The sequence below is a fragment of the Phalacrocorax aristotelis genome, chromosome Z (assembly GCF_949628215.1).
Source record: "Phalacrocorax aristotelis chromosome Z, bGulAri2.1, whole genome shotgun sequence".
Lineage (NCBI taxonomy): Eukaryota > Metazoa > Chordata > Aves > Suliformes > Phalacrocoracidae > Phalacrocorax > Phalacrocorax aristotelis.
The window spans coordinates 39438111-39582289 of record NC_134311.1 but is presented as its reverse complement, the minus strand read 5'-3'; the positions used below and the strand labels follow the sequence as shown (position 1 = coordinate 39582289).

Below are 144179 nucleotides of genomic sequence, written 5' to 3'. Positions count from 1 at the left end.
GACTGGCCAATGGCATGTATATCCCATACCATGTGACACCATGACCAGTATATTAAGGGGGCGGTTGCAGTTTGGGGGAGGGTTGGTGTCGGGTGGGCGGACAGTGAGCAGCTGTGTCGCATGCAGTTTCTTTCAGTGGTTCATCCCCCTCCCCCACCCCCAGGTTTCATGCCTCTCATTGTTTTCCTTTCCATTGCATTTTTGTTGTTTTTATTTATTTATTTATTTTAATTATTAAACTGTTCTAATCTCAACCCATGAGCGTTATCCTTCTGATTCTCTCCCCCATCCCACTGGTGGGGGAGTGAGCGAGCAACTGTGTAGGGCTGAGCTGCCGGCTAAACCATGACAGTCTTTTTTGGCACCCAACGTGGGGCTCAAGGGTTGGAGACAATAACAGCTGCTGGTCACAGCACCATGCTTTCATTTTTGCAGTTTGTGTCAAAGATTGGTGTTGGTTTGTTTAGTCTGCTGTGATCAGTAATGTTTTGCCTACAAGATTTGTCAGGCAAACACTCATTTTCAGCTTTATCTGGTATTTGGGATTTTTGGTGAAACCATTACTGTACTTTAGATACCACCTTGTTGAGGCGATTAGCAATTATACCTCCTCCTCTGAGAGATTTTATATGGAGGAAATACAGAATGGTATCTTTACAACTTTGTTCTATGATGTCTCCGCCTTTATTACAACAACCTTTTTATATCTTGAACATCCTTGGGTGGTTAAGATATACTTATTGTTAGGTTTTGGGCATGTTGTTTTGGTTTTGACTAAACAACTTAAGAATATCACCCAGAAATCTGCCCCAAGGCTTGATAGTTACGAGTGGCAGGGCATGTGGGATAGCATGGGCAAATACCTAGGGCAGTGGGCACCCCCAGTGTTTTGGAGTTTCACCCCTGAACAAGTGCAGAATCCTAAAAAACTAGTAGAATATTTGGAGAAAGTATGTTGTTACGCTGGGAACTCCAGAGAGACACAGATCACTGCAACGTGCTGGGGCCTGGCCCATGCATACCGAGCCCTGCTCAACAGTGTTCAGTGCTCCCAAGGGGAAGAGAATGCCTCTGGATTGAAAGGCAAAGTGACAGGCACTGCAGCCACTCAAACCCCCACAGGACAAGCACTGGAGCTGACTCACAGAATCAGCCCGTACCAGTATCAGTCGCCCCAACACACAAGATGAACTATTGGAAGCAGACGTCAACTCGTTTAGACAGGGATGATGAACAAGCAGGGCCATCACAAGGAGAGGAAGAAGAAGTCATAAATGAAATAGAGACCACCTGATCCCTGTTCTTGAGTGAGTTGTGAGATATGCGAAAAGATTTCAGCCCTCGTTTAAGTGAGCACATTGTCACCTGGCTGCTCCGATGCTGGGACAATGGGGCCAGTAGCCTGGAACTAGAGGGAAAAGAAGCCAAACAAGTGGGATTCCTTTCGGGGAAAGGGGGCCTTGACAAAGCAATTGGAAAAAAACCACAAGGCCTCAGCCTCTGGAGGCGACTCCTGCCCAGAGTGAAGGAAAGGTATCCCTTTAAAGATGTTACATAACACCTAGGAAAATGGATGATTATGGAGAAAGGCATCCAGTATCTAAGGGAATTAGCTGTGCTTGAGGTGATTTATGGTGACCTGGATGATCAATGGTCATCCAAAGATCCAAATGAAGCCAAGTGCACACAACCCACGTGGCAGAAGTTTGTATGGAGCGCACCATCCTCGTATGCAAACTCATTGGCAGTAATGTTCTGGAGAGGAGAAGAGGCACCAATGGTGGTGGAGGTGAGCGATAGACTCTGGGATTACAAAGCAAATATCTCTTCCTCGCTAGTCTCTGCTGTGCAGAAACTATCCTGAGAGGTCCAGCAACTCAAAGAAGATATGTCCTGCTACCCACCTTTATGGAGTAGTGTCTCAGCTGTTAGGAATAAGCATCCTTTTGCTCAAAGGAGAGGATACACACCACAGGCCACCCTATGGTTCTACCTGCATGACCATGGAGATGACATGAGGAGGTGGGATGGCAAGCCTACCCCAACCCTAGGGGCACAGGTACATGAACTGCAAGGAAGAACAATCACTCAGGGAGCTTCTTCCATGAAAGCTGCTGCTCCAATTTCCAGTGAGCAGGTCCCCAGACAGAGGAGTAGAAGTGCTGATTTTATTTCTGAGCTTAACAGAGAGATTCTTGATTCACATTTACAGGAAGTGAGTTGCAAATGCCATGACCAAGACTAGAAAGGGATAACCATGATCAAGACTAAAAGGGATAACTGGGATTACTGGACTGTGTGGATCCGATGGCCTGGCACATCCAACCCACAGGAGTATAAAGCTTTAGTGGACACCAGTGCACAAGGCACCCTCACACCATCAAACTATGTAGATGCAGAACCCATCAGTATTGCTGGAGTGACAGGGGGATCCCAAGAGCTAACTGTATTGGGGGCTGAACTGAGCCTAACTGGGAACGAGTGGCAGAAGCACCCCATTGTGACTGGCCCAGAGGCTCCATGCATCCTTGGCATAGACTACCTCAGGAGAGGGTATTTCAAGGACCCAAAAGGGTACAGGTGGGCTTTTGGTGTAGCTGCCTTGGAGACGGAGGAAATTAAACAGCTGTCTACCTTGCCTGGCCTCTCAAAGCACCCTTCTGTTGCGGGGTGCCAATTGCCACCACAACAGTGCACCGGCTGCAATATCACACCAACCGAGACTCCCTGATTCCCATACATGAGCTCATTCACTGACTGAGGAGCCAAGGAGTCATCAGTAAGACCCGCTCACCTTTTAACAACAGTCCCATATGGCCAGTGCAGAAGTCTAACGGAGAGTGGAGGCTAACAGCAGACTATCGTGGCCTGAATAAAATCACTGCACCATTGAGTGCTGCTGCGCCAGACATGCCAGAACTTCGATACAAACTGGAGTCAAAGGCAGCCAAGTGGTATGTCACAACTGATATCGCTAAGGCATTCTTCTCATTCCCTCTGGCAGCAGAGTGCAGGCCACTGTTTGCTTTCACTTGGAGGTGTGTCCAGCACACCTGGAATCGACTGCCCCAGGGGTGGAAACACAGTCCTACCATTTGCCATGGACTGATCCATAATGCACTGGAACAGGGAGAAGCTCCCGAACACCCTCAGTACATTGATGGCATCATCGTGTGGGGCAGCACAGCAGAAGTTTTTGAGAAAGGAGATAAAATAGTCCAAATCATTCTGAAAGCTGGTTTTGCCATAAAACAAAGTAATGTGAAGGGACCTGCAGAAGAGATCCAGTTCTTAGGAATCAAATGGCAAGATGGACATCATCAGATCCCAATGGATGTGATCAACAAAATAGCAGCCATGTCTCCACCAACCAGCAAAAAGGAAACACAAGCTTTCTTGGGCGTTGTGGGTTTTTGGAGAATGCATATTCCAAATTACAGTATGATCGTAAGCCCTCTCTATCAAGTGACCTGGAAGAAGAATGATTTCAAATGGGGCCCTGAGCAACAACAAGCCTTTGAACAGATTAAACAGGAGATAGTTCATGCAGTAGCCCTTGGGCCAGTCCGGGCAGGACAAGATGTAAAAAATGTGCTCTACACTGCAGCCGGGGAGAATGGCCCTACCCGGAGCCTCTGGCAGAAAGCACATGGGGAGACCCGAGGTTGACCCCTAGGGTTTTGGAGTCAGGGATACAGAGGGTCCGAAGCCTGCTACACTCCAGCTGAAAAAGAGATATTGGCAGTATATGAAGGGGTCCGAGCTGTTTCAGAAGTGGTTGGTACTGAAGCACAGCTGCTCTTGGACCCTGACTGCCAGTGCTGGGCTGGATGTTCAAAGGAAATGTCCCCTCTACACACCATGCAACTGATGCTACATGGAGTATATGGGTTGCACTGATCACCCAGCGGACTCAAGTAGGAAACCCCAGTCGCCCAGGAACCTTGGAAGTGATCATGGACTGGCCAGAAGGCAAAGACTTTGGATTATCACCACAGGAGGTGACACGTGCTGAAGAAGCCCCACTGTATAACAAGCTGCCAGAATATGAGAAGCAATATGTCCTGTTCACTGATGGGAACTTGTCGCCTTGTGGGAAAGCACCGGAGATGGAAGGCTGCTGTATGGAGTCCTACACGACACATAGCAGAAACTGCTGAAGGAGAAGGTGAATTGAGCCAGTTCGCAGAGGTAAAGGCCATCCAGCTGCCCTTAGACATCGCTGAATGGGAAAAATGGCCAGTACTCTATTTCTATGACTCCTGGATGGTGGCATATGACTTGTAGGGCTGTTTACAGCAGTGGAAGCAAAGCAACTGGCAGCGTAGAGGCAAACCCATCTGGGCTGCCACACTGTGGCAAGACATTGGTGCCTGGAGAGAGAACCTGGTTGTAAAGGTACGTCATGTGGATGCTCACGTTCCCAAGAGTCGGGCCACTGAAAAACATCGGAACAACCAGCAAGTAGATCAGGCTGCCAAGATTGAAGTGGCTGAGGTGGATCTGGACTGGCAACATAAGGGTGAACTATTTCTAGCTCGGTGGGCCCATGACACCTCAGGCCATCAAGGGGGAGATGCAACATACAGATGGGCTTGTGACCGAGGGGTGGACTTGACCATGGATGTTATTGCACAGTCCATCCACGAATGTGAAACGTGCACTGCAATCAAGCAAGGGAAGCGGGTAAAGCCTCTGTGGTATGGGGGACGATGGCTGAAATATAAATATGGGGAGGCCTGGTAAATTGACTATATCACGCTCCCACAAACCCACCAAGGCAAGCACCATGCACTTACAATGGTAGAAACAACGACTGGTTGGCTGGAAACATATTCTGTCCCCCACGCCACTGCCCAGAACACTATTCTGGGCCTGGAAAAACAAGTCCTGTGGTGTCATGACACCCCAGAGAGAATTAAGTCAGACAATGGGACTTATTTCTGAAATAACCTCATAGACAGCTGGGCCAAAGAGCACGGCGTTGGGTGGGTGTATCACATCCCCTATCACGCACCAGCCTCTGGAAAAATTGAACGGTACAATGGACTGTTAAAAACTACACTGAGAGCAATGGGGGGTGGGACATTCAGGCACTGGGATACACATTTAGCAAAAGCCACCTTGTTAGTTAACACGAGGGGATCTGCCAACCGAGCTGGCCCTGCCCAGTCAGAAATCCTACATACTGTGGAAGGGGACAGAGTCCCTGTAGTGCACGCAAAAAGTATGCTGGGGAAAACAGTCTGGGTTCTTCCTGCCTCAGGCAAAGGCAAACCCATTCATGGGATGGCTTTTGCTCGAGGACCTGGGTGCACTTGGTGGGTGATGCGGGAGGATGGAGGAGTCTGATGTGTGCCTCAAGGGGATTTGATTTGGGGCGAAAACAGCCAATGAACTGAATGGCACAATGTGAACTGCTATATAATATTGTGTGTTATCTCTGTGTTGTACCAATCATATCATAGTACAAGCCTCCCAGTTCATGGAAGATAAACTGTGAAACAAGCCGTGCAGCAGTGATGGAACGATGACTGACTCGGTATGCAGCAACCCAGCGCCACACACACCATCTCTCCCACCCTGAAAGACTGATACGACAGATGGAGCCCAGGGTCATGGACTGGGTGAACTCAATGGACATTTTTATGGACATTTTACAGGAAAGGTCCACAGACTAAGGGAATGATGTCTGTGTATTATGTTAAAGGATTGGGAGGGGAGGGGTGGTGGTTGGTAAGGTTGTATTGGATGGTATGGGACCTGGGCATGGCGTAAATGGTATGGAATAAGGGGTGGAAGATGTGCTGGTTTTGGCTGAGAAGGGGATAATTTTCTTCACCGTGGTGCCAGTGATTGTCAGGGACCTTTCCAGCTCCCCTCGTTCTGCTGTGTCGGCAGGAGGCTGGGAGGGGCAGGGCCATGGCTGGGGCAGCTGACCCCGACTGGCCAATGGCATGTTCATCCCATACCATGTGACACCATGACCAGTACATTAAGGGGGCAGTTGCGGTTCGGGGAAGCGCAGCGTCGGGTCAGTGAGCGGCTGCGTTGTGTGCAGTTTGTTTCGGTGGTTCATCCCCCTCCCCCCACTCCCCACCCACACCCCGAGTTTTGTGCCTCTCATTGTTTTCCTTTCCATTGCATTTTTGTTGGTGTTTGTTTGTTTGTTTTTTTGTTTAATTATTAAACTGTTCTAATCTCAACCCCCGAGCATTACCCTTCTGATTCTCTCCCCATCCCACCGGTGGGGGAGTGAGCGAGCGACTGTGGGGGGCTGAGCTGCCGGCTGAACCCCAACACTGACCACACCAGCATAGGTCCTGCTTCCTTTCTAGAAAGGAATTGCTGTTTGCCTTGATGTAGTTTAGTATGAGAGTTTATATGAGACTCTATCACTCTCAGAAACATAAAATATCTACAAAGCTTCGAAACAGCAAAACTTTTCTTAAAGACATACATCTGCTATTTCTCTTTATATAAGCCACTACAGTTGTACATATAAACAAAAATTAGGATAGCTGATCCATATATAGGATGAGACACAGGAACATTACTGAAAGCAAACAAATGCAGGAGTTCTGGAAACGTGATCATGCTCCCTGAAGACACTAAACTCTTCTCCTCACCACTCCATGCTCCCAAGGGGAAAGTGGACTTACCCAGGTCATGAGGGCCCAATGGGCACAAGTGGCAGTGAACTGCAGGCTAGCCCTTGGAAAAACCACAAGTGCTTTTGTACTTTTGTCCACCTGGCATCACCTTCAGGTGATGTAGAATGCCATGTGGAGTCGGACAAGGCTAAAGGTGCATGTCAAGAAAAAAAAAAATCACAGATTCCAGTTCTTGAAAAATAAATCTGTCTATTCCACTTCATTTCTATTAAAACGAGAAAAAAAAATTAAAGTTGTATTCAAAGCAATCTTTCTTATTTTATTTGCTTCCATTGTCACTGTGGTCAAAGAAGTTCCATTCTTCTCATTTCTTGCTTGACACTGACTTTATTTTAAATACAACCCACTAGAGTACTTGGTTGCCAAACTGCTACATGTTTAAACATTCTAAATAGGACATTAGTTCATAGCATGGATGTTTTGAAATCTGATCAACAAGCTGTTTCTCAATACATTAAGCAAAGCAAGCAAAATTAGGCTGTTTTATGTCAGGTACTTAGCACAAATCCCTTAATAATGTGTTTGAGTGCAGAAACCATTAATAAATGCATAATTCCCTAAGACAGGCTTGATTAATTAAGTCATATGTGTATCCTTCTAATTAAAAAAAGAACATTAGGCAGATGAGTGGAATTTCTGAGTACAAAATTCAAAGGCTGTTTTGCTTTTATTTGAACACCGAAAGAAAAGCTGCTCATTAATATAGCTGCCAAAAAAGCAGCAAGAGTGCTGACACAAACCCCCCAAACTCTGACTTATTCAAAACAACTAAGTATTTGTTCACTCATTTGTAGTCCAATTTTTAATCAGGTAGCTGCTTGATTAATCCAGGCAGTTCAGATTACAAGGACAGCTAGTGCTAATATAGACATATATGTTGGTTGCACTTCTTCTCCAGTAAATTGTCTAAAACCAAAGTCTTAGAAGTTTTTGAACTCTCAGGGAAAATTATTTTATGAAAAACTAACAGTCTAATGGTCAACTCCAGACTCTTCCCAAGCACGCACTTTACTGTTGTGTGGACTGCAAATTTTGGTATTATACCGTAATTTGCAGCAACACTGAAGTATTAACTATTTTCAAATGCATAGCTCTTCTGTTAAAACAATTATATTTTTGAGGTTCCTTTTTAAAACAAGTAAACAAAAATGGAAAGAACAGAAAGTGTTTTGAGGCATAGCAGGAACATAAAAAATTCTGTAAGCTAACAGGTACTGTTAAGAATAACAATTTTGCCAAGGTTATTTTCATGGATAGGTAGGGTTGACAACAGTCAGCACAATTTGGTATAATAATGCTAGTGGATAAGCCCCACACAGTAAGGCCTTAATCTCAGAAACAGGAACATGTTGAGGCCAAAAGAGTAATGTTAGTGGTCTGTAGGTAGTCAAGCCTGGTACCTGTCAGACACCGAAAACAGACTGATCTGCAGGATTAGTCCCAGTTAGGGAAAGATCTCCACTGCTTTGAGCACGGGGTTGAACTAGATGATCTCCAGATATAGCTTCCAACCTAAATTGTTCTGTGACGTGGGCCCTTGAGGCGCTGACCTACTTACAAGAACACAATGCCCTATGGCTGTTTAATTACAGGGAACTGCTTTGATTTTGATGAGAAAACAACCAGGTGTCTGAGAGCAAGAATGAAAACATTAGGCAACAATGAGTAAGCAGCAGCAACTGATAGACTTGATACAGGTTTGACAAAATACACATGGGACAAGGAAGGGAGGGGAAAGCAGAAACAAGGGCACAGGAGTACTCTTCTAAGGCAGTCTAAGATTTGTCAGCATCCCAAGAAACATTATTGGGGCTCAAAACAGCTGATGAAGTTGGCCTGAATCTGCTGACCTGAAAGAGGCTAAAAGTCACACACCAGACCAGTTATTAAGCCACTGAATAGGTTTCTCCAAAACCAACTGATCATTCAAAGGGATTAAGTCTTAATTCTTCAGCTGCTATATCCCAGACCATCAACGTAAGCAACACTCCACAATAACAAGCAAATCAGCTCAACATAAAACCAGCCAGACAGCTGCTGTATGTAGTCCTAAGTGGTTGGTGCAGCCAGATTTCCAGGCCTTATGCCTAGACAATTAAATAACTCCCAGCAAGAGTGACAAGAGTGAAAGAAGGCCCACCAAGACTGCTAGTCTTTCGCTTGTGTCTTCATCTAAGAGAGTTGGCTGCAACCACCAAGAGAGTGGTCTGAAGCTTAGACAGACAGACTCAGCCCGCAGCTGTGAAGAGGCCAGTACATTACTACCACGTCAAAGAGTGCAAGATGACTCACTGCACTGGATATGTGAAAGAGGTAACATGAGGGTGCAACTTTTGTGAAATCTCGAATGTGATTTGGAATTAAGCAGCAATCCACAGCTGCATACAGATCATCATCTCAGTCCCAACTCCTAAACTTGGCTTACATAGCTACCTGTGGAGAGGCACACAGGGAGAGGAAAAATATTTATCTGCTGTACCACTTCTTTAAGATGGCTGTTTATCTGAACACATGAGACTTCCAGAGACAATTCACAGACCTCCACGCACTGAATTGCAAGACCATGCAATTGGCATCCGCAGTCTCCTTGACTGGTGAAGTCTGATGAGGACCGATGAAGTCTGAGATCTCCACAGAGAGATGCTGAAGTACCTCCATACAGAACAACATACAGCACTGCACTTACCCTTGTCTGCTTTTGCCATAACATATATGCAGGCATCTACCAGAGTCCTTGCTTACTGAACTGATACAAGGCTATACCTTTTAAAAAATCCAGTAAAGAAGACTTAAACCAAGAACACACCCAGCATAAGACAACAAATCCTGTTCCTAAAAGGTTAGAGAATTATGGCAGATCTACAGAGACAAGATGCTGGAAGGGACCAAAAAGAACAAGTACAGTAAAAGTCTGTTTGGAAAATGTTTAAACCAGGAAATAGGGAGCGTTGTTACAAGAATCAGATTTGAAAGTTGCTTGCCTGATAGCAAGGTCAATAAATACCATAGGAATGACAGAGAAAAACACAATCAGTCAGGATTTAAGTTTTTAATAGTAAATCCTGCTAGAAAAAAGGCTCCAGCTTGGTTCAAGCTGGAGACAAGAAAAAGAAAATAAGGTTTCCATTCTCTAAAGGGGTCTGAGTATAATGGAATTGATTTTTGGCATGGGAGGAAGAAACACCCATCCTACAAATCAGCCACCTATTCCACCAGTCTTGCTTTTCCAACAGAACTCAAACTCTCGGTGCCTACCTGGACAGTAATTAATTCTATGCAATTGTTTCTTCCTTCTAGGAAAACTTCTTTCTAAAGCTTAGTTACAAGCACAGTTTCTCCTGTTGTTCTGAGTCCTCCAGCTTGTTATTGTGCTGTCTGCCATCTCTCATGCCCTTCATCTGCTGCCCTCCTTCCTAGAAGATTTACCAGGCTTAGTACGCTCTCAGGAAGATAAAGTCTTATTCCCCACACATCAAGCTCTACCTTTCCTCTCCTTTCTACTGTTCTGTCCACAATCTTGTCAAAAGCCGACTTTTTTATTATTATTTTATATTGGAGTTGTGGGGGTTTTGTTTGGGTATTTTTTGAGAAAAATATATTAATCAGTTATACTGCATGAAAATGAGAGCTAGAATGGTCCAGAACTGGACAGTTATAAGGCTATTCCTGATTTAAATTATTTCAGAATGTGATTGAAGTAATCCTGGTATCTGAATGGAAATCAAAAAAATTGTTCTGTAGACAGGCATTGCAAAATCTCCAGTAAGTGGATTTTTGTTAATATTGTTAGTTTTCCCTTAGCATTTGTTTTCTGCTATTGCATGCCCTTGGCTCCTGGCTGCCAATACACTAGAGTGTGTGTATATTACCTGAAGATCAACATTGTATCACAGCTCATATTTCCTTGGGACTCAGGTCAGATTAACATCCAGTTCTGCATGGTTTAATCTTTTAAGATTAAATATCACATCACACCAGTTAAAAAAAGGGTATATTGTTGATGTACATAAGATGTTTTCCTCTTCTTCAAAACCTTCCTTCTTCTACTGTTTCTCTCTCCTGAACCAAAAAGCTAAGAAACACGGACAACTTGAGAATACATCTTACAAAAAAGCACTGCTTTTTGCTCTTTGTATTTTTTTCTTTTTTTTTTAAGTCTTATTTCTCTGCTTTGTAGAAAATGCTTATAGCCCAAATATACACTGCAGGAGACCAACATGGCTCTTGTTTTTCCCTTTCTTATAAACACATAGTAAAAAAACTTTTAGGCTACGCATGCTGACATACTTCAAAAACAAGGGGAAAATATTTGGCAGTTTTCAACCTTACTAAGAATAGCACCTCCATCTTTGTAAGGTCTTGCTCTGGTGGATCTCAGACAATGGAGCATGTCCTTCTAGAGACAAGTTTCCTCAACAACTACATTTTCCTCCCTTGTATACAGTTCCAGTGTTATTAAATGTTTGCAGACCGTTCACTGCAGGAGAGAAGGGCACAGCCAATTCAGACCAAAGCCTGGAACAGGGATAAACACTGACGTTCTGGAACACACCTAACAGCCAAGGGTCTGGAGCCAGGGCCAGGATACAAGCTGAGGCTGAAGCCAAAGACAGGACCCAAACAAGCTGCCAAGAAGCAGGAACCAAAGCTGGGATATGAGCCAAGGGTTGGGCGCCAGAGCCAAGATGCAAGCCAAAGGTCAGGGACAGCTGCCAGGGTCTTGGATCAACAACAGGCCTCAAGCATTCAACAGCTGAAGAGCAAATGCAGACACTGCTTTAACACCCAGCAACTAACTACATGGGATGGCCACACGTGTGACTGCGCTGCTGAAAAGCACCAGGCCTCCCTCACCCAGCAATTCCTAACAGGCCCCAGCTAGCACTGAACTCAGGCCAAACCCAGCAGTCCAGACCCAAATATGCTGCAAACTGTTGCATCAGAGCTAAGTATCAGTACTGGGGCACAAGATAAGGTCTGAAAGTAGTATCACAATTTTCTTGCCCCCATAGGCCTGAATCAGCCTGATAACATGGTTCATTACATGTAACACATGCCTGTGGTGCTGCATCCTTGTGCCTTTGGCAGAGTGAGCTGCAAAATACATTGCTGCCACGGTGCATCATGTAATGGGATGGCTAGATGTCCAAAGTGGAGATCAAAATACAGAAAACAGGTACAAAACTACTTTTGACGTTAGTTTTATCAACAGAATTGTGGCTGTGGAAACAGATATTCCAGTAAAGCCAGTTGCTAAAATGAAATTTACTTGCTAAAATGAAATTTAGGAGAAAAGCCAATGTATAAATACATGTTTGTGTGCAGCCACAGACAAATAGCCATAGCATCGTAATTAACTCACTTTCTCCTAAAAAGTCTATAAAATCTGAACTGGGAATTAGAAGCTTCAGAAATCAGAGTGGAAGAACAGCATGAAATCTCTTATCACAGTCTTTGGCTAGCCAAAGGAAAGGAAAACCATTAATTGCATCCAAGCTGTAGATGTAACAAGAGGGCTTATCTAACCAGTAAGATAATAAGCCCAAGCAGTGGAGGAATGAACCAAGACAGATAATCAGAGCCTACTGCACTGATGCATCCAAAGCTCTTTCAATTAGAATTAGAAGCACTGATAAAATAGAGTTGTCTAATTTGCCCTGATTAAACACCTGGCATTTCCCAAAACTTCATCCTTTCTGTATTATGTTTGAAACAAGCTTTAGTGAGATGAATACATTTTTCCTTTAAAATAGTCTTCAAGTTTTATTTCTGCAGATGCCAAATTACAGGCTGAATAGCAAGAAAAAAGTTTTACATTATTAACATCCAAAATCATCAAGAGTCATGGTTTTCATTCTCTTCTACATTTGCATTTTACAATCTGCTGACCCATGTCAGGTAAATGTGTGTATATGAAGGTAAAAGGTGATGTTTTCACTTCCATTTTCTTTACAAAAAGTTTGTGAATCTGTGAAAAGGTGAATTAAGTTTGGTTTACAGTTTATAACAGCTTCTAATCTTTGCACTTATTATAAATATGTATATGTGCGTGAAAAGCTGTAAGAGGTGCAGGACAGGAAAGGGGTCCCTAGGTAGGAAGAAGGTGAGAAGTAGGGTTGTGCACTGGAATTCATAACAAAGGCGATTCCAACAAACCTATATTCATCTTGGTTATTTGACATGGCCCTTCTTGGTCTTAGACAACACACATGATGTCCCTATGTTGTCATATGATGTCATTAAATTCAAACTCATCTACAGACATTCTCTGAGTGGTTTTGGTGGAGGAAAGGAAAAAGAGGGCAAAAATGAGGCAAGACATTTTGTTCAGCTTTCTTTGTAAAGAACCACACTGCCAAAGCATAGATGAGCTTCCTTTCTAGATGAAATAACATCTTGTGATACTAATATTTCCCTTTGCCAGAATCTTTGTAGGTGCTTCTATTCCTAGTTAAATTCCAAAGATTAAACATTATTTTTAAAATAAAATGCTATTTTTGGAAAACAACAACATTCCCATGGGATTACAAAATCTGCATCTTTGTATTTAAGCCCAACTCAATTTCCCTTGGACTGGAAGAGTGGAACATGAGTCAATGATCCCAATAAAATACATATTGAAGGTGCAGGCTTTTTCTTAAAAAGGGAAACCAAAATAACATAGTTGTTTAGATTGATCCAGGAATATCTCATTGCTGACACAGTGAGATCAAGAAATAATAGACTTCAATGAGCTTAGAGATTGCCTCATTTTATTGGGTTTACATTTGCCATGATATTATTTTGAAAGAAGTAGAATAAAGAAAAAAAAAAGAATGATACATGGTTTCTAAATGTTTTAAAGTATATTAACAAGTGCAAGTGATAAGGCATATCAGTCCAAACCTCTCAAATAATGGCTGTTTCTCTAGTCTGGTAAACAAACCAATAGTCAGGCTTCAGGACATTTAAAGCTTTAGGCTTTCATATGGCTGACCTCACCAGGTAATCAGCACATAGTCTAAGGCAAGCTTCCTCAGTGAAAGAGGCTGTGAAATGACAGCAGAGAGGTTTCCAGCTAAAAGCTGGGAGGGGAGAAGATAAAAAATAGAGAGCGCGCAATCCCTTCTGTAATTTCTGTAGGAACTGTGCTGAGGAGATGGATGTAATATTTCTCGCCTCTGCTCAGACACCATTACTGAAGTCCTTTTATTTTCTTTCCTTGAAATTCTAAATATTTCTAGTCAAATACTGAAAATTATCTGCTATCAATAGTGTTAATAATATCAATTCATAATGTATTTGTTAGAGAGGTGCCAAGAATCTCCAAAAAAAGTCTGTTAACATGGGATTTTTTCACACATTAAAGAAATATCTGTGCATTTATAGGGACAAGTCATCTGAAGTTGTTAATATACTTTAGAACAGCTAGAAACCATTTACTTAGACCACCTCTAAAGCCAAGAAGAGTAAAAATAGCTTTTAGGTCTGTTATTTAGCCTGAAGTATAAAAATACTCTGTGGCAAGGTTTTAACACATGTCCTACAGGTAGAAGCTCACTTCCCTAGAGGGGAAGTACCTGGATGCTATTAAAGCTGGATGGGTTGTTAACAGCAGAGGTACCCCTGTAATTTCACAGCTGCCTGGAGGGTTCATCAGGTATCTCTACACTTAAACATCAGCAAGTGCCTGGAGGCAAAATCATATGGGATGAAAAGGACTCTCCAAGTAAAGTAATTTCTTACTTGTAAATCCTACTAATTTATGACCCTGTGTTAATGCCTCAAGCTCTTTGAAGAACTATTACATAAATCTTTTTTAACTGCATTATCATCTCTTACACACAAACCATAATTTATTCTAAGGACTTCAAAGGTCATCAGTTATCCTGGCTGCAGCTCCAGACTGACATGACAATCCATTAAAAACAGAGAGGCTTTTCCCAACAAAGTTTTTCACTTTAAATTGCCAGATGACTGAAACTGTTAAGCAATCACTCTCAGACAAATAGTCATCATATTTTTATAATCTTTAAAAGCTTCTGTTCAACTCTGCAGCCTATTAAGACATCAGCCATCTTCCCAATGGCTTGTATTTTTCAAGAATTATACAATATTGTCATTATAAGTTTATGTATATTTGACCTTGATACGTTCCTTCCCCAATATTATCCCAAACAAACTCTGAGAATACAGCACACATTAGGAAAGAAGCTTCTGCTTTGTAAATATATCCAGAAGAAAGGCACCATTTTCCAAGTATTTCAAGCAAGGTTTCTTTGGTGTTCAAAAAAGGTCTGCCTCCTTCACATCTGTTTATACCCCTGGTTTGAATATCCTCTCTGTATCAAAAGGATAAAACTTCTGTAAAAATATTTTGAGTGTTTATCATAAAAAGTCAAAAAAACTCCTCCAGAGGAACTGGAAAAATATACAACTAAAAGAAAAAATAAATTAAAAGGTCTTGAAAGCAACTCAAACAAAGAGGGATTTACCAAATGGAAAAGGCAGCTGTAATGACTGAACTCTCTTTATCAGTATTCTAACAAATAACACCTCCTGTGCTTTAAATATTTAATGTGAAATCCATGGATTTATATAGCTTACAAAATGCCAGAGGCTTATTATCTTTACAGATTGCATGACAGGAATATTCATATCATTTGATTCCACTGTTTAAGACAACAGGAATTCCTCCAGGTGCTAATGGTAGATAACTTGCGTGCTGCTTCAGTAATCTACTAATTATAGAATCCCTCAGTTAGAACAATGTCATTAATCTGATTAAATTATTTATATTTCTGGAAAGCAAAATCTTATTAGGTCCTTGGCATTTGACTGTGTATATTATGCAGCTGCGTTTGTAGTTTATGGTGTGGAGGAAATGTCTGTATTTTACCTAGCCAGCACCATAACTGGAAGAGTGTCTTGTATCCTAACTTATAGTGCTATTCATAAATTCCAGGGCATGCTCTGCATTGCATAGGTTGTCCATTTAGAGCACTATAACACTGCTGAGAGTGAAGGTTTGTTGTAAGGCATTTATCAGGCACCCTATCTTCACAAAAACAGTATAGCAACAGACATGGATGGATTCTCATTCGCCCACTGCAGGGTAACCATGTTAACACCAGTGAAATTATCAGGCACACAAATGTGAGATCAGAATCAAGCCAACTGCCACAATTAAAGTGGTGGTTGCTTTCTATTAAATACAGCAGGAGAAACACAAATGCAACATATATTTACCTAAAGCACAGTCAGATCCCACTTAAGTAGCTACGATTTTAAAACAGGTGGGAGCATAGGAGATTTGGAACTGGTATCTACCTTACCTTGTAACTTAACAACTAATAGTGGCACTAAAACTAGATACATTGCAAGTTAGCAAAGATACAGAAGATACTTTCTGCCGCAAGTGTCTTTACATCACACAGGATAACCTGTTGTTTGTTTACAAATAAGTGACAAATTTCACTGTCATCTCTGTACACCCTTGAGCAGTATATCTAACTTATATTCTGCCTCCATTTAAAACTTATCTTTGTATATTTGCATAACAATTAGAACAACTGTAATCAAAATTAAGATGTTCCCATAGTAAAGAAATAAAACCAACAACACATTTTTAGTAATTTATATATTAAGGCATTTACAGAACTCTTAAGGATATGATTTGATGTTGCACCTGTTTTAACTGCCATATCAGCCAATTTGTATACAATAATTCACGGAATAATATCAAGCTGTCTCTGTAGATCATGATTCTGCTAATGTTTATTTACCGTCAACTTAAGTCCACATCAATGTAGGGCTAAGAACAGGCTTAAATATTAGTAGTATCCCTTCAAGCATAAGATTCTTTTTCATAAACAACATCAACTAGTATGATTGTTTAGCTGTTTTCCCTCTAAACATCTAGAATATTTAAGTACAAAATGAACAGCACAGAAAAAGTTGAGAACACCAGTGTCCCATTGGGCGTGTATTAGAACTCATGATCTAACAGTCCTTTCTTTCTTTAGAAACCTATGAAGTTTTACATTTTAGATTTTGGTATGAAATTCAGTTTGAGACTAGAAGTAACTTATAAAGTACATACTGTATGTAGTCAGTCACTCTAAATATTATAAAGCATTACAAGTCCTAACATTACTGGATAAGCTACAGCTTTTTATTCCTTTATACAAATTACCAAAGATTCCTTCCAGTGCATTACTGGCTATCTATCAAATGCAAAGGATATCTAGAAAGGGATTAGAAGGAGCAGTTTCACATATTCAGCTGATTCTTCTAACAAAAAATAATTTTGTGTTGTGAGTCATCTTCCTTTCTGGCAACAACAACAAAAAAAGCGATAACATATTTCACCTCTGTCCTACGCAAATCTGGTCATATAAAATGTAGGATGTTCATCATAGTGAAAGTGAGAAAGTCAGTCCTCTCCACCCTCCAGTAACAGCTCCTGCGATGAGTCATAGCAAAAAGTCACCTTGCATAAAGCACAGTATCTCTTTTGGGCCAAACTTTCTGCTAGTTGACCTGGCACAGTATGACTGAAATTAATTAACCAGCAACGATTTGTACCATAATGAAGTTCGGTGCTCTTCTTATCAACAGGTTTCTGATATGCTTCTTGAGAACAGACTTTCCCAGGGAAGCCTGGTTTAGATGGCACAGATCTGAATGACAGCACATGCCTGCTGATACCACCATGTCAGTAGACTTCCTTAAAGCCTTGTAAGTGAGAAAAACATCCATTCTTTCAGACATGTCCACTTGATACACTGCCAGAGGAAATTTACAGGCCATCCTGGAGGTGTAAAAGTGATGATTCTTCTGCCTGCCTTAAATCAGAGGGGTACTAAGCATGCTTCCACAATCAGTTCACTGCTCAGTTGGACAATGTGCTCAAGGTTTGAGGCTTTCATATGTTTAAGAAATCCTCTGTGCAGAATGTGATACGTAGATAGAAGCACACCTGTCTTGTGACGATCTTCACTGTTCCTTAGGCCAGGGAGATCTGATGATGAAAGTTTGCTATATACAGCAAGCATCTGCTGAATAGCCAAGTTTACAGAGAAGAGAAAAGCATGCAATATCTTACCTTTAAGCTTAAAGACCTCATTTTCTCCTACTCTACAGCTACTGTCATGTCACAAGGCATTATACTGCACATGTAGTCTTCCAGCTATACTGGGTGATAAAAATCTAAGTGGGTGGAAAAATATCAAGATTATTCAATGCTGAATGAGCAGTAAGGACCTGTTACAGCTCTATGCTGAAGGATTTTAGCTTTCTCTCTAGAGGATACTCTGATTTGTTTTCTTGTGCCCACTAGCCATCAAATCCCAAAACAATACTTTTATTTCACTTGTAAACTGTTATATCACACATCAGAAGACATAAGTAGATTCAGAAGGCAGTAAAACCAGCACTGATTCCTCTGCCTGTTAGTGGGAAGGAGAAAGTGAAAACAAATTACAGAATCAGCTGTAGGTAATGCTGCCACCTTATTAATAGCCCTCAGTGCACAAAGACTTTGTGCCCACATACATTCAGAGTACATTATGCTCTACTCAAGGATGCGAGGGCTAAGAAGTAGCTTAAACTATCACACCTTTGTATCTAATGTGCTACAGCTCTCTTCCAGTCTTTTGCAGGACAGATAATGAACTTAACTAGCAGGGTAAGTAGGGGAACCCTGTTCTTTACAAAACACTTCTATGGCTCCACTTTCAAAGTTAAATATGCTTTTGCCTTACACAAAAGATAGTTTCTACTTATCCTCAAAAAACAGAAAAATAGTCACAGAAATTGTTAAAGATTTAATTTCTATATATTCTTTTTTTATTGTAATTTTAATTGGTCCTAAGTTCTTATGAATGCATACTCCTTTCCCGCATAAAGTTAAACTGCAAAAGCAGACAAACAGTTCTTCTGAATCAGATGCAAGCAGAAATACTGGGAGAGTAGAGCAAGCATGGGGCATGACAAAAGTGAGGGAATGCAAGACAACACCAAAGGACAGGAGGAACAGATTATCTGTTGTTGTAAACTGCAGAAATTTCTCTGGCTCCAGTACACTACAACAGTTTGCATAGCTCAGAGGTGCCCTAGGTTGAGGGACAGGGAAAAGAGATCACACAGAACAACAGTAAGTCACAAGGCCTGGTCAAAACTGGATTTTAGGTGTTAACCTTTGTATTAAGAGATCTTTCACCTTCAGGCTACCCAAGATGGGAGTGCAATGGTGGTGACTAGAGAGGTGCCAAGACAGAAATATCTTCTTGCAATGTTAACTCTCTACTCCTGGTGGGTATTATAGATGGACTGTTTGCGGGGTGGGGGAGGGGGGGGGAGGGTAGGCTGCTATATTGTTTTTTCTACATGACTGCATACTTGACTATGGTTTTGTGTTTACTCTTATTTTTTTGGCAGATTAAATAATTGTGTGTATAAATAGAGGATATACAGTACTGTGTATTTTAAAAAATAACTATTCTTACAACATCAGCAACAGGCATGTAATTCTTGTATCTCTTGCTCATTCAAAATTATAACCTCAGGTACAAAATAATTCACATTTTAGTCACTGGAAAAAAAAAAAACACAAAAATCTGATTCTCTAAATTGGAATATGCTCAGGCAGCTCTGCTGCCTCCAGCCAAATGACACCTGTTGTCCTTTATAGGATTTAACAACAAATATCTGCAAGTGTGAATGAATTTATTAGCTGTCTGACTGTGTTCTTTTCTCCTCCATCATTCTTCAGGCTTCTTTTCCACCCAGAACAAAACAGATATCAGTATCACTCAGATTCACTCTTGGTTTTTGTGCATGTTTTAATCTGTAATGTATATTGTACCTCAGTTGACTTGATTGTTTCTTCAGATTAAACTGGTATGAAATGCAGTAAACACAAATACTGGTAGCCCTAACTAAAGCAAGCTGTCATCTCAGGTAGCTATAGCCTGTTACCTGAAAATCTACCAGATTATAAATCCAATGACCATTTACAATAAAAACCATTAGATCACAAAATTATAGAGTCATATAATGCAGAGAAAATGCATCACAATATAAATTGTTAAGTGTACTTGTGTACGGTGGGTAAAGTAGGGACTTAGTTCTAATACTCATATGTGCAAACTCAGCTCAGAAACACTTCCCCAAATGAGCTTATAAATTAGAACAGCTTTGCTGACAGTTGCGCTTGTATAGAAAATTTTGAAATCAAGTATCTACCATGCTGAAAGCATATCATTTCATTATACCCCCCTCCAATTTACATACTTATCCAATTCACCTTTGGACTCAAAGTACACTATTTAACGAAGAGCAGAAGAGTAGGCTTCATTTCACTCTTCTGAGCACAGACACAATAATCTACATCTATATCATCCTGTAAACATACCATTCTAGAAACATGTAATACTATAATTACAGCATGCAGAAAAATACAACACTTGTATTTTATTGCTTGCTTTAGCCCCCACATGCTGGCTGAATGTAACACTTGGTAGGTTTGGGGAAAATAGAGGGGCTAGTCAGCCACATCTGCCAAAGGAAGGAGGCAATTCTGAAGCAATAGAATTGGAGATTATGCATATTCTTATTACTTATTTTATCTCTAACTTTCATGGTGGGATGATCAACTATTTCAAAATATTTTCTTTACTCAAAAGGTCCTCAGCAACTTATAAATATAGTTTTAATTGTATAATTTGTTCTTTGTGCTTAAAATGGTTCAGCAATACTCCAAGCTCCAATCCTCCTTGTCTCACTCAAAAACCTCCACTAGGGGAATGCAGTACATACAGAGAATCACAGAATCATTTAGGCTGGAAAAGACCTTTGAGTTCACACATTAACCTAGCACTGCCAAGTCTACCTCTAAACCATGTCCCTAAGCACCACATCTAAGTATCTTAACTATGATGATGACTAAACCGCTTCCCTGGGCAGCCAGTTCCAATCCTTGACAACCCTTTTGGTGAAGTTTTTTTTTCCAAATATCCAATCTAAACCTCCCCTGGCACAACTTGAGGCCATTTCCTCTCATCCTATCACTTGTTACTTGGGAAAAGAGACAGACACCCACCTCACTACAACCTCCTTTCAGGTAGCTGTAGAGAGCGATAAGGTCTCCCCTCATCTTCCTTTTCTTCAGACTAAACAACCACAGTTCCCTCAGCCGCTCCTCAAAAGACTTGTGCTCCAGACCCTCCACCAGCTTTGCTGCCCTTCTCTGTTGGCCTTCTTGGCCACCTGGGCACACTGCTGGCTCATGCTCAGCCAGCTGTCAACCAGCACCCCCAGGTTCTTTTCCACTGGGCAGCTTTCCAGACACTCCTCCCCAAGCCTGTAGCATTGCATGGGGTTGTTGTGACCTAAGTGCAGGACCCGACACTTGGCCTTGTTAAACCTCATACAGTTGACCTTAGCCCATCGATCCAGCCTGTCCAGTCCCTCTGCAGAGCCTTCCTACCCTCGAGCAGGTCAACACTCCTGCCCAAGTTGGTGTTGTCTGCAAACTTACAGAGGGTGCACTCAATCCCCTCATCCAGATCACTGGCAAAGACATTAAATGGAACTGGCCTCAATACTGAGCCCTGGGGAACACCGCTTGTGTCCAGCCTCCAATTTCTTTCACCACAAGCCTTCGGGCCCAGCCATCCAGTCAGTTTTTTATCCAGTGAAGATTACTCCTGTCCAAGCCAGGAGCAGCCAGTTTCTCCAGGAGATTGCTGTGGGAAATGGTGTCAAAATCTTTACTAAAGTCTAGGTAGGCAACATCCACAGCCTTTTCCTCATCCATCTGGTCACCTGGTCATAGAAGGAGATCAGGTTGGTCAGGGAGAACCTGCCTTTCATAAACCCATGCTGACTGCAGCTGATCACCTGGTTGTCCTGTATCTGCCATGTGATGGCACTTGAGATGATCTCCCCCATAACCTTTCCCTGGCACTGAGGTCAGGCTGACAGGCCTGTAGTACCCCAGATCCTCCTTACTGCTCTTCTTGTAGTTGGGCATCACATTTGCTAACCTCCACTCAACTGGAACCTCCCCAGTTAGCCAAGGCTGCTGATAAATATTTGAAAGTGGCTTGGTAAGCACTTTCACCAGCTCCCTCAGTACTCTTGGGTGGATCCCATCTGGCCCCATGGACTTGAGTCTAAGTGGTGTAACAGGCCACTAACCATTACCCCTTGGATTACAGAGGCTTCAGTCTGCTCCCCATCCCTGTCTCCCAGCTCAGGGAGCTGGGTACCCAGAGAACAACTGGTCTTGCTATTAAAGACTGAGGCAAAGGAGGCATTAAGTACCTCAGCCTCTTCCTCATCCTTTGCCACTAAGTTAGCAAGGCATTTCTACATGGCACACTGTAGAAAAGCTGAACTCCCTGAACTACTCCCAAGCACAAAGACCCCACATCACCATCTGAATTATTTTCTAGTACTTCGATTGAAGTAAAGAAGCATAAATAAGGATGGCAAATGAAGCTGAGATAAGCAATGAGGTTTAATTCTCTGACATTAATGCTCCCCAAGGATGCATTATCACCATTTAAAATAAGTGTAATTAATTCTAATTGTAATCCTGCTCAGAATTTGCATATCAGGAACAGGCCTAATCTAGTCCAGAAAAATGTAAGATGCCATATATGTGTTGGACACTCTACATCTAGCACTTGTCACAATCATGCATATTAATCTTCTTCAGGAGTATCTGTACTGTTTGGGATAATTTCTGAACAATTCAAACACTATATGGCAGAGCTAGTTCAGAAATTTCCTGATTACTTTTCTGTTCCATAAACCAATTCCATAAATCAGCAAAAAACCTAAAAGTTTTCTTGACACTGTTAAAAACTGATGGCCACCTCTGAACCCTTCTCAATATCCACCCAAAGCCTGCTGTGAGCTTAGGTCTCAGGAGTTCACTTCTCTAGTGTAGTTCTGCCATGAAGGAGGGCTGGAGCATGGAGCTCCCAGTATTCAAGCCCCCCTGAATTCTCACAACTACTGACCAAAACCACCAGTGAGCCATTTTGCAGATTGAATGGCAAGTGTGCACAGCCTGTAACAGCTGAGGGCATCCCTTACTGTTTACCACAGGTTGAGGGGTCCATGTAAAATGACCAACCAGGACCTCAAGCACTTTATGACTCTGCAAGAACTGAAGGTGTGCAAGGACTCTGGCCAAGAGAATAACTTAGAGGTTGGGTACTCACACTCCATTTCACCCTGAATTTTTCCAAGTAAAGTCAGCAGTTGTTTTCTAAGATCTTTACTTCTCCTTTCTGCAGGAAACTTTGGCATTTCTACTTCTGATTCCAGAAAGCTAGAACTTTTGACTTTTGGACCAGCTCTATCATCTTGTTCTCTATTAAAGTAGGCGAAGCATCATCAAAAGAAAAGAAGCACCATGGAAAACAAAGAGCACCTCTGTGCCAAACACCTTCCTGTATTCCCACACAGATTCATCTGATGTTCTCAACATAATAATTTGAACATAGGGGTCAGGCCACACCTTTGTGATCTTTACTTCCTTCTAAGGGCTACCTGATCGGTAAAGGCAGCGAAGACCCGAGCAGATGCCTGATGCAAGGGGGCATTGGGACCTGTTCATCTGACACCCTTAGTGTGAGGGAAGTGGCAGATTTTGCCCAGGCGACCTGGCCCAAGGCAAGCCAGCAGCAGCACCACTGCAGCTCAGGTGGCCAGCGCTGGTGTGCCAACAGCACCATCAAAACCAATGGGGGCACAGAGACCACTTGCACAGCTCAGCTCTCAGCAGAAGGCAACATCTAGCTTGTACAACTGCAGTACTGACTCCCCTCTGGCTCCCTTGGGGGAAAGGTGGCACCCCTCCTCATAGCCATAGCTGCTCACACCAAGCTGATGTGACCAGTAAACTCACCTTGAGAATCAGCATTTTAAGCAGAAGTAACCTCATGAATGGGGTCACCTCACTATGGGGCACAGAGACCCCCAGTTACATATTCTGCTGCCAGTCTATTTTCTGCAAAGGGTCTTTATGCTGCTTCATGACTGCTGTCCATTGTGCATCCAAGAGATGAGTGAGCTACCAGCTGGACCTAAGCTGATTTATAGCCAGTGGTGGCCATCTGGGGAGATGAGAAGATCGAGGGCTAGCTAGATTTAGTCATAAGAAATTTTGGTGTTTATGACCATATGTCTGTGACGGGCATTACTCAGAGGTACAAGCAGTGCCAAAAGGAGAGAGATCAAGATTATTGTGAAGCCCAAAACTATAAAAATAAATCTGGTTTTGTGGAGGGAGATGCACACACATTTCATCCTTGCCTAGACATGACTCATCAGTACTTTCCTTTACATGCAGCCACAGGAGCTGCCCCAGTGCTTCCCTCCTTCCCCCTCCAGCCTCTTCCCTGTCCGCTTACAAACCACATCAAGCCATGGCTTTACAGCTACATCACTTTCCCTGTACACAGCTGGGCATATCATACCTAATAATTCAAGGACTACCATTATGCTACTGTTAAATAACTTTTTGTCTGTTAATCAGGGTGCAATTGGATGAGCTTTCACTGCCTGACCTCACGGCCACGCTACCTGGCCATTAGAAACACTGCTTCATTTCCATCACAGCATTGATGCAACAAGGAATTATGGAGTGATTAAGCTCTTTGCTCAGAGTCAGCAGCAGTCTCTACAGCTGAAGTCATAAAATCTGAAATCCCACAACTTGCAAAAATAGAGTCATCCATTGTTTACTCACATCCTTGATTACTCTGATGCTACATTGGAGAGTTTCCAGGGATGGTCATGTTCCACTGCTTCTTTCTGACCTCAAGGACTGTTTCCCAGTTTTGCAAATAGTAGAACAAGAGAAGGGAAATATCATAGAACATGTGTATCTTTAAGCTTAAGAAAAAACTGCAGACTAATTACAATAAAACCTCAGCAGATTTTACGAAGCACCACCACACTGTATACCACCATATATTGACACAGAAAGGAAAACAGTTTGTGTACAAAGGTAAAATACTTCAAAAGTCCAGCTATGGCCAAAGAACCATAGATACATTTAAGGTATGTATCGGCAATCTTACTAAGAGATGTTGATCACCCTGGATATATGCTCTATGGGAAATTTCTGTACTCCTTTAGTCTTTAAAAATACTCCTAAGCAGGAATTTAAGAATTCATTGCCTCAGATTCCCCCACCTCTTACACCTGCCCTTGGCAATACATGTCTTTCTGTAAGACATCTCCCACTTCAGAAGCATAAGGTGCCAACCCTCTGTATGTGTATGCACCTCAAAAGAGCAAGTTTAAGCACTCAAACACCACCTAGTTGCCAAACAGAATCTTAACCCTGATGATACTATTTTTTTACAGAGAAATGCATTAAAAGTGGGCCAGAAGGATCATTTTCCAGATACACAGGATCTAACTTGAAGACTCCCACTCTAGTGCTATGTCCAAGGAAAAAAACTTCTCCTCCTCCTGTTCATTTTACAGTTAGAAACTGTATGAGATGAGTTACACAAGAACCACACAATTTCAAAATAACATAAGCAGAAAAAGTTTCAATGTTACTTTCCTTCCTATGCTGTATGCGGATGCACTTCTCAGATTTTTTCACTGAAAAACCTTTCCTTTTATTTTTAAGGGGCTCACCTTTTGTTTTATTTCGATATAACTAGTACTTCAGAAACTTATTAAAATCTGCACCATTTTAAATCGTAAAATAGCTTCATGAGAGAAAAACATCGTCTTCTGACGATTTATAGATTCTTTCTGCCATAAAAGTAAGTAAATTATTTTGATAGACCTGTCATTTTAAGGTAGTTATTATTGCACTTGGGTTGTATAAAGTGATATGTTTAGTTAAACACTGTGTTACAGTGAAGACTGTTACTGTTGGGTACACTGCAATGTTGACAGTTTAGCCTGGCTGATCTCTAGTGATTCATGGAGATAAGCTCATCATAACTTCAATAAGGAAACTGTGTATCACACAAAGATTTAGCTGGAGTATCAGGAAAAATTGCTATAAGAATATAGAAAGATTGCACTACATTCTTCAGAAGAACCAGACAACAGTAAAAGAAAAATACTGTTCTCTATCAAAAGAAACATTTTTTGTAGGATATTTCCATGAATTAAGAGCAAGAGGAAAAGCACACCTAGAGCAGGGGGCACAGGAACGCATCTAGGTGTGTTTTGAATGTCTCCAGGGAAGGAGACTCCACAGTCTCCCTGGGCAGCCTGTGCCACTGCTCTGGCACCCTCACAGGAAAGGAGTTTTTCCTCATACTCAGGTGGAACTTCCTGTGTTCCAACTTGTGCCCATTCCCCCTTGCCCTGTCATTGGGCACCACTGAAAAGAGCCTAGACCCATTGTCCTGACACCCACCCTTCAGATATTTATAGGTATTGATGAAATCCCTCCTCAGTCTTCTCTTCTCCAGGTTGAACAAACCCAGGTCTCTCAGCCTTTCCTCATAAGGGAGATGCTCCTGTGCCCTGATCACTTCTGTAGCTCTCCACTGGACTTGCTCAAGCAGTTCCCTGTCCTCCTTGAACTGGTAAGCCCAAAACTGGACACAGTACTCCAAATGTGATCTCACTAGGGCAGAACAGAGGGGAAGCATAACCTCCCTCACCCTGCTGGCCACACTGCTTTTAATGCACCCCAGAATACTGCTGGCCTTCTTGGCCACAAGAGCACAGTGCTGGCTCATGGTCAGCTTGTTGTCCACCAGCACTCCCAGGTCCTTCTCAGCAGAGCCACTTTCCAGCAGATTGACCCCCCAGCCTGTACTGGTGCATGGGGTTGTTCCTCCCCAGGTGCAGGACCTTGCACTTGCTCTGGTTGAATTTCACGAGATGCCCCTCAGTCCAGGTCTCGTTGGACAGCAGCACAGCCTTCTGGTGTATCAGCCACTCCTCCCAGCTTGGTATCATCAGCTAACTTGCTGAGGCTACACTCTATCCCATCATCCAAGTCATTGATCAATATACCCCCTGCTCTAGGTGTACCTGCTTAAGTAGGGGGGTTCGACAAGATGATCTCCAGAGGTCCCTTCCAAGCCCTGCCATTGTGTGATTCTGTGAAAAGGTAGATAGATAAATATTGCATAAAATATATTTCAAAGCTAAGTAAAAATTTTGGTAGAAAGGATAAAGTTTGATTACCTCTCTCCCTGCTCCCTTGTAGTTTTTCTCTAGGTAGACGACTTTGAATGATTTATGAAAAGGAATCCAGAAACCTTTATTTGTCTAAATACTGAAAGACAACAACAATTTCTGGAAAACAGCTTCACAATAGAATAGCCTAGAAAGAACAATGGAAAAGACACCATAATCTCTGTCCTTTTAGTAAGGGTTTTTATATTATTCTTGTTTGTGGATGAAAAATACCAGGGTATGAGATTTATGATGGGAAAGGAATCCCACTTTCTGTACAGTTACACTGTTCAGAAGGAGGTTTTGAAATATCTGCAGAAATACATGCCCCAGATGGCGTGACTTACTCATCCCCAGTATAACCTTCCCTCATTTCCTCTGTGAAACAGTTTTCCCTGCACTCTTTTCCAGCAGTTACACCCAACCCATATCGTAATCTGCAAACCCTTCATAGTACAGCTGACAGCCTACCTCATGGTTTGCAGACTACTCACTCACCTCGTCTTCCACTTTTCTCTCACTGTCCCATGCTTGTTCTGCAGCTGGCACAATATTACCACCACCCCAGACACCTTCTGCTGTCTGTCATACAGGGGACTTTCACCTTCTTGGAGTAACAGCACTATCAAGGTACTTGTTCGCTCAATCATTCTTCAGTATTTGGTTGACATCTTGCACTTCCTTGTAATTTGACATAAGGCAATTCAGTATTTTCCCATCTCCCACACAGAAAACCCATACGTAAAAGTACGCTGCAAATGATGTAGTTTATCCCCGTCGTCTTTTTTTTTTTTTTTACTCAGAACTTACAAATCCTGACAAATGCCACTGCTTACAATGAACACTGATGGGGCCACCTTTCAGCACTGTCACATGCAGAACTTCCCAGTGATGCCAGAAAAGGGCATCACTCACTTCATTTTGGCAACACATCAACTGAAGAATAGTTCTCTCTTCCTCCCTCTGGCAGGCCTCCTCCTCATGTGGGCACTTCTCTTGTCCATGACACAGGCTCAGGAAAATCTTATGGTGGGGGACACTCACAAATGAAGTTGTGCTAACGCATAGGTCTTGGTGCTTGGGCATTAGCTTTTTTCTTTTCCCATGGGGAGATCAACATATTCTTGCTCTCCAGTTTCCTTCACTTCCTCCTGAGAATGAGAAGTGTTTGCAGGTCTCAAACACATGCATATGCATTTCTCCCCCAAACCCTTTTAAAACAACAATTTCTCTTTTAGTCTTGGATCTTTAATGTAACATTTCCATTTTTCAGGTAAAAGCAGCCTGAGATGCTGTAACTATAGACCTCAGATGTCCTCAGGAAATTCAAAGTGCTTTAGCTAAGCTGTTCTCAGTTTCAATAACGTGGGTGTTTGGAATTAGCACTTGTCACATTTTTCTTATGTTAGAGTGGTTACAAATGCATCACTGAAACCATGGCACTTTAACAAGCTGCCAGCATAGATTAGTACTACCTAGCTTTTACATGGCATTTTAGCTGTGAATCTCAAAGCACGTTATAGAAGATGGTAAGTAGCATGCCATTTAGCAGACAAAAAAGGCTGAGAGACAGTGTGGTGAAACAGCCTGCCAGAGGCTGCTCAGGAGAGCAGTTCCTGGCCACTGAAACTGGGGTTGGTAACATCCTGAACAAGGGTGCTCCCTGCCTGCCTGTGGGCAAACCTTCAGAAACACCCTGCAGCCATGTGTCTGAAGAGCAGGTTTCCATGCCATGTTAAGGATGTTGAGCTCTTGTTGCTGCAAAAGGGAAAAGGCAAGGCACAAGGCTTCCTACAGGAATCCATTTCCACAGATTAGACCTCTCCTAAGGCCTAAATTGATTTTTCACCAGGAGTGCTCTTCCATTCTAGCACACCCCAGAGCCATATTTTGAGACTCCATTCAAACCCAATCTTACTGCTGAAACCACTAGAAACCTTCCAGTTTATACCTGCAAACCAAAGTAAGACTCTAACCAAAATGTACTCTCATATGAAAATGCCAGTAACCATTTTAAACTGCAATCTATATTTTGGCAGCTGATTACAAGCAAACGGGCTTTTAGCCAGTCACTCTAGTCTACTGTGCCATACCATATCTTCCTTCACTAGAGCATATTGAAGCTTTTTTCACTGATCATGCAGTCTTTAGGACAGGTTAAGCAGCAGGAGGGAAAAAAAAAAAGCATATTTAAACATCCTTTTGACAGAATACAACAAAAGTAGTTTATGCCAGTTTAGAGGTAAGGTGGTAAAAAAATACCAGACCCTAGTTTTCAAAAGTCTACATTTTTTAAAAAATGTTTATTTCAGAACATCCTCATGAGAAGGCTTGAACAAACAAAATTCCAAGTACAGCTTTCAAGAAAGAGAAATCTCTGAAGCAGAACTGGATATGCAGAACTGAAATTCCTGGTTACTTATAGCAGGAAGCAAATGCATAGCATGCATAGAGGACCATGCTTAAGCAGCTTTGAACCCCTATGCATCCTACATGTTTGAAGAATACTCAAAAGGCATTTCAGACAGGACCACAGCACTATCTTAACATCTTTACATGTGTGCATGCCTCAGTACCACATCTTCTGTCTCAGCAACACCTAAACATTTGCTAAGATTGGAAAATGGATTGGTGTGGCACAGCATAGGCTTTCTGTTGCCTATTCTAAGTCTTTTTGCACACTTTGAAGAACTGATTCATGCTGCTTCAGCCATAGAATATGGTTTAAAAGTAGCGGGAGTGAGAATTAAAATCCTAATTTGCATACCCAGGGTACAGCACTCAAAACACAGAGTGAAAAACATTCTAAGATCTACTTTTGAATTGTTACACTTCTATGCCAACGGCAGAGTTCAAACCAATTTGTGTTTTTCCCTTGAAATTACTCAGTATATTAGGAAGAAAGGAGCAAGAAGGAGATATATTTTTAAAAGACATTTAAAAAGTTAAAAAAAAGATTTCATAATGATATCACTTGGGGCTTCTAGTTTGAAGATTTCATGCTCATGTTGCCCTGTGTAGATCAGCCTTCCCAGCAGGCCAGCTTCTCCTGTGACACATTACTTGTAGCTCACAGTGGTTGCATTCCCCTCCCCACTCCCCCCAGTGAAACACTTGTGAGCACTAGGAAGAAGAGAAACCTGAGGATGGAGAAGACTGCAGCATGTGAGAATAGAAAGAATTACATTTTCAACATTAAAAATAGGTTTGCTGTGGAGAAGATAACATGCTTCTTGCCAAAAATTCAGATTTTCAGTTAGCCTTACAACCAGCAAACCCATTTTTATTGGTAAAGGGCCAGCAGCTATTCTAAACAAATTTCTGCAATTACTTGTTGCTTTTATGATTAACAAATTATATAGTTAGCTACTGATATGGAAGCAATATACAATTCTAAATGAATTATTTTGCAAATAAGCAGGTAAATATATATTTTTGTATTATAATTTTCAATGTCCCAGCCTGACAGATAATACACACAGAGAAAATGAATTTTAGTGTCCAAGTAATTCCCTCCCCCCCCTTGATATTTACTGTATATACACAGAAGTGCATAGAAGTGGAATCATTCAGTAAATCACACTTAAAACTTCACAGCCAGAGATTTCATATTAAGTATTAGCTGTCAAAGAAGTAGTGAAGATACCTATCGATATTTGTATCTGTGCATTGATAATTTTATACATTTGCTGCTGGGTGAGGGGTTTTTTTTTGTGTTTTAATTTACATAATGTCACTTATTTTTTTCAAAATTTTGAGAAACTAGCAATAATCCTATCATTTTTGGCTAAGACAGGAACTCTCCATATTGTCTAGAGGAAACACTGAAAATAAACAAAAGATAAAAGCAAGAATGTGATAATCAAAGGCTTTCATGGCATATAAGGTGGTACTCAAACCATCCCACTCACCTTTATAAAAGAAAAGAATGGAAGAAACAACAAAAGTATTCACAAGGACAGTGTAAGATTATTTATTTCAGCAAACACAGGAGTTTACCGCCATCTTATTCCCTGAGCTAATATTTGAAAACACTGTACTCTAGAAGCAATTACTAAAGCCCTCTACATCATCTTAAGAAAGAGAAGAAGGAGGGAAGGGAAATTTCAGTCAGTGTCATGACCCATATAAAAGAAATACAGTAAGTAAAATTACTAAAGTCATACTCCAGGGATTACTATAATGAATACATGTTGGATTTCTTAGAGGACAAGGGTTAAGTAAAGGTGGTTCCAGGCTCACAAGATAACATTCATGCTACTGAGTTACAAGTTCCATTTTCCTTTCTATGCCCCAAATCCAGGTCTATAGAAATGCTCAACTTTACTTTCCTACTTTCTTCTTCATACTCTCAAGGATGCTTTCCTCCTTCTCTTCTTTTTTCCTTACCAGTTTTTTCAAACCCTATTAGAGATGGTTAGGAAGAAGTTATTTTTCTCAGCTGAACAAAAAGTTGGAAGGACTTCTTAATAAAGAAATGACAAGTTTACTCTCCACCACAAAAGGAAAAAGAGGAAATTCAAACATAATTACGTGCACTTTGTTTGCCAAATATAGCTCTTTTCCTGTGCTTTCTTTAAGAAATAAAAAAAGTTCAGTACCTAATTTCCACTGAAACTTAAGCTTTCAAACAGAAAATAATTTAATCAGTTCCTACCAATCTTAATGAGTCTCAAGGCATAAAAGACTAAAAAAACGCTAACACAAATCCCACAAAAAAAACACAACTCAAAAAACTTGTCTTCATGAGAACATAACCATCTAAAACAGCAAAGTAACCAAGAGCAATCACTCTCCTGCAGTGTCTTCCTTCTGACTGCATAAAGAAACCTACTTATTTGCTGATTGTCCTTTCTTCTTCTCCATCTCTCTCCTCATTGCCTTTCTTCTCCAGAGCCATTTAGTTCCAGCTCAAAGCCATTTAAACAAAGCTTGGGGTAGGCTTCAGGGAGTCACACCTGAGGCTCACTGCTTTCAGATACGTAACTAGGACAAGGTGAGCCTCTTTCTTGCTTAGAATTGTTTTCAAAACCGTTACTTTTAGCTGGAAATAACTACGGGTGGCAACAATAAGGGTGACCCTTTATTCATCATCTTTTTTTTAAGCCCTTCCTCAACCCTGGTGGAGGGATGCATATGGGGAAGGACGCTTTGTGCTACATGGCTACGCTCCCTGGGTAGCTAGCGGCTCAAAGCCAATGCAATCACAAAAAGTGACAGATACTGAATTTCAGCTTTCTGGTGATTCCCGCCTCTGGGAAGGGGTGTTTGGCAGGACTCTGGTAACCTCCATGTCCCCTCTGCTGCTTACCCAATTCCAGGCAAGCTCTTCCCATTTGCAGAAGAGCAGAAGGCCCCAGAACTTTCTCCTGTTCCTTCATCTCCTACATGAGGCAGCAGCAGTCATGTAACAGCTATGCCAAAAAAAATTTTCATATTAGGAAGCATTTACACAGTCCACAGTCCTGTCAATGCTGGGAGTGCCATCTTCCTAGCTCGGTTTCAGATACCATTAAATATAATCCATCAGGTCATTTTTGCATTGTTGTAACAATGAAATCTCAATATGTACTTCCATTATTAAAAATGTTGCATGTATTTCTGTTGTTACTTACCCTTGATTTTGTCAAATGCAGCTAAAATAACATACACAATCACTATCATATCCTTGTTATCAAATTATTACATTATTTTTTGACAACAACAGTTCTTGCTTTTTGCCTTATGTTATCTTCACTGAGAAGTATGGTTGCAATTTGAAAAGACTTGTGAAAGCAGAGTCATTTCCATCCAACCTTTGAAAAACAAAGCTAAAGAAGTGCTGATGTGATTCAGCTTCCCTTCTGGAGGCTGACAGCTGCATAAGATGCCTTTCAACACAGTGAGAACAAGTATTTCCCCTCCTCACTCGTACTGAGTAACCTGGAGATGTAATTTATGATGGATCCACAAACAAAATGGTCAATGGTTCAGTACAAACCAAACATAAGCAGACACATTTCTAAACCCGTCCGTCATGCTGCTTACACAATCTGTTGATCCATTGAACAAATATATGTTGAAAGATTAGGCAGGAGTTGACTGCCATTCAGTAAGATAAATGTAGACTAGACTCATTTTCTGCCTGACTTAACACTTAAGGATTTGTATTAAAGAGGAGGGGGAGAGAATTCCAGCCACCTAGATCTTTGGAATGAGATTACCCTGCCAAGGACCTCACACAGAGGTTCCTACCAGCCCTCTTTCACATACTGAACCATCTGTTTTCTGAATAAAATTGCTAGGCAAGTGAACTGGTACTCAAGGAGCACTAATTCTGGCTATTCAGTTTTTTTCTTGGCAGAAGAGAAAAAAGGCAGAAGGATGAAGTTGTATGGGGTACAGCTGTAAGTTAAAAGCACTAGTTGTGCTGTCATGGTCTTTGTTATACTGTTGGCTCACAAAAGAGTTGCAGGCTATAGAGCCAGAGAGAAAAATGAAGACCATTAAGTGGGGAAAAGCATTCATGCTGCCTAGGGCCATCCCCTGTCATACAGTAAACCTAATCTTTACTCAGCTTCTTCTTAGTGGCAGTCACTCTGAAAGCAGCAGCTTTCCTAGAGGAAGATTCCTTGGGTTTTGCCAGAAAAATCTTTCACTGACGGAGATACTGCTTTTTGCAAGTCAGGTCCCAACATGATTTTGGTTAACACATAATTTGTTGAGATTAGAAGTGGCACCCAGTGGGAACAGGGTTTGGATTAACATTCATGTTTCCCATGAGACCTGGGAAACATTGGTGTCCCCAGCAAAAAGGGCTGCTGAAAGTTTAGGTGGGAAAGCTGAAAATAGCCCCGACAGGTTTAAACCAACTCAGGTAATTCATCATCATGAAGCATTTCCTTTTCTGACAAACCAAAAAATGCTAACAAAAGAAGAAAGTTTCTTATGTATTTTTATAAACTTCCAAGACGCAATCCTCATGCAGGTCTTCAACAGACCACTGAAAAGACTTTGAAATACAGCTGTTTTGTCAGGCAGACCTGGCTTTTAGAAACGTAACGTAGAAAATGTAGTAAAACTCCAGGTTCACTGAAGTCAATAGCAACATTTCCACAAATTTCAATGTATGCATGTTTTCACAAGGTTACAAAAAACATTTTTCCATCAGGTATCCAAGGTTTGAATCCTATATGCTTCTGGGAATGTATCTTACTGTAATGATTCCAGCAAGGTATACCAGGTGTCTACCTTTTGCTCCTAGATCTCCTGGCAGAGATAAGTTACTCAGCATCTCAATGCCTTCCATCCCATGACATCTGAAATGCACTTGTAAAGATCTTGGGACAACTGACAATTTTCTAATCATCTTGATTCTAACACCTAACTCTTGCTCCATTTCTCACACAAGACAAGACTTGTCAGAAGCAGGCTGGATATAGATATCATTACATAACCCCTTGTCCTGCAACACACTCTTGGACCAACACTGGCATGTTCCCTTGGGAGTTTTGCTACCTCACAAATAAGAACAAACATCTTACATGCATCAGTACCTATTTCCCTTGTGTTATAGAAGAGCCACTGGTGGTTCCCCCCCCACCCCCTCACCCCCAGAAAGAAGCACTTACAGTGCTAAAATATGCTTAACCTTGGTCACCTCTCCACCTTTCTCTCAGTTTGTTTAATTTATTCTTCCTAAAGCAGATCCTGTGGTCTTTAGCATAGGATGCCTTTCTCTTTGTTTGTTTGTTTCAATAAGTGGAGGCTAATGGAGTGCTGATCCCTACTATACACTACTGTAATACCAAAAGCAGCACCTCAGAAAACCAGGCAAGTCCATTGTACCAGATATACCACTGTCCAAACATTACTATGGTTGATTGCACCTGTCTCACGTGGAAACACTAGTCTCTGCATACTTAAGTTCAAATTCACTGTAGAAATTGAAGCATCTTAGAAAACACATGTTTTTGCTCAATCATCACCTACTACATATGATAACAAAACCAAACATACTCACTTTTCTCATACATTTGATATCACCATGATACTCCTACTCCATGCATGATCTGTCATTATCTGTTCCTCCTTTGATCTTCAACTCACTGTTGTGGTACCATATACATGGCGGGTGGTTTATGCAGTCCTGTGTATGACCATGCGTTATTTTCCAGCTGTGTTGCTACCACAACACAATGCAATTATGGAGCAGAAATGGATCAGACTTTGGCCTGTTACTGGGCTGTGAACAGTCGTGAGATGATGCTCTGCTATTATGATGCATATGGGGCACCACAACTTTGCACCTGGTATATTCAAGGTCATTCAGTGTGAAAAAAACAGCAGACAGTGGCCAATAGCCAGAGCCTGAACTGGACTGACAGATACCTCCAAAGAGGGCATGTTCTACAGCTGCTGCACTTGTTTTGAGAGGGGGAAAGCAATTCTATTTCCAGCATTGAAAAACTTTTGTCAGAATTTGATCTATGTAAGGCAGGCAATGGAAACTTCATCTTATGACTTGCAATTTATATGTATTTATTAGATGTTTTGTCAATGAATTAATTCAGATTGGGTAGTTCAAAGGACATGATCAACTTATATGCCATACCTCTCTCCAAAATTACTTCCTTATAACTAAAGAAAGATCAGGAAGAAACAAACATAAAATCTCTTCCCTTCAGTTCCTTGTCATGCTGCATTAGACAACATCAGTTGACTTACTCATGTCAGTACTTCTTTACAGCCAGGGAATAGTCATGCTATTTACTGCAAGCAACTTAGACAACAAGTTCCTAAAAGAAATAAAGGAAAGGGTACAATACTATTTACATACTGAGAACTGCCCACTGAAGGAGCTCTTCTCATTGTAAGTGGGCAGAGTTCTGCACCTTCATCTTTTAGGAGGGATGAAATAGAGGGATGAAAGCTAGTTTTGTTTTAAAAATTACAAAAAAAAAAGAGTAAGCCTACAAAGTAGTGACACCCAGGACTATCTTTTCTACCCCATTCTTTCTTTCCCAAGTTTAAAAATAGACACTGTCCCTTCACAGATGAGTCAGTGAGTATCCTATTATTGTCCCAGTATATGCTTGTTCTGTTTCATTAGAAATTTAATTTCTCCATTTTTCAGTAAAGTCACTATCAGGAAAAGATCAGTAAATAACACCTAGTGCTCATCCAGTGAGACACATGGGTGCAAAGTGCTGATGATTTTACGTTTTCTTGGTTTTTTACTCAGATGGACTTTTTTTATATCACTAGTAGTAGGTATTAGAGTTTCTTTAAGGATCTAATTCTACCAGAATTGATTTGTATAAACACATTTTACTTAGGTTCTCAGAATTGCTTCAGCTTAGCCTACTTTGATTAAACAACTAAATAAGAGCACCTGCCTCAGATTTTGGTACTTTTGGCAAATATTTAAAACAAATTAAAAAGAAAATTCAAAACAATAAAAACATATTGGAAGAAACAGTCTGGAAACATAGGTAGACAAAGGTATCTAGCATATTTAGGACCAGTGTTTCTTATTCAATAAGTGACCCATCCATGATAAGAACAAGGCAGATACCCTGGCTGAATATATTACAGCTACACCTTACTTTTCTTTAAATATCTAGATTAACCCCAGAAAAAAACATAGATACCCTAACCCAATGATTCACAGGGTTGTACACTAGTTTAATAAAAAGAAATAGAAAAGGGGGCAGAGGGGCAGAAGGGCAGGAGAAAGAATTGTTGGACAGTTTAAATCCTTCAGAAATAAAATAATCAGGCAGTTGAGATTAGTTTGACAGACCCAGGCTTTTTAACCTAGCCACTAAAATTATGCTAGAAAAGAAAGCTACAATATGGTTCTAATGAATTCACTGGAGACAGTTTGCATTTTAAAGAAAACATAAACTTGACCATCTGGATTAAGTTACAGCAGATTGCTGAGTATTTTTCTTCCTTCAGTCCCACGTATATGTCTAGCAACATCATATTTGGCAGAGCAGTAACCTGTGATAGGCTCCATAGCTCTTTTGAAAGCCTGGTGGTACCTGCTCCAAACTTGGGAAGTCAAATGGTAATCATAAATGACAGTCAAGGAAAGCCTCATTTTGTATTTTCTTTTGCTTAAGATGGCCATTATTACTGCTCTTTCCTTGATGCCATAACATATACTTAGCAAGTAGTGTCTACAGACAGCCAAGTCAGGGTATCGGACCAGTTAGTGTCTAAAAAGAGTACTTTACACCAAGAAAAAGCCAAGACAAAATGAGTACCTGCTCATAAGTCTCCTGTTATTCATGAGCTCCCAGGAGTGCAACATATGCATAGTTCAGAAGAATTTATTTGAATTCATCACACTTTCTCCACTCTCCTCAAGACAGATGCATGTTCTAGTTTTTATCCCTACTCAGATGAAAGGAGGAACAGACAAGCTATATTTTTATATTAGAATTAACAAACAACAAATAAAAGTAGCCAGGCAGCATGTAAGAAGTGCTGAGTGGGGAAAAAAAAAAAGGTTCAACAGCTATCGAAGTAGGTCAGTTCTTCATTCAGAACAAGGTACTTGCTCTTCACCAAACTCAAAATAATGTACAACTTACAGCCAGAATACGCTCATCTCTCTAGAAACCCTTTAATTTTCCTTCCTGGAACTGTCAGATGGATTTACCAGCTGCCAAAAGCAGAAATTTTACATGCAGTACCTTACACTGTACTACACAAAGACTTTGAAGCTTCAAACACACTGAAATGCAACTTTAAGGATAACAAAAAGAAATCCTGTTTGAAATGCAGGAAGTTGAGTCTCAAAGTTTTGCCCAGAGAAGGAATCCCACAGTGATTTAAAATACCTGATTCAGCAGAAGGTAAGCAGCAGCATGAAGAATGTATTTATTATGTCTTGAGAACACAGCACAGGTCACCCCTGCTTTCTGTTTACACTGCAGTGACCCCTGAAGCTTCTAGAATAATTTGTTCAGCTCTGTCTACAACCCACATTACGTACCACATTTCATCTGGTAGGCCACATTTTATCTTACTGTCACTATCCACACATAGTTTTTGATCTATGGTCATTACACTGGAAAAACAGTGTTTCTGCCTCACAGGAACTTTGCCTTACACTTGATAACTGGCAAATATAATCTGTGTATCTCAATGCCATTGTAGAGTACATGGTGTCTAATGGGATAATAACAGAGTGAGGCTTTTACAGTAGCTGAAGCTACAAGTAGCTGAATAAGGATTGTGAGGAGAGTAGTGCTCTTAGGACCTCTGGTCCACCACACTGCATCTGGACACATACACGCATCAGACAGCACCAACAGAAGAGCTGAGTACTCCCAGGTCTTTCCCAGCAAGTATGCCAAGAGGAAGATGATCTTGTAAAGATTGCTATCCTTTTGAATCCATGTTTTGTATTATTATCGTTAGCCAAGCTGATTCCAGTGCATACAAATTTCCTGTGACTGTTCAGGTTATACAAAGAACTTTTAGGACAACTCAGACACAGTAAGAGAACATAACAGCTTTCTAGTGCTCTTGCAGTTCATCCAAGAATAAATCCTCTCCATAAAGTCAGTGCTGCATGCAAGTGCTGTGCTTGCACTTAAGGAGAAGTCATCTCAGCTACTGCATGGGAGGGAGTGATTTATATACAGAAGGTCTTTAACAGTTCTCAAGGATGGAAACCACAATGGTATTTTTAAGGTATAAATTCCTTCTTCATATAACGAACAGGGAAAAAAAAACATGTCAGGAATTTACAGCCCACTCAACACTGAGTCATACCCATGGAGGAGTTAAAATTACCATTTCTTTTTTTCCCTATATAAGGTTGTTTTTTCCAGCTCATCTCATCCTAGCTAGTTACCACCTTCACTGCTGTTTCTGCATACATCTTCTCTCCTCTACTTCATCCCATTTGTCTCCCACCCTTCATGATGGCAGGTGATACACCTTGCCATAATTAGTGAACACAGGTTATCACTTGTCCCACTGCAGTAGATGAGAAATACGTAATAAAAATTGAGCAAGGACTACATTGGGTGCCAAAAAGGACTATGGCTGTAGATAAGTCTATCCCGCAGCAGGTATACCCCTGGAGAGACTGTGGCTCATAGATAAGGCTCCACTTGGAGCAGGTACATCCCTAAGGGACTGCAGTCTGTGGATAAGTCCAAGCCAGAGCAGGGGCAAGGAGAACGTGCTGGCTTGGGCTGGAGCATAGTTAGTTTTCTTCACAGTAGCTAGCATGGGCCTATGTTTTAGTTTTGTGCTGAAAACAGTGTTGATAACACTGGCATGCTTTAGTTACTGCTTAGCAGTGCTTACACAGAGTCAAGGCCTTTTCTGCTTTCACCACACCCCACCAGCAAGTAGGTTGGGGATGCACAAGAAGCTGGGAGGGGACACAGGTGGGATGTCTGACCCCAGCTGACCAAAGGGATATCATCCCATATGACATCATGCTCAGCATTTGAGCTGGGGCAAGAAGAAGGAAGGGAAGGCCATTCAGAGTGATAATATGTGTCTTCCCAAGTAACTGTTACACATGATGGAGCTCTGTGCATATGGCAAGCAAAGCAAAACATGGAATTCACTCACTGCACTGCTTCCCATGGGCAGGCAGGTGTTCAGCCAGCTCCAGGAAAGCAGGGCTCCATCAGGTGTAGTAGTTACTTGGGAGGACAAACACCGTCACTCCAAATGTCCCCCCTTCCTTCTTGCTCCAGCTTTCTATGCCAAACATGACGTCTTATGGTGTGGGATATCCCTTTGGTCAGTTGGGGTCAGCTGTTCTGGCTGTGCCCCCTGCCAACTTCTTGTGCACCCCCAACCTACTCACTGGTGGGGAGGTGTGAAAAGCAAAAAAGGCCTTGACTCTGTGTAAGCACCTCTCAGCAGTAACATCCTGGTATTATCAACACTGTTTTCAGCAGAAATCCAAAACATAGCCCCATACTAGCTACTATGAAGAAAACTAACTCTGCACCAGCCAAAACCAGCACAAAGTGGAACAATGAAGAGGAGGAAGGCAGTCTCTCTTCTCTCAGAGTCCTAGGGAGAAAGAACAGCCCACAAGTCATTCTGTCTCATTTCTGCCTGTCAGACAGTACACAGCTCTGTGGACCACACAGCCGAAGGAGAAGAGGCAGCAGTCTTTATTCTGACTGAATTAAAAAAAAAGGTCATAATAAGAATGGTTAGGCAGTGGAACGTGTTGTCCAGAAAACCTGTGTTACCTCCAATCTTGGAGTATGCAGAACTCAACTGGACAGGTCCTAAGCAACCCAACTTCACTTTGAACCTGGCTCTGCCTGAGCAGATGTTGTGCAAGACATACAGATAACCCTTCTGACCTAAATTTTATTCCATGATCCTATGACAGATAGACTGCCTTTGGCAGTAACTTTGGTAAGAATGGCTTTGTGGTAAAAGGATCTAGCAGAAGGTCAGAAGCCTTTATGATAAACATGAACATAAGGATTATGCTTCCTCCTTGGTTTTACCAAATGGTCATGAATAGAGACTAGGAAGCAAGAACAAGAAGATATGAAGGTAGAGGCCTATCCTAAATAAGTGGGGTACTTTTATGGAACAAATACAAGAGAATGGCTAAAAAAATAATGATTTTAGCAAAGGCTGGCCTACAGGTGTAACTGAGGAGACCTATGGTGGATGTGCATGTATTCATGCTCCTCTCAGTAAAGCAAGTAAGTCTACTACCCTAAGAGAAAGGCTTTTTTCCAGTTGGTTGTTGGTTTTATTGTTGGTTTTGGTGTTGTGTGTCCCCCCCAAACTGATTTCCCGGTGGATGCCTGAATTGGTAGTTATGAGACGACCTCCCTCCACCCGCAGCAGGAAATCAAGCACATATTGACTGCACAACATGACATTCATTGCAAAGCTAACAGAAATAACAAAACAGTTCCTTCTTCCAGTACAAGATACTAAACATTGTCGCCTCCTAAACTGCCAAAGCCCAGCAGATTGTGATTTAATACCATTTCTAACTTGTTTCTTCTAAAGAGGTCAGTCCTGATTTACCAGTTCGTGCAGAAGAGTCCAGCAGCCCAACCCACTCACCACACTGGTTCCTTAGAACTGGGTATGAGAGAAATGGATATTTTGCTTGTGTGCAATCCCAACTCAAAAAAAAATCAAAGGGAAAAAGGGTAGAAGAGTTAGAGGTTAGGCAGGCTTTTCAAATCCTCCCATCTCCAACTAGAGACATTAAAAAAGGAAATGCTTCCTTTAAAAAGCTCAAAATTGCAACAGAAAATAAATCAGTGAAAATAAGATGAAATTAAAGTTGTTCTTCTACAAGGAAAAACTTGATTGCTCTGGGATACTCAGATAATTGCTCAGATCTGAAGCTGTTCTTATTGTTTAATTTCTGTTTTCTTTCATTTTGCTTTTGTAACATGAGTTTCTTCACACTGGTGTAGCAGCAAGCTACCTCCCAAGGAGCTGGAGAGACAGTGAAATAACTGGCAATGTTTTACTTTTGATTGAACGTCTTGCTTGAGGCATATTTTCAGGCTTTGGATGAAAGCATGGGAAATTGCTATGATAAACCTCAGACTTTAAAGTGGTAGTGTCTTGGGGAAGACACTTTGCTATAGCACATATTGTGGAACATTTCAAAGCAACGCTGCAGAACACTATTCTGTTCCTGACAAAAGAAGATTCTGTCACTATATAGGGAGATTAACAGAACCCACACAAATATAAAACCCACTTTTAAGGATTTCTATAGAACCAGCCCTTAAAAAGCAACAGTAATTTTAAACAATACCTGTGATTTTTCTATATTATTTGCCAGTTTGCAAAGATTAGAGAGCAAAGAATTTTCAGTAGGATTGCCAAAGGATTGATTTTTTGTTTTTTGGAAGTAAATGCCATAAGTGTTCAGCACTTTGACACTATCCTGTATTAGTTCCCAAACATGAGCTATTAATGTGATGTTATAGTTGCTGCAAAAGGCAGAGGTTTCACCTGGGTAAATACCTCATCCATTTCCTGCCCTACATCCAGGTTCCAAAGTCTCTAGCATGACTGATCAAGAGTTAATCATCAACATATTTGCACTGGGAATTTTCAGTCTTTTCTAGATACTGTGTTTCTTAACAGGAAGATGAAATTCCTTACAAGTAATGCGTTTTCCTGGGAACAGAGAGGAGGACCTCTGGTGGTACCTATATACAGCTTATTTTCATTAGAAAATTCCAAGCAAGCTGGCTCAAACCAGAACATTGAGGTCTGTGCCAAAAGAACATTACACTTTAACCACAGTGGTTAGCCATCGCCTGGTTGGATAAGACCAGTTCTCAGGAACTTATCAAACATGCAGATAAACATTTGCTTGGATATTTGCTCTTCCACTGCCTTCTTTCCTGAGGGTACTAAGAAAAAAATCAGAACAACCAACAGCATGTCCTGGCTTTGCTGTTTTTGGTTCAATAACACAAATGTAATATTCCACCCAGATCTCTTCAATCAAGTATAAAGTCTTGGCTTACCTTTCTGGTGTTACATCTTCATTGCTGCTCGAGTGTGCTATTTCTAACGTATCTTCATTTCCTCTGTAAATGGAAAAGTCTTCCCTGCTGGCAGAAAAATAATGTTCCTTTCCAATCCAATCCACAGTCACCTTCCTTTCCAGTAAACAAGCCCCAGATAAAGCAGTTCTTCACCCTGGCTGGAGAGAGGCAGCAGAGCCAGGGTGTGCAATTCCTTCCCCTCAGGTGCTTCAAAACTGCTGCAGAGCAGCTTGCTGCAGGGAGGTGAGGGAGATGACAAGTTCAATGTTAATTCAGTGGACACCCCACAAGTGGAAGCAGCCACAAGCCAAACACTTGATGCCACCCCACAAAGCCGCTTCCTCCAGGTCTTCTTTTCTTGCTCTAGACCACCTTGGACAAGCCCAGACACCAAACAACACTTAGAGATGGGACCATAAATGATTTATTCATAAACTCATTAGCTCATCCTCACCCACAGGAGATTTTGCATCTTTTGACTCCAATTTCCCACAGTCCAAACCTTCTTCCCCTAAATTTCCCCTGGTAACCCTTCTCCCAGCAGACCCTAAGTACCAGTCCCCCTCTCTCAGCTGCCCACCCAACACCCCTACCCCAGCCCCTTGCCCAGCAGCACTGGGGCTGGCTGGGCAAGTTGGAGACCATACTATACCCCAGTACCTTGTGTGCACACCATTGGTCACACCCCCGCCATTACTGGGGGTCCACCAGAACATGGCACCTGGGCCCCCTCCAAACCCTTGCTGGCCCTGCCTTTGAGGCCTCATGCTTCACCAGCCTCTCCTGCCTCACAGCCAAGCACTAATGAGAAAAACTTGGAGGCTTTGCTCTCCATCTTCCCTGCCTCCTCCCTATTTCAACCTGCCCACACCCCATCCCAGCACCAAAAGTCTTAAGAAGGGCTGTGGTCATGCTATATGCCTGCTTAGTGCCTCTTTAGAAGAAGATGAACCTTTATTAGAGTATAAAGAAAAGCTTTGGGATATTTCACAGGAAGATAAGATCTTTGGCTGACTGGACCAAGCACTGTAGCATTTTGTCTCATAGTGTTGGGTTCTTGAGAACAAATGGTGGGGACTAGGTTGGTTACTTTCAGCTGGAGATTCAGAAAGGTATGGCGGAGGAGAAAGGATATTTTGGTAGATCCCAGGAATGCTGAGATCAACTATTTCATAAAAATTAAACACCCAGTGAAAGCCATAGATAGAGAACTTAGAAAAAAAATGTGAATTGTTTCAGTGAATGACCATGAATATGATTCTGGGTATAATTCATAGTTAAAAAAAATTCTGCTGGGGCTAGAAAAACAACACTAGCAAAACATTTCATATTCAACAAGATACTGCAGTAAATTAAAAACATTTTGACATTTGGACTATTGGAAATTTGAACAAAGATGGGCAAAAAACTCTGCATTTTCCTACTATGGCAAGTGAGAAGCATTACATAGGAAGGCATCATTTTTTAAAAAAATCAAGTCAAGCTGATTAGAGAACTCAGATTTTGTTTTTCTGATGTGCTATTGGCTGTATTTATGTAATATGAAAAACATGGCCTGACCAAACTCAGACTGACTGGAGCTTAGACTGACAACTAACTCTTTGAACCAATTACAGAAAAAGAAAGCAAGCACAGCTTAGTGTCCTGTCTTTTGCTGGAGCTCATAAGCTTTTACAGGATGAAGGGTGCTACTTATGGCTTGCATATCTTTTCCAGTCATCAAGTGTTGGCTGACAATGGTTTTGCCTGAGCTGTTCTTTCCCCACCAACCCTCTCTTAAACCATCCAGCTATCCAGAGCAGGATTTGGTGCACTCCAAATCTGTCATAGCTCAGTCTGAATTTTTGTTCTTTCCATAACAAAGCAAGACCTTGCAACTTTGAATTTATGACAAGAGGTTTCTGCTTTTCATACAAGAATTATTTGTTACTTGCTCTGTGTATAATAATGGGTTTGGCCTCATTAAAGCCAGAGTAGGTATGCAGGTAACAGTGTTCATAATCCCATCAGCCAGCAGAATGAATATCTGGATGCTATATCACTCAATTAAGTTTGTTTGTTTATTCCAAGAGAAGGCAAATTCAGTGATTAGCCAGGGCAGATTTTGTGTGTCCTCTAAATATTCTTTACTCATTCCAATGTAGGTATCGCACTATATGAAAAACCCATGTCTGTTACTAAATGGCAAGGTTTATTTTGAGAATGCAATTAGCATGAAATACCTTGGAAGATGAACAGCTATTGTAAATACAGCATAAAGGCTCAAGCACCATAGCTCTTCTGTTCCTGCATGTGTTTCACAAGAAAAGACACACAGCACTAAACTGCATAACTTCCATAAAAGGTGCTATAACTAATTTAGAAAGAATGCCTCAACAAATTAACATTTCAGATCAACATACGTGTGCATGCGTGATCATAAGAATTCAAAACAGGAGCCCAGAGAGACATGTAACAGGAAGTGCTCTTGATCCCCTTCAGCTGTGCTTTGAACTACGAGCAGTACCTTTCATCATGCTGCCCTGTGCTCAGTTCCTCTGCCTCAGCTCCATAAGACAAGCCACTATTTTTCTCTAATCAGTTGTGTGACTGTTAGTAAGCCTTGTCAGCTCATTTACATCAGTGGACACTAATACAATAGGAAATGAACATATTGATTTCCCTCAGATCCCTGGGCAGCCGCCAGTTACCAACAGATCTCAGCTGAGTTTGAAAACAGCAATCCTCTTGATTGCAAAATTACTTTTTCCCTGCTGCTGCCCTCCCCACATTCACTGCTGATCAATACATCATTCTGATTCACAGACACATCTTCCTCAGGAGGCTTTGAACCATCTAAGTACAATTGCGAGCTCAAAGAAAATGTTGGCATTTATTTTTTATGCTGCAAACTAGTTCTACATATTCCCTCTCTCAGGATCCACGGAGAAGTTGACTCTTTTATTGAAAGCCCCTATAAAACTGAGGTAAAGTATAGAATTAGAAAGGTAGCTCTAGTAGAAATGACAGAGGATGAAACTCATTGCATATCACACCATAAAGAACACAAGGGAATTTGTTACACAAGACAGAGGTGAGTTTCCTAGCAGCAAGGAATTTAATACTAAAATCTATCAGAACTAATGTGTGTCCCATGACTTTTATCCTCAGCAATTACAGTATAAATCAGCTCGATTTCACTGTAACTGCTTCAGAATCAAATGTTTATTACAGATATACACACAGAACAAAATAGCCAAAAAGTTGTTCCTACTCAGATCAAGGCTAGAGGCAATCTCTGACCAAGCAGAGGCAATCACCAATTCTCTTAGAGATTAGCTTCTTAAATTATCTTTCAGTTTTGTCACTAAACCTTTGAATTTCGTATGTACTAGCATCATTTAAATACCTGGTGGGTCTTTCCCATCTGTATAATGACATTTCTGGATAAGGCTCTAACATCTCATCTCCCATCTTCCAATAGGAAGGAGTGGGGGGCAGCAAAACCTGTCACTAATGCTTAAGCTTCCTGGAGCAGGCTGGCTACAAGCATAGCGAGGATAGTAATTTGTACCCTCCTTCAACCACACATAATACAGTCTTTATTCAGCAAATAGCAAAGCCGTTTCACACCATGCCAAAGGTCAGCTTTTGCTGTATTAATAGCTGCTCTGGGAGGATCAGTGTTGTGCTATCCTACTTTTTTTCCAGGGCCTGGAGATGCAATTTCCTGCAATCTGCAGGCAATTTCCCACCAATTTTCTTGGGGACCTAATAGGCTGTGACAGGAGATGGAGCTAGCAAGCAGCAGGCAGCTTCAGAAAGACAAATTGCATCTCTGCCACCTAACTGGGCAATCGAGAAAGACAGTTTATAGCTTTGTAGTGTTATTGGGCCCCATGCTAACAGCAAATCATTCAAGCTGCTATCTGAATTTCATATTCTTTTCCTTCTGCATTTGTTATCACCACGTATCACTTTGTAGCGCTTTTTCTACAAACGACAGTTAAACACAGATCATGTATGATTACCAGTTTAACTGCCTTTTAACTAGACAAGCCTTGCTAAATGCAATTCACACTCAGAAACAGAGAAATAGACAGTTTCACTGTCAAACTGATTTTTGATTATTTTTGTACTTGTCAAGGTACAAAGCAGACGCCTACAGAAACGGATTGATTTGTAAGCTAAATTAAAATGAATCACACAGTTCAAACTATGGGAACATTTAAAAAAGCCACTACAGTGTGCACACCTATTGTAATAAGAAAGTCCCACTGTTCATATATAGTACAAAATGAAAGCATAAAAGAAAGCCAAATATGACCAGTAGGTTATCTCCTTACTCTACCAGTGTTTGAAACCTAGTAAGTAAAACTGAATAGTCTGCAATCAGTTCAAAACCATCCATACAACCATTTACCTTACAGATTTAAAATTATTTAAAGTTAGTAAAAACTAGTAAAACTCTAAGAATGTATCACTGTATCCACTTTAATAGAAATGAAACTGATTTAAAGCTGCTAACCCTCACCTAAGATATATAAAGAAATGAATTAAAGAAAATTATTCAAAGGCACATAACACTAGCAACTATTGCAAGTTATATCTGTCACTGTACTTCCCCTTACTATTACAGCAAACCCAGGGGATAAATACTGTAAACACATTCTATTACAGAACCCTGTATATCTGTATGTTTTTCTTCAAAATATAGAAGAACAAGTTTCTGAAGGCATGGAGATTATTAAAAACAACCAACAATATTAATGACATTATTATAATTAGCAACATTTGCAAGGTTAATATTTTCCCCTCCCCCCAATAAGAATAAATTAGGTAGAGAAAAACAATCCCATCTAAATTATTGCTGTCCACTGGGAGACAAAATTAGTACTGAGATGTACAAAATTTTACTATAATTCAACCCTAGGGATTTTTTTAATTACTTAAGTAATGAAAAAATGTAAAATTACAGTGAACAAAGTGTTAAAATATTCTAACATGCATTTTGAAACTCTCACATTTAAACCACTTGTCATTAATATCCCCATTTCATATTTGTGGTTTTTAATAAGTTACAGCTAGATAAAATACTGTAGAACCAGGCAGAATTATAAATAGAGTACCAGGTCAATAACTTGCACTCAAAGAAAAGCATCTACATAAAGAAATAAAAAAGCTATGAAAGCCATTCAAAAACAAGAAGTACTTCCTTAAACATATTCACTGATAAAACCACAAAGGAGTATCAGGACTTGAGAATCTTGAATTCAACAAATGAAAATTAATGATTTCTCTATACAAGTCTATAAACTTCTTGAAGTACACAGTCAAAAACTCAATTATATCATAGATTAGCAAATATTCACTCAACTGCAGTCAAATACACATCTCACGTAATTAACAATCAGAAAGAAAGAGAAAGGTGGAAGCTTTATGAATCTATAACGCATCAAAACATCTCTAGAGGATGAATACATATTCAGGAGGAAACATGGGAGCACAGTAGTAAACTGGTCCCTGTATAAAAAGCAAACTTATTCCAGGTAGTAAATTTAATGTGGCACAAAAGTTGATTCACTACAAAGGTTTGTTGCATGCATGGCATGCTAAGCAAATACCAAACTGACATTAAGGTCATTTACATACTTAACAGCAGTGTTTGGTTGATTCATCAACAATCAAAAATAATTTGATTTTGCAAAGCCATTAGATTGTATATTTACTTTAAACCTAATAAAGAAAATACTCAGGTCCAACTCCAAAAAATAACAATAGCTGTTTATGTTTTAAGAATAGAGGGAAGCTTCACTGCTTTCCAAAGTACTTTGCTACAGCAAACCACAAAATAAGGGTTATTAGCTTATCATAATTGCAGCCAATTTTTAAGGTAACAGGGTAGTCCACTGTGGATTGCTGTAAGGAAGTGGGACAAGGACTGTGAAATGAACTGATGGATTTTATTTTAAACAAATTAGGCTCAGTACCAGGAAAGTAACAAGTGATTTCTAAGTTTCCCCAGTGCTATGGGTTAACTTCCATTTATGACCCCTTCATTCTGATTGTTAACTTCTTTAAACTTTAAAAATCAGTCCTTGAAGGGAAACCAGCATTTATTATTTGCAGTTATAAGCTATCTTCTCCACTTTCTATGTTAATGACGGTATACAAAAGGGATAATGATAACAGTATGCTTGATTACTTAATCTCCAAACTATGAGTTATCTTCACCTCTAATTCACTCTTGGCAGAAAACAAGAGATAGAAATGTAGTTCAAGAGATACTATACCTTCGTACTGTGAACATAGCAAAAGCAATCCTTGCCAAGCTCTACACAATAGCAACCGTCTACTGCTCCTTGCAGCATCTCTTCTATGAATCAACATAACCTTACTGTGGGCAAAATGATGCATTAAATTTTAGGAAAGATCTCAAAATTTAACTGTTACCTCAAGAGCCACTACAGAATTTTTCTATGGCAAGTCAACTACACCAACCAGCTATTCCACAAACAAAAAGTACGAGTATGGAACAATGACACTATCTTTTCTCTGGGTACTTGCTTTAGTAAGGGAAATTATTATTACAACATACATTGGCTGATATTATCTACACAACTATCCACTAAAAGGTTCAGTCAGATTCTCCTGTAGTCTACATGTCACCAGACTCGTTAGCAACAAAATTCTTACTAATGCATGAGCCAGAAAGGGCACAGCCTGTTGTTCAACTGTGGGACCTGACAATAAGACATATGGGGAAAAAACCCAACCGAACTCTGCTCAGATTTGAAAATCATAACTAACATTGGACCCCATACAATCAATAGTTTGGCGTTCAGCTTTCTAAGAATAGCACTTTAGCTCCAAGGAAACAAATCCAGCTCTCCCAAGAATTAATATATCATAGAAGCAATGTTTTGAGATATAGCATCTTTAAGGACATTCTGCCCTCTGAGGACAATTATTCATTCATTCTTATTTTCCTTCATGTTTTCTTGTATTCAATTTATAGATTTTTTAAAGTTACATAAGAGGAAAAAATTAAATAAATCAACACAAAAAAGGCAAAAAAAACCCCTAAAGTGCATTCAAAGCACAGTTTTTGCTGGTTTAGAAAATGTTTAAGGGGTATCTCCTATATAGGTGAACAGAAATTCTGAGTAAACTTCTCAGAAGTGTCAGAAAGCTAGACCCGCAGGGCAGATTTTGAAAGCACCTATTCCTACATGTCTCGTTTCCCTAGCAAAATCTACCAAGCTGCACTAAGCACTTGAGCTGCAGCGGGACATCTGGGAGCATGTTGCTGAAAATGGGATTATCAATTGCTGGAAAGCTGATCTTGAGCTACAAAAATATTAAGTAATGGGAAATGTTGAGAACTGGCTGTGATTTAACTCCCGTTCCTATTAGGATTAGATGACTGCTTATGGATGTCAAAGAAATGCCCACTTCCAGGTATAGAACAGCTCAGGTGTCCTTGAATTACTATGCAGAAACATCTGAACAACTTTACGAAGAAATCGAAGTCAGTGAAATTGCATAATGGAATCTCATTCTAGGTGAATTTCATAGATTACATGTTAGACTACCACTAAATTGTATTGGTTGCATGTTCCCATTCTCTCTCATCCCTCTGTGTATTCCCTGTCACGAACTCTTTCCTTCATTCTGGCGTTGATCAGGTCCTACTCTGAGCTGCTTCATCCTCCTCATTCTGTAATAAGACATCTCTGGCAGGACACCATGACTCAAGTCTTGTATAGACCTACATTTTCATATTCTTTCCATGCACTTGGAGGGAAAGAAAATTAAATCCTTCAAGGAGACAGCACAGTTGGAACCAGTCCAGCTTCTCCAGTGAAGTGGCTTAAGGGGTAAACACTATCAGCAGTGCAAATCTGAATTCAGTATTCTTCTCTAGCCTGAAAACATTAAAATCCACCTTTCTTAATCACTAGAATGGCAGAACTTCCCCATCAACTCAAAATTGCACCAGTATAATAGATAATATGAAGGACTACTCTAACTAGATCACATGATCTCACAGGCTCATAAGTGGGGCAGTCTTTCCACCAAAAAGAAACAAAACACCACCAAAAAAATCAATTTACCCATCTGGGTTTAAGTTACTTCATCAACTTAATTGCTTCTGAAAGTTCTCTCTGCATCACCAATGCAAAGATGTGCCAGAAAAATTATGGTCAATCATTTTACATGAAAGTATGCTTGTGAGTAGATGATAGATTCTACTTTGCTGTTTATATTTGAAAAGTAACACTATTAACAGTCTATGACTGGTGCTCCCTCTTACCTTTAAAGGAAAAAAAAGCTTTTGAAATGCTGAATGAGATTAAAAGAATTTAATGCAGATGAAAATTCTCTCTCAAGGACCAGCGGCTTGTGGGTTGATGTGGGGAATTATCTTTGCTTGTAACTACAATCAAAAAGAGGTAATCTGACACACTGGCAAATGCATTGTGTGGAATAATATCATATTTTCTGCACAATGATTTATAAAAGGTTATGTCTAGTGCACATATACAAAATATACATATTAGAGCTTGCAAAGGTTCAGCTGAATCAATACTACTACAAACCTCTTCTTCATCAGTTATTATTTGCACTGACACCCAATATGTCAGTTGTAAGGACTCCCTGCTTCTATCTGGCACTAGTGTTTGCCAGAGTGGCATTCAGACATCTCTGAATACTGAGGGACACTCAGCAAACACACGCAGTCCCAGAAAGGGGCTAATCAAAGGAATCTTCTAGAATTGTAATTAAATTGATGAAAAAAATATTCATTACCTACACAATAGTTACTGCTATACCTCTTTTTTCCATATGCTTTTCCTAGTGCCTCTTCAGTTACTGCTGGTCTAGGTTGGTCTGTTTCTTCATTCAATATGCAATTATTACCACCCACTACTTTACACAGAGCTATAAGGACTTATAGAAGTTTTAAGCTCTAAGTTTTAAATCTTGTACATAATAGCATAGACAGACATGCCAAGATTTCACCAAATATATCTTTTCATTAAAAATTACATCTGTTGGTGGAATAGGCTTTACTGTTTGACAAATGAAAAAAGTTTCATAAACTGTAAGTGAAACCAGAAAAAAAAATTCAGGACTATTGTATGATGTGTCCCCAAGTTTCCAGACCCAAGGCTTAAAAGTAAATCTGGGAAAAAAAAAAGAAATAATTTCTTAATTACAACCAAGAAACATACGGTACATATGATTAAATTCATTCACATGCATAAATAGGTCCAGTTCCACAACTGCTCTGACTCACTGTGCATTCTAGAAGCTAACAAGAAATCACAGGGTATTTAATGATTTTCCTGACACTATGATTTTGAACTTCTTGATTGCCAAGAATGTGGTCTTACTAACAACCACTATGACACAATTTAGAGTGGATCCATTATATACATGTGTATATTTTTTGAAGCTCATATGAATGTGTTAGAATACTTCCATTCTTGCTTCCTCTGATATCAACTTTTAAGAAAGGCAAAAGAACACCTATAAAGTAAAAGGCAAAGTAATAGTAGTTTGGAAGAAATCTGAATGTTCCTAACTACAGCAAATTTGCCAACGCTGCTAAACAAAGTCAATGATCATTGGCAGAGTCAACATTCAGAAAAACTTCCAATATGAAAACAGGGTCAGTGTAAAAATCAAGTAACCTAGAACATATTCTTTTTTGAAGTTTCACTTTTTAAAATGGCATAGATCTTCACAATATTTCAATGTAGCAAATGTAACTATTTGTTTGAAAAGCCTGGTGAATCTGGTTTGTGCCTCACTATGACCGCCACTTAAGCTGGTCTGTGATTTTCATACAGATAAATATTCACAACACAGCAATAGACAAAGATATAGATATATGTGGATAGAACACTAATCTTAAGTGTCTAGGAAACCAGATTCTCCTGAATGGTTAAAATTTTACATTCCAAATGCAAAGATAATGTATTAAGGCTATTACAATTCTAGGTGCTATAAAATGTTTTCAGTAGAATGGCCATGTAAACTGAAAAGAAAACAGATGTCTCTCTGAACTGGAAATTGAAAGAAAATTTGCCCCCAGATAAGAAATTGCCTATCCAGTCAATGCATTCAAACCTGTTTCTTCCTAGTTACGTGTCTTTGAAAGAGCAGGGATATAGGTCATTGTCAAATGTTAGCAAAATAAGAAAGCAGCTCGTCAGAGATGAGTCTTAACCTGTCTGCCAGTTCATGTAATCTGAATTATTTGTTCAAAGATATCGTTCCGTTCATCTGTACTCGCCATTAGCAACAGAAATTCTAATTAAACTACAGAATGTAGGAAATGTATGGCCCTCACTGGTGCAATAGCTGGGTTTGTCTAGCACACAGGGGTAGAACTCATTAATCTGAAAAAACAGAATAAAACGTACACATTCTCTCCTCATCCACTTCTCTTGAGTACACCAAAGACGAGTTGATTTAAAGATGCATAGCTTTGGTAACTGGCTGCTTAGCTTGGCTCTTCACAGATGTCACAGACTGATACGACAGTGGAAAAGGAATCCAGGATTTCTCAGTACGAATACATAAAGCCTATAGGCCTGCGTAACATGGGACACTCAGGAAAATGAATTCTAATTAATTTGTACAGTGGATTAGTTAAAAATCAAAATATTCCTTTGTCAATATTCTCACAAGAAATTAAGCAAATTTAACTTAGTTTAGGTTAATTCACTTCACTTGCAGTCCTGCAAGTATTTAACATTACGTGATCCCCCATAAAACTCACACTTTTGGTAATTTAGTTAAATTTACCTGAGTATCTAAGTATAGACAAGACATTAAGAAGGAAATGGTCATTAACTACCACTTCTCTGTAAAATACGAAGGATGCAACTTATCTAGCTTTATTTAATCATAGACATCCTCTGTTAATGAATAAAGACTCTGATGCACGTAGCTGAAATGTAGTCTTGCATGAATTCTGTTCTGCTGGGGGAGAAAAGTCAATTCTTCTTCTAGAGAAATGACCAAATGAGTTATGATCAGGCACATATTACTGTATCTACCAATGAACATATATATGGGACATCAGAATAAACTTAAAATAAACTGCACAACTTTATGAAATGTTCAATTTTTATATTTACACTATAATTAGTACAAAATTGCCTTTTAAATTTTCTGTAGCACAAGACAGTATCTACTGGACTTGATACCCTAATTATGTGAAAACAACTACTCTGAAGTACGATAAAGGAATCTAGGAAGAGTTATAAAGAATAAGACACCATTTTCAAACTATACATAGTGTTTGCTTTTGCTTCTAAAAAGGTACTTATATCCCCAAAAGGTTTTTTATTTTAAATAAGCAGGGCGGGCAGGGAGGGGGTGGGGGGGAAGACTGGTTGTTGGTACTAAAGCCTTTACTGTAATAAACTAAATATATTTACAATTTATACAAATGTTTGACCTTCAACAAAAATACAAAAACATATCACAAGATGCAAAACCAGGAAACAAGTTCATCTGAGACACCACTGCTCTACACAGGACAGAATGCAACTTGAACTGCAAGGAACAGAAAAGGTATTTATCCCCCATATTCAGGCAATGAGAACAATTCGCATGAGGTCACAAAGAAAGAAAAAAATAAAAGGCTCCAACATTCTTCAGTAGACTTGGCTTTTAAAAACTATGTCAAAAACCTAGGCTACATCTGTCCGTCTTGCCTCTGCGTTCCATTTGGTCCACGTAGCCAATATTTAGTTGCTGGATGTTGCTTTCTATTTTGAAAAATCGGAGTAGTGTCATTTCAAGGTCTCGAACCTCAATACTTTTGTTCCTTTTAAAAAGGCAAAGCCTTTCTACCTTTACAATTAAGAACAATTTTGGCCCAGTTCAACTTCTAAAAGTTATATCCCCATCATTTTTTTTCAGTAGATAACTTCATAGACTGTAGCCTTTTTGTCTCCAGAGCCAGTGACTATGTACTTATCATCCACAGAGATGTCACAGCTAAGCACTGATGAAGATTCTTTGGACTAGAAGAGAAATAGAAATATAATGTATCATTAAAAAAAGTCTGTTACCCTCATCTCAGCATCCCATTTTGGGCAGATCACATAGGTGAAGATATCCGAGTCCACTCTTGGGGCCCTGGGTGTTCTAGTTTTTTCTTTAAAAGCATCATCATCCTCACCTGGAAGATACTGGCTCCATAAGGAGTTCTCCATGCATTAAGAAGGTTATCTTTCCCAGTACTCACAAACCATTTACCTAGAATGAAAAACAGGAGGACTATGAAAACATAGCAAACTGCCATCTGACAGATTTTGGGTTTTGAACTCATACCTATGGAATCTGTTAACTAATTACTATTATAAAAGTTCTCAGCACTAATCAACATAGTACTTTTGCATACAGTCAATGTGGACACTCATGCTTTTGCAGTGTCTTACATACTAGGAAATCCTTAGACTCTAAGTAGAAATAGCTTTTTTACACACAACCCAATCCTCACAGCAGCCTTTAGAAAGATGAATAGTTGTTTGTAGATAAGTACATTTGAATCCATAAAGCAGAGATATTTATTCATAACTTCAAAAACTGAGACACTAAGTAAATTTTGATTGTCAAATAAGCTATGGCTACACAATAACTAATCAGCAAAGCATGAACTAGAGCCCTGACCTCCAGTTCTGTGTTTAGGACAACTTACCACAGTAAGCAAACTTGAGCGACAATACACAACTCTCATGAAGGTGCAGTTGATATTTGTCTGGTTTATTTACATGTAGCACTTCTACATTGCTGCTCTCCATTCCCACAGCTAGCCATTCACCAGTAGGACAGTAACCAAGGGAAAATATCTGAAAATTAAACCACATTTACACTTTTTGTTTTTCCCTACAGATATACTTTTTATTTTTTATTACAGGGGATAAATTAATTGGGAAAGGCAGAGACAGAGAAGGGCCCAATAAGATTCACATAGTTCAATAGCAAGACTGCTGTTCAACATTCTGTTCTGGAAGCTAAACATACAAAAGCTCCAAAACACTGTGTTGTGAGACGCAACAATCTACCAGTTGCACTGGGCTCAATCTCAGCTTTCATCCTGAATGTTTCCCTCCCACCGTACCCCTCCTCGCCAAGCTGCACAAAAATCCAGTTACCTGTGATGTGAAGTCATGCTGCTGTAGCTGTCTCCCCTCTCTCAAGTCCCAGGATCTGACAGTGTTATCCAAACCTCCTGTCCAGAGCTTGGTACCATCATTAGAAATGTCAATACAGCTGGCTCCATCTGTGTGGCCCTGGAATTGCCTGATAAAACAAACCAGATTGAATAATGATTTCCTGCCAGAGCTCAAGGTAAACACTGTTGTGGTATTAGTGTTGGACTCTGTGTCATCTCTTCTGTCTGCTGATGGACAAAAATCAGCCCCTCCTTCTCACTGAGCATGAAATACAACAGTATTACAAAAACATTTTCCAGGTGCTAGAGAAATGAATTGCATCAGGGCTAGCTGAACAAAGTCAAGTATTTCCTATCAGCTTTTGAAAAGCAAAAAAAACCAAACTGTGGGAACATTGAAGTACAGTAGCTATGGATAAGTGCACTAAGGACAACTGAGATTAAAACAACTGCTGAAGGAAAAAAACTCCTCCAGTTTCAGAAAACAGCTTCTGTATTTTATTTTGGCTGCAAGCCAAGATGATAAAAAATGAGCAGAGATATTAATAGGAAGGGATCCAGACAGAGATCCAGATAATTAAACACAAGCATTGATGAGTCAGCAAAGTTGCATTCTCTGTGGCAGGAGATCACAAAAATCTAAACAGTGCAGTGTTTTAAAATCTTCTCATTAGTAATTCTCAGCTTTCAGCAACCAGAAGGTCATCTCAAGTTTTCCTTAATCCTTTGGCAAAAGCCTTCTGAGGCTCCTACATTTTTCATCAGCATTTAGCTTTAGGGACATACTATGCCTCAATGTGAGAGGTGGAGGGCGGGGAGGGAAACACAACTAGCTTGGGAATGAAGGGTATGAATCACGAAGAGCTGCCACAGAAAGGTCACGCGGCACATTTTGTTTTGTAGCTCTGGTCTCAAAATTCCACGTGTTATCAATTAACAAGATCAGCCAGCAGGTGGTGGGAACACCTACAGCAAACACTCAAAAGGCAAGAGAGTCATAGATGGAGAGAGTGCTCAGAGACTAAGCATTCATAGGGCAAACTGAAGATTTTATATAACTAAAATCTTTGTTGACCTAGATGTTCAACAGAAAGTAAAATTTGCATGCACATTAATACAGCACTCTGCACATAAATTCAGGCTAATTTTTGATATACAGGGAATTTAACTGAAACATAGCAGACTAAGATTCTTCACTGTTTGTATTTGGAACTTTTAAAATATCATGGCCTTTCCCAGTTTAGGCTCTCTTCTCACAAAATCGCAAGTCACCACTACTTTAGTAAGCATAAACCAAAATTTATCTTCTAGTAAACCATACAGCTAGCTACTAAGTGCCATTTCACACATGGCACTATTTTTCTTTCTCTGTCATAGAACTAATGATGAATATTGCCCTGCCAGTCACTTTAATCTTCTACTAGTATATTCATTAATCAAAGGACAAACAAAAGATTTCTGAAGTAATTTACATGGCAATCCATTCATTATACTCTTTGCAACCCATTCTAAAAGTTTGAGATCAAATTCCCAAAAAAACCTCAAATACCTTTCTCTCATGAATGACCAAACATCAGTCCTTTATGCTTTCCTCAAGAACTGAGGGGATCCACACTTTCAGCCACTTTTATAAGATTGATTTTATTACTTAGCACTACTAAGAACTGAAAATTCTCTTCATTACTTAACAAGGCTTAAGATAAAGGAAAAGAACAAACCTCAAACATTCCCTAAGAGGTATGTGCAGTCTACATCAATCACAAACCAGCAGAAACACTGCTTGTAGAAACCTGCAGACAAATCCCAACTAACCGAAACCAAAAGGAACTTTTATACTGCCTGCAGTAGGTTACAGACCAACCTTTTAAGCCCTGAAAGTGCATCTTCCAATACTAGGATGAAGCTACCAAAACTAGTTTCTGCCCAACTCGGGTGCAAACTACATTCTTTGGATAAGAAATACTGTTTACTTTGGTGTCATGAACCACTGCTCAGGGAGATAAGTACTTATGTAGCTGTCCAAAGAGTAACTCTATTGAAGTTTTCTGTAAACAAGTAATGACTCACCTGACCAACGTCTGATTGTGCAGATCCCACACTGCAATGTTCCCATCACTACAGCAGGAAAAGCACACCTTGGAATCAGGGCTGATAGCCAGAGCATAGCAGGCAGGGGCTGAGGATGTCAGCTCTGCTTTTATACGAGGAGTTGGTGCTGCCAGGTCCCATATGGATAGTGTGCTGGCTTCCCCGCCAACTATTAGGGTGCATCCATCAGGCAGCAATTTACAAGAGCGGATGTAGTTATCTCTGTTCTGTACAACACAAATCACCTCCATGTTAATACATGCCTGCCAATAATGACCACTAATATGATTCTCACTGCATCCAAGTTTTAAACAGCATGCTATTTTTCCCATTACTGAAATACTGAAGAGGAACCAGCAGATCCTAAAAGGTTTCAAACACCTACTTCTCATCACTAACCAGAGACTGCAGCGGCAGAAATTAAACTGCAGGCTCCTGTTGCCACAGTCTACTCTGTTTTAAACCTGACGAATGGCAAGCCTTCCATCTCATTACACAAAACCAGAACCAAAGTAAGTTTGCATTTCTGCAAGTACATTCAATCAGCTATGGTCACCAAAAATAAAAATATTGAAGCAAGTGACCTTTCATTTGACATTTAGGTAAACTTATATGAAAATGCAGGTCAAGCCTCATGACTTTCAGGTTTTAGAGTTTTCTTTCAAAAACTATTTTGCATTCAGCATTTTGAAGTTAAAATATTAAGTATTCCCATACTGGTCCTGGATTTATGTTGGTCCTTTGTTGTTCAACATGATTCTTATCATACTTATATTATTATTAGTTTCACATTTGTGATACTATTGCTGATTGAGAGGTACTACAGGGGATTTAGAGGTGGAAAACATTTCAACCTTCTTTTCTTACAAGCTTGACTCTTAAGTGTATTGGATATCCATTTCTCCATAACAGCTGCCAAATTAACATCATAACCCTCGATTTCCTAAAGAACTGTTAAGATCTGTAACTCAAAACATACAAAAAAAACCACTGCAAGAAGTAGTCAACAGAATTCCTACTACTACTTTTTTATTTATTTATTTATTCATAGAAAAGGAACAGTACACAATAGTGCAGTGGAAACGTTGGCGTAGTTAGTCAGCCATTACTGGTCCATAAATAAAATGAAGGCAGCTAGGATTGTGTGTCCAGGCACATAACTGCCACAGAACAGAATACATATTCAGCCATACTTTTGCTACTACACAACTAACATAAGGGTAGCAGCAAATGAAGGGTAAAGGCTGGAAAAACCAAACCAAAACCCCACCACATTTAGTTGGATCAACATTGAAGCTAGAATTATTTTCATTCAGAATATATGTACTGTGCTTTACAACATCAAGTCTTCTCAGTTAACATTTCACGAACATCTATACTGCTTCCAATATGAGGATCACCTTTTACTGAGCTGTTAACTTTTTTGGGCTAGCTTTTCAGCTATCTCTACTACCGCACCCAGTCCCTTTTGTATCCTGCAGATGTGAAAACAATGAACCAAAATATAACTTGTGGATCACCAAAAAACATATAGCGAGACTTAAAGTGACCTTGGTACCATGCCACATTATTTCAGTATATTTCTTACAAAAAAAAAATTGTCACTCCAGGTGTAAGTAAAACATCTAGCAAGGTTCTCTGCAGCCCCGCACAAGCAGGCTGCATTCCATTTAAACTTATGCACAAAAATCATCAGCATGACTAGAGGGGAAAAGAAAGAAAAAAAAGGAGAGAGAAAAAATGAGGTACACTCTTCTGAGAAATCTTATCTAATCTGTTATTTGACCCTTAGTGCTGATAAGTATCCCTGAACTAACCAGTGCTCTTTCTCTGAAACTCCACCTGTTACGTGTTAAAGACAGCTAAATACATAAAGCAAGAAACAGAACTGCCTGCTATTTCCTTGTAATATGAACAAAATCCAGAAAAGGACAGCTATTTCCTTATCGAGCCTCCAAGGAGAAGCCGTCCCTTGTGCACAACTTCCAGTTCACCTACCAGACAGTCCAGCTGAGAGACGGGGCTTTTGTTGCCAGGCTGGCTGATGTCCCAGACTTTGACACACCCCTTCCCACCTGTGTACACGTGTCTGGTGGGGTTGCTGATGGTAACTGCACACACAACTTCCCCGTGGTTCAGAGTGTTGATCTGGCGGGCATGGCGAGGGATTCCTGGACCGATGAGGGCATCAGGAGGGAAAGGAACCGGCTGCATCTGACCATCTGCAGTTACGTGAAAGGAGTATGCTCTGAAGGGGAAAGGAAAGAAGAAAGAAGCAAAAAAAAACCAAAAAACAGCCAGTTACAGTGCTATAACACAAGAATAACAGTGTATATTTAAAACTTTTTCTTTGCCAATCTTTTTCTCATTAAAATCAGAGCTACAGTGTTAAGTAATAGAGGCACATGAAACCTCAGAGAGAGACAAGGATTCACAATAGGTATCTTCAGCTTGCCTCACCTAAAGAATTCACGCAGTGGGGAAGCATGTTAAATTCTACCCTTAAATCTACAGACCAAGGCCATGGCTGCTAACCCTCAGCCACCTGGATAACCAAAGGACTTTTCAGCCCCTGGTTTCTAGCCAGCAGTTCCAAGTCTCAGCACGACAAATCCTGCAGCAGCAATCCTTCGCCAGGCACTACTCATTCAGCCTTCTTCCATGAGGCTTGCACCTGTTGCCTTGCAGTAACACTAGCCAAAGTTCAACTTTATCATCAGCACGAGCTGTGTTCACATGCCTCTCTTTACAGCTAGTAACTAGTGCTTTAAACAGAAAATAGAAAAATACAGCATGGTTGCACACACCTTTCATCAGTAAGTTGATACCATCATCTCATAATTACGTTTTCTTAAGTATGTATTTTGGAAAAGCTGAATGGCTCAGTTTCCCAGGTAGTTTTGGCACTTCTGTAAGACATTTTATTTGTATTCAGTGCATGATTTCAAGGAGGATTTCATGTGGAAGTGAATCCCACCACTGAATAAAATACTTCTCCTTGGGGAAAGTACACAAAATTATTTCTTCACCTTCACTGTAATGTTTAAAGGCAACTTTACTCAACGACCAGGGCACAAATAGCAGCTAATAAAGGTTTCAGGTACCGGGGGATTTGTTTCTTTGTTTTAAATAATAATGAAAATACTACTGCAAAAGGCTGCTTTTTGTTCTATTGGTGAGCTCCTTTTTTGCTTCTTCTGTTTTAAGCATATTCATAGCTCACGTTTTTGATGTTGCTGTTTAATGTAGCAGCATTCTTTAGGAGGCCAAAGTGGATAATAAATCGTGAGATATGAATATCTTTTTTTAAACTAATAAGCTACCATCTCCCTAGTGATACTTTTACTTTTCTAATATATTCTTGTGTTCAGAATTATCCTTTCTTTCCAAATGTATCTTCTTCCTCAGAAATCTTCAGTCACTGTAGCTCAAGTATTAGTATTGCATCCATCTTCCAAGGACTCAACAACAGATAATTCAATTTAATCTTCTGTTCTGAGTTCTGAGCTAGTATTTTCAAAGTATTTTATTGTATGTTTCCAAGTATTTCACAGTTTGAGAGGAAGGAACAAGCAATATGCCTGGATCTGTAACAGCCATCACAAAGCAACTGACTATGCCCAGGAGCAGATCAGAAGGAAAAAAAAATAATATGCGGAGAGGTGAAAGAACTCTACAGTTCTTTCATATGAACGGTAACAGTGGAAACAGTCACCCCATGCAATCTCACAGTTTTCTCAAAAGAGAAGGGTAAAAACTGGTTAACAGTAACTGCTATTAAACAACAAAGAAATTAATAGTGCATATACATGCAATCCTGTACCTCTTTCATGTTTCACAGTTGAACATGTGAGTTGAAAACCTGCTCAGAGAATACACAGAAATGGAGGATAAGCAAGTGTAGAAGATGACAAAATCTTTTTTGTCATGGAATGTCAGGAACAGGAGATGCAAGATAAGAAAGGAAGTGCAAAGTTTACTCCCTTACGTGTATACAAGATGCACCGTATATCAAATTTATTTCTTCCTATAGGGCCCTTTCTCTTTTTTTGCATGAAGAAGTATAGCAATGATAAAAGCTTAACTAGAAATTTGTATCATTTCTGTGAAGAGCAGTAGACACAGCACTGTCCCAAAGCAGTTATTCACTGAACAGATGAGACACAGGATGGGAGAGGAAGCAGAAGAGGAGTGGCAACAAGACTGCTCGAGGCTGAACAACTGCTCAGGTTCAGGTACAGAATCCAACTAAAGAGTCATAGCACTTAAGAGGGTGAAAAGCTGGGCCCCATCCTGGGCTGCAGATCAAAGTCAGTTGCAGAATATTTGTTAGCACTAAAAGTACACAGAACTGTACAACTTTGAAGTCTCAGCCTGCCCTTGCTTTTATCATGGACAGAAGAAAAACAATTAAGCAAGTATTAAGCAATTTTTTCCAGCATGTTTAAGATGAATAATCCACTTGCACATTATTATGTTTTTTAATAGAATGTTACAACATAAATGCTTTGTTCAATTCAAAATAAAAATAACTGGTGTTTTCAATGCTTCTATGCATACACACAGCTTCTCAGTTCTTGCTGAGATGGGGTGGAGGAAGACAACAGGAACGTTTTTCAAGTGTTTCATGCATCCTGTAGAATTACAATGACTATTCTGCTCTGAAACACCAGAAACTTACTTTTAATTATGTAGAATTTTACTAGTATGCCCATGTGTAAAGTGCAGTTATAAAAGTAGCCTCTCTTTTATCATCATGAGCAGGTATTTGCTTCCAAGACTGGCTGGTCACAACTCAAGATGACTGAGATTGAGGGCCTAACAAACGGACCAGCAATACTTGCTTACAAGCCAAGACAGCTTTTTCTACAGTCAAAGTTACCATCAACCCACTGTGTAAAGGAATGGCTGCACATTGCCAGATCCCTCTGCCTCTACCAAGACAAGCACACAAAAAAGTAAACGTTCCTGACTGCTTGAAGATGTGTGGCACGTCATGCTAACATCACCACTGTCAGCATACTTATGTGGTCTAGTGCCTTTTATCTACTAGGTATTATGGTATAACTTCTCATTACACACACTTTACATTGAAAAAGCTTGCATCATCTGCAAGAGTGGCACTCCCTAGACGAGGACAGCTTTTGTCTCCAGGAGAACACAGTACTGGAGATAGCAGTGCAAACAACTATTTGCAGCTCAGTCACTGCTCTCATTGGCTACCTCTCCATCAGGTCACCATGACAGAGGGCCTACTCTGCTACTTCTGGGGAGGACTGTACTTCCAGTGCTACACCTACAAAGTTGTAGGTGTACTTACATACAATTAAGAAATTACTGCAATTTTTAATGCACTAGATATATTCACAGGTCTGAATTCTCAAAACTGACAAGCAGTTTGGTTGTCCAACCTTAAAAGTGTTAATAGTAAAATTTGGTAAATTCTTGAGTTTTTAAAGCTCAGGGTATTTCTCGTCAGGGTCCCCTTGGCCACCCATCTTTCTCCTCAACACATTACTACTGACATCCAAATTCCATAAGAATGCAAAAATATAATGTGCATTTTTGTCCTTCTACGGTGATCTTTTAGAACTGACAGTGTACGCCAGAAGCTGCTGTTCACCTTCATGATGACCATGGATTTCTGTCTCACTCACGGATTTCTGTCTCTATGAAATGACTGTGTTCCATGATTATTCATCTTTGGTCAAATGACTATAGGACTAAGACAGCCCTTCCTCGTGCTGGGCTAACAACCACAGCAAAAAAAGAAAAAGTTCTTCTACAATGCAAATACAATTTAACATAAAACAAGTTAAGTACCTATCAATTAATATGTAAATATACACTTGTAATTAATTGTATATTATGAAAAGAACAGTTACAAGACAAACTTGCATGAATTTTATTTAGGAAAGTTCTGAGAAACAGTATATAGTCACTTATGATTATATTCTTTCTGAATAACAGAAATAGTCTTCTGATCTACTGCATCCAAAGACTTCTCATCTGTGTCAAAGCAGCACTGCAAACCCGCAGAGTTCCTATACATTACAACATAGTAGGTGATACTAATACAACCCAGTTTCTCAGCTTGAATCTTGTAATTATGGCCCTCCCATTTTTAAATAAATTTCATATAAGTATATAATAACTAAGTATGATCTGACATGCTGAGGAGAGTTTAGAATAATTCAAGAACACAGCCAACTACTCTAAGTAATCAGACTGATACAATGTATGCAATTCCTGCCTACTTAAAGTACCATGCCTTTAATAAAAAAAGCTTCCACTTCATCCCTCCAATTCAAATATATTTCCTTAACCAACACAAAAATACCCCACCATACAAAAGCAGACAGTTCCTGCTATTGATGAGTTCATTTTACTTTCACCTCTTCTTTGTACTCCAGCTTATTTTCAGTTGTAGTTATCACAACAAACAGTGAATATCTGAGTATCATGTTTCATGTATAGGACAAAATGCCAAGAATTAAGGATAGAGGTATTTGTGCAGAAATAACAAAAGCTTTAACTCCATACATGTCATCAAATAATTCTATCCAGAGATACAAGGGGGGGGAAACCAACCTGTTATTCTAGAATATAATAAAATTAGCCTTCCTTTAAGATATTCCTCATTGTACATTCACTGAGCAAGTGTGAAGATCAGGAGAATTGATATCTTTTTAAACTTTTGCCTTGAGCAATTCCAGAACAGTATACTATTCCTTTCCAAAAACACAAAGAAAAGTCGGCTTATAACTAGAAGTTGAAAGAGATAACATTTACCACATGAAACTTCCCTTTTCTATTAAAATGAGAAACGTGTCTAACAGTGTGTGCTTCAATTAAAACCACATTTGACAAAAACACTGAGAAATACATGTGTCTTCAGTGCTACCATTAATCCATGAATTTAGACACCAGGGAAGCAATACTGTGGACAAATCACCACTAAGCTTGAAAATCTTGTGCACAATCCGAATATTAGAAGGTGTGATTCACATCAAGGAGGAATCCACAAGAATATTAGTTTAGCAGCTATAGAAGATGAAAAGCTAAATAAGTACCTTGTTGTTAGAAAGGTTATGCAAAGCAAAAAAAAACATGATTACCACAACACACCAAGAACTTAACAGTCCAGGGCATACTTAAATGTATCAGAACAACACAGTACAAGACTCAGACACCACATGTCCATGTCCATGTCCAAAACTAGTACTGATTTCCCACCCCCAACCTAAGACAAAGATAATTACTGATTAAGTGACGCTCAAGGCAATCTGGAAGGGAAAAACACCACCCCACCCCTCTCCCCCAAAAAAACCCTCCAAAACCAGAAAAGCTTCTTAAGAAAAGAATAATCTACTGATCGGAATCAACTCTGAAACCAAGAACAGGAACACTTATTTTAGGCACATTCATACACACACATAGATATCAAGTTCTTGTCCATAAAATAAATTGCCGAACTACAAACAGCTAAAGAGAGAAAACAACTAATATGATATCACATATGTGTACATCAAAATATTAAAGTAATGTGAAAAACCTTAGAAGCCTCATAGGAAATAATTAAAAGAAGTCCCACAACCTGCTACCAAATGCAAAGACTAGCTCATTCATGTCGTTAAGAAATTGCTAAAGGCACTGACTTTCTAGACAGCTACCCAGTTTCCCAAGTACGTCTGTACCACTGCTAACGAGGTTAGACTCTGCAAAGAGCAAAACTTAAAGATTCACATTCAGGAACATAAAGAGATGGTAATAAAGACTTAGTTTAGTCAAGTTACAAAATAAGGCAAGCAAAAGACAAGCTTTCTGGACAACAGTCCCTTGATAAAAGCAGATAGACAAGTAGGAGTGGGTTTGTAAGAGGCTACAAATTTTCTAACAAGCTAGCATTAACAGGTCTCAGAATACACAGGGATTAAAGAAAACTGGGTGCTATCAGAAAAGTCATTCGTTTGGAAAGAAAGGAACTTCATTTTCTCTTAGAAACAGGGTTGGGTGAAAAAAACAGTCCCAGCATAACCTTTAATAAAAATGCACAGCCATGAGCATACACATATGGCTGAGGATTCAATAGTTCAGTTTGAAAATTCTCTATACCACTTACAAGACTCAGACTAAAACTCCACCTCTCATTCAGTGTGGCACCTTAATTGCACTTCAGGAAAAGGCAGATTTTGAAAACAAACCAGGAGCACTCCACTAGCTTGTGTGATTATATAACCCATGAACTTTCTACAGAAAACATAGGAAATTTGCCTAATACAGGCAAGAGATAGGCAAAGATGCTACAGGTAGCAAGATGGCATCTAGCTAGCTGTAGCCAAGACTAAAACAAGACATCATTCTGAAGCTGTCAATGGAAAGATAACAGATCAATTTATGGAATTTTAGGTTTGCCTTACATACAATAAGAATAAGCAAAGGAGTCACTTTAGAGGAAATTACTGACTCAGTCCAAGTAACACCACCATAAAAAACAGTACAGAAAACATCAAACCAAGTGGAGAGTAGGGAGTATGTATCAAAATAGGCAATCTATGAAGGAGTGCGCATAAAGTACTGAAAACACCAAATAAAAATATTTTAAAAGAACCGCAAAACCACACAGACTTTAATTTAGCTATGAAATACCAGGATATAAAGTATAGCAGTGCATATATGCACTGCTTTTGTGCCCCAATTAGTCTAACAACTAGAACTCAGCCGCAGAAAATTTCTCACTGAACAAAACCAGGTTTTCATACCTTATAATATAAAGTATTGCCAGGCATTACTGATGGAATGTCATTAAAAGCTTAAGAATATACTTGTTTAAAAGTAAAAATTTACAGCCACTGGATTATTTTATCTCCGAAAATATTTTCTTTAAGTATGCCAAATTCTACTTAAGTCGGCAAGAATGAGTCTGTCCCTTAATAAAAGAATGTTTTAAGAACAAAGCCTGTTCCTTAATGTACTAAATTTAAATACACTACCATCTGATATATAACACCAATTCACTGAGCCCTCACTTCAGTAATCCTGTCAACATACCACCACTTTTCTTTAAGTAAATCGAAGATTTAACAGGTTTCTCACTGCCAATAGACAGCTAAGTCTGTCGCAGAAGCATGGTGGATAACAACAAACAAACATTCAGGACAGGTTTCCTTATCTAAGCCTACTGCTTCCCTACTGTTATAGAAAAACAGTAGAAGAAAATACTCACTTTTCTGCCTGTAATCTGGTGTACTTTCAAGGACATTTGCATGACTGACATGGCAATGTACCACCAGCTATTAACTGGAGTTCAAAATGAAGGCAAACAGAAATGTGTATATGTAACTTTCACCACAGTGTGTCTTCTAACTTAGACAGTATCCTAAAAGTAACAGTTTCTGAATTTTTCCTGAAGCTGCAAAAGGAAAAATTAAACCATGATAGAGCGGTCAAGACGACAGTATGTAACAAGAACACTCAGCATAGAACTGCAAAGTGTTAAATGAGTCTCGAAATTGTGTTATGTACCTAGAGACAAACTACTCTAACTGCAACTTTCTGCTGAAAGGGAAGACAGAACTGAACGCCAAGTGCAAAGGGACAAAGAACAGGTTCTAACAGAGTGCTGAAAAACCTGTTATAATTCTCTCTGCCCCACTCTCTACAAGAAAACAGACTCGTCAAATTTGCAGTTTATGGTCTGTTTGTACCTGCACAGACTAGTTGTCCAGAAATACTTAAAAAGTAATCGCTTTTTTTTCAGAGGTCATACATGTTCAGTACTCTAATGCACATGGATAAGCTCGGTGTCAACAGTCTACCAAAGCTAAATTACTGAAAAATTTGATATATCCTGTTTTGGTGATTTTATTTTATTGTAACATCAATAAGCTACAGCATCACAGAAATATTTTATTTAACCACCTCTTCATCAATAATTAAAATTTTCAAATAAAAGGAACATATTCTGGAAGTTATCCTACATCTGTGTACCACCTGCTGCACAACTGCTTCATCATCCTTTTGCTTTCCAGCTGCACACTTACACAAATGTTTTAAAGAGCTTGCTCCATTACACAAGGTGTGCATCAGTTGCTAAAATAACTGCTTCAGAAAACCACTGTGATAACAGTTGCAGACTCGCATGCCTGATAAAACAGGTGACAGACAAGGAGTCTGCAAGCTCACACTATGCACTTATGCTCAGTATAGTACTAAGTTTAGTTTCAATATGTTTTTATCTTACACGTTTTACCACTCCCAGTCTGTAGTCCTCTTAACTTCCCCTGGAAAGGAGGAAATAAAAAAAACCCTTGAAGTATACATGCAACAGCTTTTTCTTGGAAAAGGGTACACGCACACCTGTTTTGGGACATGACAACTACCATTTGAGAGTTTATATACTACACCTCTTACCGACAGAAGTCTAAAACAATCTCTTGGGAACAACCAGACACTACCCGCTTTGGAATTCTTGTTGACTCACACAAGATAACTTTATTCTCTCTAGATATTGCAGATGTTATAAAAATGGTAAAAGTTACTTACGGTTTTCCCCCAGGAATCCCTGCTAGATTTGGAGGGATTCCAGGTACCCTCATGTGAGGAGGAGGATCAAACCCAACCTGACAATGAAAAATGAAAGTCACACTCACAGTTTCTCATTCAGCAAGCCCCTTTTCTTCACGCCCAAAATTTCATGCATTTAAGAAAAATGTGACTTTTACCCACAGTATTAGATAAGTGCATGTCCCCTCCCAGCAGGGCCAAAACAAGACATTATCTCTGGGCATGCTTCTGCTGAAAGTATTCATATGCGAATAGAAAACCAATCATGTATCTAATGCATTCACACCACTGAGCATAACACAAATACCCCTGTGTTAGCACAGAGCTAGCCCTGGAATTAGAGTCCATGGTGTGTCGGCATGTAGCCCTGTCGGCGCTCTTTAGCTCTGCGACAGGGAGTGCGTACCCATGCAGGCACAGCGCAGTGCTGCAAAGCAGCTTCAAGCCCCAGCATGGCTCCACAGTGCATTGTGTGGGAACATCAGCTGAGAGATCTCTCACAGAGGCATGCTGCGGGGGGTGCATACAAATTTGTCTGCAGCTTAAATATACTATGCTCTCTTTACATACTGCAATTCCACTAAACTTTTATATCCTGAATAAATACGTAGATCAAATAATCCAAACAGAAATTCTGGACCAAAGAGACTTAGTATTTCTTCTAAACACTATACCTGAATTAAAATTCTTACTCCTTTAAGGAGTACATACGCTATTTGGAATTTCCAAATTTTCACATAAAAGCCCTGTTTACCTGTCTGAAAAAAGTAGCCATATCTACAGTGATAAGAAAATGACAAGCTTAAGTCCAATCTTGCAAATTTACAAGTAGGTAAGTTTGTCTATGCATAAAGCTCCCATCAAGTTCATGTTTGCAGAATGAGGCCCCTAGATTATTGTGCTTGACAGTAGCTATAACTACTATGCTCTATTTACTTACTACACCCACAAAAGCAACTATTCTTAACACACCTTATCACAGAGCTCCGACATATGTACCAACCAACTTCTCATGTTGATTTCCACAAAAATCAAAATACAGGGACAGAGACTTAGAGAAAAAGACTTCTACATGCTTTAAGATTAATTTGTTGCATCTGTATGAAAGACAAATCTGGTTCAGCAGGAGAAAAGCAGATGTCCACAGCACCAATGAAATACTTTGTAGCTACCAAAACTGCCTCTTCATTTAAACAACAAGATAATTTTTGGCATCTATTGATCAGTCAAAACACTGAAGAAAAAAGGAAATGTACATAAATACACCCAGATTCTTTGTCTTCAAGGTGCAAAAATTTGTTTCTCCAGCCACACAGAAAAGTGAAACACACACTGACGCTCTCAAACCTCTTGGCACTTTAGAACGTGGGAATTTGACAGTGCTAAGTGAAGCATGTAGCTCTTTCCCAGTGAACCACAACTCACATGACTCAGGTTGCATGCAATGTATGGCCTACCATAGGAGATCTTCCATAGGCAACCACAGCAGCTGCAGCAGCAGCAGCACTCATCTGAGGTGACATATTGTGAAGACTGGCATAGGCTGCCCCTGGACTGGTTAACTCTCCATTCATGCCAGTATGAGGTACCATTCCAAATGGAGCAGGGTATGGTCCTGGTACTGCCAACGGTGTCCGCAAACCTGCAGCTATGGAATAATGAAATCACGTAGTTTTATTTATATATTCCTATACACAGGGAAGAAAACAGCCCTTCCCCCACAAACACCCAATACCTAACCTTCCCCTCTCACATGCACACACTCACACAAAATATTGCCATAATTTATCAGTACCACCACCTCTTTTCACTCAGTGCAAATAGTATCTACCGAAGTCTGAACTTGCTGATTACTTCTAACAATCTCTTCTAGCATTACCTGTTTCCATTTCTGTAATATTTCCCTGTTTACATTAATCTCGCCTTTGCCAAATTAAGCAGTAAAGCTGACAGACATGGTTTACACAGCTCATGTCTGAAGCAACTGTGCTGCACCACCCTGAATAGCAAAAGTAAACTTCTCCCTGCATTTGTCACGATTTACACTGCAGCAAATATTAGCAGACTCAGACAAAGAGCTGGAAAAGAGACTGCATTCAGAATAAGTACCAGAAACCTCTCAGAAGTCTTCTTATATTTCATTCAGTCTCTGGATTATTTGCAGAAAAGATAAAGACAAAGGTAAACAAAGAAGGATAAGAGATAGAAAGACATTCATACTCTTAATAATCTAAACATCTGCTTCTCATCAAACCCTCTCTTGATATCACGAACGAAGCAATATATTTAGTTAACATTTGCACAGAAGTACATATGTAGAAAATGATTAATTCTGGAACCATAAAAATATGTGAGATAAAGCATTACCAGCTTGGTTAACCAGAGGGTCCATTGTTGGAGGCTTGCCAAGGCCTGGACGAAGTCCTGGAGTTGCACTAGTGCCGGGGGTTGGCACATCACTTCGAGGAGTTGGTGTGCTGGATTTCAGAACAGGCGTGCTGGCTTTTTCATGCTGGTATCATTAAACAAATTAAATGAGTATTATTTTTAATCCAGGACATATTACACAATTTATCACAACAGCAGCTGGGATGCTGGGCACCTACTACCTAGTCCCCCAGCCAATTTTCATAAATCCACGCAATGCTGACAACATTAACTTGTGAGAGAGAAATGCTGACCTTTTTGATTGCTGCCAAAATTAAAATAAGAAAAGAAACTTAGAAAGTTATTTTTCTTTCTTCCATTGGCATAAAAAAATGCCTTAGGAAGTTTTTTTTTCAGGACAATACAGGATGCATCAACAAATTATTTTAGCTTGAAATCATTACTATTTCAATTATTATTGGACACAGTAAATCTAACTACCAAACCAAAACACTATCACTATTGATACTATCAGAAAATTGTGACACAAAAGCTACACACAAAAGCTACAGAGAATCTGATCAAGTTATTAGTGATACTCTTTGAAGCTTTTTCCTGCAGGAAGAACTCATTTAGAATAGCTTAACAAAAGCCTGGAGAACTTCTTAGTGACTATGTACAGACTATGTTAAACCATAAATTATTGCTCAAGACAAAAACATTGCTTAAGCAACCCTTCTAGTTTGTAAGGAATTTGCAACTCATTTGACATAAATGTAGGAAATACAAAAAATAAGTGAAGTAGTAAATGTTGCTGAGGAGGAAAGCCAGATAACAATTTAAAGGTCTGGTCTATTGCAGCTTCAAATGTTTAGAGTCATGTACTTTCTGCGACAAGTAGTTGCAGGAGAATGGAGAGTCAAGACTTTAAAACTACACTGGTTTTGGCTGGGGCAGAGTTAGTTTTCTTCATAGTAGCTAGTATGGGGCTATGTTTTGGACTTCTGCTGAAAACAGTGTTAATATGCTGAGCAGTGCTTACATAGAGTCAAGGCCTTTTTTGCTTTTCACACCTCCCCACCAGTGAGTAGGTTGGGGGTGCACAAGAAGTTGGCAGGGGGGCACAGCCAGAACAGCTGACCCCAACTGACCAAAGGGATATCCTACACCATAAGACGTCATGTTTGGCATAGAAAGCTGGAGCAAGAAGGAAAGGGGGGGACATTTGGAGTGACGGTGTTTGTCCTCCCACGTAACGATTACACCTGATGGAGCCCTGCTTTCCTGGAGCTGGCTGAACACCTGCCTGCCCACAGGAAGCAGTGCAGTGAGTGAATTCCGTGTTTTGCTTTGCTTGCATGCATGGCTTTTGCTTTACCTCTTAAACTGTCTTCATCTCAACCCATGAGTTTTCTCACTTTTACCCTTCTGATTCTCTCCCCCATCCTGCCAACAGAGAGTGAGCAAGTGGCTGTGTGGTGCTTACTTGCCAGCTGGTGTTAAACCACTACAAGAACGAACATTTAGCTGGAAAACAGACTGCTACTCACCAGACCCATTTCTTTGGATTTCAGGGAAGTAGAACTTCCTGAAGAGGCTGTAGATGCTGGACTGCTAGAGGCATCTTTCTTCAGCAGGCGGGTTTTATCTATACCATTTTCACGTGGTGAATGAGTGGGAGTTGCCCTTGGAGATGAGGGGTCCTAAAACAATGGGAATGGAATAACAGCACAGAACTGTCTTATGAGTCGATACACAAACACCACTAAGGAATCTACGGCAAAAAAACAACCTACAAGAACTTAAGCAGTAAGTCCAAATGACAAGATGTTTTGTTATCTCTATAGAAAAATACCTGAAATCCCTTCATCAGTTTAGAAACATAAGTTCATATAGTAAGCAATCTGGTTTTATTTTACACAACATGTAATCATAAACTATTTCCAAGCATAGAGCTTGTAATTTAAGTGTACCTAAATATACAATGCATGACTTACACTAAGGCAAATGCACACAATGTGTGGTAAGAGCAAGAAAGAACAACAGTAACTGCAGTAAATTTACACTGTTTTCCATACAAGTTGTGCACGCACTGCTAGTGACAGAAAACATTTCAATAATCTCTTTTAGGCCATACAAACCTTGCTCATCTCCGTTTTCAGAAGAAGAGATAAAGGAACATGTTTATATGCCATAATATCTGTCGCTTCTTTCTAAATACTATTTGCAACTCCCTTGCTTTTAAATCTACAAGAAAAACTGAAATCATCTCTCAGGTGATTACCTTTCTTCCAGAGGCACTCTCTGCATTTACTTTAACCTGAAATAGCCAGCCCAGCAAGCTACAATGCCATGAGAGCTCTGCAGGTTCTCCATGCTCCTTTGGCTCATGAGAAGAGCAGCAGGGAGGAAGTAGTCCTCACAAGAGGGCACCAAGTCTACTGATGAATTATTGAGCAGTTTCATTATAAACAGGGCTTCTGAAAGGTTTACCACAATCCCTAGTTGGATACCCATATTTCTCCTTGGCTGACATAATTTGGGCACTTGGAGCTACTGAAGAGACAACTTTTCTGTCAGCTTCTCTCCCTGTGCTTTTCACAGAGCAGAACCACCTTGCTACCATATTCAGGCTTCCTAAATCTCTTTGTTGTATGAAGTAAAGGATGAAGGGAAGGCCCACCTGTTCACCTTGATGCCACTGCCAAATCTCTGCCCTTAAAAAAAAAGTGGCTACATCATCTGGTGAATTTTGTGAACTGACTTCCTTTCTGACTTCAGCTGACGTCATTCAAAAAAACACAGTTCTGGAAAATGCTGTCTTTCATGTAGGATGTTAAAATACTAGTAATTTTTAAGGTACCAAAAATGTTTTTAGTAATACTCCTACTATTAAATACAAGGTTAGGTATTGTCTTCCTTTTTAATTTGAAGACAGTGGTTTGAAAACCTCATCCCTCCACCTGCGTCTCACCACAACTCTCTCCACTACAAAGCAGCTATGAAGCGTCAGAACATAACTGCAGAGGGAACAGACCTGGACAAAGCAGCAGAAGGAAAGCCCAAGAAAGCAACCAGATAAAGCTCAGAGGAAGACAAAGTAACCGCAGTGCTAGCGAAAAGTTGCTGTGAATATTTTAACATATCCACACAGAGGATTCTTTTTCTTCTAACATCCAACCATACTTTTCCGTTAGCCTTTGGGCAAATGTCAAGACTACAAAAATGAAAAAAGTTACCTCATTGGATACATCTACAACCAAGTTATCGTCACTCTTGTCCCCATCACTGTCCTATTAAAAATAAATAAATATAGTTTTCATTTCAATTAGTACATTAAGAGCCCAGAAAGACTACACATCTACTCAGACATTTTGGGTTTTTTCCTAAACAAAAAGCAAACAGCAAACAGCAAAGGCAGCCTTTCATTAAGTTATTAGCAACAGGAAAAACAATGAAAACAGGAACATAACACCTTATTTCTGCTTCAATAATAAGACCCAAATAAGGTAGGACTAGTTGAAAGGTGGTGGTCTCACCATCAGTGCAAGATGGTCCAAAACCCCTCCTTATTATTGTCATAAACAGTGTTATCACTACTCCTAAAAGAAACTCATTCTGTTCATATGCTAATCTTATGTGTTAATCTTTTGGAAATTACTGCTTGTGTATACCTAAAAAAAACCCAAGAGATCTCAGAAAAATGGACCTTTTTGGCATTTGTTTGATGAATCAACTTCCTCAGAATGACAGGACTTTTTTCCCTTTTCTAGAAAGGAAAGTTTTCAAATTGAAACTCTGGGGAAGAAAAAGCTTCAGAAATGCCAAGGCATTTCAACATTTCTGCCTCACAAAACCAAAATACTCCAACATTCCTAAACAGAAATGTTTTGTTGTGGCTTATCAGGCTGCATTTTGACCATTTCACATAAATCCACGTTCACGTGATTTGCTCTAGTGCCTCATAACAGCTGTTTCTCAAGTACCTCCTGGTCCCTATCTCCAAAATGGGCTGGGACGCCCCAGTAGGCACATTCTATGATACACAGTGGTCCGCAGTGCACCATGGTCGTTCAAACAGAAGGTGAGCCTTGACCCAAAACCAAACAAAATAAAACCAAGTGAGCAACAAAACTCAAAATTTTTGTGCGGGGAAGTTTCAAATTTCCAATAACAATACTTTTAGTTAGAAAGTTTCTACGCAAACAAATCAGACATACATGATTGCTCAAACTGTCCCCCATCTCTTGCTTTCTAAGCATCTGGGCTATCACACCTAACACTGGCAGACAGAAAGTAAAACACCAGTTCCTTCCTCTCACTTCAGGCCATGTTTCAAACCCTGCCCCCCCCAAAAAAAAAACCCAAAACCCACAAAAACCCACACACCAAAATAACAAAATCCCCAACAGCTAAGTTTCAACCCTTCCCTTCTACTTTAGTGGCTGAATATTGCTCAAAGAAATACCACAAACATTAGGGACCCAAGAGTGCCATTGAAGACAGAATGGTGGCTCTGTTTGCCACTCAGGAAGCTGCCCAACCGAAGGGTGCAAAAGGAGAAGGAACAGGAAAGCTTCGGGCCCAGTTATCTGCCACCTCTTGAAACGTATGAAGCACCAGAAGGTAAGAATAGTTTAGAACACATCTGAGCATGTGGGAGCACAGTAGGTGGGACACTTGTCCACCAGAAATACCACCCCTGAGGAGGGCAAAAATAGCTGCCAAGCAATGATTAAGTGCACTCCACTGACTTTCAGAAGATTCTCCTCACTAACAAACCCACAGGTTGAAACCATACAGGTCCTAACATGACAATTAGTCAGAAGTAAAAAATAATAAAAAAATAAAATGCATTTTGGCTCTCATTTCCAAAAGCAACAATTCCTACAATTCATTTCTCTTCCTTCTGACAGAAGCAGCACTTCCTTGTCCGTACAATGGCCTCATCTAAAATAAGCTCAAAATCAGCAGCTCTGTGCAGAATCAGGAAACCTTTAGAAAGAAAGCTCTTCTTCCACATTAGAATAAATCTGGAACTTCCAAATACCCTCATTTTGCTTAATTCTTTATTTTGATGCTGCCTTTATCTGTAAAATCCATTTCAAGCCAACAGTAAACAGAACCACACATTTAAAATGTGGATTAAAACAAGCTGCTTCTGCAGTGCAATAATATCCTTTCCCTTTCTTTCTAGTAGAAATACAAGAAAACAAGCAAGTTAAGCTTTTTCTTCCTTTTTTTCTTTTTTTTTTTAAAATCAAATGTAGCTTAAGAATGCTTAATCTTTAAATATTTGAAATTAAAAATTCCCACAGAATATCAAACCCTCAAAGTTGAGGGAGTTACATAGGGAAGTTTTCCAAACCCTTCTGCAATCAAAACAAGATTATTACAAAGTGGTGGAAATACAAATGGCAAAACTGTAACAGTACTACAACACCACAATGTACAGAAAGGGGAAAGTAACCCCATCTACTGGCAGTAGCTCCAAGGATACCCAAATAGCTGCTCAGAGATATTTTGGGTTCAGGTGGAGATATTACCCTATCAAATACTGAGGAAATAAAATGGCACCTGATTTTCTCTGGGGTTTCAATAACCAGGAAATAATGAGCGATTGGATTCATATAAACCAGACAATTTGCCACATTATTGCTATGTCAAAGAATAATATCTTTTGTTAGATTTAAGTTGTGCTTTTCAGTACTCTTTCATACCAGTCCTAGTCTCTAAAGACTGTTCAAGTACCATCCTGTGATTTCACTAAGCATTTAGACTTGAAGTTGAAAGGCTACGTGAAGTTCACATAAGCCACACTGTTGTACTGAAGCATCGCTTCAAAATCAAGCAACAAGCTAGTCAAAAATGCAGAACACAAGATGTGAAGTTTTTATATTTTAATTTGCTTTCTGCTAAAACTGCCATATCAACCAAAAACAAACTTCAGTAAGTTGTTACAGCCTCATAAGATAATGCAATTTGCAATGGTAAATATTAGTCAACATGGTAAATAGAAAAACACCTATCAGGAAAACATACTAAAACCCCCACAAAACAACAAAATCCTCCATTTCAAACCTGCAAGTTTTAGAGCAGTCCAGAAAGGATCTCTTGCTCAAACTCCTGAGAAATGCCACAGAAGGCTTGTGAATCCCAAACAGCTACTCCTGGCTCATTATTCCCTGTTGAGGAGTATTACTTGACAATAGCCCGAACTATTGAGTCACTAGTCTTCCCACAACATGAATAATGGTCTCTGTACTACATCAGCTACAGGGAACACATTGCCTTGTTCTTCACAGCTCTTTTACTCCTCATACAAGCACAGTATGTGCAAATAAATTAATCATTTCTTTGACACAGATTTGCTTACATAGTGGCTGGAATCCTTATCATCCACCTTTCTCTTTTTGATGTCATTGGTATATTCAGGGCCATTTCTGCGTTTATCTGTGCTTCGCATACTGTCCGGGACCAACAGAGAATTACTCTGTAAAGACAAAAAAACAAGGTCAATCAAAAATTCCTTTCAAGATTCCTTCATATATGCTTAAAAACTCAAATTGGATGTGATAGATGCTTTAGAAACGTGATAGCCACGTAGTCTTTCATTCCATTTAATTCAACTCAAAGTCCTCCAGGCAAACAAGTACAGCTTCATGCATTCTAAGAAGCTTGGCTTTTCATTGTTCAATTTATCAAAAGTTTAGTTCACTTGTCAGTCACCATCTATTTAACTAATTAATTCAACTGAATTTATTGTTTAGGAAAAGCACGCTTGCTGTTTATTCATGAGCAGGTAACAGATTTTTTTTAATTTTATTTTTTTAATATGCAGATCCCATATAATAAAAGAGACTTAGTAAATATAATCTGACTGGTTGCTCAATTCTAGACCATCATAAATAGATGAGACCTGCACGCATGAACAGATATACAGCAACTTCTCTTTAACTCTTAAAATAACAAATATTTACTAAATAAGGTTATGCAATAATCATTTGTTAGCTGCGGTAAACTCCAATTGGATGCCTTCAACAAATGTATTGCAAACAAAGATCAAATATTTTTACTTCCAGAATGATGTTCACTACTAGTGTGAAATTAAGGCTAAAGTTGTTTAATCAGACTTGATCTGAAAAACTGAGGCCAACACACACACACAAAAGACAAAAGCAAAGACTAATCTTTTCCTCAAACTACATGGACTGCTTTCATTCATGCTAAGTTATGCTAAGTACAAACTGTTGACCCAAAGAGAAAGGCATTTTAGACATTTTTCAGTCACATGACAATTTGACATGCCTGCGATTCCCATCCCCATCTCCGTTCCAGCTAAAGCATTAAAAACGTGTTACAATGAGTTCTTTTAAGTGCAGGATTAGCATATGCAAGAGAGCAATTTGTTCAGTGATGTGTTAATGCTGTGAACAATACTGAATGAGTTGAGAAAAAAAAAATCTTCTTTCACAAAGACCTGGTAAGCCTAGCTCCTAAAAGCCAAGTACATGCTTACATAAATAAATATATGCCCACATAAATATCTAAGTAAATATGTATTTACATGCATACGCTTATCTCTCACAAGAGGAAAGCCTAATACTGACAGTCCTCAAAGGAAATACTTACATCTGCCCAAGAGCCAGAGATACTTACTCTTAATATATCATAAGCACATACTAATAGCCAGTGAACTGTGCACTGAAAGGCTTCCCCTTTAAAACCTGAGGACACCACGGTAGTTTTGCTCAGACATTAGTGTTTAGTCCCAAGGAGAAGGAAAACAAAACAGGGTACATAAGGCAATCTGAATCCTCTTTTTCCTACTTCAGAAGCTGCACTTTAAAGCCAACTCTAAGCTCTTTTATTCATGACTATTCAAGCTAAACAAATGCCAAGGGGCTTACATAAAGCATATAGGAGGGTCTAATGAAATTCAGTCTAAAGCAGCTCAAAATAATGTCTTTACCACAATGTTTTGCAGCTAAAAGGTGGGCTTGTTGGATCACTGAACTAATTGCCTTGACAAATACAGTCTGAATTTAACCTCTTATCTCCTCCCAGAAGCACACAAACTCAGGGATTCACTAGTTTGAAAAACATTAAAAGCCATCTTCTTTATTTTAATACTGAATCCATCGTGTCTGTAGCAGTAGAAATATCTTGAGAAGCAAGCTGTCAATTCAAACAGATTTGAGTACTGCACATGTCTTTTCTTAAGTAGGAAGTCTTTTAGTTGAATACTTTGATTAACAGAAATAATTTTTTAAAAAATCTATTTTACTACTGAAGAGCTTAGAATAAAGCAATGAAGGCAAACATAGTAAAGTTAATACATGCAGCTTCTCATTTAAATTGCCAGAAATAGGGTGAATAACAGAAAGGTGGCAAAGGGGCAGCAGCCGGGAAAAAATTAACCATCCTACTATTTGAAGTTACTGCACAGAAGTGTAGGGAGCAGCTTGCAAATTTTGGCATCAAATATGTGTAACTACAACGGCTGATATTTTTTTCTGGTTTAATGCAAAATCTTCCTAGACTATGCTGATAATATTCTCTACAGTTTTTCTTGTAGAATTTCAATACTGTGAAATATACCTAGGAACTCCTAGGTTTATCTAGCTCCCACTGTGTCCTAAATGCCAAAGATTATTGGATTTGATTTTCCCTCAAAAGACTGATGTCTTACTTATCACGTAAACATATAATTATAACAACAATCTACAGTCCTAATGAGCCTGTTCTGCAAAATGCCTCCCCTATGGTCATATTTACACTGCCTTTCTCTAACTTACCACATTCGTTTAAAGCACTGTTCTCTGGAATCAGAGCATCCACGCTAGAGGCTGTTGTAGAGCAGCTTATTCACAATAGCTATACTGCCAATTGCAAATAAGGTCATGCTGTTACTCTGGCAAAATTTATGAATAAACTCAATAATTCAAAAGTTACTGTTTTGTTTCCCTTAGCAGTACAAGGAAGTTCTAACAATTGTGACTCAAATCAGGTAAAGTATAATTTTCAATGAAAAAAGAGCTTGCTACTGTAACCTACTACCATAATTCAAACAACCAGTTGTGTAATATTTCATTCAACTATATGAAAATATACATCTTTTTAAGTAGTGCATATGGTAGATCCAGAACACTAAAGTAACACAGGAAATAAATGAAAATACAAACAAGAACTGGGAAAGAGACGATCATAAGTCTTCAGCTATAGACATCTCTTACCACTGTAACATTAAGGTTCAGGGAACAGTAAGGATAGCTCATTAAAAGCCACCTTTCCTCATTTCAGCCCTGGTGGAGTTTATATTTGCTTTATGTTCACTATTGAGCATAGGGCCAGCTAGGAGACAGCAGCAACAACTTCACAATGACAGAGTTCTTATTTTCTCTTTAAAGAAAAAAAAAAATCTGTTTAGTTCTTCTACCAAGCCTACTAAGTTCTGACTTATTTTCAAAAGTAGGACAAGCATTTTTGTTTTAGCTATAATATTTACATATATTTTTAACAATACTACAGAAATATTCAGTTGAGATCGGTCTTCAATAATAATTGGTTTGTACAAAAAGGTCAAAAAGATACATACAAGCATAGTTGATTTCCTAAAGAGAAACTGCATGACACCAGTTTTCGTTTTGCCTTAATTTCAAGACTAGACACATGATTGAGGATAATCCCTGCTTTCATACTAGAAGTTCAATTTATTAGAGATTACCAGTGTAACATCTGTAAATCATGAATCTCAGATCAGAACAAACGGTCAAAATCAATTTTATGTATTTCTTTTTCTTCTGATAATTCAGAATTTATTCACATGAATCCCTTTTCTTTCATAAGTCCCAAAAGAAGAAAAAGAAGCCTAATGTAGCACCACTTGCTGTCTGTCACTAGACTGCATAAGGGCTGTACAACAGGCAACTTGGGATCCTAATGCAACTGTGCTGCCAGCAAAAGTTAAACACTGAAACCACTAGCAGCAAATATGAAATGAAAACCTAGTCATGACGCACAGAGAGAATGCAGGTTCCCTATTACCAGTATAATGCACACTATTCAAATGCACTTCTCTGACTGCCTTGCCATTCCCCATAGGAACTACTTCCAAACCGCAAGTAAGCGTGCCAGAGGTACAGGCTGAGAGCCCACAGTCTCTCGTTTAGCCCCCCTTACAATACAGCACAGACAACTCACTAGAACATGCAGGACTGACAATTAACTTCATGCTGATCATTACAGCAATTAAATAACAGTATTTACATCACATCTGTGCTCACGGTTCAACTACACCTGGTCCCAGTGAAGATCTCTAGTGCAGGCTTCCTTATCACTCCCACTCCCCTTTCCTCCAAAGGCACACACACACACACTTGCTCTGTGCTTGGCCATTCACTGACTCACAGTACATCCAAACCAACTGCACCCACCTGCCATTACTACCAGTTATTACAGCTGACAACTTGCCCTTGCCCATATCACCAAGCAGGGCCACTGTGTTTACTTAACCGCTACGCTGGACCTGCACTGCTGCACCACAAACAAGTGCTATCTACAGATATCCATATGTAGATGGGAACAAATGCAATCCTTTGTTGGGTAGGCAAAACAGGATCACGTCTAACATCTACAAACAAAACATCAGCCGCTCAGCAGTCCCACTGCTCATTGTCAGACTCGCTGATAGGAATATGGTGGGCACTGGAGTAGGGACTAGTGCTTAACCAAGGCACAAGATTGCACTCAAAGTTATTTCACTCAAGAATCATTAACTTCCATTTGTTGAAAATGATTCTTGCAAACACACATGTCAACAACCCAAAAATGTACTTATAAAGTTTAGGTTTTGTTTTAAATTACTGGTGATGGAAAGCTACTGACTTCTCTCTCTTTTTGCCCACCATTTTAAGGTATATTTAGACTAGGATGTTCATATTAGAAACAAGGAGATCTGGAAGCCTAAATGGATTTGAACCACTCAATATTGATCCAATAATTGGGAGATATTAACAGAGGATAAGGCTTCTGTTGATTTCAGTATTTTCTAGCTAATGTTTCTCAGAATCAGGTTATCCATAAAAATTTATACCAGACCACCCCCTAAACCTTTTGCCCTTCATCATCAGCCTCATGCTGCTTTGTATCAGCAACAAACTAAACTGCAAAGCAGCATCCCACAGTTTTTCGGTGTGAGCAACTCCTGCTGAACCTAATTTGTGGCTTGCATCCATAAAGACTAAGATTTGACTTATTTTTAAGTTGAGACAAAGCCAATAAAAATAAAAGATATAATCGATTAAAGAAATTAAACTTTTTCGATTACAAGCTATATAATGGGAAATAATACCTTCTTCACAAAGGACAAGAAGCATGCACATGCTACACTGAACAGTGCCCTACTTTTTCATGTAACTCCTACAATTCCCCCCCCTCCCCCCATTTAAAAGAATTAAAACACAAAAACAGGTTGCATGTAATATCAACCAAAAAGTAGCATACAGTTGTGCATGCCCCCTTCCTCCAAGACTGGGAGGGGATGAATAGGTCAGACAGCTAAGGATACAGAATACTTCTGCTGTAAGAAAGGAGCATTTGCTTTACAAAACAATAGCAACATTTACACTTAACAGTGGAGGCAAAAAAAGTTTTTTGGAAAATTTATGAGTACTTCCTAAGCCTTAGCAAACAAGCTCAACGTTTTTCATGAGGAAAAAAGATAAACACCAACCTTAATGTAAACTCCAAGCACATAATGAAGCCAGATTCACTGTCTACAAATTATTATTGATACAATAGAGCACTTCAGAGCATTTGCATTTCTATGCTGTCCAAAGACAAGGGGAAGACAAGTGATAAATGAACATCTAGGATGAGTTTGAAAATGTTGCCAGTATGTTCCCTGAGAAAAAAATGTGGACAAAGTTCTTTCATATTGATGTCTCCCCAAATTTTATTAAGCTTCAGTTGCAAAACTTCCTCACTTTGCCTGGCTTCATTACCTGCAGCCAGACTGTGTCACAATAGTAGGGATGCCTGCATTCCCACAATAACATGACCCAATTTTGGATGGTTAGAGCTACATTAGCCAAAAACAACCTGCCGTTATCTATGTAGTCCTATAACTTAGTTCCAACGAAATAGCTTTAGCAGTTCATGTATGAAGTACACTATTCCTACAACTTAAATATTATGTCACAAGTATGCATTTACAGAGAACTTCCTTTCATTTTACTTCCTGAAACTTTAAGTAATATAAAAAGGAATTATATAGCCCTTGACATTTAGATATAGCAGAAGTAGGCAAAATGGACACTGATCACAATCAAGGATAATGAAATTACTACATCTTTATATTCCTTTATAAATAAATACATAAATCTCGCTGCATTATGAAGTATTTCTAACCATACAATACATGAAAGCTTGTAACACCTTATTTGCCTACAGAGACTTCCAAAAAATAAAACCAGATCTCATTCAGAAATGAATATGCTCAAATAATATGTTACAATATGCAAAGTTATGTAAAAAAAAAATCAATTTAAAACCAAATAGGCAAGCGCTAAATTGTAATCTTTCAACCTTGCACATTTAAAGCTGTCAGCTTCTACTGATAATACCGGAAGGTCACACTAGACATATTTGATGGAAATCATACTGTAGAACTGCACAGTAATACCAAATATCATGATTCATTTAGGTAGCTAGCAGACAGCATGGGTTTTGGTGTCTTGGATGATGAAAGCCAGCCTTTGTCATGATTTCTGGCAGCACTATTACACTTAAAATGTTACTCTGAAAATCAAATTGATCTTATCTTGGTGACCTAGATATTAAAGTAATTTGCAAAATAAGAGCCTACTGCTCAGCTGAAACCGCACATAATAATTAGGCAGACCTGTTGGTATGCCTTGTGTACTTGTGACCAGTTTCTATATTATCCTTAAAAATGTATTTTAAATTTAAAATAATTCCATTGAAAATACAAGAGTTAGAAGTTCAAAGAGCAAATTATTCCCAGCTGATCATTTTAGCCACAATTTGAACTTTACTATCACTTGAAATATGATTCTTTTGTTGAACGTAACATTTACTGTTAAGACAAGATTCTAATGCAATGCTGTATTCAACAAATTTTAAGTTCAAGTTTAAGTTTACCTGTATTCAGCTATTGAAGTCTAATTTAATTATTAAGTGTTTTCCTCCACAGGGAGGAAAGAAGCTATGACCAGGTAGTAACCCGAGCTCCATATCTCTATATGGCAAAGTTCCTTTATGAAATAAAACCTCAGATTGTTTAAAGGCTACTTATTGGTAAACCCAGCATAAAAAATTTCTACTATAGATAATAACCAAGCAAGCATGAGTTACACATACAGAGACAGAGGTGATAATTTTATGTACTTCAATTAAATAAAATTGACATATATAGTAAACTAAGCAAGCGATATTGCAAATCTCCTACAACACAATAGCCGAGTTTAATTTTTGACAGTTCTCAGCTATAAGATGAATTCAGAGTCTGAATTTCACAACACAGTAAAGCATCCGATTTTAAACTCAAAAACCCTTTAGTCAAGTACATGACAGACAGGGCAGGGGAGGATGGGAAGAGAGCAAGAACAGGAACTATAACAACCAAAACACAAAGCTATCATTCTGATATGTGCATGTGTGCGTGCACACGGACACAGACAGTGACACTGCAAACCTCCTTCCTTAGCTCTTAAGAAAAGTTGTAGAGAATCCTGTGCTTGACTAACATCACTCAAAGAAATATGTCCCATTCAAAGAAATATGTTCTTAATAAGGCCAAGGCTTCAAGAAAACCCAGCTTAAAATGATTTCCACAGTTGCACTGTCATTAATAACATTAACCAAGCTGAAATGAATGCTTCGTGCTTAGTAATCTAGAAACAAAAAAAGACTGCCACAAAAGATATGCAGATAGTTTCCAGTGAATAATTGTCAAGCTCTAGTATAAAAAAAGCAGCAATAAAAATGAAAAGTTTAGTACCATGAAGACATCTGTCAAGTAACTTTTCCTAGTTCTTGTCTTTTATAATTGAGAAAAAGAAACAAAATTGAGCCTAAATTCACCTATGACATCAACAAGCATACTAGCTTTGTTACTTTAAATTACATTAATGTTGCACGTACCCATCTCCAACAGATTATACAGCCATATCACTCAAACCACAACAGTATTAAAAAGCTGTAGCAAAGTAGTTCTTTCGCTGGTTTTTGGATAAGATTGTCTTAGACCAATTCTAGTTCAGCTTATGTCTAAAGGGAAAGAAGTATTGCTATGGAAGTTTTACCTGAAGCACATTCATACAGCTTAAATAGATTCAGTTAAAGAAATTTCTAGCGCCAAAAACCATCATGACACATGAACTTTAAACTTCTCAATGGTTCTGCAACTGTAATTCCTGAAAATCCTACAGGAAAAAAAAAATCTTAAAGCTGACTAATAATGTTATACTTTAAACAGCAGTCAACATTGTTTGATTTGCAGCTTGCCCCCCACTCCCACTAAGCAAACTAAAGTTTAAGCTTCCCCAAAATCATCCTGCTCAGAAACAAACCTGATTCATACAGTCCTCCAAACAAATGACTTGGTTGTTCTGCATAAACCAAGAGATAACTTAACAGAAAACACGTATGCCTAGTATCATGAAACTGACTAAAACAAAGACAAAACAGGGAAACAGTGCAAGGTCTGATTATTACCTTACATAGAAGTGGAAACATTAGCAGGAATGTCGGTACTTACTGTGCCCGGCTCTCTGTCTGCTCCCGCAGTAACCAAGAAATGCACAGACATGCCCGTTCAGACACAGAGGCAAGAATAGAAATAAAAAAGGGGGGAAAAAAATTAGAACACAAGCCACGAACAGTTTTAAAATGGCTTTTATTTATATAAGTCATTGCACATTCCTAATACAGTGATTTCCTGAAAATTACAGTATTTCGTAAACATGATTTACAGTTTAACCATACACATGGCCTAGTTTTATTTCATGACAGAATAAATTACTTTCTTTTCAAAAATTAGTCAAGTGCAATTTTGCCCAATATTTAATTGCATACTAGAGTTTAAGCCTATGAAACAGATGCAATTCTTGTTTGAACACATTCATCTCAAAATATAACTTCCTGTTCCCCCTACCTTCCCACCCACCCACCCACTTATTGACATTACTTCCTTTGAAAAAATTACCCATTATGCAGTTTAACAGTTTTCCACAATATGGTGCAGGCCCCTGGTGTTACAACTAAGCATTTACCAGGATGTCAAAATGCCCTGCAAACTACAGAGCAGGTGACACCTAGTGATCCCCTTTTAAAATACTGAAAAATTCCAAGCTGAATTTTGCTTCAGTGATATATATGCAGACATTTTTAAGTTTGCCAACAGTTTTTTCTCATTCTATATAACTTGAATTCTTTAGAGATGCACATAATTTGCAGCAATGCGCAAATTTGACAATGTCCTAATCAGGCCTGCCATGCCTCTCACCTCTGTGGTGTTCTGCATCATGATGCTTCTTGTCATCTTTTATTGCCAAGTGAGACTGCCCACCCAAAGCACTAGACAGGGCAAGAAGGCCAGCACTGCTTCCGAGTGGAGGAATTCCTGGAGGCTGAAGTCCTGATGGATGTGGTGTTAGAGGCACTGGAGGTCCATGGCCATGTGAGAGATGTTGAGCCTGCAACTGCTGCTGCTGTTCCCAGCAGTATCATCATCCCCAGAAGAACAACGCATAGCACATAGTTTGGGAAGGAGAAGGGAGAAGTTTGATTAACTGAGAGTCAACAGTGGATTTTTTTCATGTTTTTGTTTTAAATCTAGCCTGTCGTTTTTGTCCCACTACACTATACACACTGCATTACATCATGCTGTCTGTGGACAGCTCTGCTCATGTCCCACAAACCAAAAAACTAGCTGGATACTTGTTCTGCAGCCTGAGGAACAGGGTCAACTACTGTAGGTTGTTTTGGGCAGCTACTGCCTGCCACTGAGTAATGAGTGACAAACAGCAGCAGAAGAAGGAGGCCCGAATACCTTTCCCTTTCTGTAGAGGAGTATTGCTGCTCTCAGAAAGAAAACAAGTTTCACTGATTCAAACCCACCCCCATCTCTCCCCCCAGTTTGTAAAGAGTAAGTAGGTTTCTATTTTGAATATTAAAAACCTAAAGGACACTGCTCAATTTCATATTTAGTGTAGTTAAATTTATATTTCATTCTAGCCAAACTTTTGGAAAAAAATTATTCATGAACTAACACTGTGTTTAGGAACCAACTTTGAGCTTAAAATCCAGGTCTTCCACGTAGCATCAATGTGGTCATGGAATTCCCAAAAAGAAACACGGTTTTAATAAATTAAAATACCTCCATCTGTTTCAAAAGCAGTTTGCAAGATCAACATCTTAATGAGTGGACATACAACCCTGTAACCAATCTGGCAAAATAACCTGTAAGCAATTTTAGAAACAGAGTCCTTATAATGGAATGACTTCCCCATAGTTTAAATATTGAGATATTTTCTAGTTAAAACTGTTACAGTTTTATTAATATTTTCCAAGTTCAGCTAACCATTTAATTTGCCCAAAATGCTCAGCACAGATTTGTTTAGAAAATTAGGCTTCAAAATCATCTTTAGCTGAGTCATAGCTCTCCTTGAGTCTGCTACAGGTAAACAGATTTTCTGCCTTTCCTGCTTCCTTGTGCCTGGGCATATGAACAGAAGACAGAATGAACCCCTCCACCTTGGCCACGCTCCACTATCCCTCTGCTCGAGGTAGATACCATGAAAAAAGCTAGAATAATGCCCAATTCATGGGATCAAAGAGAAGACAGAGAAGCAAATGTCTGAACAGGATGAGCTCAGCTAGACATGAGAGTTTGACCTGGTGAATGCTAGTGGTCCTGTAAGAGCAGTCAAAATTGTTACAATACTGCTGACAGCTACTGAAATCACACCTAGACTAAACCTCACAATATTTCACAAGTTATAGCAAAATAAGTCAGCTCAAAATAATCCAAAAATTTTTTATCTGCTTTCATAGGTCCCAAGACTCTTCAAGACAAACTGTCAACAATACCTGCATAACATCTACTGGCATACGAATTACTTATCTAAATAGTAATAAATTAACTACTGCACCCTATTTCTCATAACCCCTTCCCAAGATGTGCCTTGAACTGTTTATAAATTTATGTAGACACAAGTGACTAACACTGAAGAGCTATGGACTGGACATGCTAAATCTTTCACTTTTCTACTGTCAAAACTAATGCAGCCATCATTTACTTATTTTTGATATACAAGACAAATCTTCAAATTTACCACAATCTTTTTAGTCAATTCTATAAAGCCACAAGTTTACCAAATCCTTCTCACACCACGTATCAGGAATTTCTTTTCCCATGCTGCATAAAAAGCCTCACTAGTCTTCACTGTAACACATATCACTATCATTAGGCTTGCCAACCTTTCAGTATGGTTAAAAAGCAAAGTAAGAAAGAGGTACTTCTTATTCTTCTATTTTAATGTATTTACAACAACCCAAAAAGTAACATTTTGAAGGAAATATTAAGAATTATTTTTATTTTAAGTAGTTAAAGTAGTAGACCACTTTCTACAAAATCAAGAAGCTATTGCTAGCGAAACAATTTAACTGAAGAAGAATCAGTAAAGAGCACTGTAAAGTATGACAGGACTGCAGGATTTTGGGGTTTTTTGAGGTTTTGATCCAGCCTCTTAAGAGCAAGACATCTCTCTTCTCACAGACTTTATCAAGACTTCAGTAACTCCCAGCATGTTTCCTTGAATCAGGAGATAACATCATGTTTTGGCAGGCTCTCTCAGGTAAATCCTATCTTAGTTGTTCCCTTCCTGATTGACCACTTAAGCCAGGTTAGTCATCTGCATGCATCAGCGGTACTGCACTGCATTAGTGGCATTGGTCTTACTTACCCGCAGCTGCACTATCACACTGGATTGCCTAGTTGTGGTGTGCAATTGGCTAAGAGCACAAAGTGATTTATCCCTTCCAAAATGGTTTAGTGGAGAACAACCTCCTCCCTTCTCCAACAGTGAGCTCAAATTAGCTTCTTTTGCATGTGGGCATTGGAAGGTCAAAACAGGGAAATGAAGTTAAATTGTTTCCATTCTTATCCCTATCCCATCAGAAAGTCAGTGACAATTCCCTTTATTCATGCCTCCCTTGTTTCACTTAATTAGCAAACAAGTTAACCCACATCTTTTCAGAAAGCACAGCTTAATGGCTTTAGAAATCAAACTGTTACAGACATATTACCTACAATTTCCCTGGCTCTACTTTGTAGCCTATGCACAGGGTATTTCAAAAGTCCCAGAAATGAAGAACAAATTAATCCCCTCCAAGAGATTCTGATGCTGAAAGCATGTTACGAGGAGGGCTATGTCCTGTTTCTCTGATGGAACTGCATACGAATGGTGGGGAGCAATGCCAAGCGTGAGGTGGTTAAACAGAATATGAGAGCTGTAAGTGGAAACACGTCACTCTGCATGGCATCTTAGCAGCTTTACAAAATGGTTACTGAGGGTAGCAGAGGAAAATGGTGCCCAAAGATACTTAAATATCCAACTACAATAAACAGACTTAAGTCTGAAAACCTGATCATGGTCTTTTAAGCCAACAAAGATATATTATGATGTAATGTTTGTTATGTGAGGCTCACTGCTGTTTAAGACTGAAGTATATTGACTAGTTCATATATTGCCTATTCGTAATAGGTTTTAAATTCTCCCTAACACATGGATAAAGATGATCCTTTCCAGAAGTTCACGCTCTTCTTACTGAAAAAACTTGAACTATTAACAGTATATTGTATTCTCTTTCTAGAAGGGGAAAAGGGAATATGTGCTGCACACAAAGGCAGAAACTAAAGACCAGGGGGGTGGATAACAGCAGCACTCACCAGATGTACTTAGTAACTAGACGTTTGCCATAGTAGATCCTAGAAACAATTATGTTATGCATATAATCACTTTCCCGTCACTTCAAAGACACTAATGCCTGCTCTGTCACCTTTTAAGAGCTTAGCAGCAGTGAGATATAAAACGGAATAAGTTGGCAGCAATATCATGGTCTACTAGGCATGTTCATTAGCAGTTAATTAAAAACTAGACACCTGCCATAAGAAATGTGCTCAAAAAAGGATGAGTAACAGGTCTGTCTTACTACCAATTATTATCATTACTTGCAGAGCAAGGGCTGTGTCCACTTTCAGAGGGAAGTGGGAAGTCAGAGAAGGGTGCAATGATGTGTACATAACTCACTGCACTGAGATAATTAGCCATAGCACTGATTTTAAAAGCATCAGTAGTTCACCCACCATTTTGTTGCAAAACAGAAGTTCTTCATACTTGCAAAGGGAGAAAAGAAACCGCAAATTCAGTTTACTGTAGTGTCCAGATGTATGTTTTATTGCCTCAAATTTCTTTTCCCAATATCCCCATAATCAGAGCACAAAGATGCAAAAATCAACATATGGAAAACACTGAACTTGCTTCTCTGAGAAAGCACCCCCCAACAACTGTAAAGGCAGTACCGTTTTTCACCTCTAACATCCTAGGCCAGTTCCAGCTATAAAGAGTTCTAACTATGACTTAGAACTTGGAATTAATTTTCAGTCTCTGCCAGAGACTTCCAGAGACAGAGTTAGTAAGTCTCTGTGAAACAGAATTCCTAAACACATGAACAATGACACATCTGCTTTAGATTCCTTGCTTATCAAGATGAAGCACAAGCTCCTACAATCCTACTTTCTACCTTGACGTAGCTCTGTTCAGGTCACAAACACCTATGGCTTACTTAAAAATTTAGTTCTGAATTCCTAGCATTAAATTAAAAGTGTTCTTCTGTTCTTAAACAGATGTGTGATGTACTATTCAGCATCGACTGAAAAGCACTGAATTAAAAATTCAGATGCGATTGTACATGAACAGTGGGAAAAAAGGTTATACCTGGTCCCAAACTAAAATAACTGCCTTCTCTTATGCCCTTCTAAATAAACACCTGAGTGGAAAAAGTTTTCAAAACCTTATCAGCACCAACACATTCCCTTAAGCTACGTAGAGGTGTTCTAAAAAAATATCTGGCAAGCACAAAAGTAATTTAGAGACCTAAAATGTAGAAGACACTATTTCATGTCAACTTCTGTAAAACTGAAGAAATGTGATTTTTTTTAGACTCAAGCAGGCAGAAATACATGAAAGAAAATCATGTATTACTCTCTTCAATTTCATTGCCATATTCTCTGCCTTCCCGAAGGGAAATCCTCAGGTTTTGATTTGCTTGCTTAAGTAGCAGAAAGAAGTGAGAGCCTGTATCAAAAGTCTACGCCCAGTGAACATGAGGCCCACAGTCTGAGCACTGTCTACAGCTAGCTAACTAAGCAATGACCTTCTCCTCACTGTTCAGAAATATTCTTAAAACCAGCATTGCAAACGTAACCTTCCAAAAAAGGAAAGAATCAAGATTATGCTCCTGTATGATTCAGTCTTCTCCCTCATTCTAAAAAAAAAACCCAAAACCCAGCACACACCACCCGCACTACCAACAGTCAAATCTAGCAGGAGTAAATCCATTAGAGAGTTGAAAACATTAATTAATACCTGCATTTAAGTTTCTGGATGTACTTTCAAAAGAGTATTTCAGCAATAGGGAAGAACATATCGCAGGATAACAAACAATGTCTCTTAAGAATAGATCCACATTCTTCTACAATGGAGTGAATGCATCAGTGTAGAAGGGAAAAGCTACATATACCATGCACCTAGAGTTCTGCAAGGCCTTTGATAGAGTCCCTCACAACATTCTTGCCACTCAATTGCAAAGATTTCTGCGATGATGGATGGATTGTTAAGACAGATGAGGAACTGGCTGGATGACCACATCTGAAGAGTCAATGAGAATCAATCCAGAATCAATGACTCAACATCCCTGTGGAAACCAGTAGCTATGGACCTGTGAGGGACACCACTAATGGGACCAACACTATTCAGTATCTTCATCAATGACATAACTAGTGGGATTGAGTCCACCCTCAGCAAGCTTGCAGATGACAGCAAGCTCAATGATGCAGTTGATTCACTTGAGGGAAGGGATGCCATCCAGATGGACCCTGACAGGCCTGAGAAACGGGCCCATGCAAACCTCATGAGGTTCAATAAGGCCATGTGCAAGGTCCTGCACCTGGGCTGGGCAATCCCCAGTATCAGTACAGAATGGGAGATGAATAGATTGAGAGCAGCTAAGGAGGACTTAAGGATACCAGTGGATAAAAAACTTGGACATGTACTAGCAATATGCATTTGCAACTCAGAAAGCCACTCGTATCCTGGGCTGCATCAAAAGAGTGGCCAGCAGGTTGAGGGAGGTGATGCTGCCCCCCTACTCTGCTGTCATGAGACCCCCATCTGCATCCAGTTCTGGGGTCCACAAGTGCAACAAAAACATGGACCTGTTAGAGCAGTTCCAGAGGAGGACCACAAAAATTATAAGAAAGGACTATAACACCTCTCCTATGAAAGGCTGAGAGAGTTGAGGTTGTTCAGTCTGGAAAAGAGAAGGCTCCAGGGACACCTTACCACAGCCTTTCAATACATGAAGTGGGCATATAAGAAAGATGGAAAGAGACCTTTTTACCAGGGCCTGTAGTGACAGGAGAAGGGGCAGTTTTAAACTGAAAGAGGCTGGGTTTAGATTGGAAATAAGGAAGACATTTTAAGATGCAGGTGGTGAGACACAAAAACAGGCTGCCCAGAGAAGCTGAGCGCCCCATCACTGAAGTGTTCAAGGTGAGGTTAGGCAGGGCTTTCTGCAACCTTATGTAGTGAAAGATGTCCCCACCCATAGCAGGGGGATTGGACTTGATCTTTGAAGGTCTCTTCCACTCCAAACCGTTCTATCATTCCATGATAGGTGAACAGACTGATATATAAGCTACCCAGTATGGCTTGCTTACTACTCCATTTTCAAGTTTTGCTTCAGCAGCAGCAGCTGTGTTTCCTCTTCATTGCTTTTACATATTTCATTTTCATTGGTAGCATCACCATTAGACTAACTAATAACAAAATGTATTAACAGTCCCTGCAAGTCACTTCCTTCAGACCTATTTGAATCCTAATCTTTAGTACCATAGCAGCAATCTGCAAAACTAAGCTCCAAGTTTGCTTTCTTTTACTGATGACACAAAACTGGGAGGAGTGGCTGATAACCAGATGGTTGTGTTACCATTCACAGGAACCTCAACAGGCTGGAAAAAATGGTCTGACAGGAAGCTCATGAAGTTCAACACGGTAAGTGCAAAGTCCTGCACCAGGAGGAACAATCCCGTGCACCAATATGTGCTGGGGGGCACCCAGCTGGAAAGCAGCTTTACAGAAAAGGACCTAGGAGTCCTTGCAGACAAAGTTGAACATGAGCCAGCAATGTACCCTTACGGCAAAGAAGGTAAACGACAGTCTGGGCTGCATTAGACAAAGTGTTGCCAGCAGATCCAGGGAGGTGATCCTTCCCCTCTACTCATCACCGCTGAGGCCACACCTGGAATACTGTGTCCAGTTGTGGGATTCCCAATAAAAGAGAGACATGAACATACAGGAGAGCACCCAACAATAGTAGAGAAGGCTAAGCAATCCCAGCTTTCTCAGCTTGTCCTCATATGCGAGATGCTCTAGTCCTTTAACCATCTTTGTGGTCCATCATTGGATGGTCTAATGGCAGGGCAAGAGGCAACAGGGAGGTTCTTCCTGAACATCACAAAACACTTTCTACTGTAATGGTGACCGAGCACTAGCACAGGTTGCCCAGGGAGGTTGTGGAGTCTCCATCCTTGTAGACAGCCTTGTAGATGTTGTCCTGCACAACTGGCTCTAGGTTGTCCTGCTTGAGTGGGGGCACAAACCAGATAAACTCCAGGGTTCCCTTCTAACCTCAGGCATTCTATGATTCTGCAATTCTTATTTCCTACTGTTTCCTCCTGTTTAAACATGTTTTAGAAAAATAAGTCAGCTACTACTATCATTGCTTAATTTTCTACCTAATTCCTTTGAAACATCTGTGTTTATTTTGGTTCATTCGGTTTCCTTCCTTCCCTTTCTTCTAAATGCTCAGATTTTATTCAGACAGATAGGAAACTACACTATACTACAGTAAACAAACTTGAAACTGCCCCTCACTGCACCTCCAACTGGTGAGCCGAGAACGGAGTCTTTGTGTAGTTTGAAAACTATCCATTATGTGAACAAGCCACAGTGCCTAGGGTGCAGGAAGAGAATGTTCCTTCAGAACAAAGGATCAGTGTCTTCAGCAAGCCTTTTCCATCCATAAACCACGTGAAATGTCATTGTACTACAGAGATTTAAGTCCACAGACAGTGCTGGCTGAAGTTTGATCTTTGTTATTATTTTCTGCTGTGGGAATCTGCTTTAAACTAATGTTAAATTTCTGAAGAGAAGGCTGTTCAAAGTTTTTAACAGTTCCTGTTTCCACTTGTTCAAACAACACAAACCACACTACTAAGTCTCAATTGTCCATCAGTTGTTTTGAAGCAGTAAGGAGTTGCATAAATTGCCTCACAAAAAACAGAAAACTGATGCTATACTAGGAAAAAGGCAGCTTCCCCCCTTACACACTCTGCAAGCAGTTTTTCTCACATATTAACTTCATCCCTAAGGTAACTGAAATACAGCTGAGAAGTTGTATTTCATTGCTCCATTGATATATAGCTATATCATAAATGATCGTATGATTATATTACATAATTATTACACACTTATAAGAACACTAAAACTAAGCCCTTCTGCCACCTTATCTATTAAAAAAATATCAGATACAAGACCCTCAGCATGTCCATGGTACTCCATGAAGCTACTGCAAAACTACATGAAGTTTATGGTTCTCAAATCTGTTTTCCCTTCTTAACTCCTTTTCTACTTGGTCACTTGATTACTTCCTCCCTGTGTTATTTCCCTCTTTTTCAGAATTCACCTTCAGTTCTCTGCTATGGGATCTTCCTTTAGGAATCAAGTCTTGTCTCCTCTTTGTTCTTAAGAAAACTCAAAATAGGAAAAGTAATGCTGATTTCAACTGGCTCATGAAGATTAAAAAGAACACTTCACGCTTTTGTGCTCTCGCTAAGCTTTTACACTGATGCATACCTGTTTCACTGTAAAATGTATTTCTTCTACAGACTCATGCTACACAGTTTGGCCACAGAACACTAAACCTGGCCAGCTCTAGAGTCTGGGTTTTTTTTAATCTCTAGTGCAAGGAGAAAACTACATTCTTTAATCTTGCTAAAGCAAGGAAAGAGAATAAACATCTAGAAGCATAATTCCCCATATACTTGCTCTATAAGGCTAGAAGTTCTTCTACAGTCTATCTAAATACCAGTTGCAGTCATGAAGCTGCCACTTCTCTGAAACAAAAATATATATTTATTGATTCACAGTGTAGCTCACGAGAAAAATTATTCCATAGAAAAATTACAACACAAGAAGAGAACACATTCTAATGTGGAGCTAAACCACTGGTGTACATGGGTCACCTCCAGAGAGCCCAGAGAAGGCAACTGAGAGAGCCGACAAGGGTCAAAGCAGTTATACCAAAGCCTGCATCTACCTAGCAAAACTCTAAATTTAATTTTTCACTACTAACACAGGAAAATTTGAGGTCTTAAAATCCTATGACATAAATACTAGCTATATTCTTGTATTTTAGAATACGTTCTGTATTTCATGAGGATTTTTTTTTAATGAGGAAAATTAAGTCTCAACACAAGAAAGGCTTGGGTTGCTATAAATTTGAATTACAAAGCCAGCACCAGCCTTCCTACAAGTACAGACAGTATTTGTGTTGAACCACAAGATTCCATTTTAAATTTTAATACTGTAGTTAGCTTTACATCCCTACAACTGAGAAACAGGTCTTCAATGCTCTCCAATATAATGTAAATAGCAAACCTAAAAATAATTTCCAAGGGTAGCTTATTAACCATTGATTAGCTCCCACATCACCATTATAGATTGCAGACACATAGACTGCAAGGGAGAAAGAATCACTCTATCTTTTCCTTAGCACTATACTGAGCAGCAAGTCTAATCTTTGCTGTGTAGTTCTGTCTCACTTTAAACAGCTAGGTTACTTTGCCCTTCCTTCTGGCATTTTGAAGGGCAAGCCCAGGCACACCAGGATTAGAGAGAAAAAGAGATATTACACTTCAGGGCTCTTCAAAAAGATCACACTTGTGAACAGTAATGACAAATGTGGGTGACCCCACCCAAATGATTTGTCACCACACCCAGTGAATAAGCACATCTGTTTTTCTGCTGAAGTGATCAGCAATTAACTATTTAACAAAAGTTTAGTGATAATTATTAAATGGCAAGATTTTTAACATCCCATTGACATAGGGGGAATAATTATATAGTGCTGCCAGCACGACTGGCACTTCCAGAAGAGCTAGATCTGCGCTAGCAGCCTAGCTACACTCTGGAGCCTCTGCAGATCATCCCACACCAGCAGAGCCCTGCAGTGAGGATGAAGGATATTGCCAGCAGATGTAATTCTTCCAGCTCAGCGACATCTTCTCCCCAAGGTACCTTAGCGCTCCACTGGTGTGGCTGCATCCACATAAGGGCTTTTGCCAACAGAGAAGAAGGATTTTCTTCCCTCCTCCATGCTTTTAGGCACTGTAAATCAAAGTAAAACTTAGTAGCTTATACCAAGTGCAGATCCATTGAAGTACGGCTAGTTATCGTATCAGCAGCTATGCTGGCAACACAACAAGCAACCCACAAACTAAAGAAGCCCTCTTGCTAGCATAATCTTGTATGTGTATACACACCCATATAATATTTTATATATCATATATACACAGTGATCTATTTTATGTATCTTAATATAGTCTCATTAATATATTGTTATATAATATATATAATATACTATACATTATATATTATACATACTATTCTGTATATATTACACATATAGATCACTTATACTTTCATTTGTCATTATACCATTTCTTCTGTGTATTTGTATATATAGCTTTTTCATTGATAGCTGTTCTTCTAGAAATATGTATTACAGGGCTGGCTTAAGAACAGTTCCTGTCTCAAACAGTTTATAGCAAAAAAAGGAAAAAAATAAAGAAGTTGAAGAGCAAGTTCTAAGTGTCCTTGTATTAATAATGGTATTTTTTTTTCCTTAGGTTAAATAAGTAGAGGTTCTTTTCTCATAGGCTAAATTCTGAAGAAATAAGGGACAAACAGCAAAGCTGAAGTCACATTGGAGGAAAAAGCCTCTACAACAACAGAGGAACATGAGAAGCCTTTAAAAAGGGCAGACGCCACAGGGCAGGATGGAGTGGAGGGGTAGTCAGAGCAAAAAACGGAAAAAAACCTATCCTTGTCCGGGAAAGCATGTCTTCACCAAAGGACTTCTCACACTCTAAAAGAATGTAACAAATTCAAAAGCACGTTCTAAAAACTACAGAAAATGACCTTAAATTCTCTTGGTCCAAGGCAAAGGCTGGTTTTCTGAAACCAGTTACATTTTTCTGATCACTGTCAGTGTAAGTCACTTTGCAACCAAAGCTTTTCTTTAGACAAGCACATACTGCTTTCTCTGAAAATTCAGATGCAAGCCTTAAGTCTCTAAAATTACGCTGTCAGCACACACTGTCTCTGGTTTGCAGAAACTGCCAGCGCATTTTTTCTTCTGGGGCAACCATAAACTCCTGCTATTACTCACCTTCTAACCTCAAATCTACATATTTGCCTTTTTAGCTACTGTTAGCATGCCGCTACCATATAATCACATTTCAAAAGCATGTTCCTGCTGCCACAGCAGCCAAAACCAACTAGTTCAAGCATGCACCAATTTGGAAATGACTTAAAGATATTACTCTACAGGGTTTTATTACTGATATGTGATTATCTTAAAAAGTATTTATTTTCCCTCCGAAGCTCTTTTAGTCTCCAGAAACTTAAATCTTGCTGAACATTAAGACAGTAACGATGGAGTAGAAACTCTTTTTGGTAAATTAAAATCCAGAAGTTAAATATAGTATTTTAAAATATACTTATCACCCTTTTGTCCCAGCAACTACTAACAAAAAACTAAAAATATGAGGGTCATGAGAAAAGCATTACACTGATATTTAACAAATGACAATCACTTCTGAACATGGGTTTGAGCAATCTACTTTTGCTAATCCTTGCTTTTACTACCTCAGTACTACCGCTTCTAAGTATTCAATTTAAAGAGCTACAGATACCCAGCACTTTTAAAAACACTACTGGATGTTCTCAGGGAATTAGGTGTTATACATGAAAGCAGCCTTGTTAGTTCAGCAACTACTTCAAAAAAAAGAAAGAAAAATTAATGCAGTTACCAGATAACAGGAATCCTGAAGTTGACACAAACTCTTCACTGTAATGAAGAGTTACGGCAAACTGCTGTACAAACTGTGTCTTTGACACCCTTTAGTATTTCCTAAAGTTACCCTAAATGCCTATGGTAGTCTTGCTCTATACAGGAACAAGGAAAGCAAGCTTCTCTCCCTTCTCTTCCAGTCCTCCTCCAGAGACAACAGTTTGCTTGCTGTTCCCCCATGAAAAGTAGGTTGCTGTTTTCTTGCACATTTCCAATGTTCTTCCTCCAGCCCCTCTGTACCTTCCTACTCCCACTGACTCCATCTTTGTCACAGTCACCCAGTTACAGGCATATTTTACCTGTGATACCCACACCACTCCCATCAGCACACTGCATTAGTTCACTTCAGTGTATCAGTGTTCTCAAAACTAGACCTTAGTTCCTTTCAGTTTGTATGCTTCATTCTTTGCACCTCTCCTACTACAAAGCAGTCCAACTTACAGCCCTACAATATTCAACGTGTAAACTCTCAACACCTTTCTCTATTCCTACACACGTTGCAGAGCAACTCCATGACCACGCTCTGCTTCATCCTTACTCAACTAACTTTAGATTTGACTTTTGAATCACAGAACCATAGAATGCCCCGAGTTGGAAGGGACCCACAAGGATCATCTAGTCCAACTCCTGTCCCTGCATAGGACAACCCCAATTTACACCTTATCTCTGAGGGTGTTGTCCAAGTGCTTCTTGAATAGCGTCAGGCTTGGTGCCATGACCACCTCCCTGGGGAGCCTGTTCTAGTACTCCACCACCCTCCAGATGAAGAACCTTTTCCTAATATCCAACCTAAACCTCCCCAGCACATCTTCCTGCCATTCCCTCGGGTCGTATCATCAGTCACCAGAGAGAAGACATCAGCGCCTGCCCCTTCTGCCCTTGTGAGGAAGCTGTACACTGTGATGACGTTTCCTCTCAGACTCCTCCTCTCCAGGGTAAACAAACCAAGTGACTTTAGCCACTCCTCATATGTTTTCTCCTCTAAACCCTCCACTAACATCATGGCCCTCCTCTGGACACTCTTCTAGTAGCTTTATATCCTTAATGTACTGTGGCACCCACAACTGCACACAGTACTTGAGGTGAGGTCGCACCAGCGCAGAGCAGAGCGGGACAATCCCTCCCTGACCGGCTGCAATACAGTGTTTGATGCACCCCACGGCACAGTTGGCCCTCTTGGCTGCCAGGGCACACTATTGGTTCATGTTCAGCTTGGCATCAGTCAGAGCCGCCAGGTCCTGCACAGCTGCTCTCCAGCCTCTCGTTCCCCAGCCTGAATGTACATCCAGGGTTGCCATGCCCCAGTTGTAAAATCCAGAATTTGCCCTTGTTAAGCTTCATACGGTTGGTGATTGTCCAACTCTCCAGTCTGTCCAGATCCCTCTGCAGGGCCTCTTTGCCCTCAAGAGCATCAACTTTATCTCATGTGCAGTCCCCAGCTGACTTTCTCTTTTGTCTGGTCCAACCGATTCATTCTTCCCATCCAACTCCTTCCTCCTCCAAACCTACCATATCTCAGACTTCTTGCAAGAGAAGCGCTGAAGGTCACATCACATTTTTATCTCAGCCTACTGATTCCACCTACACCAATTCTCCCACTTGTCTCGTTTCAAGTATGAACACAAAGCAGACATTTGTAAGAAAGAAGGAGGTATGCTCACCCATTTAGTTTGTCTCCTCTTACTTCCTTCATAACTTAGGGAAAAAGTGGATAATATCCACAAAAACTATCTTCAAACATGGAAAGCTATTCTGCCTGCATGTGCTTTAATTAAAAGGTGCTCTGAATCACTCTCAAAAGGATTACTTCCTCTACTCTGGGATTAAATAACCCATCCTTCTTTACCAATGACGTTACATATATACATACACACACACATATATATACACACATATAAAAATGTATATATATAAATATATATTAAAAAATGTAAAAAATATGCCCCTTTGCCTCAACCACCTTCAAAACCCTAACCCACAGTTTGTCCTTCTGGTAGCCCTTCCACTTCCTCTTTGAAGCTCACTGTGCACACCTTCTGTAAATCCTTGCCTTGATCTGTACTCTTCCAGAATTGACACAACTTTACTCCTTTCCATTCTACTGAAACTATTCCTTCCAAACCAGTCTGTCTACCAGAATCACTTGGAGCCAAGTTCACAAAAAGATGGAATCATCTCTTCTAGCATATCAGTCTCTGCTTCTATCTAACTAACCCTTCCTGAAACCACATTCTCCATAGACTTTTCTGGTCTTTTGTTTACTATTGCCACATATGCAGGTTTTTCTTATCTTACCAGTCATCCCTGCAACTATCTCCTGCTGCAAAACAGACCAACTTGCAGCTCTACACCATTCAACATGTACATCCCGTATCCCCAGCATCTGCTCAAGTAGACAGAATTCTAGCAAGTGGTACCAACTCACTGTTGGTACCTCACATGCTCATCTCATCAGAATCTACCTTTTCTCTGCATTCACAGTTGCAGCTGCATATCTTCAGGTTTGAGCTCTAGCTAAGCACAGGTTTTTTTTCCAACCGTCTCCCTTTCACTCCTTTCTTGAAAGCTGTTTAGCTTCACAAATTTGTAACCATACACTTAGTCTCACCTTTGACTTAGAAATTAGAGCTAGATGAGAGAGCTGCCTAAAGATGTTTTGGTTTTCTTTTTGGACAAGATCCAAGATGCAGCTTTTTCTAACCACCCACACATGAATCCTTGCAATATAAGGGAGGTCTGGCCTGCAACTCAAGTTTGACTTTGGAACACAATTTTCCCCTCTTCAGAATGTCCAAGAATATCTTCTCCAGGAAATTACTGTTTCATTTAGACACTACCCTCCCTCTGTATTGCTGCTTCAAGGTCCTCCATTTCCCCATCAGTCCAGAGTGCATGGAGTGTGTGTGTGGGTCAGGGGCTGAAGCATCAAGTGGAAACCAAGTTTGGTTAACACGATCTATTCATTCAAATTTTACACACCTTCTCCCAGGTCTTCAGTTGTGACTAGGACAAACTACAAACACACATCAGTAATGCTTTCTTATTTTTTCCTCAAAACTTAGTGGCACTAACTAAGAATCTGACCACTGTTTGAGGACTGGTATATTTTGACAATACCAGTTGTCACACTGACAAATATCTTCTTCCTCTGCTACCTATTTTAAACTTAGTTTACAAGCCCGGGGCCTTTGTATTCTAAGAGCACCTACCATGACAGAATCCTAGCACGTAATTAAGGTTACTGCATATTTTATAATAGCAAAATATAAGTAATAACCCAGGATGTTGCCACACAATAGAGTTCCTATTGCCAGTGTCTATTAATTTAGACTTGGGGTTAGCTCGTTTATGTTAAAAGTGAGGACAGAGTCTTGTGCTTACTAGATCTCATTTTATTTAATTTAAAAGAACTAGGCAATTTTCCCTCCCTCAGCACATAATGCAGATCATGGCTGAGGAGGATCTAAAGTAATGCTACAGCTGCTTAGCTCTTTCCTTGCACTAAGTTCTGCATTCATTTCTGCTCTAGTCTGTATTTCTATTTTATAATGAAACATACAGCCTAGTTATTTATAGGCTTTCTAGGGATTAACTACACACTCATAAGAATAAACCCTCAAGAGGTTAACCTCATCCTCTTAAGCTTCACACACTACAATCCCAGAGATAGCTGGCAACCACAGCCAACAGAGAAAAAAAAATAATCCCACATCTTGCTAATCCTTTAGCCAATCACCTCATGCAACAGTGGAGAGGCCTCTCAGAGGCCTACAACTCAATCTGTCTCAAGAGTACCGTCAGTCCAAAAGACACGTATTTCACAGAACCATCAGCAACCCACCTCAAAAGGCAAAATAAGATATACCTGGCTACTCAGTGGTACACTGAAATTGTGCATCTAAATGCAATGCTAAGAGATTCCAGTTTTCTGCTTATATTTCCCATTCAGATATTTGCGTATTCTACTCAAAACTACCTAGTTTATTAATTTGAAAATAAATCTAAAAAATTTCACATTGTTTACATGTAGACAGACCAATTTAACTGTCCCTTATACTTCCTAGCATGAACTTTGAGTACTTTTGATTTTACAGCCACATCATATCTCAAAAACAAACAAAAAGAAACACCTTTAAGTTAAACCATGATAATCTAATTCTTTCATACCATGATCTGGATTCTTCATTAACCCCGAATGTGGACACTGCCTGTAGCTGCAGCAGTGCCAGAGTTAACAGGTGCACTTGTCTTAAGTCAAAGGTTTATGTTTCATTTATTATTTATCTAGAAAAATTGCTACTTCATTCAACTTTTATATAACAAATATTAAATGGTGTCATTCAAAAAACTTGGCAAAGAGGTTGTTTAGCCACACTGCTACCCTGTAGGCTGGAAGTTAAAGCCTTCAAGAACATGTGGGAAAAGTATAAGGCCAGAGGTATGTTAATAACTAAATATCATTCACAGTTTTCCTGAAGTATGAATTTTTAATCAACACAGAGGATTAGCACTGCTTACAAGCTCACTGAGTCCAACTATATTACTTTTGGTTTTTGTTTTTTTTAACGTGTCAATTCATTCATTCTCTTTTGTACATAACTAATATACAGCAGTTCCGAAGGCTGGCTTTTAACTTTGTAGGCAAATTCTCTGAAAAATCTCTGTCTCGTAAGACTACAAGTCCCTGTCCTCACAGTCTGTCCTCTAATAGGCTTCCATCTTTTCAACTGGAAATAGAAAAATGTATAAAATAAAAAGGTAGTTCAAAAAAGTTGTTCCCAATAATTAAAGGCTTTGTTCCCTTCCAGAATTCACATATGGCCCAGTAGCAACAGGAATTGCTCTAACTCAGGCAAGCCAACTGGGAAACTCTTGGATTGTCTTGTGTCAGGGAACTATGGCCCATAAAGAGGGAAAGGAGGGAGAAGAAAAAAGTGCAACCTCAACAAAAATGCAGATTTTATCTAATCAAGTGAAACTATACCAGTGAACATCAGCTAGCAAAAGTAAACTTTCCTCCTATCCTCAAAATTTATACAATATACTTTATATACAATATAAAGTATATTGTATATAAAGTATCCTCAGCAGTATGACGCCAGAGGCTACTCGATTGCATCTTCTACTGTTACAGATTGTTCCAGCCTATTTGCATTCTGAAAAGAATTTTGTGATCTTTCATGCTCATAATAGATGTCTAAACCGTTAAATTACTATTTCTTTTCTTATCTTTAAAGATGATGCACTTTAACAGCATGGCCCTTCCATTGTTCTTTACACTAAGTCGGGTCCCTGAACAATACTGACAGCTGCTATCAAACTGGGCCGTGCTCACTCTCAGTGCAGCTGCCTCTTGTAGGAACAGACAGGCTTCTGATGTGTCCTCCCCTCTGGGGAGAGGGCTTGACACACTGCGTGCTCAGTGAGGGGGAGCAAAGGTCCACTGAATTGTCAACCCAATTTTATGCTATTCAGATTTTCCAGGATGCACACCGTACTTTTCAAGCAAAATCAAGCATATGTCAGAACATGAAACTTATTGTGCAGCACAAGATAATTATTGATCATGTAAGACTGTAAAAGATCTGTGACATACATCTAATTTTAGCATTATGTATATGCATGCAACTACATGGTCAAAGAAATTCTGTGCCCAACACGTTCAGTTCCTAAATTCTCAGTTTTGGATTTGTATGGGATCATTTAAAAGTCTTTCAGAAGACATAGGGAAGTATCTCTTCTGGTGAATTCTAGATAATTTAAAAACAAAACAGTGCAGGCTTCTATTCCTGCTTCCAAAGAGAGTTCTTAATTGCTTGTGGTACTTGTACATCTTATTGGTTTTAGAAGACCATATTGTGTAGACTTAAAAAGAGGCACGTGACATACTTGAGATAGCAAAATTTGTTTTGGCTAAGTAGCACTATCCTAAGTCCAGCAAGAATGTTTTTAAATATATTTTAATACATACTTCCATTGTCCGCATAACAGTCTTAAAACTAGTTCATTAAAAAGGGTTTTCCATTCCATTTTCATCCTAAAGTAGTAATTTGTTTTAAAAAATGCAAGAAAATACAGTTCTCTAATCTTTGCTAATCAAATACCACAAACGTACATGTGCTGTATTTCAAAAATCAGATCAGGTATTCATAAAGTAATTCATTACACAAGCAAAGCAGAGGAGAATGTGACAAATACAGATGTAATTGTGTGGGTTTTTAAGATGTGATTAGCAAATCAACTAAGTAACAGTCAAAATTTGATACGAAGGGAAAAAACAGCACAGATTTGAAGGGGGGGTATGTTTATGCAGAGCTAATCTGTCAAGTGTAATAAAGCAGCTTGAACAAAATTTAAGCTGAAAATCCACTGAAGCTCCCCATTTCAGGGAGGAAAAGCTATTAAAAGGAAATGAAGGTCACCCTCCCAGTTTATTTCACCTAATTGACTGCCAATAGCTTACCACAGGCAAACCGACTGCAGATCTGCAATTGAGAAACTGGTGAAAGGAGAGTTTTCAAGCTGAGGCTCATTCTTTTAATCCTCCCTCACTCCTTTTTTTTTTCCATCTCCAGTTGGGATGTAATTTTAAGCACAGATGGATTAACTGGTTCCATTGTCTGTAGACGTCATTGGACTATGGCACTGTTAATCCGTACAGCAGCATGTCTAATTACCATTACAAAGTGTCTGAGGGAACTATAAAGACCAGCAGGGCATCTTCTCACAAGCAATTAACATAAATTGATAAATGAGTAATTTGAATCCGCTCAAGGCGCTCACATATGAATAAAATCAGAAAGGACGGGTTCTTGTTTCAGCTACTTCTTTCACTTAGTCTGGAAGGGCAGAAAACATGAGAAATATTCTAGACTTAGTGGCGGTGCAAATGAACTCATGCAGTGGAAGGAATGTATAGTTCAGAAAGTTCATTAATACAAAGCAAATTACTTGTGATTGACAACCAGTCACAAGCAAGTACTATTAACTTATTTCAGCATATTTAGAAGCACATACTTGGTGAAAGGCTATTAGAACACTGTGTCAGACAATTAATAGTACTTCAAAAGCAAGTGAAGTTTCTTTTCATTGCTTGCTAATTTAAAATTCATGAAAGATTCACAAGAAAAGGAAAGAAAGAATGAATAGTTGTACAGTCTCCAAGAACTCCAGTGTCACAAAAAGCATGAGGCAAAGGTAGCTAGATCAACTGACACACCATACCTACAAATAAACAAGGCAACTCTCCTAATCATTATAATTCTTGCAGGAAAAGTTTTGTTACACACCGCATTGCTGCACAAAATGATGTTCTGACAAAGTAAACTATTAGCTTTATCCCTGCTAAAATCTGTATAAAGCAAAGCAAACATTTCAGCAACATTGGGCATCAAAACAGTGTAAGATATCAAAACATTAAGCTTATTTTTAAAATAGCAAAGCAGTAAGATATGAAAGCAAGTTATACACACTGTAGGAGGTAGACCTGGAAGGCCACGTACCCCGATGATGGCATTCAGTTCAGCCATGGTCACTTGTTTGGCACGTTCTACAGCTTGGGCCACTTGCTGCTGATGCTGTTAAAAGAAGAAAGGGTATGGGGAGGAATTCATATTACAGTATTGACTGCACCAAATCAAACAAGGATCACAAACACCTGAATAACCCATTTGTCTACAGAAGCTCAGGCTGCCTATTGCAAGACATCTTATGCAGGTAAAAGGTAACAGTGCCCTATTTCTCACCTGTTCAAAAGCAAACAAGAGCCTTGTCAGCAGCCAGCTCACCTCTTCCCCCATGCCACTTCCATACTAATTTTCTGGCAAATGAATAATTAGTTTCTAATTGAGCTGACAAGACGCTAATGTCAACTTCACACTACTGTCAATTTTACCATTTATATACTGTGCCCACACAGCAAAACCTACTGAAATTTCAAACTGAGAAAAGTGCTTCACTGAACTCAGCAAGAATTACAAATACTCTTTGTAAACTGTGGAGTTTGAAAAGACATATCTAAAATCTCAGGCTTCAAAAATGTAACAGCAGCTACCTACAATATGCTACAATCATAGTTATTCAGACCAGATGCAGGTTTGTAACTCTAGTGTTTTGCGTCCAAGTTAACAACTCACCTTTTACACTAAAATTTGATATAACTTATGTAGGCAAGGTAAGCATGCTTATTTCAGAGTCACATTTGATAACTGAATATCAGATAAGCAATCACCAAGATTAGAAATGAAAGCATTTTGTTGCATTGGTAACATTTTACAGACTCCCACTCTCCCCAGGCAATGAATGAAGCTGAGCCATTGTCACTAGTTTGAACTCAGATTTGTTAGACCAAATTAGCAGGGGGTTTGCACACTTCAGCTATAACAGATGTTCCTTACACTTGTGCATTGTGATAAAATTAACATCTTAAAACTAGCTAATTTGCAAACAGAAAAGCAACATAATTGCACTTTAACAGCTGAACAGTTTTACTTACTTCCTGAGACAAAAATGGGATGACTTGTGCACAAATTGTATTCAATCTCTTGGCGATTTCTGTCTATAGAGGAAAAGTATTTTGATTAAAACTGTGTTTTAGATTTGTTGCCATATATTAAATACTGTACAGAATTACAGTTCACATGGTGAAGAAAGTAACAGAAAATCCATATCTTCATACTACTGCAAGTATAGATAGCTAATATATACGCCCAGACGAGGACAGAGATTTAGTTAGCTTCTCTAGGACATCTGCCATGTCTAGAGCACCTAATCTGTGTACACGTTTAAGCACAAATCTGGTCCTTGTACATAGCTCATTAACAAGTAGAGCATTTCTGAAATCCATTAAGTCCAAGATAAAGCCTTTTAAAAGGTAGATTTATTATTAACCAAATTATCAAGCAGCATAACATGAAGGTGACAAGCATGGAAGAAAAATGTTTCTTTCATGATCAATTTTATCTGCCTATTAGAAGGTAAAATTAGTTTTGCTGACAGAAACACACCTTAAGGAGTACAAAAGAAATACCAAAACAGAAGCGAGGCAGCATGGAGACAAAAGGCAGAAACGTCTGAAACATCCATATTGAGAGAGAATTAATATAATGCAGACAAGAAAGAATCAGATCAGAAATGAGATAGTCAATAACAGCAAATTAGTGAAACCGTAACAGAAGAACAATACGGCTAGAAATCAGCCAAGAACAGAACAATCCTTCACTGAAAGCAACAAAGACAGCAGGGCGAAGTGTCTGAGTTCCACTTTGACAGCTTCTTGTATCTCTCTCTTTTATATTTCCCACTTTTGGCATGTCAGCGTGAACACAGGATTTCTGGTGGGGTACAGGCATCTTTTTCTCTCATTCAGCCTTAACCCTGCTTACAGCTTTTCAGACTATACATCTGCCCACTATTCAGAACCATCATAATTAACCCTCAAGGTACTTGGCACAACTACAGTTTTCCTTAAAAACACCTCCTGCAGTCACAGTAGCATAGTTGCACAAAACCAAAATTAGCATCCAGATGTGAACACAGCCTACATACAAGACAGTCTTAACAGCTCTGTCATGTCATATCATTAATCCATGTAGATATTTCTCGGGGTTTTTATTTTGTTTTGAGACGGAAGACAAAGAGATCCCTGCTGAGAATCATTAGGCCTTCCATGAAGTGTCATGCATAAACCTGAGCAAAGATAAACTCTTTGAAAGAAGTCAGATGAAAACATTTCTAACTCATCTGCCGAGCCTTTCCCTGAGCCTCCCATCATCCTGAGTGTTTCAGGAAGACACTGCAGTGTGATGATCCTTATACATCAGTCAAGCAGTAATTAGGATACAAAATCCACCCTCTGCTTTTACATCTCAGCAGACAGGTGATGTGGGATCTAAATACGACTAGAAAGCTTTAACAACTCTTTCCCCACTTCTGACAGACACAGGGGAAATAACTGATAGCACTGAGGCTTGTAAAACACCACGTCTCTCTGACATAAGCTGAAGTCCTACACCTAACCAAACTCGGTCATTTGACACACCCACTCTAAAGTTCTGTGGAAAGAAGAGTCTCCAAGGCAGTTCTGGGGTGGTTTCTTCCTAGGACAAAAGGTTCCCCTTAAATAAGGGCAATGAAATGATAGTAGCTTTACAACAAAGCTTTCTTCTCCTGCAACAAGGGGAACAGATACTTATTCTCAGTAGCAACAGCTACCATTTCACACAGTACCACAGCAGTCTGTTACTGCTGTGTTCAGGCTGCAACCATAAGATATCCACCATTCTGTGTGTGCCCTTTAGGACTGCATCCATACCAGCAAATGCGATACAAAGAAGTTACCAGCTTAACTACTATCCGTTATCAGACTTAACTATTACCAAATCTGTTGGTACTTTCAGTGTCTTAACAAGGAAAAAAACCCACACAATTGTGAGAATTTATGTACTACAGGGCATTTCCACATACCTAGTATGTCTCTCCAGAAAGCAAGGTATGTCAGCTATGGAAAGAAAGTCTATTACACAGCGATCTGGTTGGCTGGTGTTTAGCCAAGATGTTTAGGGTCCAAGAAGTTCATTGTTCTAGACCAATAGGATTAGCTTTGTTGTCGGGACAGAAGCCAGGATGAATCATAGCAGGTAATAATAGGGGAAAGTAAAAGTAAAGTAAGAGCTCATTTGGTTTCTACTGAAAAGTTCTTTGACCTGTATGACCAACATAAGAGTCTCCCTGTTTTGTAGAACTGAGATAAGGACGCGATTGTAGCTGCAAGAAAAAAAGTCTATTTTCAGTAGTCACAGAATCACACAATCCAAGTTGTCCACATTACCGGGTTTTCCTGAACAGGTCCCAAATATTTTGACCTTCACTGTAACAACATAGCATACAGGACGACACACAATAAGACATGAGAATGTAACATCATTCAATAATTACCAGTCCCAATGCAGGTTAGTTAGATTTTTAAATTTTTTATTTCTTTTCTAAAAAATTGTGGGCAAAATCAACTTTCTCGCTCTCCCAGTCAACCTTACTTTAAAGTGATTATCTCAGTACTATCAAACCTGAAAAAATGTATCCAAGTTTGTCTTTACCAATGCAGGACATCACTGAGGATTATATATGAACAGAATCCTTAACATTCATCCACAGTGCTAGGTAGATTTAAATGTACGTGCCATAAATAAGTTTGTTTTGAGATTTCTTGCTGCTGTTACAAGTGCCAGTTTAGAGACATTTACACTGAAAGGAAACTGAAAAGACTATTCTGTACTTCATAACAAAAGTCTGCTTACATTTAAAAGGCAGTTTGCCTGCTGCGCTATTTCCCATGCACAATTAAAGTACTTATTTATCCACTATGAGTTGTCATACATCTCCTGTTTGCTCCCCTCCACTGTTTAGTAAAAACTATTATTATTCACAAACATTAAGTATTTTTGTTCGCTAGTGAGTTCTGAAAGCTAGGTTTTAATGAACAATTCACCTAATCTTGCCCATCAGGAATTGCAAGACGTTTTCAGAATACGAAGGAACTTTCATTACTTTAAATACAAATTTAGCTGTTCAAAAGGCAATCTATGTTCACTTTTCTAGGGGAAATATATGCACATGTGTGTATATATATTCATTCTTGAAAGTAAACACCCTTTCTGAAGGAGTCTAGTCATTAATCAAACCAGACATCAGTAACTGATGGCATTAGAGTAAGGTATATAATCCAGATTCAGGGCTCATGCATTGAAAGCCTCTAAAAAGAGGTACTTATCAGTTACTTCTAGAGGCCTCCCAATGTAACATAGCTATTACCTAACTGCTGATCCTGAGACATGTAGGGCAGTCAGAAGAATGAGTAAACAAAGAAAATTTTGCAGAAAGCTGCTCAAGCATAGACAAACATGACTAATTGCCCATGTTCTATGGCTCCTTGGTAAAGCAGACTGTAGAAGCCTGCATCTCTCATGAAAGCCCTCCTAGCTCTATGGCAGCTCTTAGCAAAGCATCTGAAGTGCCCTTAATTGTTTGTGTTCTTAATGCAGAGACTCTTGAATACATTCATTTTTAATAGAGGACTTGAGTGTGGGGCCCATCAAAGAATGACAAAACTACATCATTCACTGGTTCTTGCTGTTGTAATGATTGTCTTTTGATTTATTTGCAAATGACAAGCTTGTCAGACCCCTGACTGAAGTGGTACCCTCCTTTCTAAAGTACCATTAAAAATTAACATGAAGGAATTCAGCTGCATTTTGCAAAAATTAAGTTGAGCGGGCGGATTTTTTTCTTCACTCATGTAATTTTTGCCTCAATTCCATCTAATTAAGGACTTAAATGTTTTGACCTAAGCATAGCCAAACTCAAGTGTTTGCACTTAAGTTTGTCTCTTGCTAAAGTGAATTCGTAACATAATGACAAAGAACAAAGCACCCAGGCTAGTTACTAAATATAATACTCATTTAGATAAGTTATATTACTAAGCAGTTAAGAAAGAACTTGTATATACAATTGTAGTTTTTTTCCTTCTGCAATGTTAGAAAGTATTGAAGTGTTTTCTTCTACAGTAGTCCATTCCAGATCATTTTGCATTTTAACAGCCTGTACTTTCCAAAGAACCATGTAAGATATCATACTTAAATCAACATGATTTCTTAAACAACTACAGATTTTTGCACTGGAATGAAAAGAAGATAGTATAATAAAAGTATCCAAACTCTAACTGTATTGCTCACCACACTTAACACACCTGTGTATTTTATCACTAATGCTGGAAGCCCTAGTCTATTGCAGCCACCGCTCTCACTTGTGAGTAAAGAATGCAACCTTCCTCCGAGAAGAATTAGTTCATCACCTTTCAGCTTCAGAGGTTTCAACAATAATAATTCTGGTTTTGCTCCCATCAGTGTCTACCACCAATGTCCCAGTAGTGACTTTAGCTATAGCATCCATGGTGATCTAAAGCAAAAAAATAGATCTTACAACAGGTTATTTTTAACAGTTACATTGTGACAATAGCTCTATTAGTGCTCAGACTCCACACAGCTGTCTAGACCTACCTTTACAAAACAATGCTCAGCTAAAAATGTCCGTAGTATGTCAAGCTTGTTATTCTTTCTTGCAATCTGTACTTCCCATATCACAAAATTTGAAAGCATTCTATCACCACTTCCTAAGGACAGGCTTATGTATTCTCATTTATTACATTTTTATTTACTTCAATTGTTTCAACACAATTTTGAGAATTACATTTGTCATTACATTGGCACGAATACAGCCCAAATCCAAGAAAACCTAAAGTTCTCATGATACCAAAAAATGCATGTCCTAATCCATTCCTTTAAAGCAAAAGATCAGATAATCAGACATTAATGCACAGAAAGGAATATACTGTCAAATCACATTCATAAAAGCTTTAGAGGGTAATTCTTAAATACTCTGCTTCCACTTCCACTTTCAACATGCAGAAAGCCAAGTACAACATTGAACTCCTTCTGGAAGAACAAAATGGACTTCCTGCCATTTACAGCATGTAACACAGTAATCCACTAGGGAGTAAAGGTCAATGTTGCACTTTTGGTCATTACTGAATCATTTGAGATTATCTGTGGTGGGGATGAGAAGAAAATCGAAGGCTATGAGAATGCTGCAAATGGCTTGACCTCAGACCAATTTTCATCTCCATCTGTCTAACAGACGTGTGGATAAAAGCCATCTTTATGGGACATGCTTGACCATTTTTTTTTTTAATCCCTGTTGCAAGCCAGAAGTCAGTGAAATACTGCATTTCAAAAGTCCTTGGGTAAGAAACTGCATCTGTATATTTTAATCTTGAGCTAAGGTTTAGTCCCCATTTAGTATTTTCAGTTTTTCCATCAGAATCATTGAAACAGGCAGTACACTTAAACGACATAGCCTTTATTCTTTTTGTGATTGAGATCTTCAAAGACAACAAAAAGCACACATATTATTCACAGAGCAATTACAAAAAGAGAAACATTCCACTGTGCTTAGCTCTCTGCATGCTTTGTTAGAACTTTGCTACAGAAAGACTCAAGCACTTCCAAAAATTTGTGAGGGGATGTTGGAGGTATAATTAAATCTCAAAACTTAAATATTCAAAAGCCTCGAATGATTAAGGCTAGCATTCTGTGAACTTTGCTGTTCATGAGAGTTATTGAATCTATGTTGAGCACCGAGATATGCATATATTATTAATGCCCTTTTATTTAAAACTAATACATTACAATCTGTTTTGGCAATGGCTGCAAAAGGAAAAAAAATAAAGGCAACATGCCATTTAAAAGTTTAAGCCCCCATAGTATATCAATGTCAAACAACAGCATGTCAAGCTAAGATTCAATTCAGGTAAGTGCCACTGCCAAATTTTCTTGTTCCCAGACGTGCTTTAAGATTATTTTATTGCTTAAAATTTAATTTGTTCCAACCCGCGTCTCCATGACAACGTTGGCTAACCCTGCAAATCATTTGGGTAATTGGATATCTTATCTTTCTATTGCTCTCAAATCGAATGATTCTGCTAGAACTGCAGCAGCCAATCAAATTTACAGGCCTCCTGAGAAATAGACTCGCACAAGTAGCCACATCCATCTCCCCTTTACCGGTGTATTAACCACCCTGTGACAAACTGTGGAAGTTGGCCTTCAAACTCTATTTCAAATTATAAACACTGTCATTACTAATATTCTCACCAATAGGAGGGGGTGGGAAGGTTTATTCTCAACAGATACTTGAAATTCAATCTGACAAGCAGCAACGGGTAGCATTTATTTCAGCGACAGGAACAATCTCTGTATTTTGGGCGTAAGCTGTCAGTTTAACATGACATATCATTAACAAATACAGCTTTCCCTCTGCCCCACATTTGTACTACTCATTTAAATTGCGAGATCAGCCACCCACAAGAGGATGATATTAAAACCCCCAGAAGACTGGCATGAAAAATCTTTAGCTATGAAAAAACCAAAACATCACCATATTGCAAGTAGGAGTGGGAGAAGAAAGAAGTAACAGAACTATTAGAAGAATAAAAACTCAAAATGATAAAGCTACAGAATGCTAGATAGTTTGCACAGTCATATTAGTAGTTTTTAAATCCAGTACCTAAACTACATTTACCTGAATCCTCTTAGATGTCAGTTTAAATTACAAAAAGGTCATGTTAATTTAAACATAAGCTACATATGATGCACAAGTCAACAGCTACACTTGCCAAACATCTACTACAGGTTTGGACTTCGTTCAACTGTAAAGTGAAGTGACTGGATATATTTCAGATGTCTAATTTCAATGCTTTCTATAATAATAGAAAGAGGCTGCTGTGTAGCTCAATGAACCACTGTGCACAACTGCCCTTCCCATTCGCAGCTGTAAATCCTGTTGAACCCAAGCCAACTGGCAACAAAGCAGCTGTTGTCAGGATGTTAAAGTGCTCCTTTCACGCATCTTCACTGTCTCAAGACTCTTCTTAAACTTAACAGGACAGTTATCACATTTCTCCTTTAATCCAACTTTAGCCCATCTTGCTTAAGCACTCACAACTACAAAAGGTGCATTTATCCAAATTTTAGTTCCACAGTTTAGTTTCAATGCCGAAGCTAACCTTCAATAAACAAAAGAATTTAAATCTCAAAGTGAGCACCCACCTTTATCTTATTTTCAAGTTGTTTTCCAGCACAGACAGTTTCCACTTTTAGATTCCATGAGATGCTGAGTTAAGTCAGAGGCTGACTCAAATCCAGAAGAGGTGGTCTTGCTACTTTTGCTTTCAGACACACACATTCTTCAAACTACACTGGAGACATTTGGATTTGTCCAACATCTCAACAAACTAGTCAAGCAGAAAACGCTGCTACAGGAGGAGTGAAAGGGGCAGCTTAGTAGGCCACCACATCAGTGAGTGAAATGTAAGCTATTGGATGAGCTCCCATCTTCCCACAGGACTACACTCATGTGCTCTTACAGTGCTCTAGAAGCATGGTCTCCAAAATTATACAGCATGCTTTGCATTATTACCCTTAAGGGTAGTCAGGGGAGGTTTAGCCTGGATATTAGGAAAAATTTCATTACTGAAGGAGTGGTCAGGCATTGGAACAGGCTGCCCAGAGAGGTGGTGGAGTCACCATCCCTGGACGTGTTCAGAAACAGCATAGATGTGGCACTTCAGGGCATGGTTTAGGAGGAAGCATGGTGGTGTTGGGTTGATGGGTGGACTTGATGGTCCTGGAGGTCTTTTCCAAGTTTGAGGATTCTACGACATTAAGAACTTGATTTACTCTGGACAACTGCGCAACACTACACTATACAAAAACAAGGAGGAGCAAAAAGGAAGAGAAAAAGAAAGGAGGCATACAAAAGAAGTATCTGTAACTGCTACATCCCTATCAGAAAAGAGCCCTTTTAGCTTTTCATTTAGTTTAGGACATTAGTTTAAAACTACTTCCTAATTTGCTCTCACTCCCACAAGCCACATCCAACTTTCTGTATACATTCTTGCAGCACTTGCCACAGAGCCACTTTGTTGGGATGGCAGGAGAAAGTCCAAGCTCCTGCATAGCTGGAGAAGTGCCTAGAACCACACAGCTTCTAAAACTTAGACCATAAAGTTCCTCAAACCAAGCATATGTGTTTATAGTATGCAAGTCAATAACAAAACTCCCAGTCAGGATCAGCCCTTATCAACTTTCAAGTAAGACTGTAATAGCAGTAGAATCTGGACTTGATTAGAACAATAAGCTTGCCATATGACAACAAACAAGACACATCAAGACAAGGGACTGAAATATGGGGGAAAAATTTTGATATGCTACATTGACGAGGAATTTAGAGATAATTACCAAATTAAACTTACCAAGTCAGTCACATGCACTTTTGTATCTTAAATCTAATTTCACCATTTTACAATACTTAGTAAATTCATAGCTCAGTTTCAAAAATCTCACATCAGAGAAACAATTTAAGGCCTTAAAAAGGTGTTCATATCAATGCTTTAGGTGCCATCAGGTGACTTACTAATGAATAACAAGCTCGACAACTCTTCTATTAGCAACTAGCAGAATTATCCATCATACAGGATTTGGAGGGAAGGTGAAAATAATGGAGATTTTCATTACCTGGGAAAAAGGTTTGGAAGTCTTTCAAGCAAGACCTTAGGAACACATCACTAAGTTTTTTCCCCATTTTATTTTTATATATATATTCTGTTGCTCACAGAATAGAAAAAAAACATCTAGATTACATTCCAATAGAGAAGAACTGATTGCAACTATCAAACAGAAACTGATCTGATTGAAAATGATACACATTGCAGATTTTATAATCATAGGGACAGGAAGAAAGACTGGAAAACCCAGTAAGGCTTCAGGAAAACAAATGCCAACTGGTAAGATCAGCTTTATATGACCTTTTACTGAGGGAGGAAATAAAGTGGCATTATGGAGAGCTGACTTTTTCTTTATGAAACAATATTAAGGACATGGACGACAGTTAACACACCTGAGAATGGAAGGAGGGACAGATGAAAAAGGGGAGGGAAGGAACTGTGCCAAGAGACCAAATCCCAAATTCTTAACTGACTTCATGCAAACAGGAAAGTGTACAGGAAGTGGAAACTAGGTCAGGTGAGGCAGTATGAACATATACAGCACAAGTACATATTCTTGTAACAATGTGCCACTAGTAAGCAACAGCTAAAGTAAAGGTAGTGCTACAGGCTGGAATAGTCAGAGGACACCAGAAAAAATGGTTCCACCCCCTCAATTACAAAGGGAAAGATATGGTCAAGGGACACTAAGGCGGCCAAAAAGTCTATACTTTTTTGCATCTGTTGTAACTATACAAGAATCATTAGCAACCACATAATTAACATAAATTACTAGTTATGTAAGGTCAACACTGCAGGGTAAAACAGGAAAGGAACAGAACAGAGCATTTGAAGTAAAATGTCTTCAAATTGCCTAGGTCTGATAAAATAAAAGAGCATATTAGTGAAAACTGAGCAGCTAGTGGACACCTTGCAGAACCTCTGCAAACATCAAGTGGATAGGAAACTATGAAAGGACAGCGCCTAACAGAAAACAGCAAATGAAAGAGCAAAGACACTCAAGCCTAGTTATTATTCCTTAGGCTTGGGCATTAAAAAGGCTATAGTTTATAAGCATCTAGGTGAAACATGAATATAAATCACAATTCAGAAGTATTTTTCAGCAGTAAACAACATCAGAATTATGCAATGTCCAAAAAGGTAAAGTCATTATGGCTAGGAGAGGCAGATGTTAACATCCTCACTAAGAATTTGACACTCATAGCACTCTTAGGAGCAACACAAACAGCACAGCCCAGATAATATTTCACAAGAACAAGTACAAAACTGCTTGATGATTAAACCATGTATGAATACATCCTTCCCTTCTGCAAATTAAGAAGGTCTGCATGCATGATAGGCCCAGTATTTTTCAGTATTTCCCACTAACAAGCATGAAGATCTCTTCATCTGCCCTAATCCTTAATTTGCAGAGAGCTTCAAACTGAGAAAGAGTATGCCAGATAGCTTCATAACTCACTTTGCAGTGAATGGAAAAATGGACTACAAAGGAAGAAGGGTAGGGATAAATAGGGGTAAAGGACCATAGCATGCCTAGACAGGAACATAAAGGACAAGGAAATAATGGGCCAGGAAGGAATCTCTCCGTCACAGCAGATCAGAAGTTGAACATAAGTCAATGGCATGCTGTTGCAAAAAAGGCTGCCACCACAGTAAGCCGTACGCTAAGTAAACCTTCTGTGCTACTCAGCATGGCATTTCCTCCCCTGGAGTACTGCACTTATTTTGGCCACTGTACTTCAGCAGAGCAACAACATTCAGAGAACAAACATGACTGTAGAGGTATACAAAATGATTCTGGAAGGCAGAGGAATGAGAAAATGCATATTAAAGAGCTGAAGCTGCAACAGAAAAGACTGAAGTTGCAACTGAGGAAGTATGTCAGCAGCAAGGACATAAAAAACACTCTGCTACCTCGAGAACTTGTGAGTCACCACTATTGTTAAATCTTTGCTAACATAACAATCACCCTATCAGGAATGACACTGGTAGAGGCAATCCTACTAGGACTCAGGGAGACACTAGGTCCTTTCTGGTGCTGCGATTCTACAGTTTATATTTCAGTTTAAAGAAACAACCTAAGAAGTTCCCATAGGTCCTGTTAATTAAAGATTTTGTTTGCTTAACTAGCAATTTATGTCCATCATTTGAGGCCACGGTCTGCAAAGTAACAGCTGGAAGCCTTATAACCAGTTACAAAAAAATAGGAATTCAGAATGACCTTACACCCAAATTCACACAAGAACAGCAGCGATAAATCTTTCAGCTTTTTTAACAAAAAAAAAAAACTTTTTTGTAAATGGAAACTGTTGTGGCAACACCACAAAAGAATGATCTTTCTATTAGTTATTTTTCCCAAGAAATTATTGGTTTGCCATCCTCTCCCCCCAGGGTTTTAATTCAAACTTCTACATTTAAAAAAGTTGAGCTCATCACACCATGAAGCACAGACCACAGCAATTTGGGAGTTTCAGAACACTTTGAAACAATTTCATTAATAGGCAGATTTCCACAGATCATAAAAACCACCCAGTTTCAGATGTCCTTCCCTTTTCTTGACCTAACAAAAGCAGGTTTCCTCACAGACTTAATACCTAATCAAAATGCAGCTGAACAGGCATACCCATTCTTTCTCCCCTTCACCAAAACTGAAAGCTATCTTTTTTTTTTGGTTTTGCTTGCTAATCCATAGAAGCCTTTAAAATGGCACAAATAGAGGCAGCAGCATTTTGTTCTCTAAATCAATTTTATCCTCAGCCATCAACTAGATGTTCCAGCACAGAGAAAGAACAGTCCTTCCCTTCTAATTCAAAAATCCATACTACCATTGCCCTTGCAAACTGCTAAACAAGCAGTATCGGCAATTCACTTGTGTTCTGTAATATATTTACTGCAAATCCCAAGGGCTTGCCTCCTAATGCAGTTTTCTGTTGTGTCTGTTCTTGTCAATACACTGACTGGTCACCTTACAAGTAAGTTGCTTTGACCAACTGTTTACACAAACATCAAAAAGCTTCAAGAGGAATAAAAAAAAGACTGAACAGAAAAAAAAGAACATCCATGCTGCTAGGGGAGGGAGACAAAACAAACAAAAAACCCAACCCTATACCAAAACACAAATTAACCTCAGTTTTCTGTTTTGTTATCATGTAGCCAAAAAGGCTAGTTAGCTTTTCAGATCACCTGAGCAGTACAAGGTATTTCCAGGTAAGCACAGTAAGACACAAAGTTTACCCAATACCCCTCGAAAAACTTTAATTTGCAATCTAATCATCTGTGCTAATTTGTCCACATATCTGAAGAACTGAAAGAAAAGGTGAGAGCAACTCAGTCAATCCCCAATTACAGATTAGAGCAGTCTTAAATACTAGTTAGTCTTAAACACTAGTTATCATTAGCCACAGAAGACTATCATTATAAACAGTTAAGTGAAACCTTCCAGATTCATTTCCTGAACTGCCTTCCCCATGCTAGAAAGCATTTTATAACAACTAGGCTTGCTAACAACTAAAATAACCCTCAACACTTACAAGCCTAAAATACTACTACCCTAGGAAATAATGCTGTAAACCTTTTCCTATTCCAATTTTGCTTAAGCATACTGCAATTGTAGTTCCAATCGAGAGAAGTCTACATTGCATCCACTCGTTTACATGAGGCGACAGGGTAGGCTGCTGTACTTTTTAAAGTACCAAAAAAGTGCATCACTATGCCTTCTTTTAAAAGAGACAACCTCAGGAAGAAATAACTTGGTTTTAAATGTATTCAGATTTCAACTATATTTCAGTTAAGAACAAACTCAATTTCAGCAAGCTCTAATCTACTCTTCAATCATCTCCAGCACTATGCCACAAAGCAGTCACTGGTGGAGTTTCACAGGGGCCTTTACTGCAATGTTTTATGAATATGTTCAGCATTGCAGCCTAGAAAAGACAGCAAGCAGTGAGTACAAAAGCTTGCTCCATAAAAGAATTCATTCCAAGTAAAAACAGTGGCTGAAGAACTGCAAAGACACCTTACAAGACGAAGCAGGCAATGAAAAGAATTGTATATAAATAAAATTTATGCACATTGGGAGTAGCCATCCCTAGCCTCAACGTGAAGGGATGGCTCCTGAGCTTACCGTCATCACTCATGATCAAGAACTCAAATGTGAAAGGTGACTCCAGCAGTTCAGCATTTCGTGGCAGCCAAAAGAGAAATCTGATATTGGGAACTTTTAGTAAAGAAAAAAAGAAAAAAGAAAACATCCAGAAAACAGAATTATGTGATAATATAAATCTCTGGTTCACCTGCACGTAGTTCTAGTTCCCTTACTTCAACAGGCTAAGTTAAAAATGGAAAATGTTGAGGGAAAAGCAAGGAAGATGATCAAAGCAAACTACACAACTGTGTAGGCTGGGACTGCCCAACCTGAAAAGGAGTCAACACATGCATTACAACAGAGATATAAAATTTTGAGTGCATTGAAAAAGCAGCCAGGCATCAACCACTTGTCTATTCTGACAAGGACCATCAATAAAGATAGTAGAAACCAGGTTCAAAGCAAACAAAGGTTGGCTTTTGTCCTGCACCTAGGACAACCTCCTCCCCCAACAGCATAGCCACAGTGGAAACACACTGGAAAGCAGTTTTGCAGAAGAGGGCACAGGTGTCCTGGAGGACAAGTTGAATACACATCAGCCCCACACCCTTGTGTTGACAAAGGCTACACCTCATACTAGGATGCAACAGCATGACTGTAACCAGCTGGCTGACTAAAATACATTTTTCCCCTATTTGTTCCCTTTGTTTGGCAAGTAGAAAGATGTTGCCAAACTGAGGCAAGTCACTATGTGACACCAGGAAGATGATCAGGGAATCAGAGCACACAACAAACATACCAGGAAGAAGTTAGATTTCTTTAGTTTCAAGTGGAGGATTAATGGGAGAGAAGATCCGATTGCTGACAAAGAGGTGATCATGGAGAATACTAAGCCAGACTCTTCTCAGAGGGGCACAGCAGAAGAACAAAAGGCAGGCAATGGTCATCAGTGCAGAAAACCCAAGTCCCAGTTAGTGAAGGAAAAAATTCTCCACAATAAGGGTGGGTCAAACACTGGAAAGTGTTGCCCAGAGATGTCACAAGATTACTTCCATAAAATACTTATGATGGAAATTTTATACTTGCAAAAGCACAGGTTGCAAGTCCAGGTTGAACATGGGACCAGCTTGCAAGTACTTTAAAAGCCATGGCTTACGAGTAGTCATAAGGACTGATCCGTTAAACTAGCTGTTTTGACAAATACATGCTGAACAATTGGGAATTCTCCCTATCAGCTGTTGGTTTTCCCCTTTCTGAAAGGAACTACGTAAGCAACTACTATTGCTCAAATAGCTACATCCAGCGCCCAACTAAGAAGTGTGATGCATAAGATGAAAATAATAGTGTTTGACATAATTTCCATTAGATATCCCTAAATCTTACTTCAAGTGGAACGATAACCTCATTAGTTCTACTCGAAGCTGTTATCATTTTTAAGATAACAATACCATGCAGTCTTCTGATAAGTGCCAGTTAACCTAAAATTGTTTCTAAAGGTTTTTACCGTACACCAGTGGTGACCTACTATCAAACCCAGAAGATCCTATCTTCGATTTTTTACAAGAGACAATGCAATTTTACTGCTTTACTACAAACACTTAAGTTCTGGAGCAGGGTGGAAGGAAAGGCAATTCAAATGCTCAGCTTGATTCGGTGTTAACAACTAGCAGAAGGAGGAAAAACATTAAGCTTTTTCCCTGGAATCTGTTGTGACTTGAAGGGGTACTGCACATTCACAAAGCATCTTCCCTCTCACTCTTCCCCCTGCCTCCAAAAATACCACGAATTTTTCTGTCCTCTTGAACTGATCCATGAAGTATATCAACAGACATTTGGCAACCTAAGTTCCAACAATGCAATGGAAGTTTAACAACGTAGCTGATAGGAAGGCATTTCCTCTCTTCCTCCACGGTTCTGCGAAGAACCTGAAACCTGGTAGACAACATCTAAAATGCGAGATTATCAGGCAGTATTTCAAATACAGTGTTTATACTGTGACATACTTTCAGATTAAGTTTTGTAAGGAGTTGACATAATACATGGTATTTGACAATATGGTTACCTAGAAGCCTCATGGAGATGTACTTCACACAGTGCCCCGAATCTGTCAGATAAATCCTTAAGAATAATGCTGACCTCAAGCTTGAATGTGGTTCAAAAGTCAAGAAAGTTAGGGTCATTACTCTAGTCTTTCCTCCCCATTCAAACTGCCAGATCTAGTTGTGGTTGAAATAGCTGCACTGGTGATACAACTGTATTCATTTAGAAACCCAGTATTTGTAAAATAAGTACAGTTTTTTGAGTGAAAAGTATTGTCCCAATTAACCTTACCGTTTTCTCTTTTAAATAAAAACAGGCTTTGCATGTCTTATGTGGCAGTGACAACTGTAAAACGCTCCTGAAACACACACTGCACACCACCAAAACCTTAAGGATTCATGAAGTTTTTCATTCCAATAATTAAAATCCAAGTAGGAAAAAAAGAAAAAAATTAATTTATCTTTAAATCCTTTTCAACAGCACAGCCATCCTACTCAGGAGCTGTAGAGAGCTAACTAAGCTCCTTAATTCTCTTCTATTTAACCCACTCCTGAAGACTGATGTTCTAATGAGATATCAGTAGAAAATTCTGTCCTTTGCTGTAGAGCATTAGAAATTATTCCTCAAGACAGTCCAGGCTAAAACAGACATTTAACTCTTGTACTATCGGTTAACATAATGCAGTTTGGGAGTTTGTATACTTCTCTACAAGAGGCAAGGTACTGAATGACAGGTCTGCCTCCAGGCAGGTCACAGAGATCACAATAAGCCACCCAAAGAGAGGGAAACCTAGCTGTCACTGTTGGGATAGCAGAAACCCACATACTGCAGTAGTTTATATAGTCTGTCAGTTGGTTCAGCAGTGATGAATTTTTCTTTCTTTGGCTGCCTGCCACTGAACAAAAGCTAATCTTGCACCTAAACAATCCAGGCATTAAACACACAGGAAGTCTTATCTTCTGACTTATGACAGAAGATGACAGACAGAGCTGGTGAAAATAAGGAGGCACTGCCCTAATAGCCAAGGGCAGCAACCCTTTAAGTACAGTGTGATTTTTAACACCCAAGCAACTCTACATCTTGGCATTAGCAGTTGATGCATCTGCTTTGCCAGCCATCGATGTCAGTGGGAAAAACGTGACTTGGACAGTATAACACAAAGAAACTTAAGACCACACAAAACATCCTTATTCATTCTGTCTTCTTGACACATATGAAAACGACATCTGAATCAAGTGCGTCTATCCTAAACAAATCCTCAGGTGCTTGTTTCTGTTTCAGGTAAGCAAACTTTGGTCAGTAACTATCCACGTTAAAATAATTACCTCTGAAAAACAGTGTAAAAATCCACGCACAACATCCTCTAAGAACCGACCTTTGAAATTTTTTTTAAAAAAGAATTAAAAATTTAAAAACACCAAACCAGAAACAAGACCAAAAGACCCCCAAAACACCCCACAAACTAGCCACAAATATGCTAAAAAGATTATTTCCTGACGACTGTTCAGGCAGCAGGCTGAAAACCAGCAGCTGTACCTGGATTTAAGCACACAGCTACGCAATTAAGCACTACAAAGTGCCAAAGCTAAAGTTGTGAAGGAAGCCTTACCTGGCCATTTCTGGACTCAAATGCAACATATTCAAGTGGAAAGCTCTGCAGTACAGCTGTTTGTGTATGCAAAGTTCACCTCAGTTAAGACTGTTTACAGCAACATTCAAGCGCTGACTAACTTTGTTTTAGTCAAATTGTAATAGATTACCAAATCAAATGAAGAGGGAACTGCTGAAACAACTGTATCAGTACAGGAAATCAACCCTTTCACATGCAGGCAAACTGCAACTACTTCATTTTATCGATGTGGCTCTACCTCAACAGTGATGTATGCACTGCACTGCATAAAAGAAACACCGCTGCAGTGTAATTTTTTGTTTTTCAATCAGCAGCCCAAGCGCTCTGAAGGGCTTCACACAGAGCGAGTGCAGCATCCACACAGGAGGCAGGCCTTAAAAACATTAAAGCTTGTTCAGTGGAAAGTTTCCCCATCACCGCATTTTTCAGTAACAAAGATGTTGTCAGAAATGACAATTTTTCGTGTCCCCTGATGATGCCTTGCTAGCATTTGGTTATAAGCCATAAAGCAGGAATAATTTCAGCCTGTCAGGAGTCTAGCTAATGCCCAGTTTCCCCCTAGAGAGAATTCCTGTCAAACGTAATGAGAGCTCCAAAGGCCCTCTCTACAACATAATGAGCACTTAGGCCATGCTGGTGATCAGCCAGCAAAAAGCATCAATTTGAGCCTGGCTACACCCTTGGGGCTAGACGTCACCAGTTTTAATAAGAATTATGATTACTATCTGCCAAAAGCCTCCTCAGAACTCAGCATTAGCAGTGGAAATTGAGAAGAATGTCATTGGTAGATCGCAGGAAACAAAAATACCTAAGACCACCTACATACTGAACTGTAACACCATTTGACATCCTCATTGCAGGTATCTAAATCAAGACTCTTTTACAAGAGGTACTACTTTTATGAGAAATTAGAATTACTTAACATGTAAAAGTATAGTATCTGGGACTCATATCCAGGGGAATATATTTATGTCTTCAAAAGCTTATTCTTTTCTTAACAGCATACACAGAACAAGTGTGCTCTACTCTCCCCAGTTAGAACCAACACAGGAATAACGCTCTGCCGTAAGTCTTAAAAGCTTCCGAAGCATCACTGCCTACTCGATACATAATTATAGTTGCCATACATACAGAACATTAAACCCTTGCAATACACAGATGTTAAGGTCAAAGTGGAAACCTCAGTTCTCACACTCTTTAATCTTGTGGGTTTAACTGATTTTATCTAAAGTTAATTCGTAGTACATTTACTGAAGTCACATGTTCTCATCAAAGATCATCTGAAAACAGCATCCATTTTGCACCAAATGAGGCTCCCATACAGATGTTGCCTTCCTCACAGGTTACAGTATGCCAAAGTTGTTTAGAAGAAAAAAAAAAAAAATCCAATAAAGAAATCTCTGTATCACAAAGCTGGGAAAAGAGCCACCTCACAGAAAAACTGACGTTCTTCTAAAACACAAGACGACTAATGCAACTACAGTGGAGAACCAAGTCAAACATTGCTCTAGTTGTTCTGTCTACCTATTCAGTGCATTCCTTAAAACACACAAAAATGAGGTTGTATAATATTTCTTCTTTTACTGGCACTATGGATTCAAACCAGTTTACCTCTAAAAACCGAGAGAGGATACACCTACTCAGCCTTGCAGACAGAAAGTTATCATGGAATTACAATGCCACCTCATCACATATGATATTTTTACAGGAAAACAAAACAAAAATCAAAGAGTTCAGAGTTAGAAAAGCAAAACTCAACTCTGCAATTCACTTGCTGAATGAATGTCTTTGAATATACTGAAGATCCGAAGCCTGAACTAATCAATTGCTTCGCTGTGCCCTAGCCGGTCAGCCATGCTCTTTAATTTAATGAAACAAGAGTTTTAGATGAAATAGCACATACACATCACGAAAGAATTGTATTGTTGCACTTTGAAATGTGTCCAACTGTGCAACTTCATCTAATGATAATTTTTTTTAAGAGGCCATCGATTTCTGAAAGACTTATTGTACCAGCATCTTGATGAAAAAGTGAATGTCAGCATATCTACAGAATACTTACACCCCGCCATTAATGCTTTATTTGGCAGACAATGACTACTCAATTGAGGGTCCTCCAGGCTGAGTAATCATTTAGCTTTTCTTCTCTTATGAGGTCCTTAGTGTCTTGTTCCAGTTCAATACTCTTTTTATTCACCATTATAGTGGCCATAAGTGTGAATTTTATGGGAACTTGCAAACTCATAGTCATAACTAGAGCTTTCCAAGTCACTAATCTTTTCATACCTTTAAATGGCAAGGATTTGAGCAACTATCACTACATATGCTACACACGCATAAGACCAGTTCTACATATCAAAGGCTCTACCACCAACAAAAGGAAACCACGTAAAGTACTGAACTATACTTTTGAAGCCACAGACACAAGACTTCCTATTTTTGCCAATGTCTTTCAGGACCAACACCAAGAAAGCCTTGTCACTCAACCTAACCTATACCTCATTTGACAGCAGGTAGGCAAAGGTTTACTAATCACAGCTGCAAATTAGCCTATTGATTCAGGCACATGAACACAAACAGAACAGCTACATTTAAATGAACTAGGCAGACTACAGATTTTGTGGTTCAGAAATCAAAAATGGCTTACCTGTTTGTGCATTTCAATGTTTAATCCATACGACATTTCATAATACTGCAAATAAAGGAGCATACATTATTTTCTTATGTTGGTTTACATTGTATTAGGAGATAATTACTGAAATAAAGAAAAAACAAATATACTTACCATCACATAGTGCCTCTGCATTTCTGTCTTTTCGCTTGCCAGTTTCTCACATTCCAATTTAAGGCTACAAAATAGATCATACTTTAATGTAACTGTTATGTCAATCGTTTTGACATCTACCCACTTTATCTGTATTTTGACAGAAGCAGCTAATTAAAAGAACACTCAAACTAAGAGGCAAACAAAGACTTAATTAATACTTTAAATACAAAGGCTGAACAGGAAATTTAAGAGGTATTTCTTGGGTGCTGTATGAGACCCAAACTACCTCCAGAATGCAAACACATCTAATCTGCATGCGTTGACAAAGAGTTGCTATGAAGTGCTACAACTTTCAAGCTGTAACAGGGTCTGAGTTTCTCCAAAGTACTTCTCAGTAGTAAAAGAGAGGTATTTCTTTGGATACGACATCTAGTCAGTTACTGCCACGGAAAACCACTCACGTTTACAATTACACCTTGAGTATGTCTACAATTCTTAACCTTAAGTACGCTCTAGCTAATGTTATCTTGTCCTCAGCTTGAAAAAAATCAGTAACTTTGACTATCATTTACCAGCAAGTTTGTTTCCTATTGTTGTTTTCATAAATGAAAAAGTGTTGCATTTGGCACTTGCCTATCTCATCAATAACAAAGGCACAATTTTGACTGCTTTCACTGAGGGCTACACTCTCTTTGTTCTCTGGCAAACTGATATTTTTTTTTTTTAGTGACACTAGTAAGCACCCTAGGGAAGAGTTAGTGTGTTAGCCAGCATTTTTCACTTACAGCTGCGATACCAAATGGTTATAGCTTACACTGCATTCCCAAAGTAATAAATGTCTTAAACGAGTTAACGATTTTAGATAAGACTAAGACTACAGTTATCATAGGTAAGAAAGCGGAAGCCTAATCAAAACCAAGCGATTTCTAACAGGGAAACCTGCAAAGCTTTTGTTCCTAGCCAGACCTTGCAGGTGCGCCTAAGAGCAAAATTAAGGAAGATTAATGCCCCTTACCGCCAATTGCCCTGTGTACACAAGAACCCATACCCTCAGTCTCTGCAGGGACCTTAGCAGCAAGCACAAATACAAGAACGTCTGAAGGACAGCACAGCAATCAGAAACGCATGTCATGGCTTCAATAGATTCATGTCAACTTTATGCCTGTACTCCAGTACTTGTGTGCTTTAACAATCCTTCTCGGCTCTTTAAGCACCGCACGTCGGCATCTTATTAATCTTTGCATTAACACCACACACAAATGAGCAAACATGAGAATTAGCCTCCTTAACGCTCTGCGCCACAGAATTAGCGCAGGTTTTCTCTCGATACGCTTAAAAAAAAAATCTTCCACATAAGGATCCCTAACAAATTTTTTGTTTTTAAATGAACACAGGTGCCGAACGCCTCCAGCTTCGACACTACCGCCCTTCCGCAGGTGCCGGGGCAGGGCAGTACCCCGGCGGGAAGACCCGCGCAGGGCAGGGCTGCCTCCTCCCGAGCCGCCCCGTCCTCCGAGCACACCCCGCCACCGCCGGGGCCCGGGGCTCCCCGCGCCGCCCCTCACCAGAGCGGCCGGCAAAGGCCGGGTCCCGCGGCGGGACTCAGCCGCGACGCCGCACGCCACCGCCTGGACGCGGCCGCTCGGTGCAGCCCCCCCGCTCCCGGCCGGGGGCGGCGGGGCGACTACCCCCGGCCCCGCGGCGGCCCGCCGGCGCTCACCTGTGGTATTGCGCCTGGAGGAACTGGAACTCCTCCTTGATGCGGTCCAGCGACTCCGGGATGGTGAATTTGAAAGGCTGGCCCGCAGCCTGGTGCGGGGTCTGGCTCGGCGGCCGGCGCGGGAGAGAGGCACGTTCAGACAGAGCCGCGGTCGCCCCAGGGGACGGGGGATGGGACAGGACGGGAACGGGACGGGGACGGTGCTCCCCGCCGCGACCGGGCCAGAAGGATGGAGGGAGTCGGGGGGTTGGGGGGGGGGGGGGGGGGAGGAGGGGGGGAAGCAAGGAGGGAGACCCCGGCCCGCCCCGGGGGGCTGCGCACTTGTTACCCACCTTCCCGTCCCTCATCTGCGGGGGGAGGGAGAGGGGGGCGAGTCTACCCAGGCTCCGGGAGCCGCTCCGGCCCCGACCCGCCCGCTCCTGCCGCCGCCGTCTGCCCGAAAGCGGGGCGTGCCGGCTCCTCCCCGCCGACCCCCTCCGCGGGGGCACGGCCGGCCCCGGCCCGGGCGCCTCGCTCGGCGGGGAGGGGGTGATGCTGCCCGGCCGCGACCCCCCCCGCCGTCTTTCCCAAGGCATATAATAAGTTGCTCCACGAAACAAAAAGGGTCGGCGGAGGAGAGTGTTGGGGAGGGGGCGCGTCCCCTCCCCAGCCGCGCCGGCGGGCAGGATGCGCCGCTCCTCCCAGGAGGGGACAAACTTAGGAGGGCGCTCTCCCGGCGCCCCCTCAGCCGGGCGGGCGTGCACCCCGGGGGTGCGCCCCTGCGGAGCGGAGGCGGCAGCTGGGGGCCGCCCGGACCGACCGACCATCCCCGCCCTGCTCCCCGCCCGGCCCCGCACCCCCACAAAGCGGCGCCCCGAGCCGTACTTACGGGGTGCCGGCTTTGGGGGAACATGGCTCCGGCCGCGGCGGGGCTCCCTCGCTGAGCGGTTCTCGCGGCGAGCCCCCCGCCCTGTCCCGGCTTCGTACCCGGGGGACCGAGGGGGGCAGGAGCGGTGGCAGCCGCCGGCCGCCTACCCTCCGCCGCGGCGGGCAGCAGCGGAGCGAGGCGGCGCTCAGTGCCCCCGCCGCGGGGACATCCTCCGGCCGCGGCGTCCTTTGTTGCTGCTGTTCCGGGGAGGGCTGGGGGTGCCCCGGGGAGGCGGAGGGGCCGCGCTCCAGACGGTCACGACCGCGCCGCGCTCCTTCGGCGGCGTCCACAGCTCCCGGGCGCGGCGGGACGGGACGGGACCCGACGGCGCGGGGTGGTGGTGATGGGGTTGCGGGTCGGAGGGGGGTGTGAGCCGCGGCTGCCCCGCTGCGGGAGCGAATAATCCCCCTCTCGGGCTCGCAAGTTGCCGATGCAATCGTAAGGCCGGAAACCCCGGGCGGAGGCGACTCCTCTCCCCACTTCTGCCTTTTACCAGGAGGGGAAAATCCAGCCGGAGGAAGCGGGACGCGGTGTCAGCGGCGGGACGGTCGCAAGCCGGGGGGGCGAGAGAAAGTCTCCAGGGAGGGCCGCGCTGTTCCCGGGCGTCGGCAGAGGGGCCAGGTCATCGGCAAGACATGGAACGATGAAAAAGAGAGGAAGGCGGGAGGAGGAGGAAGAAGGGGGTGGGGGGGACTCTGCACAGCCGGCCCCGGTCGGAGCAGCTCCAGTAGCACATGCACGAAACGCAGGAGGGCAGAGGAGGGGGAACCACACACGCAGCAGAGACTCTTCCGTTAGTTGCAAAGAGGTCCCTACGACAAAAGAAAATCAAATCTCCTCAAAAAGCCCGCTGGCCCGACCAGCCAAGCTGCCCGCCCCGTTGAGGGGGGAGGAAGGAGGAAAATAAAAATATATATAAGGGTCCGTATCGGGGCTAAATCAGACGGGAAGCTCCTTCGTGCAACGGCACCACTGCAGCCTCCTCCGGGCGGGCGTGCGGGCATCGGGGAGCTGCGCCTCTCACCAGAGCTCCCCGAGCGCGGTACATCGCAGCGGCATCATCATCACCAGCAGCAGCATCCTCCTCCTCCCCCTCCGCCGCCCTGCCCCACCGCTCCTCGCCGACCCGGGATAAAGTTCTCCCCGGCTGGGAAAAAAAAAAAAAAAAAAAAAAAAAAAAAGAAAACAAACCCAAAATACCCCCAAAACCCGGACCACGAGCGGCCGGAAACGCCACCGGCCTCCTGTCCCCTTCCCCTCCGCGCCGGCCGGGGGCACAGGGGGAGCCGGGGCGGCGGGACGGGTGCGGGGCCGGGGCTGATCGGTGCGCTCCGCTCCGCGCCGCGCGCGCTCTCCCGCGCCGCTTACATTAGCACGCGGTTTCACACTCCGCCAGCTAACCAGCCGCCCGGCCCCGCCCACGCCGCCGCCAGGAGGAGGGGGGGGGGGCACCCGCCGCCACCGCCCAATCCCCGACCCCGTCACCAACGTGGGTCCGTGATGCGGGCCGGCTCCGCGGGCCAATGGGGAGAGCCGGAACGCGGCCGCCTCTCAGCCTTTCGCTGGGAACCGTTTCTGGCGGAGCGGCAGGAGCGCTGCGAGCTGGCCAATAGGAGCGCGCGGAGCGGTCGGAGCGGCGAGGAGGCGGGGAAGGTCGGTGGGAAGGAGAGTAGAGAGGCTGAGCTGTCAATCAAAGTAACGTGGGGCAGGCGTGCGGGCGTGGAGGGGTGGGGCGGGGCTGCCGGCGGGGCGGGCGCGCGGCGGCGGCTCGTGGCCGGCGCGGCGCGGCTCTGTGCGGTGCGGAGCGGTGCGGGGCTTTGCGGTGGTCTGCGGTACTCTGCGCCTGCAGCCTGCCGGAGGGTTCTCCTCAGAGGGGCTCCGCGGAGAGGGGCGGCGCGCCCGGCAGCTTCTCCCGTGCGTTGCGCGCATACGCTGGCGGGTGGAGGGGGGTTGGCGGGGCACACACACGCACACATTCACCGTGCGCGGATCTGCGTCCGCCATCTCTTGCAGTCGACTGCGGGCGCGCGCAACGCGGCTGCGGCGGCGTGAAGGAGCCGGCCCCGCACCCACGGCACTGCCCACACGGAGCCTGGCCCAGAGCGCTCAGGGCAGAGGCTAAACTTCCCTGACCCCAGGCTTTGCTTTGTAACCCCGTCTTATTTCTGTAACGACACCGGTGCGTGCGATAGCACCTGCCACAGTGCTCTCAGCTCTACAGAAAATACCATAAAGGATAAAACCTCATGCTCGTTTGCATCACTCAAATATACCAACTGAAACGCTGGTTAGAGCGACCCTCCATTAAGACAGAAATTGTCCTTTGGGGAAAATTGGCTTCTTTATAAGAGGGGCCTGCTGGAGGAAAGCTGTCAAGAACTTGGCTGTTGGGAATGGTTTGTAGGCCCACTTGGGGTGGATGAGGGTCAAACAAATTCCACGCTCTGTGTGTGACTACTGAGATGGCAAATGGTGACACACCTTGCAGTGGGAAGTAAACTTCAAAACATATTCTCTATTAACAACCACCTTATTCATAGCAGAATTACATGATAAAGTGTGAGATGTGGTACCTTCAGACATAAAACAACATCGTAAGACATTTTTATGATGTTAGTATACCTGCAAACTACCTAAAAAGAGGCCTTAAAATGTTGTATCACATCATTTAAACACAGTAAGGGTGATTTTATAATTTGAATTTTCTTTAAATTCCCAGTTAATGTGTACTAGATACACTTAGGTAGAATCGTATTTCGCTTCGTCTTGTATCCTAAAGAAAAAGCAGCCTATGTTTAAAATTTGATGTGAAATTCGGTATGTTGCAATATCAAGATACAGCTTTACTTATTCAGAGCGCTAATTTCCATACTACATTATTGCCAGTTTCACACAGAATTGAGCAAAGGAAAAGAAAATGAAACTGTCTCAGTCTTCTGCAGTGAAGTTTGGACTTCATTCCAGGACCACAGAGATTTGACACTGAAGACAGATGCACCTATGTTTCTGTGCATGCGTCTGTGTGCATGTACATATAATAGTGTCTTGTACCTATAGGTGTCTGTACCTATACATGTGTTTGTGTGTGTTCATATTTTTATACATAATATGTATGTGCAAACATGTTTGTGAATGCGTAATGTCAAGACGTCTAAGGTTTTTTAAGATAAGGCAAAATATCCTTGATAGGGTGACCTTTGATAGATTGTGGTTCCCAGACAGGAATGTAAACTTTTCTGGTGTTCTGCGTGCAAAAGTAAAGCTAAAACTTATGCGTTCTGTTCCCAGCTCTTCCCTTGTAGTCTTGGACAAGCAAACTCACTGCTCTGTTCACGGCATTAGAAAGCTTAATTAATTAATGCTTATAAAGTACTTAGATCTTCAGATGAAAGATGCCATAAAAATGCAAGCTATTATTATATACTTTGTGTGTGTACCTAGTAGCTATGGAGTCTGTAATAACGTAACACTTACCTAACTTTGGTTGTACTTTGCTTAACCTGCTGGCACAAGTTGTTAATGAGATATTAACAGATATGACATTAAAACAACACTATGTTTTGGAACATAAACAAAAGCTTGCTTTTTTTTTTTTTTAATTGCTCGCCTACATGAAAGTTGAAACGTCTTATAACCTTTATTTGTCATCATTAAAATGTCCAAGGCATGTTTTAACAGAAACCGAAAAGCTCTATTTTCCTGATGTTTTTTAAAAAGTGCTTTTAACCTACTTAGATTCTGGAATCAGACACTTAAGGCCATTTTGAATCTTCTTCATTATAATTGAGATAGAAGAGCTGTAAAAGTAGTGGTAGAATAAAATATGATTATTTCTATTCCTTTTTTTTTGAACGAGAGTCACAGACATTACATAGGATGAACAATATCCGTCATGATCTAATACTTATCTAATTTATAATGCATCATAATTGGCTGATCAGAGCCTAAAAATTTCCTTTTTGTTAGATGGGTATAAATCTGGATTAATCCAAGAAAACTGAGCATCCTTATTCCATGGTAGTACTCACTATTTACACCACTGAAAGACAGGCCAGAAATTGACTAAGCCTCCTTGTAAAGAGCTGTATTCCTCTAAAGGTAGTATTTTACACCAGATCGTTATGCCACAATACTGTACTCTACACAATTCTTCAACTGGATTAAAAATGATTGTGTTTAAACCTTTGTCTCATATTTTAAAAATACAATAAAAAGATGGCCTTCAGCATTAACCCCCCAAATCATTCTGTTTAATCACCAGTCTGACTCTGCTCTTTGAAATCAATTGTTTTTCACTGTAAGCATTTTAATGTAGTGTTCCTACCTTGTATAGAAAAGGGCCTAATCCTGCATTTACTATGTACTGAAAACTCACACTGGAAGCAGTTGGAACTTTGAGTCAAAAAAAGCAGTATTGGGTCCAAAATGTAGTTTGGATATACTGAAAGGGCTTCAGATGTAGCATCTGTTCTTTAGGGAAATGACGTATTGTATGATGCTCAGTTTACCATACTGTTTATGTTTTTTCCTTTGCTGTTAACAGTACTATTTGCAAGCAATATTTTTTAACTTCCCACGAACTGGCACATAAAATAAAAATGTTGATGATGTTAATCACCAGGAGTTTGCTGCAGGTGGGTGGGAAACAATTTAGCATATTTGTGATTTATCCCACTGTTCTACTACCTATGGTAGTGAGAGTAAATCAGTGGAGGAAGCAATAACAGAATTCAATAGATTTTATGCTTTCAAAATTTTAAGTTGAGACATCATTGGATTTCAGCTGAAAGAGAAACAGTACACTGAAAAATTATGAATATGTACATGGGGGTAGGGGATTGTTCTTTTTTTGTTTAATGGTGGGACAGCACAGGTGGAATAGAGAAAAAAACTTGTGTCTGAGTCATACAGTGCATGTGGTGTAGTAGTATACAGCTGCAAGAATAATAATTATGAGGGCATGCAAAACAATATCACTTTTAAAATATTTCTCTATTTATAAAGTGCAAATGATGTGAGCAGGGTAAAGCAATTACATTTCTAATTATTTGCTATCTTTTGGCTAATAGCCATTGCATACCCTCTTTGTAATTTGATTTCTTTTTAATTAGTAGCTTTCCTTGTAGGCAAGAATGTTCAAAAAATTGCACTAGGTCATTTTACCATAATGTCTGTATTCCCTTCCCCCATTCTTTCACCCTTAAAAATTTTCCAAGTAGAATTTAAAAGAAAAGTCAGTAGCAGATCGTGCAGCAGTAAAACCTCAAATAAAATCAGATCCGAAGAATCCCTTGTGGTTTCACACAATATGGTAAAATTAGAGATTGCAGGAAACCAACAAAATTAAACTGGGAACATTTGAAGAGAAATGACCAGGCTTTATGAAAATGACACATTGACTGGCCAGTGTGTTTTTTTATCGAAAATTTCTTTGTTGAGGCGTAGATCAAAGAAACCTGCATATGTTTTCATTTTGTTCGAAGTCTAACTAGAAAATTACATCCAGATGTTTAATAGGCATTCTGTTGGTTTTTCTGCATTGATTGGATATGTTGGTACTGTTTGCTTACAAGTGTAGCCGGATCATTAGCTAATGCAAAGAAATGTTTGCAGCGAGTTGCTAATTAGGTCTTTTGGAAACTCTCCATACTCAGGAACAATTTGTACAGTGGCCAGAAAAACTTGCGGTACTTGAGAAGTCGCTTTCCCTTCTGTGTCTGGGAAAAAACAGTCAGTCGCTTTCCCTAATCTTCTTTTGCCTACAGGGATTGCAGCTTGATCCCAATGGGCTGAAGTGCAAATAAATTAGGAAGGGACCACACGCACGCACGCGCACGCGCGCGCACGCACACACCGCCCCCCCCACCCAACCTGCTCTTTCAGTAAAAATGCAGTTGTACAATCTTACAAAAAGTTAACCAAAATGGAGTGTTTAAAACTAAAATGTGTTAAATTCTCAACCTTCATGTTATCAAATACACAGCATTTTTGAGCATACTTTAGAGACAGATGGGGAAGCCCTTTATGATAAATGAGTGTACTTGAATTCATTACTGTGGTACTTAAAGTAGCTCTTTCACAACTTCGATACTTCTGCAGGGTACTTCAAGACAAAGCTTATGGGAAGTGTATACACGGAGGGGTGAAAGAGGTGCAGAAGAACTTTAATCTCCTGTTTTGTTAAGTCTAAAAAGGGGTCAGAGATATTACCTGTTTATAATATTGTCAGAGAAATTGTTGTAGGCTTCATGGCTCTGGCCTGATAACCTTCTAGGTGCAATGTCACCTTTCAAAAGAGGCTTGACAATGTCAATGACCTTTTTAATAAAGACCACCTGCTGGTATATCACACTTCAGTCTGTTGCAGAATGAGGTCTCCACCACAGGAGGTGACAGCAAAAGGAGCAATGTGTGTCCATTTTGTACAGTGAACGGGGACACCTGCTCAAACCAGCTCCCTGATCCTGTCGTCACACACATGATTAAGCTTACTTCTAGAAATAGTCCCTCTAAAGTCAATGACAATACTTGCATGGAAAAGGGTATCTCTGTCTCAGACTTCACCAGACCAGGGCCACACATACAGAATTCGTAGGCTGTGTGTGATATACATATGCAAAACACATGTATTTTACCAATGAGGCTACCCAAGTGTAGAAGACTGGGGTTTATCCCCTTTTTTGAGGAGTTACCTAAAAGGGAAGGGTGTCATAGATGTGCAGTTCACCATTTCACTTCAGCAGACTAGTCATGGTACACTATTTGTCCTTGACTTGTACAACTTTTCCAGCCTCTTTTGGTTCCTTACATATTGTCTTTTGACACAAATAGTAGAATCTTTTAATTTTTTTTTTTCCTAAGCTGTCAATAACAACTTAACATCTTAGAAAGAATCTAGAGATCACCAAAGATCCTTAGACTTAAAACCACAGGGGGAATAGCATTAAGACAAATGGTCTTTGGAAATGTTGTTTTCACATTTGTTGAAATGTGTGAAGGAGGTTTTGTCTTAAAAAGAAAGAGATTATCCGAGGGGGAGAGACAGCTCCAGGTGGTCTGGCATTTCAGTGTTGGGAACAACAACTGCTTGCTGCTGCAAAGGTACATGAAGCCCTGTCCTTTACCCTGTGTATGACAGCAACAACCTTGAGGGATATTTTAAGTACAGATGTGATACAAAAACATTGTGTGCAAAATCATGACTCTCTGTCAGCCAATAGGAATTAGGTTCAACTGGAAGTTGTCTGGATTTTGGCAGCTATTTCTCTAATACTTCTGCCTCTCAATTCTTCAGAATTTGAGTTCTTGCCTACACTGAGGTTATAAACCCCATATGAGCTGCTTTCATACCAACCTTCTACTCCAGACATCAGATTTCAGTCTGGTGGAGTCTAGATGAGAGCAGATTGTGCTGTCCTGCTGTCTCTTCATAATGTGGATGCTGTAATGCGCTGGCATGCTACGGCTGCAACATCTGCGGAGATGCTCTTCCAGCACTGGTGGCACAGAGGCACTAGGTCTGTTTCCAACTTTCCCCATGCCGTAAAAGCTCTGGGCTCCCATATTCTTGGGGGAATGAATTTACCAATATGTCTTTTAGGATCCAATGAGAATTGGAGAGATTATGAGAACGAAGTTGCTGGACAGGGATATTGATGGGGAGGAGAACTGGGGAGAAGGAGAGGAATTATATGGGAGGGAACATTTCAGTACCAACGTGATGCAATTCTTAACAAATGTGGAAATTTCCTTAGAAAAACACCATTGAACTTCAGGCAAGATTGTAAACAGTTACAGTTGCTCACAATATAAAAAGAAAATAATTAAATATCTCAGTTTTCCAGCACTGTCCACTTCTCTGTTCTTCTCACTCTGAACTTACTGCCTTCCAGTACTCTCAATGCTGGTGTCTCAGTTTATATCCTGAAGGACTAATATGTAATGACAACTGTTGATTATTAGTAGAGAATATCTGTCCTCTAAAATATGAAATCATAAATTCCATAGTTTGACATACACATAGAACTGTCACTAATATGGATGCCCTACTCACCCCTGAAGTGAATGCTCAAATGAAGCATCCCATCAAAAAGACATCTTGCAACTATTGATCTTTTCTGATACATGGGTATGTTTGTAATCAGTGGCATCAATCAGTATCAAATTGGTATAAAGAAGAGGAAAAATAGATCCACCACATGCAATGCCTCTTACATATTACTGCCTCTAAAATACCAATAAACCCTCTCCAGAGAAAACCACATGGTATGATTACAAAGACGGTAACCACACATCAGTAATCCAAGTATCTGAATATTTAGCAGTTAGAAAGATGAAGAGTTAAGATTAATACTGGTTGAGGAAAGAGCAGCCAAAGTCACTGAACAGACATTTTTTTTGTGAAAACAGAGGCCTAATGAGTACAGTATAAATAGGATGTTGTACACTGAACTGCTTGGGTGGTGAGGGGATGTTACATGGGTTTTTTCATCTTTTTTTTTTTTTTGGTGGTTTGCACAAGTCTGTCCACCTGAGCTCAAAACCAATGAGAACTATGTACATGTCCATAATTTACTATTATAAATTCAACAGTTAGTAGTGAAATATTTTCCAGCCCCTCACATTTTTTGCTGTAGCTTTACTGTCTGTTAATGTGCTTATGCATACTCAGTTGCTCAGCTGTCTGAGTTAAGCAGCATCCGTGCAGGAGAAAATCTCTGTGTTACATGGCCCCAGAGCATAGCCCAAGAGAATGTCTGTGTTTTAAAACTGGCAGTAGACTGTACTTCAGTAACAGACTGGATCACATAGTGAAATCATTCTATCTTCATTAATTTTGCTGTAAAATAGTTGCAGATCTCACCAATGCAAACCACAAAAAGCAAGGGTTAAGCAACATACAGGTGTGTGTATACACCATTTTACGTACACACACGCAGCATAATTATACCTGGGATTAAATATTATCATATTGCCCATACGGACAGATAGCAGTTAAGTGTCAGTATTTTGCTTTTGAATTCAGGTCTTTCACTTAAATGGAAGAGACACATGATTAGTCGTCTGAAGGCGGTTCAGTACAAGAGAGCTTTTACCAGTCCTCTTCACATCTGCAAGTGAGATGCCCTTGAAAGATAACAGTATCTGGGGATTTGTAGAAAGCCACCACTTGTGTAGACCATTACTGAGGTCCTATGAAGTCAGACACCTTTTCTGAAAACATTCTATTCCATCTTGATATACCGACAATACTTTCCCTTTTTTTTCTTTTTTTTTTTTTTCCTTCCTCCAGATTTTGCTTTTAGCTCAAGAAAGCTGGGGAATTTTCATCTAACAGAAGGAAGATGTGGGTAAGCATTTGGGGATATGTTCTACATGCATTTTGCATGGCAAATTTTGCAGTCTTGTAGAACAATTCAGAATACGGCATTTAATTTTCAAGACAAATGTACTATCGGCAGTGAAGGGCAGTAACTTCAGTGCAACTCCTCTAAAAGAGCAGAGGTATTTAATTCATTTAATTAATCTGGTAAATCTTCATCTGTTTTGTTTCTATTTATATCCTTTTCTTAGGAGCTTGATTTTGCCTGTGTTTCATATAAATTGTGGTATGTCTGAATGTAGATAGGCACCTGAACATCTATCACAGTTTTCCATTTAAGAAAGTAGATATTTTTATTTTGAAATCACATCCTCTAGTTTGAGTTAGAGGTCATACAGTTTCTTTTCTTATGCTATCAATTCTGCTGAAGAAAAAAAGCAAATAAATGTGGGTATTAAAACCAAATCACAGGTCATTGTTCAACTTTAGGTCTGGCGTAGGCTGAGACAGTATGGAAAGAGAAAAGGCGATGTTCTAAACCAGTTTTCTTTAAGTGGTTCACACAGGGCTCCTGCTGAACTGGCCAGATGGTGCAGACAAGGTCACACATGTTTTTAAATAATTTTTGAATATTGGTTGGTTCACTCCAAACTAGCCAGCCAAACCACAAGACAACTTCTGAATCCTCAGTTGAGCAAAACTCCCACAAGGAAATTGCTCAACAAAGCCTGGCATGTTTTGCCCCTGTGTTTGAAAACAATAGGAACGGGAAGCATATTTCCCAATTTACTTCAATCCCAAGCTGTGAGACACCTCGCAGAAGGCCCTAGGAGGGGAACAGGTCGTGTTTGTCTTCTAATGGTTTCCCTTGAATGGGGGCTGCCAGTTGCAGCACAGCCATAAACTTCGTCTCCTTTCTCTGCCCCACACATCACCCTACGTTGTTCAATATCATAAATCAAGCTGATGTGCATCCCTGTCTCCTGGGTCATAAAGCATGAGAAACTCTTAATGCATGAGGTACAGGGCTGACTATAGGAACACCAACTGTGTAGGTGTCTTTCTCTACACATTCAACAGGTGCTGTTCACTTCAGCTGGGGTAGGATTTCATCCCAGTTATCTGACATGTCTAGAAAATACACTGTTTAAGATACCCCAAGAGTTTTCCTGCTTGGGATATGTGATGAGAGTTTAAAGCAATGATCCAGAATCACCTATCTTAACCTAATTGTCAAGCATAGCTTTCTTCTCAAGAAACCTCTGCAACTGCAGAAATATTGCTGGGTGTAGTTTGCGGAATTTTACTGTAGAGAATAGTTGTCCCTCTTAGTCCACCCTTTCTTATTTTAAGGTCATTAATAATTTTGCTGCCCTGCATGAGTGCCTTCTTCTTTTGCCTGCAAAGGATATCTGGGGCTTGTTACTTGCACAGAAAAGTGCTAGAATATAGTTTATCTGGAATACAGTACTAGAAAGTGTATAAGCAGCAGCTGTTGAGTTCAGGAAAAGATACATCTTTCTCTAGATAGCCTTATATCACTTACTTTTGTTTTGTTGTTGTTGATTGTTTTTTTTTTTAATTCCATGGAATTTTTAACTTCTAATGGGAATGTAGTGGAACTTTAAAAATAGAAAACTTCAAATCAATCAGCTTATTACATTGGCAGTCACCTGGAACGTTGTTATATCATTGCAGAAAGTTGAAACTCTGCAGTAAATCTCCAGTAAAAGCAAAGAACACATTTATCAGGATAATAAGTGTTTGAAAAGCATGACAGAGTGGAAAATAAAGTTTAATTTATTTTTAAGTGCTACTTTAGGTATTTGCTTTGCTGGAATATTATTTTTTTCATTGAAATTTGAGAAACCATTACAGTTTGGGCCTAATTAGATATTTTCTTAATGAGTGAAAGACTACTAGCTAGACTACTGGCATCTGGCCTAAGCCAGAAAGATTATTCTTTTGTAGAAGATAGACTGTATTCACCTAAGCCTCTGATTGAGCTCCTTATTCTATCTAGTATGTGACTATTTGTTGCCCACTCATGAATAAGTTGTATCACTTTTAAAATTTTACTTGAATGAAAAACGTGATTTTTATGCTTTTGCAAATTTACTGGAAAAGCACAGTTTTGTAAGCATCCTGTACTGATAAGATAATAGCAAAAATATATAAATGTTATTCCCATCTTCCTCTTACATCAGCTAAGAAGGAAGGGAGACTCATAGGCACTATTTGGGTCACTAAGTGTGGATATTATACAAAAGCTTGCATGATACAGGGTATAATTTTGTGTTTCTTTGTTGTTTTGAAAAAAAGAGAAGTATGTTCTTCAGTAAGTCGGGAAGTTAGTTATGCATACATACATATATATTGGTAATATATGTACATGTGCATATACATGTATACATAAACAACAGCATGAGGTGACAATTGACCTGTTCAATTCCCAGGCAGGGCATTCAGTAAACTCAAAGAGTTGGCTAAAGAGAACCTGACCCAGAGGTTTAAAACTTTCAGTTCATGCTGTGATTAATTGAAAGTCAAATCAAAGTAACCTCACTTTTTTTCCTACACCTGTTTGAAACAATTATTAAAAATTAATACAGAATGCTTAAAAATATCCTTGTTAGAGTATCAGATGCCCGGGAATGTTGTTGTCTTCTGCTTTCACCATTGTATACCTTCTGTTCCTCAGTATAAATGGCAAACTGCAACTGGCACGTGAGAAAGTGTTAAAACACACTGGAAGTATTGGAATGATGTTGATAAATGCAAACAGCCTGCCTGAAGGAATACCACCTTCATTTAGATCATCTGTTTTCAACTGTGTGTATCTGTGAAAACAGACATATTAATGTAGCTTTTTTCACCAAATCAATACTTGGAGAATAATTTACATGAAATCTGTAATATCTGTTGATAGCTTAAGAAGAAAAAAAAAAGCTCCTGAAGATAATTCCATAATTAAGAGTCCAAAAGACTTTAACTTTTATCATACGATAAAAAATCATGAAACATTCTTCTTGCAGTGTAAAAGTTTCTTTTTTCTCCCAAAGTATATTTCTCCCTTTTCAGTAAAAAAATCTGATTTTAGTAAATGCAAACTCACTCAGCTGTAAAAGTGCCACCATATTAACTGATCCAAAGTTGTGCATTAGACTCTTTTGTTTTATTGTTGCACTTTCCTTTGAAGGCAGCCTGTCCTTTTCTGGGGCAATATGCTTCATTTAGATGGGGTTTAACATTCACGTTTTCAAACATGAGAATATGTTCAACTTTTTCTCTCCCTCCATATGCACACGTGTGCACACACACGCACATTCATATATTCAAACAAGCAAATACAACACTAATCAAAAGATGTTTCATTATCGTGGAGATGGAAAGCCACTGGGATTTGTGATCAATTTATGCAGAGTAGAAGAAATTAGAAAAAGTATTTGACTGTGTACTGGTGGAAAGGGTATTTTAGCTGATGTATGTCCTTTAGCTTATTAGATGAAGGCTGACATGACATTTTACATTTGTAGATAGGAAGCAAACAAACTGTGAACTTCTCTTCATCCTTGAGTCTGGTTAAGGGAGAGTATAAGAATAGATGTACCTTTCATCTGCGTACAAAGGGTAAACTGTGAGGCCCCGTAGCTAGCTTATGTGAGGTTCACACTGGGTCTGGTAGGCAAGGGCAAAGTGACTGCCGTATTCAGTACCGGACTGAGATTTAGTACCATGAAGAATGACACATTAGAGCTCATATGGAATGGTGGTATGTCTGTATTTCCTCTGTTAATTTGAAACTCTCAGATATTGTTTTTAGAACACATGATGCTTTTTCTGAGATGACACTTTTTCTGTTCCACACACCATGCCCGCATTTCCCGTTTGCATTAATCCTGCTGCCTACTGGTGAGAGGGGGAAAAGAAGTGTCTTGCAAGGCTGCAGAGCATTACAACAGATGTGCTCAAAGGTTACGTCTTGCTCTCCAGCTGCTGTACAACAAAATGAGGGAGTCAGTGGTTCGTTAGGGGAATCCAGCAACTTCCACTTTGGTGTACTCCTCTGATTTTATGAAAGAACACTAGAGCAAATCAATTCAGAGGTTCCTGCAGGACTTGATGTATATAGTTGTGTTGGTTTGGTCCCACAAAAGCACAACTAAGTGGGTTTTTTTTTTTTTTTTTAACATGCTAGGTAACACCCCTAGATTTCAGGGTAAAAACAGCCACCGTTATGAAACCCTGTTTCATCTAGTCTTGTAATTCCAGATTGGAAAAATTGTTTGGCTTCATGTCTAACCCATTTACTTTAAAGAGAATGTTTCTGTCAAGCAAGAAGAAAATTAGTCAAGTATTTTTTCATTATATTAAAATAGTGTAATTAAAAATCTTGGTTTTGTCAGTTTAGATCAAAGAGGCTGTTGTTCTGTTACCACTTAAAACTTATCCTTTACTTAAATCTGTTGAATATTCATGTGCCAGAGGTATTCAAGAAAGAGGATTTAGTAAAGTGGAGTTATTAATCATTTGGTTGCAAGTAGGTTGGGCCTAGTCATTTCCCGGCTTTTTGTAAACCCAGCCTTTTATTCATGGGTATCTGAAGGACTGGGGGGTTTCCGTGTCTGAGGACAGAGCTGTAATGTGTCCAGTGATTGTTTTCAGTTCAGTAAGGGCTTACAGGTCCAGCTACAGCTCGCTGCTAAAAGACCTCTCCTTTTAGTTCAAAAGGGAGAAGACTGTAGTTTGGAAATGAAGTACAGGGTTCCAGTTACAATATCTGTAGGTGTTGAAGGTTGTTAAAGGGAAATAGTCACATAACCAAGATTAGGTGTTACCCCTTTTGATTTTTATTTTTGCCAAAGAGAATCACATAGAATTTAAATTTAGGGCTATACCTTTGGCAACAAGAATACATTAAAAATGTTGGCTAAAAAACTAAGGACTGCTTTTAAAGTATTTTTTAATAACTGCTTTGGACTGCTTTGCAGAATGCCTAGGTTTTAGCTTCACCTATCTGATTATTGTGCTATCTTTGTAGCAACTGAGGATAGGATTAAGAACACTAAAAGATAAGTAATGTGTATTTAATTTTTTCTTTCATGTTGTCAGAGGGGCAGAAACAAAGATTCATGTAACTGAATTTCTTCACAAATTCTATTTAACATTATGTTTCAAAATATATGGGTCTATGCTCATAGCAGCTGTGGAAAAGAAGATTTAAAATGGAATAGGAAGCATGCTAAAATATGGTAAAGAGATGCAGTTCAGAACCTGCTTTACAATTAGTGATCACAGCTAGATCACTTCCCCTGTCCGGGCTACCTCCTTTAGAGCTTGTTATCAACCACGTACTGGGTAGTTTGGAGGAAACTAGTCCTTGGAGCTTTTCTGCAAGGAAAAAACCTGCAGTTTTGCAGTACACTGACTTACCATGTGGAGTAAGGGTGAGGTAGTTCAACCCATTGTAATGGGGAACTAGCTGGAATAACCACAAAACAACATTGAAGAACTGAAGAAATGTGGCTGGGTGATAATGTTATATATTAAAATCATCTCTAAAGATCACACTCTGGCCTCCACTGGAAAAAAACAACAGTCAAAACATTGAAATTTTTGTTTGGCATTTACAGTTGCTGACATACAGGAACAGCAACCCTACTTTACTGATTATTGCAAAATACTGGAATGACAGCAGCACAAGATGATAAGGTGCCAACGTGAGAGAGGAGCAACAGCAGCCATCATGGACCATCTTACCTTTCCACAGAACATCAGGATAGCCAGTAGCTAGAACAGCAAGAGGAGAAGCTTGCTTTTCCAAAACAGGGTACCCTCTATGTTGCTTTTCAAGGAACACTTCCTGTGGTTCCATTCTCCTTGTGTCATGGAGGGTGTTATTGTCAGATACTTGGAACTGATAGCTGCATAATAGTGCTTTCTGATGTGGAAAGAGCCTGTGCAGGTCCTTCTGTACTGCCACAGTTCCCTTCTACTTCTTGAAAAATTTTGTGTGCGTAGTCAGGTATGATCACGACTATATCTCACTTCTTTTCCTTTTGTTTTTTATTTGTTTGTTTGTTTTCATCAAATATTTGCTTTGACATTTTAGACAGAAATTCAAGATAGAAGAAAGATGCAACTGAAGAAATAGTAAAAGTCAGATGATGTACCCAGAGATACAGCGACAAAGACAACATGAGAAGAAAGAACTCCAGACATCATGGATGACAGCTTTGTGCTCTTAAATGTCTAGATCTAATAGAGCTGCAGTAACTTGCATGGGGAAGAAGCCACATCAGCAGACACACAGATTTCATGCTAGCAACCCCATGCTACATTGATAATGTGTGGTCTTAAGCTATGTTTTCTTTCTAGTGGAGTTTCTCCCAATGTTTAGACAAAAAGAACTTTAAAACAATCTTTTGTGGCAGTTTGGGGAATATAGGCAGATATTTCTATACAGAGTGCATGGTTTGGTTTACGTATACAAAAAAGCTCTCTTTTAAATATACTTA

The 144179-nt window shown here is 39.9% G+C and overlaps 1 protein-coding gene across 10 annotated transcripts; it reads right to left on the bottom strand.

Moving 5' to 3' along the window:
* Positions 1–53449: 53449 nt before the first annotated feature.
* Positions 53450–129749, bottom strand: TLE1 (TLE family member 1, transcriptional corepressor). Of its 10 annotated transcripts, none has more exons than XM_075079552.1 (21): positions 128301–129749; positions 127433–127533; positions 125731–125794; positions 125593–125637; positions 106570–106632; positions 105548–105652; positions 96239–96328; positions 86101–86305; positions 85354–85370; positions 76948–77064; positions 73811–73864; positions 72122–72274; positions 70572–70716; positions 69662–69852; positions 68184–68260; positions 59637–59886; positions 57618–57865; positions 55531–55678; positions 55074–55224; positions 54555–54631; positions 53450–54396 (listed from the first exon to the last, which is right to left on the bottom strand). In XM_075079552.1, the coding sequence occupies exons 1-21, from the start codon at positions 128322–128324 to the stop codon at positions 54289–54291; spliced, it is 2433 nt and encodes an 810-aa protein (XP_074935653.1). In that variant the 5' UTR covers positions 128325–129749; the 3' UTR covers positions 53450–54288. The 10 variants fall into 10 exon arrangements, with proteins under 10 accessions (XP_074935653.1, XP_074935646.1, XP_074935647.1 ...); XM_075079545.1 differs by lacking the exon at positions 128301–129749 and adding an exon at positions 127765–128253; XM_075079546.1 differs by lacking the exon at positions 128301–129749 and adding an exon at positions 127765–128253 and having other exon boundaries at positions 105578–105652.
* Between the last annotated feature and the right edge of the window lie 14430 nt (positions 129750–144179).

Bases quoted from the DNA above. Each gene is read 5' to 3' on its own strand.
- TLE1 (XM_075079545.1), bottom strand. From the start codon at position 128,238: ATGGTCGGTCGGTCCGGGCGGCCCCCAGCTGCCGCCTCCGCTCCGCAG. The intron at 68,261-69,661 runs GTAGGCCATACA...TTTCATTGTCAG, and splicing joins CCTATGGAAGATCTCCTATG to GTTGGGTTTGATCCTCCTCC. The intron at 57,866-59,636 runs GTAGGTGAACTG...TGTGTTGTACAG, and splicing joins TCTCTCAGCTGGACTGTCTG to AACAGAGATAACTACATCCG.